General features: G+C 41.1%; 1 protein-coding gene across 1 annotated transcript; it reads left to right on the top strand.

Annotated features, from left to right (window-relative positions):
• The first annotated feature begins 38464 nt into the window (after positions 1-38464).
• On the top strand, positions 38465-103414 carry LOC139644795 (neural cell adhesion molecule 1-like). The gene is made up of 13 exons (XM_071520283.1): positions 38465-38567; positions 39742-39859; positions 43400-43560; positions 44747-44889; positions 66171-66321; positions 72417-72601; positions 73881-73977; positions 76478-76645; positions 78385-78396; positions 80780-80905; positions 97767-97891; positions 98499-98676; positions 103236-103414. Exons 1-13 carry the CDS (start codon positions 38495-38497, stop codon positions 103313-103315), a joined length of 1617 nt encoding a protein of 538 aa, XP_071376384.1. The 5' UTR covers positions 38465-38494; the 3' UTR covers positions 103316-103414.
• Positions 103415-104332: the final 918 nt, after the last annotated feature.

Here is a 104332-nt window from a genome sequence, read left to right as displayed (position 1 = left end):
CTTTGTTTATTCTTTGTTTTATTGGATTGAAGATATTTTCACTTTCATAGTGATTGACTGAGCTGTTGATACAAGGACTGGACACAAAATATGACAAAAAAACTGCAACAACAATGAAGATGGAGACAAAATGTAAAAAAGCTGATTAAAAATAATGAATTAAAATGCATTGTGAAGCTGAAGGGAAACGGACAGACTAAGACCATTTTTTCCCCCCTCCACATTGACAAGTGTCTGGTGCTGAAAAATAGCCTAACTAAAATTCAAAATGTCCAGTTATCCCCTTAAGGCACGGTGCAGGCTAACTGGTAAATTTATCGCAAACCCTACCACCCCCCCCCCCCACCCCCACCCCCCCCCCCACCCCCCAAAGTGAGGATGAGCAACGCGATAGTGTGGCGCTTTATTGATAACGGCCGGCTGAGGGAGAGACGGCCGGGGTTAGCACTCTAGGCTGCAAACTCCAGATTGAGGAGATGAGGCAGGCAATTGCAGAGCAGTCGGTTTCGGGGGGCAGAGGAGGGCACTCGTATTTAAATGTTTCTTTAGGGGCTGAGCCGCTGCATATTGAGAGGTTGGGTGTGCGGTTGCGGTTGGGTGTGTGTCCATATGCTTGTGGGTGTGTCTTTTTTGTGTGCATTTGTTAATTAATCTAGATTGGTTATTCTCAACCTTCTTCATATCAAGAACGCCTAGTCCACATTAGAGCCACGGACCCCCATTAGATGGGATTTTGTCTCTTGGACTGGATTTTCATTGTTAGATATGATTTTGTCCAGAATTCCATGACTATCTGTATTGTAAGTGGAGAAATAATACTAAAAATGTGATCGAAATAGTCATTCTTCGACATTCTCTAGTTCAGTGGTTCTCAACGTGGGGTCTGGGGACCACCAGGGGTCCTTGAGGGGGTTCCAGGCGGTCCCCGCAAATTGATGAATTGTTAAACTTCAGCATTATTTCATTTACAAGAAGTTAACACAATTAGAGAATGTAGAAGAATGACTGTTTTGATCATAGTGTCACTGTTATCTCTTTACCTACAATACAGATAGTCATGGAATTCTGGACAAAGTCATATCTAACAAAAAAACATATTCTCAGATTTAGGTTCAAGAGACAAAATCTTATCAAATGGGGGTCCATGGCCCTAATGTGGACTAAATTAGGGGTCCTTGATATGGAAAAGGTTGAGAATCACTGCTGTAATTGTCTCAACTTATTGTGAAGTTGAACAGTTCACCAATTTGCTGGGGACCCCTGGAACCCCCTCAAGGACCCCTGGTGGTCCCCAGACCCCACGTTGACAACCCCTGATCTAGATACACCAGAATTAATTGCGGTCTCAGGGTTTCTGCCGTACGTTCCCTCTGCCATGTTATCATGCTTTATGGATAATATACAGATATGTCTCGATAACTAAAGCCACAATATGTCCACTTGACACAAAAGGCGACACATGAGCCATGTGTTTATTTTCAGTTTATTTTCAGTAGAATCAGGAAAATTACTCAGTTTCTCTTCTCATTTTACAGAAATACAGTACAGTGCAAAAAGTCTTAGGCACCCTAGAGTTTTTATAAAAATGTTGTCTTAGATGTTTATTTGTTGATCTCTCTTTATAGTAATGTTTTTGATATTTAGAAACCTTTCATTTCATTATCTTTGAAAGCATCTTCGCTTTACGGATTTTTTTTAATTTTTTTTTGCATGTGCCTAAGACTTTTTTTGTGTATATATAATAAGAATATGCAGATATAAGGAAGGCTGAACAGGCAAAGCAGTATGAGGTCTCCAAGACACCAATTAAACTCTCTAATGAATTGAAATCACGCACTCTTTGATGCACATGGGAACAGTTATCGATGAAGTCTCCCCTTGCTAATTAGGATGAGAGCTTGTCTTCCCGGTCTGATGAAAAGCAAGACGCTAATTAATACACACTGCAGCGAATATGGCTGAAAAAATGGATAGCTCTGTATATGAGTCAGTAGCATTATATGTGCTTGCTCACTCGGGAGCCGGAGTCAGCCTAGTTCTGGCTGCTTGTCCTCCTTTTTTCGCAAGGGCAAGGTAACACTTTTTTTTTTTTTTTTTTCTCCTCCCGCACCAGCTGCAGTCGCCGCTGCTTGCCGCTACACTTCTTCTTCTCCTCCTTCTCCTCCCTCCCGTGTCTATTCCTGTCCTCTGCACTCCTCTCTCGGCACCGGGTCTTGTCTTTCCTTCCCTCCCTCCGCTGTCTTATGTACATACATTATTTAACAATCTGAAGGAGGGGTGGGGGAAACGGTATAATAGAGTGTCTCAGCATCCAGCTGGACTACAGAGACATGTTATTTTTACCAATCTTTTTTTTTTTCTTTTCACCCCCCCCCCATTCAGATTGTTAAATAATGTATGCGTTACCGGCACATCCACTCGGTCGGATGGCGGGTGGATACAGACGGGAAGCATCAGTATGCCAAGTGTGTCATTGGGATGGGCACACGACACTGGCCCGCCGGCGGGTCGCAATTGCACCATGGGACGCTCGCATTGAGAGTGGGATGCGGTGGTGGGGGGGAATGGGAAGTGGAGCGGGAATCTGATTTCATTTACTGTCTACAAACCCCCCCCACCCCCCCACCCCTTCCTATCTATTTGTTTTTTGCGTCTGGCTGACACTGTTGAGATTGTACTCATTCCGTCCCCGCGTGAATCCTAGGAAATGAGAGTTCATTCATCGCTGCTTAGGCTTCGGAAAACAATCTGATTTCGGGAGAATCTCGCGGGTTTCGGGACGCAAAACCCTCGCATCACACCGATAATCTTTGATGTTCCTATTATCGGCCGCCCACTGGTATCCATCTCCAAAGAGCGATTATGACTTTATCGCTTCCTTCTTTCAGCAAATTAGTAAAAAAAAGTCCCCCTGCTCCAACAGATGCATTGTATTGCATTCATATGGAAATGGCTTTCAGCACAAAAAACAGACAATACACTTCAAGACACATTTGTATATTGGCAATAAGCTCTGGATCCAAAAATAAAGGCTTGGTACAGAGTTTTTTGTTTTTTCTCTGTCAGTAAGGAGTCACCGGAGTCGGCTCTCCTCATTGATATTCATGAAGTCGCTTTGAGCCATTTTCATTTACGGTAGCATGCAGTCCAAGGATGTAAGGGTCTTCCAACATGACGGTACTGAGCATTAGAGGCCCTGTATAGCACCCGGCCAAGGGCGCTGTCACCCGTTTGACTCCCAGGTACACCGGGTGACAGACGGAGTTTGTTAACATAGTTAGCCCGACAAGGACACTGCCGTTTAGTAGAGACGCTGCTTTTTGTTTGGTGTGCACTGCATATGGCTGCTTAATAACCTCAGCCCTTGCTTCTGTTATGCATCTTGACACTGCTGCGTCTTTGAACCACAAGAAACAGAATTTGTGGTTTTGGGAAATGGAAGCATTAGAAGGATCCCTGCAAGCGTTTCATGGATCGACATCAACTCAAACAAGCACAAAACTTTGACAATATATTATAGCATGGCATGAATCATAAGTCACAAAACGATGCAGGTAGCGGAGTCATTCCTATGTTCCCAGGGTCCTATGTTCCCCAGATTTATATGGTACATAATGGGAACATGACAAAGGGTCCTATGTTCCCAGGGTCCTAAGTTCCCTGGGTCCAATGTTCCCCAGCTCTATATAGCACATAATGGGAACCTGAAAAAGATGTTCCCCAGCTCTGTATTCGCTTAATATGACATCAAAAATCATCAAAAATAGGGTAAAATCTGACCCACAGAGAACATATATGGCATGCAGCAATAAAACATTCTGGGTAGTTTTGTGGATCAAACCCAACCCAAACAAGAGTTTGAGTCAAGTTTGAGTAAAGTTTTATCCACAGAACCACCCAGACTCTTTAATATTCTCTGCCGGGTCAGATTTGATCCGGAGCACCACAGATGTAACAATTTTTTTAGAGACCTTCAAAATCAAATAAAATGATAACCATTGGTTTTGTTGTGTTTATATAGCTGTTTTGAAGCCTTGTTCCAAAACTGGATAATATTTATGAAATATTTTACCTTGAAACGGGTCAAATTTGACCCGAACGCAATAGGAGGGTTAATGTGTGTTAACAGAATATTGAACTGGGGAACATAGGACCCTGGGAACATAGGACCTTGGGAACATAGGACCCTGGGAACATAGGACCCTGGGAACAGTTCGAGTCTTTTTGGTGATCCGTTCATTTCGAGCCAGTACCAGCAATTGAACCTTACTCTAACTGTTATGACTGTTATAAGTGCTGTACACCTTTTAGACCAATAGAGGAACGGACATACTAATAATTTTTGCTAGTATTATAAGGTCAACATGTGGCATAACCTTTTTAATTTTCTTAGTTTTATTTTATCATTACATTTTTTAAATGGTGACTTACAATTCAAATACAAGTGTTTTACTTTTAACATTTCCTTTTCATTTTATTGATTCTACTAATTAATTCTATGAATTGTAATATGGCTTGAGACAAATTAAAAGATTAGTGAGACCAACTTTGTTTATGAAGGTGAATTACATCCATTCTCTGCAATTTGTACCTTCAGCATCAACTGCGATGCATTCACTGCCACTGTTTTGGTCTTTGATCTCAGAATGGGACCATTCAAAACCGAAATCAGATTAGAGTAATTAACTCAGGTGAGAAAATAGGCATCGCCATCATTCATTTTCCGGTTCATTACTCGATCTCTCTTGTTCCAGAGATGGCCCTTGATATCAGAAGGAGGCGGTTGGGGGGGGGGGGGTTGTGGGTAAAAATTTTTTGTAGCACATGAAAAAAATCCTTTTTCGACCCGGATGGAAAGATTGGACTCGAAATGATAGATTCATTCAAGTAATGTTTCATGATGATTTTCCTGAAGTGGCATCTCTCTCTGATTAAGAGGAGATTCGAGAAGATAATGGAAAACGCGACCATCGCAGAATAAAAAGGGCAACAAGCGCGGAAAAATAAATCAAAGGAGCCACTTTATTGCCTCCCCCGCATTAGAATGCAATCACAAGGCTTTAGAAAGCTGTGCATTCTGAGCAGAGGCTAGGGCCATCGCCTATTTCCTAGACGGGGTCTTGGGCCTTTGTTGATGATGACAAGTGTCAGATCAGGTGTCCTTTTTGAGGAAGATTTATTCCAGAAAGAATTGGGAAGAGAAATCCAATTAAAATAGAATCTGTCAGGGGCAAAATCTCTTTTGATTGAATATGGGGATTCAGACTCTCTCTCTCTCTCTTTCTCTCTCTCTCTGTCTCGCTCCCTCCCTCCCTCCACATCTCAGCCTTGCCAGATAACTTGCAGATCCCCACCACGCCTCACCCGACAAACCATCCATTCTGTCTGTCCTCCCTTCCAAACCCCTTCTTCATAAGCTGAGCATGATGCCCAGCAGCCACCCATTGAAGTTCAAACAGTAGATTCTTTAGCCAAGTGAAAAGAGCGATGCACTTTCAAAAATGTTCACATTCATTTTTAAACCAGACAAATTTATTGGGTGACAGTGAGGGTGGAATGGTTTTGGGGGATGGGGGGGTTTGTGAGAACTAGGAAATATGTGCCTAATGCGCTTTAAGCACCGTCATAAATTAGTTAGCATATATTTCATGGAGAATACATATTCCACTTTTTTCTCTCCTCTGTGGTGAGTGCTGGCAAAGTTGATTTTGAGGCAGAGGCATTCTGAGGGGATCTCTTCGGATAATAATGACGGGAATAAACTGCTGCGGCCACACTGATTACACAAAAGTTAAGTACAGCCGCATGGCTAATGAAGTTGACATGGCGCTAATGCTCTTGATACAGTCCCATTCAGTTGAGTTGTCAATGGCTTAACAAGCTTAAGTTCATCATACCACTGTGCTCAGCTAATTCCAACCCTTGGAACTGAGCAGTGTTCTTTAACGCGCAAGGAATTGTGGGAACGCGCGGTCAATACGGGCGACTCCGCCGAGCCATCGCTTGATAATGTAATTCCCTCACACATAAAGCGATAATTTGTGAATGACTCTTGCTCCGGCTGCTGCTGCTTTTTAGTAAAGGGCATGTGATGAAATGCTGTACAGTAGCAATGAGATCAATATTCCTGCCGCTCCGTTCTCACTTTTATCATAATTTGAAATGATGCCTTGTCATTCCTGCATCGGTCTCCCACACAGCTACATGCTGCTGAAATACCTTATACATATATATATATATATGTATTTGAAAGCAAGATTGATTCTCTGTGCCGATTACAATAAGAGATCAGACAGCGTGGAGATCAGCGTCAGATAAAGACGGATTGTTTTTCTAATGATGCCAGTGTATGAAAGCAGGTGTGGTTAACAGCATGGGATAAGAAAAAATAACTATTTTCTCTCATAACACCACCATGTATTGCTGCTCCAAATGTTTGCATAGGCCTTGCTTAGCGCTAGCAGCCTATGCACCCCTGCCATGAAAACGATCTCTTGACTTGTAAAGTCAATGACCCCACTATAGTGAGTAAATGGATAAGTGGCTGGATGGATGGGGAAAGTTCAATTTGCGCTCAAGTTTGAAAAGCTAAGGAGTCACCTGACACCCTCAAAGCAAGCAAGGCATTTTTTTTTGTATTTCTTTATCATTTTATGTTGAAGTAGGCTTCTGGCTCTCTTAGGACTGAAGCAATCACTCTCTAATGCTTTGGCAGACACGCACAACAACACCTGCCTGCATTGGCTCCAAGCAGCATCATCCTTCTCAGAGCAACATCCCCCCCCCCCCCTTTCGCACCTCACACCGCCTCAATAGCTCCTTAAAGCAGTGATTCTCAACCTTTTTCATATCAAGGACCCCTAATTTAGTACCATTAGCTCCGTGGACCCCCATTTGATGAGATTTTGTCTCTCAGACCCAAATCTGAGAATATAATCTCTATTGTTTGATATGATTTTGTCCAGAATTCCATGACTATCTGTACTGTAGGTAGAGAGATAACAGTGAAACTATGATCAAAACAGTCATTCTCCTACATTCTCTAATGTGTTAACTTCTTGTAAATGAAATAATGCTGAAGTTTAACAATTCATCAATTTGCTGGGGACCCCCTGGAACCCCCTCAAGGACCCCTGGTGGTCCCCAGACCCTACATTGAGAACCACTGCCTTAAAGGAATAGTTCACCCAAAAAATGAACTGGTCCCCACTGACATCAGTTGTTTTGGAGTGAGTAGATGATGACAGAATTTTCATTTTTGGGTGAGCTATTCCTTTAATGAATAATAACGATACGGACATATATGGCTCTTCATATTCACGGGCGTTCACTGGCTTCTGGTTCTCGCCCTGAAATGGCTGGATAGACTGGCGGTGATGGGTGGGATCACTAATGTGGAGTCAGTTGTATGTCGGGGACGCGATAGCTCACAACACCGAAGCAAGTGAGCGCGGGTTCGCTCAGCGGAAACACAAAATGTGACGGCGTTATTCGATACCATCGATTCACAGAGACTTTAAAAGATCAGCGTGGCATTAGCGAAATACCAAGCGTGCAGAGGAGGCTATTATTGATATGACAATTTGGCTGGTTAGGAGAATAATAGCAAACGAGAATACTGCTGTATATCTCCGCTCTACTCGACTAAATGCGGTTCCCACGTTGAGCTGAGAGTTTGCTTTAGTGGTAACTCTTTACAATAAGGGTACATTAATTAAGGGTTAGTTAATGCTTAATAAGCATTAACTAACCCTTAATTAACAGTTAACTAATGTGTCTGTAATCATCACTAATGGTGTTCATGTTAACTAAGGTATTAATTTATACATTATTTAAGTCATCTTTATAAACTATTAAATAATGTATAAATTAATACCTTAGTTAACATGAACACCATTAGTAAATTACACATTAGTTAACTGGTAATTAAGGGTTAGTTAATGCTTCTTAAGCATTAACTAACCCTTATTAAGCATTAACTAACCCTTATTAAGCATTAACTAACCCTTATTAGGCATTAACTAATCCTTAATAATCATTAACTAACCCTTAACTTAGTGTACCCTTATTGTAACGTGTCACCGCTTTAGTCATATTCCAATCGAACCCCTTTTTGTTCATGCTGTTGTTTTTTCGAAGAGTGTCACATGCTGTTCAAGGCCACGTTTGGTGTATTCAAGCGTGACACAAAGCCCCGCAGTTGATAACGGATTATGATTATGATCAGCACGCATGCACGCTTTGTCTTTCGATTATGTATGTCCTTCTGAAACCCTCCGTTCCCCCCCCCCGCCGCCGCCCCTCGCTCTGCTTAAACACACATGCAAACACTCGTCCTCTGCGACCAGATCTATCGTCGCCGGTATCCAAATATTTTCGGCGAATTACTGAGAGTCTGAGACGAATCTGGACGCACAGGTTGCCTCGTGTACGTGCAATTTGCTCCGCGTTCACGTCTCTCAACGCACCCGCGTTTTCCGGCGTGTTACCGGATCCGCGCGCGAGAGCCGGAATCCGCCCCGCCGTCTCGCACGGTGGTCTGTTTGATGTTTGCTGTTGTCTTTGATTGAGATTACAAAATGTGCCCGCGGAGGCTCAGCGCTAACACTGAGGGAGTTAGTCGGGGAGATGGATTAAGGTCTCCCTAGCAGCTGAAGGATATCCGAGTCGCAGCTGTGCGTGAGTGATAGACAGTGTCTCGGCAACAAGAGCGGCTCTTCTTTTTAGGGGGTTGGTATCATCGCTCTGCAGAGCGATAGGGCAGCGCGGGGTTCATTACAAGCCTCCGACTCCCCACCCTTTTAGAAAAAAAAAAAACGTCTCGAAAATACCCCGGCGATGTAAATAAATGCTTACAGATTAATGTCCTATTGGTGTTTGGGAATGGCTTGTGTATCGGGGGGTCTCATGTGGAAGAAGCCTGAGTCACAGCAAAGAGCGCGCGGGCAAAAGGGAAAGGCTCGAGAGAGAGAGCGAATTAACAAGCCACTCTCAATTATGTAAAAGCGTTTTATCCTATCTCAAGCAGCCAGTGTGGAATCCCCATCAATTATGAACCCACGACCGCATCCCAGCGGTTGTGGTTTCTGATTCTTAATGCCATTCCTGGCCCCCCGCCCCCCCCCCCCCCCCCTCATTATTTCACCCGCCGGTATGTCTATGAGAGTGTCTTTGGCATGTACTCGAGTCTGTGCGGGGATGAGATATTGAAACTGCTTACCAAGAGAAGTGTCTTTGGTGTCCTCTGAGGAATGGTGTGCCGGATGAGCACAGAACTGGCCAGAGGCTGCAAAGTGATTGGAAAGATTCAATCGGATTTAAGGTTAGCACCGTTCATGGATTCCACCGTATCCAATCCTCACTGCAGGCTCAGGTTGATTCAGTGCAGCAGGGGCAATATGGGCTGTGGCGCCTGTGCCTTGGACACACGCCGCATGCTGTCCTCCCCCCCTGCACCATAGGTAAAAGTAGTCTACAGACAGGCATGCAGGCTATGCCCAATTCGCTTTAAAGCTTAGATTCGATTAGATTCAACTTTATTGTCATTGCACAGAGTACAAGTACTAAGACAACGATTTGCTTTAAAGGTGCTACATGTATTTAAACATCAATTTGATGTTTAAATACAGAGATGATTGGTAGCCATTATCTCATGCCAGTGGTACTGTTAATGCAAGTATGTCTCAAAATTAAGACTGCATTTCCCATAAACCCCCCCCCCCCACCCACTGTTGTCACTGTGGGTCCCTTTGTTTTGAAGAGCAAGAAGAAGAATGTTAGGCTATAGGCTTGGGCGATATCCCAAATTTTATATCGCGATACTGTCCCGCCAAAATATCGCGATATACAATATTATCGCGCGGGGGGGTGGGGGCTTTTTTTCCCCCAGGATTTTATTTTGGTGGGGGGTATTTTATTTCTTCCAAATTACATCAAATTTCTAAGGCTATAATAATAATAATAGTAATTAACAGCCTAGAAATGTTATATTCATGAAATATCGCGATATTCGATAATATCAAATATCAGGTCAAGCCTAATGTGAACTGATAACAAACTGCATTCTAATGAGGCAAGCTAACATGAAGTTGAAACAGTTTTCCTGTTTTGTGCCATAAAGCAATTGCCCTTCATGCCGTAAAGCAATACAGCAGATTTCCCGCCAAATCCAACCTGGTGACACACTTTAAAACACATCGTAGAGGCCGGTTGAGGCTGCCGAGCTCCTTGGCAGTAGTGTTGTTTGTTTATGGTAATGACACTAATGTCTCAAAATGAATGTGGTAATGATTTATTGATGTTCAAATGTTAGCACCTTTAACAGCATCTTTCTCATTCTCTGACCCCTCTGTTTTTTCTCCCTCTCACTCTTTTACTCCGTGCCTCCTACTTGCGATACCTCCCGCCGCCATGAATACTGACACAAGCGTCACACACACAAACGCCCTGCTGCGCTGCATGGCCCATTATCATGCAGTAAAGATACAGAATTAACAAGGAGCTCATCGACCCAAAAGGGCACGCACTAACAGAAGGCCATCCACTCCATGGATGTGTCAGCCTGATAACGGCTTCTCTTTCCAGAGAGGACTCCTCTCTGGAAAAGAGAAGATGAACCGATTTGGGCCTGATTCACTTTCTCCCCTTCTACCTTCCATAATCAATGGCATATATTATCCTCCTTTTGGCAGAGTGCAGAGTTAATTCTGTCATTGGGACGAGATGCTGTACCTTAGTATTTACTAGACTACCACATTTATATCAGTGGCTTGATAAGCTTTCGAAAATGTTTGTGCTAAGCCTGCAGACTTCAGTTAACGAGACATTGCTTTCTCCACTCAAAATCTCCTATGGGCAAAAGTGGGAATTGTTACGAAACAAAAGTTATTTTCTACTTTTCTCTTGTCTACCCCTTGTTTTTAAAAATAGAACTTAAGCAAAGTAATGTTAAAGCGCTGTATTGTTTTTTGCGTAGGTGAGCGTTTCTCAGAGGAACGCGCTCTTTAATAGTGGATCCTCAAAAGACTGGTTATGACACATTCTCTGTTTAAGATTGTTGCTGGAAATTCAACCCAGGGTTGTACATTATATGCTCACTTATTGTGCTAACATTTATACCAAGACTGACAGGCGTCTGGAAGGTTGTTTTAGAAGTGAAGTCGGCGATAACCGTTCAACCCTGAAGTCAGGAGGCTCTGTCACTAAGGTGCCTGCAAGGGAAATTCTGACTTCCTCTATTTCAGCAAGTTTATCTAGACCACTTGCTGCCAAAAATGCCTCTCGGGTCATTTAGCCACTGTCAACAATTCAGATGGGGCTGCTGGCCCATGAAGGATAACACAACAGCAGTTCTTCACACACTTATCACGCTAGGAAACCTTTTAGCAGGGAAGCTCATGTGAATTGGTAAAGACAGAAGACAAAGGCAAACTTGCTCTGTACCATCATTTATCTCACTCATGCTCTATTCCTGCGAGGACACAAAGGTCATCATGTAAAGTGGTGACAAATATAAAATTAGTTATCTATGCTCTCCAGGAATACACAGCTAAATGCAGTCTACTGAAAACATCTGGTGCCTCCAAAATATAAACTTGCCTGTGTTAAAGGTGCTATGAGTCAATGTAATTGTGTGGAATGATTTTGTAAACAAATGATATCATCACTACAAAAACTGTAGCTTGTATGGCTTGTTTTCAATTGGGTTTACTGGTTCAGATTTTCTATGAAATCTTTTGACTTGCTCTCCAACTGTTAGTTTGGTAAGCTTATCCAAAGCCAAAACATAAAGAGTCATAACCTGGTGTAAGGGGCACAAACCCAAGAGTCATAACCTGGTGTAAGGAGCACAAACCCAAGAGTCTTAGCCTGGTGTAAGGAGCACAAACCCAAGAGTCATAACCTGGTGTAAGGAGCACAAACCCAAGAGTCATAACCCAAGAGTCATAACCTGGTGTAAGGAGCACAAACCCAAGAGTCATAACCTGGTGTAAGGAGCACAAACCCAAGAGTCATAACCTGGTGTAAGGAGCACAAACCCAAGAGTCATAACCTGGTGTAAGGGCACAAACCCAAGAGTCATAGCCTGGTGTAATGAGCACAGACCCAAGAGGCATAACCTGGTGTAAGGAGCACAAACCTAAGAATCATAACCTGGTGTAAGGAGCACAAACCTAAGAATCATAACCTGGTGTAAGGAGCACAAACACAAGAGTCATAACCTGGTGTAAGGAGCACAAACCTAAGAGTCATAACCTGGTGTATGGAGCACAAACCCAAAACCTGGAGCCCTGAACAATGGAAAAACGTTATCTGGTCTGATGAGTCTTTCAGCCCTTTTCCTCCAACCAGACAGGTTCACGTTTGGAAGTCCTCAACCTAAAATGTCTGCTGACAAACTGGTAAACATGGTGCTGGTCTGTACTGGTATGGTACAGAGAGTCAATCGGTCTGATGGTTGACCTGCATGGTTGTGCACCACTGCTCCCTCATGGTGTTCCCATATTCCAAGATGATAATGCCTCCATACGCACTGCTAAGCAAATTCAAGAGTGATTTCAGGAACGCCAGGATGAAGTCAAACTCCTTCAATGGCCTTCCCAACCAGCACCATCTAAACACTGAAACTTTGTGGGATGTTTTTGAGCTCAGGACTGTTCACTAGGCTTTCATGCAGTCAACAAAATGTGCGAGGAAAAACGGGGACGAAAAAATGAATGCTAATATCCTTGAAACAGTGAGATACAGCAACAAGGATTATGGGAAGTGAGGTCTTAATTCAGGGAAACCATACCACATGCTGCCTTTGGAACCAGCAAAATCTAAACAGGATGAGATATGCATAACATCTCAGTGGCACATACTGAATATGTTTCCTCTGAAGTAGATAAATCCTCTTTTCTGAAAAGATTTAGGAAGAGGAACAAGACCTAAAAGATACTTTTATGATCCAAGCTGACTGCTGCTGTGCTTGTTATATCAGCTCCTGTCCCATTAGTATGCCAGTGAGGCTCTCTGTAGCTCTGCAGTGATTATCAGGTTGGCGAGATGCAGGGCACCTCAGGGTCAAACTAAGAAAGAAGGTGGGGGGCAGTGGTTTAGTCCTTTTGCCCTCATTAGTTAATTAGGGTGCAGACTGGTAACTTCACTCATGCTGGCCCTCGTGTGAGGTTACGACGAGAGACTAGGGAAGAGAACCGATTTGTGCGAGAACAAAAGCAAAAACTTGAGAGGGAAAATGGAAAAGGGAGATTCACTCTCCCTCTCAGTCATTCCCTCACTAGTGATGTTTCCATCCGACTGTCAAGCGAAGTGCATGCAAACTTTTGAAATGTCGCCAAACATAACTTAATAGTAATGAGCGGCGTTTCTATCAGCTGGGGTGAAGTGAATAAATCTGTTTCCTGAAAGTCAAAAAACAACCACATCCACCTTCAATAATTGATTAGTATTGGGCAACTGAATTTCACCATTGATGGAACAGTGAATTTCCTGAGTGTAATAACATTGTAGTTTGATCTATCTAAGCTATACATGCACTGATACATTAATAGCCAAATCACATATATTTTGCAATTCCACATAGATTTATTATTTAACATTGGGTCACAGGCAAGGTCTCCCTGCTAGTTTTGAACATCAAAGCATTGTAGGTATCCTTCATAATTTAACCAGACAGATGTATACGCACATCCACCAAGTTGCTAAAGAGCTAGAATTTGAGTTATGTGCTGCTCTTCCTTTTTGGCACCAGTTAAGATAATGGCTTCAGACTCGAGAAGGACATTTAACTAAGGCAGGACTAGAGGAAATTGCAGTAGTCTAAATGAGAAAAAAGGCAAAAGCATGGATAACCTTCTCTTTCTCTGGCAGAGGTAACAAGTGTGTCATTTTAGAGATATTTCTCAGTTGAAAGCAGCAACAGTGTAAGAGGCATCCAAAGGCTTGTTCTAGCAAGCCAATGCCATCGCTAGAAAGATTTGTGTCTCAAAAATAAACAGAATTCTGCTCTCATACTTTGTTATCTTATCTTAACTTTTATTTATTACATTGTATCCTGGTGGTATTGAATCGTGAACCCTATATCTTGTATCGAATCGTATCGTGAGATAAGCATATTGTCCCATCCCTAGCACCAACCTGCTCCAAGGGCAGGCAGTTAAAACAAGCTAACATTAGCAAAAACGCACATGGGCTGACTGCTTGCAACATGTCACTGTGGTTGTGACTGTCAAATCAATTCAATTATGTGGAATGATTTTGTAAACAAATGATATCATCACTACAAAAACTGTAGCTTGTATGACTTGCTTTCAATTGGGTTTACTCCAAGGGCAGGCAGTTAAAACAAGCTAACATTAGCAAAAACACACATGGGGTGACTGCTTGCAACATGTCACTGTGGTTGTGACTGTCTTTGTAAAAATAAAGCACACATAATCTCATCTCTATACCAATAAACTATGTGTCAGCTAAAGCAACGACAACTTCTGAAAATCTTCGCATAATGGCTGAATCGATGGAGTGAGGGAGTAAGCTTAGTAAACTAGTAAACTTGCTAGCTACCCCTTCACTTGTCATAAAAAAAAAACTGTGACTTTCTTGACTTGCAAAATTATCTTTTAAATTGACAAAACATCATATGTGTAATTCATGGCACAATTCAAACGGGATCAAACAATTATTTGTCACTCGCCGTTGACTACCGTACATATTTTTTCCAAAATAAGGTCCCATGGTGGTCCACCGGAAAGGGGAGGGACTTAGGCTCTCTATACGTTTTGGGTTTTTTTTTTTTTGGGGGGGGGGGGGCAACAGGGAGGAGGGAGAAGAGTGCATTTGCAGTTTCTTCAGTTTCCGAAAATGTAAAGGCATTGTGTGTCTGATGAGTGTTCTTGGTGTGAGCTCTTCTCATGCGTCCATGGGTTTTTGGTATAAGTTTCTGCTTGGTCCCAGTCAAGAATTGAGTGCTTTAGCTCACAGCCAGTGCATAAAAAGTGGACAATTTTCCCACAACCACGTTTGAAGGATCCCTTTTAAAGCTGTTTTAGCTGTACCTGACACAGAATAGTAAATGCTGGAAATTGAAGTGAGGGGGGAAGGCACACTGCTACATGCTATATGCCTTGGTTTTTCCCTTTTGGAAGGAGGAATTATGGTTTGAAGGAAGACATAGCCGTTTGCCAGCAGTCACCACAGCACAGTTTGGGTTCTCCCTGGCAAAGCTGAGCAGTTAGACTTATTTTCAGCAAATGTCAGAGTCAGCACAGACCAGAATAGTCAGCCTGGTTTAAATTCATGACAAACTGTCTCTTCTGGATTTACAAGACATTGGATAACTTATTATGGTAACTTCTTTTTTAAAATGATTTTTTCATCACTGAAACTTGCCATGACGGTCCTAAATCCCATATCTTACCCAATATCATTAACCAGCTAACATTCATGCTAGCAATTACTGTTAATAAGAGTTGATTATTTCTCCCCTCTGCTCACCTAAAAGAAATGTTAGCAAGTTTCCTTCTCCCAAATTATCGCTTGGCCTCAGATACATTATCGTTAATTATAATGCACCTGGGGAGTTGACCTTGCTGACAAGAAGACCCCGTAGGAAGTAATTGGTAGGAGCTGAGGCATATTCAGGTCAGAGCTGAGGTCAAATAGTACTTGTAGATACGTTTCATGATCTGTTTTAGCTTATAATGAATGCCAGAAAATTAACAGAATCCTCAGAGAGTCAATGTAATGTACTGTTTTGTCACTGACAACCTACCTATCAGTATCTGAATAGTGAATAGTCCCAATTTGTTGTAAATACTGTTTTATTTTAGGTATATTTTAAGCATAAGCTCTCACTCCACCCCCACCCTAATGTCAAATATGTACACACAACCATCTGAAATTTCATGCTGCAGTTGTTTTTCCCCTCTGCTGCCCTTTTCCTTCTCCTTTTCTGTAACATTTTCACCAGGCTTGCTAATTGTTGTGCTGTCAGAGTAAGGAGGGTCAAATTAGTCTAAGTAAGGGAGGGACATTTCAGTGTTTGGCCTCCATTTAATAACCACACATAGATAATGACAGAGGGAGAATAGCTATTTAAACTGTATCGGGGAGTTGTTTATTCAGAGATGATGAGTGGGGGTAGTTGGCAGATTAGGGAATAATAGAGGAGTCCCAGTATGGGGCTGTAGGAAGGAGCCCCTGCCGTAGGTCTCCCGCAGCAGGGGCCTTAGCTGAGCCGTGTTTAGTGTTAATTGACTTGTTACTGATAGTCATTAAAAACTGCTGCTTAGTCGTACAGTCAGCGAAAAAGAGAACAAAGTTAAACCAAGTCGGGCGTGTGATGGGCAAGCATTCCTTAAAGTGAATACGAGCACATTTTTTCCTTATCCTCTATATATTGCAGATTATATACAGTATATACTTCTTTGCATTTTACATAGAAACGTATGAATGAAAATGTAGAAGTGCTGGAATTGCTGGTCGTTTGTATGGGTATATAACCCTCATTTTCTCTATTAGTTTTTATATTCTATTCTTCTTTGATGTATGCAACTACTATTTGCTGCTGCAATGGCCCAATTTCCCCCCAGGGATCATTCAAGTTTGATATGACTACTTACTGTTTTTCCCTCTCCGTTTGGCCATTATATTCAGCTGAATAGCTTGAAGCAGCGTAAAGATTAATTGTAAGGTTTTCGATGCAGAGGATTATGGTAGCTGTAAAAGGGTGGTGTTTACCAAGCTGGGACATTACAATGGACACAACTCAGTCTTCGACTCAGGAACACTTGAATACGTTGTGCAGTGTTAATAGTTGCGGGAAGCTTGGGTGATGGAGTAATAAAATCAACTGTGTACTCACAGAATGTCTGGAGACAGTGGCAGTGCGACCCCGCTCTCTTGCTACATGATAAGCCTTACGGTGAAGCTGCTTTGAGCGCAGTGAAGCATCTGCTTCTTGCATCATGGTGTCTGTCTCTCTTTTGATTACTTTTAAGGTGACAACCCATAAGGAAGTCCACTCCAGTTCACAGGAGTGTGAGTGTTATGAATAATATAAATGCTAAATGATAAGTGATATATGGTATTGCACAGTAGGTAAGTGGTAATATGATATAAGTAGTCAACACTGACGGCACAGTAGTAGTGCAGTGATGAGTGCAATAACAGTACAACAGTCCAACAACTGTACAATAACTACAGTGTCTTGTGGTTAGAGGTTTGCCCAAAAATTCTCCATTGACTCTCACTTCAACACATCAACCCAGTCTGATGTCTCTGAGTGTGTAGCGTGTGTAGACTATTATGTTACCTATGATAACTTTAACTGTATTGCTTTACCACTGAGTCCCCATTCACTGTCAATGCCGCCCCCTAGCGGCACAAAGTCAACGTTACAGTGTGACTAAAGAACGAACGAACGAACAGACGGAGACCGATCCATAGTACCCCCTTTGGTGGGGGACAACTATCTGACAATAGCAGAAATTGGACATGCTACCATTGGACATGCCATTGGACCTGTTTGCGTTAGGGAAAGGCTTTGGTCATGGTGAAATAAGAAAACACTTAAACCTCACTCAGTAGAAATTTTGAGTTGAAGACACCGACAGATGCATACACCCATCCACCACCCCGACCTCCACACCCTTACTTTCCACTGTACTATTTCAGTGTCAAACTACTACCTGTTCCTAGCTGTGTCTCCTTCACGTAACCCTGTCCTGGTGGGAAAACTCATTTCATGACATTTCAGGAGACCAGGCTCATATTCCTGTGTACGAGGCTCGGTGTGAATTGCGTCCTACACCGAGTCGGACCTGTGATCATCAGCATACGGTAATATCCCCGGAGTCATTCCTATGTTTCCAGGGTCCTATGTTCCCCAGTTCTACATATGTGCTCTCCCAGGGTCCTGTGTTCCCAGGGTCCTATGTTCCCCAGCTCTATATAGCACATAATGGGAACCTGAAAAAGATGATGTTTATCAGAGCTCCAGGTTAGGGTTAGGGTTAAACATAGGATCCTGGGAACATAGGACCCTGGGAGAGCACATATGTAGAACTGGAGAACATAGGACCCTTTGTCATGTTCCCATTATGTGCCATATAAACCTGGGGAACATAGGACCCTGGGAACATAGATATGCTCCCATATCCCCAGGTCATGCGTCTGATAGGGCAATTGGTTTCTTGTTTCTGTTCCCATCAGCAAATCTCAAACAGTCGAGAATAGAAGACGAGCTCTCCGTCTCATTTTAATACACTATCTTCCAATGCCAGATCACATTTGAAAACCTTTCCAGCTTTGGATTCCAAGCTGAAAGAGGCCAATCGGTCTCAAACTTGTCACTTTGAGAAGACGTGCGAGTAGAAGGACTTAAACTGCACATTTTTTTTGCAGAAGACATTTGTGCTCTTCTACTTCCAGCTCCGCTCTCTTGACATCTCTCAGTAATGGGCTTGGATGACAACTCAAGTGGTAGCGGGTGGGGGGTGGGGGGGGGGGGGGGAGTGATGGCAACAACTGTAATCCTGACAAAGCTGTGGTGGTGAATGACTGAAAGTTGTGAAGTGAAGGAGCTTAACAGCTGACATGTCTATGTCAACTTGATTAAGGCCTGACACCCGCAAAACACCACATGGAAACGACTGCTTAGTGCTTTGAACAGTGCCTCAAACAGTAGGTTAATGATAAGTGGTAGAGACACTTTTGAATTTGCCTTCGGAAAGCTCATTTATTGGGTTTGGAAGCATAATGCTCAAAGTTAGTTTTGTTACGAGGTTGAATATAACAGTGAACTATGAACTACAGTATATTCACAATGAAGGTGTGTTGCTTACAATGCATTTTTCGTTTAAAGCAAATCGGAAAAAGATGATTAAAAGCAGGTGGAGGACAGGAAATTAAATTAAATGCAAAGGGGTTAAAACAGTCACCGGACTATTTTACCAGTGGCAAGCAACAAGCTCAGTCCCGTATGGCAGTGGTTCTCAATGTGGGGTCCGGGGACCACCAGGGGTCCTTGAGAGGGTTCCAGGGGGTCCCCAGCAAATTCAGAAATTGTTAAACTTCACCATTATTTCAATTAGAGAATGTAGAAGAATGACTATTTTGATCATGTTATCTCTCTAACTACAATACAGACAGTCATGGAATTCTGGACAAAATCATATCTAACAATAAATATATTCTCAGATTTGGGTCTGACAAAAGTCTCATCTCATCAAATGGGGGTCCGGGCCACTCATGTGGACTACATTAGGGGTCCTTGATATGAAAAAGGTTGAGAATCACTGCCGTATGGTGTGGAGATTAAGGGTGCAAATTGAGGTTTTTTGGGGTAACACATTTCGAGAAGTAGGGTGAAGCATTTCTGTGCATACACTGGAATGCCAGGAAAAATGTCAGTTTTGAATTCAGGCCTGGAGTAGACGAGGAGCCAATGCTGTGAAAAGACATGATGGGAGTGATGTGTTGGTGTTCATGCAGTGCTGATATGGTGTGACGGTATGATACGGTATTATGGTATGGCCGAGATGGTAAAAGGAGGCATTGCAGAGGTGTTTTTTGTGCTCATATCTGCCAGTAGGCCTCATTGTGTTGAGGAGGACAAGTGGATGGTTTGTCCAAAAAAAGGCACATGTGAATCCGAAGCACATGTGCTTTTTGAACACGTTGGTTTTCATATGTGAACATGTGAAATTTCCCGTTTCCCGTGTGAAAGCGACATTTTGACCCGTGTGCCTCTTTACATGTGAAATCAAGTTTTCCCATGTGAAACAAATGAGAATGTGACAAAAAATGTTCACCTTTTAGAAAACACTTTTCACCTATGAATTGAAATGTTCACATCTGAACAGTAAAAACTGTCACATGTGATGTCAGAATGCAAAGTGGAAAAAAATTGTTCACATATGAAATCCAACATGTGTCCAGATAGCGCATGCGCTTTGAATTCACATGGGATTTCACGTGACTTTTTTCTAAGGGAAATTGCTGTATATTTTGTAGGGTGGCAGTGCCCCAGAGGTTAGAGAAGCGGGCTTGTGATTGGAGGGTTTGAATCCCAGTAGAGCAGTGGTTCTCAACGTGGGGTCCGGGGACCACCAGGGGTCCTTGAGGGCATTCCAGGGGGTCCCCAGCAAATTGATGAATTGTTAAACTTCATTATTTCATTTATAAGAACAATTATAGAATGTAGAAGAATGACTATTTTGATCATAGTTTCACTGTTATCTCTCTACCTACAATTCAGATTGTCATGGAATTATGGACAAAATCATATTTAACAATAAAAATATTCTCAGATTTGGGTCCAAGAGAGAAAATCTCTATGGCCCTAATGTGGACTAAATTAGGGGTCCTTGATATGAAAAAGGTTGAGAACCACTGCAGTAGAGGACTGTGGTTGTACTGGGCTGCTCCCAGGAGCCGTCAGTAGCAGATTGTGGTTTTACTGGGCCGCTCCCAGTGTGAATGTGTGGAACTGTATGAATGTAAAGCAGGATGTTGCTTGGGAAAAGAGCATGGAGCTCAATCGAATTTCCCTGGATAAATAAAGGCTAAAGTGAATTAGACGAAAAGAATTCCACATCATATATGATTTTAGGGCCTGGTTTGCATTAGTGAGAGTGAGGAGTCTAGCTTACTTGTATCACAGTTGCGAACTGGTCTTCCATGGGCCCCCTGAGCAGAGGGCAAGTGAGGTGAATACTGTGTCATTAGAAAATAACATGTTGTGGCTGGAGTGTGCTTGGATCTTACTCAGGCCGTCCCGCTCATTCTCTTTGTCTTGACCCTTTACCCCGGCCGTTTGGCACAGGACAGAACAAGCAATGTTACCGTTTAGACTTTGCTTTTTTTCGTGCGTAGCGTTTAGCATAGCAATGAAGTAGAGCTGTAGTCGAGACCGCCTTGGTCGAGTCCAAGTCCAGATCGAGTCATTGGTGAATCGAGTCCGGGAGTTGAGAGGGTCAAGACCGAGTCGAGACCAAGACCGCAAAACTACCAGTCCAATTCGAGACCAATACCATAGCAATGTGTTATCCAAGGCTACCATTGTATTTATTGACCAAAATAGCATATTTTTATTTATTGCCTAAAATAGAAGGGAGGTTTCTAAAGACATTTAAACAAAATTAGCATGTTTTGAGGACAAAATTAATAATAATTAGGCAGCTTGTTGTTCATAACATACAGTTGTTGCACCTTTACTTAACTAGAAGTGGATTAATCTATTTCACCTACTTTTTCTTACTACTCCACAACCACATGCTGCTCTCAGCATGGCTTGGCTGAAAATATTCTTACCTGTAATTTAAGAAGGCGAAGACGAAGGAAAAAAGACAGAGAAAGACAGAGCAAATTTTTTTTTTTTTTAAATCAAAACGGAGTCATTGGTTGGGTAGTTGGCATATCACCAATCAGCAATCACTAAACCTTTCGGTGGGCGCATAACTTTATCAACTGTGAAAATTGTATCATTCGCTGTTGGTCACTTGCTTAGAAGAGATTATAGTTATAAAAACGATAATATTATGTAACGTTAATTCATCCGAGACCGATTCAAACCGAGTCATAGTCATATCCCGAGACTGATTCAAGACCGAGTCATAGTCATATCCCGAGACTGATTCAAGACCGAGTCATATTCACTCCCGAGACCGATTCAAGACCGAGTCATATTCACTCCCGAGGCCGATTCAAGTCCGAGTCATATTAACTACGAGTCCGAGACGAGACCCAAGACCGTCAAAACTCGGTCTCGAGTACTACAGCCCTGCAATGAAGAGACCGCCTGTGTACGTTCGGGCGCTCGCGAACAAACACGTCCAATTCCATGAAGTCCACCACGAGTCTTAGGCCGCATCCCTCTCTTGTCTTTCCCCCCTTTCCACCATCGCCAACAGATGTCCGATTTCTTCCGGGTTCCGTGCCAGAGATGTATGTATGCTAATGCGGCCCCTTCACATCGCTGCGTCTAGCCCCTGCGTAGTGTGTGCTTGCCGGGGGACGCGACTTGCATGTTAAGCACCAACAGCTGACTCGCTGGAGCCTCATTGTAATGGAGCCAGTCATCGCCGGCTGCCAGGCTCCCAATTAGGCATGCATGCCTCCTGATCCAAGACGGGGGGGGGGGGGGGGGGGGGGGGAGCTGCCTCCAAAACTTCAGGTTCTCTCTCTCCAGCGGACTTCTTGTTTCTTCACTTCGGAAATCGCGCCGATCCTAAAATAAACTAATAACGGCCGCATGACCTACATATTCGTCCCGTTACATAATTCAGAGTCAAATATCTAGACTGTATAAATACCGCCTATTTACAGTAGCAATCTGGAAAGTCCATAATCCCCCTCACTGGAGAACGCCCCGCCGCTCACATCTTCAACTCAGCGGTTTGGTTCATTGTTGCTGGAGCGTCCCAAGCCCATTTGCTTCAAAGAGGGGGGATGAATTATCAGTAAATGAATACATCACTTGCTAATATCACTTCTAAGCTTGCCATGAGTATGGCTTTGAATGTGTGTTTTTCTTCCATCTAAGTTCTTTCCTTAACTCATTGTCAAATTAATGACTCATTATAATCAATCAGCTTTTGGCCGCGGTCCGCTGCTATAGACGCTTGGCCAGCTATTAATTGGAAAAATGAGTGTGTGTGTGTGTGGGAAGGGGAGGGGGGTTGATGATTTGCAGTCTTTTTCCCCCCTTTCTCCACCTCTGACAAATGAACAAAAGTTAGTTAATTAATGCTTTCGATTTCTCTGAGCTCTTCTAAAAGGCCTGAATCTCTCTTGTTTATTAAAGCCTGAGTGCTGATTTCATTGCCAACTGCATACAAGGCGGCCATGATGCAATTCCCCCGGTTCTGTGATTGCATTGCTGTTGAGCTATAAGGACCGGTTGGCAGTGGTGGAAGAAGTACTCTGATCCTTTACTTAAGTAAAAGTACCAATACAGCAATGTAAAAATACTCCATTACAAGTAAAAGTCCTGCATGAAAAATCCTACTTAAGTAAAAGTACATAAGTATTAGCAGCAAAATGTAGTTAAAGTATTAAAGTAAAAGTAGTGGTTTGGTCCCTCTGACTGATATTTTATTATATATGACATCATTAGATTATTAATACTGAAGCATCAGTGTGTAAGCAGCATGTTACTGTTGTAGCTGCTGGAGGTGGAGCAAGTTTGAACTACTTTATATACAGTTAGCTAGTTTAGTCCAATGGTTCCCAATCTAGGGGTCGGGCCCGTCAAAGGGTCACCAGATAAATCTGAGGGGTCATGAGATGATTAATGGAAGAGGAAAGAAGAAAAAACAAAGTTCTGATACACAAATCTGTTTTCAGTTTTTGGACTTTTGCACTAATCTTTGCTTTTTGCTGAAATATTGGATCATTTGAACATTTATTGAAATGAAACCATGTGAGGTTTAGAGGGAAAAATCACTATTTGGTGGAGCTGTTAACAACTCATAGACATCTGAAATGTGACCCGACTACACACTGCTTTTTGTAAGACGTCAAAAGCCAAAAAGGTTGGAAACCACTGGTTTCATCTTTAACAATGTGTTGTATTTTAAAAGCTTGTCATATTATCCATTGTGTCAAATCTCCATCTGAAAAGTAACTAAAGCTGTCAAATAAATGTAGTGGAGTAGAAAGTACAATATTTCCCTCTGAAATGTAGTGGAGTGGAAGTATAAAGTAGCATCAAATGGAAATACTCAAGTAAAGTACAAGTATCTCAAAATTGTACTTAAGTACAGTACCTGAGTAAATGTACTTAGTTACTTTCCACCACTGCCGGTTGGTCAGTGAAGAGTAACTGCGAGGAAGATCTGCTGGCATGCATTGTGGGAAACCATTTTCCATGACTTGGATGCAGCAAAGTAACTTTCGGTGTCTCGGGGGGTTTTGGCCTCTAATTTCCTTTCTCTCGATGGTTGCAGGAAACACAACCTGTTCATTCTTTTTTTAGAATGTGCACAGAAAAAAATGGGGCACAGTGGGGTTGAGTGGTGGGAGTTGTCGTCTCTGGGTACAGAGCAGCAGTAGCCTCAAAAGAGGGAAATACAAGGTGACATGGCACTGAAACTCTGTAGAGCAGTGGTTGTCAACGTGGGGTCCGGGGACCACCAGGGGTCCTCGAGGGGGTTCCAGGACGTCCCCAGCAAACTGATGAATTGTTAAACTTCACCATTACTTAATTTAAGTTAACACAATTAGAGAATGTAGAAGAATGATTGTTTTGATTATAGTTTCTCTCTACCTACAATACAGACAGTCATGGAATTCTGGACAAAATCATATCTAACAATAAATAATATTCTCAGCTTTGGGTCCAAGAGACAAAAATCTCATAAAATGGCAGTCTGTGGCTCTAATGTGGACTAAATTAGGGGTTCTTAATATGAAAAAAGTTGAGAATCACTGCTGTAGAGGAGGAGAAAGGCAGATTGGAGTTTTATTCACACATATTAGAAGAGGTTTCATGTGCATCCAAAAATATTTTTTTGTAGGAACTAGACAGCAACAGCAATCCACATAATCACCTAATCTTCATGGAGACCATGTTTGGCTGAAACGTTATTGTTGTCGTTTGTTTAATAAATTGTCCTTTTTTGGGAGCATAAAAACACTGAGCTGACATTCCTTTTTTGATTATGTGCGTTTTATTTACTCAAACATTCCTCGGAGAGCCGCTCTGGAGGCAGAAATAATGTCAATGGTTGAGTTAAGCCCCAGTGGGCGGAGCCATAGAGCCACAGTTTTTCTGGTTAAGTAAACATTACACTGAAGCCCATTGAAAAGGCAAGGGGTCAGAGAGGGGCTAGCTATTATTATCTGTTACTAACTGAATAGAATGCATTCTAGCCATACTAAGTTATGGTTAGCTAATTAGCCTATAGCTAATACAGTATGACCTTCCATTTTCAAACTAACCATACTAGCCTTTGGTTATCTAGGTAAGCTAGTTGGGAGCGTATCTATGTTCCCAGGGTCCTATGTTCCCCAGATTTATATGGCACACAATGGGAACATGACAAAGGGTCCTATGTTCCCCAGTTCTACATATGTGCTCTCCCAGGGTCCTATATTCCCAGGGTCCTATGTTTAACCCTAACCCTAACCCAACCCTAACCCTAACTAACCATATTAAGTGAATACAGAGCTGGGGAACATTTTTTTCAGGTTCCCATTATGTGCTATATAGAGCTGGGGCACATAGGACCCTGGTAACATAGGACCTTGGGAACATAAAACCCTTTGTCATGTTCCCATTATGTGCCATATAAATCTGGGGAACATAGGACCCTGGGAACATAGGACCCTGGTAACATAGGACCTTGGGAACATAGGACCCTGGTAACATAGGAATGACTCCTATCTGGGAAAGCTAGTTAGCTAGCTGCTGACCTTCCAATATCATGAATGCAATGGTCATGAGTATTATGAGGTTTGGCAATTGGCCACAGCTGGTCCAGATGAAAAAAAAAAAAATGTGGAAACTCCAACAGCAATGTTTCCTGGATATATTTCCTCCCAGTGGGTACCTTAAGGGGAAGTTTAACACACTTTATTCAGATCATACTTCACTTGATAAACACAAATATTGTAGCAGTAAGCCACAGACCAATATGACTGTAGGAATAAGGGTATCATGTTTTGCATAGATCAGTGCTGTTGCCAAAGATGATATGAATGGGAACATCCGTCCATGCGTGGAAGCATGAGCAGCGGTTGTAATTCTGAAAATTCTTCAACTGCCTTCGGTACAACTGCTGTCATCGCAAGAGGTACAAGTTTTCTCTCGAGTCAAGATTTACGCCGAGTGGTGGGATAACACAGTTCCTTCTTGCCATAGGAATTAACCAAAAGAATGCCTTAACTTCACTGCTGATATAAATTATGGCGGAACTGCTGTTTGCCGAGGAACGGGGCTGTCTGACTGCGGGGTGAGGAATTGACGGATGGGACGTCTAAGTGGTGGAATGAGGAGTCGTGGTAGAGCAGGACTCTTGAGAGTGGAAAGAGAGGTTTAAAAGTCCTTAGAGAAGGGCCGAAAGTGAGGGACAGTGCTGGAGAGATATTAGATTGGTGTCATGAGCGAGCACATCAGGGCACAGATAGCCTTCATCCCTTTATCTCAGCTCTCTCTTGACTACCCAAAGCTCTTTTCTTCCCATCCTTCTTGTTAACTTACACCCCCCCCTTCCCCCAAAATCACCTTTGTTTCCGGGCTTCGAGGTTTACCTTCTCATTCCCGTGATTTAGGAGAGTTTCCTCTTTTTTGCTTGAAGTCCTTCGCCGAGAACTTCAAAACGCCGTTAAGCTGACAGATCGGGTCCAAAAAAAAGTGTTCGAAATCCTCGGTGTGTGTTCCTCCAAGTCCATAACGATAGAGCATCTAGTTGATGAGCAATCCGCGTGAATCGAGAAAGCTCCTAGTCCTCCCTCGGCTTTAAATTCGTACACCTTGTCAAACATGACACTCAAATACTGACAGATGCTGTTTACATCATGCCGAGTTATCTTACCCCAGATGCGTTGTTAAGAAGTACATATCCAAGGCAATAGATAGTTATTGCTTCATTTGGCAGGGAGTAGTGTGCGGAGAGGCTCGGGGGTGTGCAGGGACTTACCTCTACCGGAAAACTGCAGAAACTTAAACTTCATCCAAACAAATAAAAGCTTAAGTGTTGCTGGGATTTGTTCAGTAATTAAGTTTATTGATTCACCATCTCGCTGAGTTTTTATACGCTCATTTTCTTTCGGTTGCGCTCTCGGAGAAAAGACACGGAGATGCGCTTTTGTTTGACGTCTGGGATTCGAAGGCCGGTACTTCCATGTGCCAAGTGGCCGTTTAGAGACTTACGACTCTGGGAAATAGCTCTCTTTCCCACACCGGCTGAGCTCCACCTTGTTGTCTTTTGCGCCGCAGATATGATCAGTTGATATTTGCCGAGTTTTCTTAGTCTTAGGAGGCATGGTTAGGGGGTGCAGTGTGGTATCTCTGATCTTACTAGGTGAGGGAAGGAAATGGATACGTTGTTTTTCTTTGTATCTACCTCCAGCCTACAAAAGCAAACACGCCGGGGGGTAGCGGGGTTCCTATGCCCCTGGAGCCTATGAGTTGCTCTGTAACAAAGGCCAGGTCATTCATGTGGCAGAGAGCAGCATTTTCCTGCAAATCAATCTTTCTAGGACTTTTTCAGTTAGCCAGTGGGGAGATATTACTCTTGCTTTGGATGACTTAGTGAAATCAATATTCTTGCTCGTCGTATGGCTCTTATACCGTGTCCAAAAAACCCTTTAATATTCAGATATACAGTGTTATCCTATCTGACACATACAAGAATAAGTTGCTTTTCATGATCATGTAGAAAAACACTGTAGTTCCTCTCTCAGCATGAATTACAAAATAGTATGGTGAAGCAGCTTTCTGTTCTTATGGACCAAAGGTTTGGAACAAACTCCCATTACAAATAAGACAAGCAACTTCTGCTGATAGTTTTAAGAAAACAGCTCAAAACCCATTTTTATGACCTTGCTTTTAATTAATTCAACCTTTTTATTTTAGCACCATTGTTATTAATTTATACTTATTTTATATTTCTTATACTTGTTTTATAATTCTTGTACTTGTTTTATGCTTTTTATATCTTAGGATTGTTTTTTATCATTATTTATTGATTTTTATTGTGTCTCTAGTAAAGCACTTTGAGCTGCATTTTATGATATGAAAGGTGCTATATAAATAAAGTTTTTTATTATCATTATTATTATTATTATTACTTGTCCATTGGGTATAACTGAAAATACCGGACTTTGAAATTCATGGTTAAAAGTTGTGGAAGAACGAAGACAAAAAAATCAAGCATTTTGCTGATTTCCAAACTCTTATGTAGCTCACTGTGTAATAGAAGTGTGGTTTTTTTTTCAGTTTTAAATGCTGTACAAAGCCCCTTCAGCCCACTGTTTTGGCTGCGGTTCAGCTTCACCGCTTAATGATGATAGCATTGCACAATAAGGGGTGTTCGGGGAGGAAAAAAGGACAATGAAAAGCCACTGCTGTGTCTGTCCCTGCTTATTCACAGTTGTGTCGCTACCGTGAGCTTATAGCCTCATGAAACACAAATGCCGTATTGTGCTATGATGATAGAGGGCTACCTGTCTTTGGTGATTCCTCGCAAAAACCCGCTCCCCCCGTGACTCTCCTTTTTTGCGAGAATTGGGGCTGAGACTGACACACTCATTTGTGTGAAGTGGCGACAGGCTGGAGGCTCAGCGGGATTTCTCTGTCAAGCTCCGGATCAGGATTCGGCGCTGTATCTGCTTTGTAGTCTCTGCTTCACTCTCATGCCACAGATCCCCGCGGTGTGAGCGCTTCGTGTGAAGAAAGAAGTCCTAAATTAGACTATGTCACGTTTAAAAAAAATCACATCTCCTGTGATTCCAGTGCACATCACAAAACATGAAGTTCTCCTGATTAATTTGAACGTTTTCGCATCTTTTTACTCCGTTCTCATTAACTGTACACGGGTTTGGATTTTAATTCCTCAGTCGGTGTGAAGGAAGGAACAAACACCAGGTGTTTCTCAGCAGACGCATTCTAAATCTCATCTGTGTCGGTGGCTTTTCGCTGATGCTGAGAGATGAAGTGCATTAGAGTCTCGGGGAAGCGGATGTGCTTTGATTTACGGCATCGCGCCTTCTAAAGCACCTGACGGGCGAGGCGAGGAGGGGGGAGAAAGAGCAAGAGAGCACCCTGGGGTGGCTCAGTCAGGTGGCATTCATAAGCTCTGAGTGACAAAATCTTTAGCTAGTGTTATTGAACATACTGAAGATCAACTTAAAACCAAACCATGGGTTATCAAAAATGCATCATATTTGCTTTTTTTTTTTCAGTATTTTTTAGTCTCAAGGCCTTAATTGTGGTTTATAGTCAGAGCTGGACTGCCATAGTCTGAACTGCCATGCTCTGTGCCAGCATTTGTCAGTAAGTGAATATGACAGTTTACCAATACATCGGATCTGAAGTGTCCTATCCCTTGTGCTGTGACAGTGTTCTGCCCAGAATACTGAATAACCCAGATTGCATTCGCTATCCTCCTGCACCCTGCCTTTCCCCCATCTTCCAATCAAATTAAAGCTGTTGTGAGATGCCTACTGCGGTACTTCATACTCTAACTTTGTCAAGTGTCAGACGGTAGACTGTGTCGAGGTCCGCGGCTACATATCAACCATTTTCATTATCAACAGCTCACACCTTGAGTGCAAAAAAAATGAGATTTCTTTTGTGTCAACCGCTAGGCCCTGCAGTGCTGTCTCTGGATTTGCTTTTACTAGGATTGCAGGGGCAGCTGCATCAGAAGGTGCTATCGAATTGGCAGCATATACAGTGCATGCATAAGTGTGTTCAAGTAAAGGAAGAAGAAAGGTAAACAAGTGGAAATTTGCTTAGTGCTAATGGCGACTGGCTAAGGCTGACAGTCACCAAGCTGAAGTTGTGAAGTGTGATGTGGTCTATAAAAGGTTACTACCACAGGCATTTCAGACATGGCAGTTCAACAAGGACCTAGTGAAAATCCTACAGTCTCTTACACCAGTGGTTCTCAACATGGGGTCCGGGGGGTTCCAGGGGGTCCCCCAGCAAATTGATGAATTGTTAAACTTCACCGTTATTTCATTTACAAGAAGTTAACACAATTAGAGAAAGTAGAAGAAAGACTATTTTGAGCATATCTTCACTGTTATCTCTCAACCTACAATACAGATAGTCATGGAATTCTGCAAAATCATATCTAACATTAAAAATATTTTCAGATTTGGGTCAAATGGGGGGTCCTTGGCCCTAATGTGGACTACATTAGGGGTCCTTGATATGAAAAAGGTTGAGAATCACTGTCTTGGACACATCAGCACATGGAGATACTGGACCTTCTGGGAAGAATACAACCATCATCCCTGGATTTCTTCTTCTTTTGAGGAGGCAGAAGTGATTCGAATTTGATCCCATGTCATCATTCCCCATGTTGGCACCAATACCTGATATATATTTTATCTCTCTCTCTCTCTCTCTCTCTCTCTCTCTCTGCTTACAGCCACACTCCAGGTGGAAATCACCCCGACACAAGGAGAGATCAGTGTGGGAGAGTCCAAATTTTTCCTCTGCGAAGGTAAGAGTGACGCACAACATGTAAGCTGACTCAGGGTTACATTTACATGTTAGGAATGTAGCTCATGCTCTTATTCAAAGACACTTGCACAAGCACAAATAGGCTGAGTCAACACTGGGTATCAACATTTGAGTATGTTTACACATGTTAATCGGGTTATGCTAAAGGCATTTACATGACAATTTTAATAGCTGGAGTATTGTCTTACTTGGATTACATAATCACTGGAATTATTAGTGTGCATGTAAACATACTGTCATCACAAGAAGCCGAGTGATAAAGAAACTCGAGGAACCGCGAGACAATGCGAAGAGGTCGAAACGGAGGAAATGATTCAGCGGTGTTTTTCAGAGGAGGAGCTGGTGGGAGGCTAAGATCACAGTCAAGCACAGGTAGGAGAGCGAGGGCTCGGGAGAGGCAGGGGGTGAGGTGCAGCCTGAAGAGATAATAATAGAAAGGCGCTGGAGTCGGCAGGTTTCACCGAGAGAAGGAGTGCAACTCGGTGTGGTCAGTGTCGGGTTGGAGGTGTCGGGGCGGACGTCCGTGTGTGTAGGTGTCAGCCGGACGCGCGGGTTGTCCGAGATAAGGCTGCGTTTCCATGGCCGGAGCAGCCTGGCTATTGGTCCTATTCTGGGTAAGGTCTTACTCAGGTTAAGCTGTTTAGATGAACCTTTGATTCCCTGTGACGGACTCTCCCTGTTAGTATGAATAAACCAATTAACAGAACACCTCCCCTCCCTCTTTGACTGAGCAATAGTAGGTTCATTCTAAGGCTGGGTATTGGCAAGGACCTCACGATACGATACGTATCACGATACATGGGTCACGATATGATATGTATCACGATACATTGCGATACGATACATATTGCGATACATTGCAATACTCTACATAATTTACTGAAAATTTAAAAATAGAGCTGAAAATACAACTTGCTGTGTACCACCTGGGTAGTCTAATATGTACATCACATTATATTGATAATTCAGCAGACAAATTGAGTCAAAACTATTTAATTCAAAGGGATTTGAGGGAAATTTAAGGACATTTCAAATCCGTTTAAAACATGAATAATTTTTTGAATGTATCGATACGAGGGGCTGGAAAATTGATACAGTATCATGGAAAAAAAATATTGCAATACTCTGTTCGCTGTTATCGATTTTTTTGCACAGCCCTAGTTCATTCAAATACAAGGGAAACAAATGATGATCCCAATAGTAAGTACCAGTTGCCCCCATTCTGTGTGACTTTGTCCAGACGGTGAAAACCAAAAGTAAAAGCAGTAAGATGTTTCCATGCCACAGTAACCGGTGTAATATGGGAGTAAGCAGGGCAGCGTTTACCCAGGTTATTTTAACCCAGTTCTGACGTTTACATGTCGACCTAAAACCAGGTTACTCGACTAGTTAAGAAGAGAATTGTCTGTGCATGTACATGTAGCCAATTAAAGACAACCTGTGTGTCAACAGAGGGAAAAAAGGTGTAGTTGAACCCCATTAGCATACCACAGGGAGTATTACCTAAACATCTGAAGTAACCCAACATAAGGGTTGCTTTGGTGGTGATCAATGTGCCATGTAGCCGGGGCTCAGTTGTTATAACCTGGAGTTCAATGAAAATATTATCAAAGGGCCCAGTCTTTTAATAGGGTTGGCCATTGTCTGTATTTTATCAATTCAAATTCTAATCCTGCTTATCAATTGTATCTCTTAGATCACTGTATTTTTCGACAGAAGTGAAGAGTCTCTTACAAAAGCACCGTTTTAATTAGTATGTTGTTGAAGATAATTTTTAAACTAAAAACGGCTTTTTAATCTCTTTCAAAGAGCATTCTTTCTTTGGCTTTGTTTTAAAGCTTGGATGTCAGGGCAAGCCACACTGATGTGTCTCCACAGAAATGTAGCTAAATAAGCAGTTGTGCTAATGGTTGCATGGGGGTCCAGGGCGGCCAACTGCAACAACAGTGGTCAGTTGCCTCCCACTACTGGCCTGTTGCTACACTACTTCAGTGGAAGACTCCTGGTGAGAAAGAAGCTATGAAAACAAAGCTCAGTATCCTTGCGAGTGTGGAAGGTCAAGAACTGACTTTTTTTTTTTTTCTTACTTCACGAAGTGATTTTTCTTTTTTTGTTCTATGAAAGAGTACAGCTTCAACTTGAACTCTCCTCCAGTTGAAAAGGATGTCAAAATGCCTTTAGGGGCCTTTATATTCCATAATAGATGAGATGGCATCAATATGTTTCAGGGAAAGAAAAATCTTTGTGGTTGTACCTGACTTTATAAAAGCATGAATGAAGTGGAAAATTTCTTCAAAGTTGTTAAATTTTTTTCTTTGAGTGAAAGTTAGCCTCTATTGAATGAATCTCATGTTGTAGTTAGTAAATACTGTGTTTTGGCTGGAATATTGATTCTGAATTCTTCTTGAAAAAGGACATCTATAGGGAATAACAATCGGGTGTCTTGGTAGCAGGATTCCTTGATTGGTACATTGGTCGGACTAATAAAGGTAGAGCTTTAATAATGCTTATTTGGCATTGCTTCAGTCTGATTTATGTTCACTTGCAGCATACCTTGGATAACATGACATGAGGAGCGCTTGGTTGCATGCCATAGCCTCTCTCTATTTTCCCATTTTCAAGTATAGTGTATCTAACAAAGCAGAATTGGGAAACAGAACCATACATCTTGAGAGTTTCCTTGCCTCCTCGCCTCATTCTCCTTCTTGTTTTTCCAGTGGTGGGAGATGCTAAAGACATAGACTGGTACGCCCCCAGCGGGGAGAAGATCCTCCCGAACAGGCAGGACATTTTCGTGAGCCGCAGCGATGAGGCCACGTCCACCCTCACCATCTACCACGCCAACGTGGACAGCGCTGGCATCTACAAGTGCGTGGCCAAGAACGGCGAGAAGGAGGCCCAGGCCACCGTCCAGGTCAAGATCTTCCGTAAGTTTCGCCGCCTACTACTTCGTCCTTTCCGATGTGTTGCCTCAGGACTCGTTTTTCCTCTGCTTTCAGTGTCACTTGATGGCCCCCTTTTCCGTGGCATTAGTTTATTTTTGTGGAGCCACCGGGGGCCACTTGGTGTAAAAAAAAAATGTCGATGTGAAAATCTGTACTCTCAGTTTTGCAAAGTGTGCCTTTGGTTTAACAATCCAATGCCTTCAAAGTAACTTGTCCTGTAGTGAATGGACACTGCTACTGAGACTATAGAGCCAATTATAATAACACCAGAAGTGAGGCAATTTGGCCTTCAAAATAAAAGTACCACATTTGCCACTATTATGATGCATTGAACTTCCCAGTAGTTAATTATTATTATTCTTTGCAAAGACATATTATATGCTTTTATTCTAAACCCCAAATTGCCTAACTTCCAATATTATCTCAGGCTATCTGTGGTCCGCTTGCTACTAGAAAGGTACTTTGAGCGCATGGATTGCTAAACCATGGGTTTTAAAACAGAGTATGGGTTTCCATGCTGACTTTTTTCAATCAAGTGGCCCCCAAGGGCTCCATAGATTTTTCATGAATTGGATATAAAAGGTGATGAACCACTCAGGACATTTGTACAATGACATGGCTCATGTCATCTAATAGTGAAATCTGACAATAAAGCCAGAAAGAGGCTATGAAGGCTGAAAAACACATCATTTCACTGCTGATTTTCCTTTGAGCAGCTACAAATTCCCATAACAAAGTGGCAGCAGAAAGATCAAGTCAAAAGAATCTGTTGTTTTTATGGTTATGATTTGACGTAAGGGGATCACCTACGTTCATAATAAACATGTATTCTTTATTATATATGTACCAGTTAAGAGACTTGGCTGTTATTTTACCAACAGCTAGGAAGTGTCAGTGAACAAAAAGCCAAAATAAGTAGAATGTAAATTTTTAATCGCCACAGAAAAGCAGAAATATGCTAAAAAGGCTGTAAAGGTCAAACAACAGGTTAAATAATGAAACATATTCAAGAAAATTGTTCATCCAAAACCCTCTGAGTCTTCCTGGTAAAATTCCCAAACTATTTGGTAACACTTTACAATAAGGGTACACTAAGTTAAGGGTTAGTGAATGCTTAATAAGCATTAACTAACCTTTAATTAACAGTTAACTAATGTGTAATTTACTAATGGTGTTCATGTTAACTAAGGTATTAATTTATACATTATTTAATGTTTTATAAAGATGACTATTAAATAATGTATAAATTAATACCTTAGTTAACATGAACACCATTAGTAAATGATTACCAGACACATTAGTTAACTGTTAATTAAGGGTTAGTTAATGCTTATTAAGCATTAACTAACCCTTAGTGACCCTTATTGTAAAGTGTTACCAACTATTTTAATAACTATTTAATAATATGGCTCCAGATACAGTACCCCCCTTTTACTGCAGCCTTAACCAAGTTTGCCATTGATTGCTTTGTATTTTCCTTACCTTGACTACCTTCCCACGCTATCTATAAATATATAAAAACTGTCATAATAAACACCCATATGGAGAGCCAACATCTCAACCATATGGTGTCTCATTACACTGCTAATGAAGTGTAAAGTTTGGATCCTGTCGTCATTCTCCTTTTATGCAATGCAAATGTATTATGGAACATGAAAGCTTTCACCTTCGGAAATTCAGACTTGTTTGTTCTTCTTCTTCTCCCTCCAGAAAAGATCACCTTCCAGAACGCTCCCAACCCGCAGGAGTTCAACGAGGGCGACGACGCCGACATAATCTGCGATGTGGTCAGCTCGCCGCCGCCCACCATCATTTGGAAGCATAAGGGATCCAAGATCCAGGTTGCCAAAGATGGTGAGACAGTAAATAAAAATGTGCCAATGCTCGAGCTGCCTCCTCACCCTCAGCCCTCAATCCCCGGCTCTGATCTCGCAGCCCCGCTTCCCTGAGCTTTCACCTCCCTGCCAACCCTTTGTTGATTCACACTTTCCAATCAATTTGCGACACTCCATTCCTCACCTCCGTCTCCTTCTGCCCGTCACCCGTGAGCACAGCCATGCATTTTTGAGTTTTTTGACCTCATAGATGACGCGTGAACGGGGAAAATTGTGTTTTTTGGCCCAGAAAGAACTGGATATTGTCACTAGAAAAAGACGTCTGAGAGCAGATAGGAGTTTTTTATTCTACAGACGTTTCTCGGATGCAGAGCTGCTTTTGAAGCAGAAATAATATCAAACCGCAAAGTATCACCATTTTCCTGGGTAAGTAATGTTAGACTGAAGCTCAGTGAAAAAGACATGGAGTAAGAGAGTAGCTAATATTATGAAGCCTAGAGCTCTTGCTTCTAACTGAAAAAAGGCAATCTAGCCATACTAAGTTATCTAAGTTATCTCCTCTGAGTGGCAATGCACAATGCACTTTTTACATTTAATTTGCACATTAATACATTTACATTTAATTTGCACATTAATAGCAATATCTTGCCTTACAGTTAAAAATTCTACTTTATTCCATTCTATTTATTTTTTACCTAGTATAGTAGTTGTAGTGTAGTGTAGTATAGTAGTTGTATAGTATATAGTAGTTGTATAGTTTATAGTAGTTGTAGTGTAGTTTTTGTGTATATATATATATATATATATATATTTTGTAATTCCGTGTTCTGACTTTTTACCTACCTCATTGTGTGTGTTTTTCCTCATTTATGTGAATTTGCTGCTGCAACACTGTAATTTCCCTTTGGGGATAAATAAAGTACTCTATCTATCTATCTATCTATCTATCTATCTATCTATCTATCTATCTATCTATCTATCTATCATCTAGGTTAGCTAGTTAGCCTAGCTGACATTCTAAATTCAAACTAACAATATTAGCCTCTGGTTATCTAGGTAAGCTAGTTAGCTAGCCTGCTCACCTTCCAACATCACCAGAGTTCCTTCTTTGCCATTCAACTCACTGGTTAGCTACCTTGCACTCCAAAAAAAATTTGGCTTCAAGGTTTAATTCAACCAATGAGATTATTTCTGCATCCAGAACACTGTTGCCAACTTGGTGACTTTGTCACTAGCTTTAGCAACTTCTCAGACCTCCTGGTGACCTGATTTCTCAAAAGTGACTAGTGATACATCTAGCAACTTTTTCAGACCATTGGGAAAAATGTTCATGTGTTGCCTCCCAAAGCATTTGGTGACAAATTGGCACAGCTGATGCTAATTTGCACTGCTTGCTTGTCTAAAAAGCAGCATAGCCCCTTCCACTAAGAGAGAGAGAGAGCATGAACAGTGTAGCAAATAATATTCACATGCAAATTAGCATATGACTTCATTTGGCGACTTGTAGAAACTTTTTGAGCAGCCAATAGCTACTTTCCCTGGGAGAGAGTTGGCAAACACCGGTCCAGAACAGCTTTGCCTCCGAGAAATGTTTGTATAACTAAAACTCCAATCTGCTGTCTTAGGGCTGAGATGGAGATGAGACAGGGGACGGGACAAAGGATTTTGTTTTTCCTCTTGGACTGGGACTATTTTAACCTTAAAGTACCCCTCCCTTAGTGACCGCTGGAGAGCCTGGAGTCACCGCAGCGTTATGGTGTGCCTGCCTTATTCTTGGACTCCGGACAAGGAATGTGTTTTTCACTGGAAAAACCACTAATTGTAACCGACACTGAAAGCTCAAGCTGCTTATGTAATTTTCCTCAGAGCTCCAGTTGACCTTACCATATCAAGAGCTGTGCGCTGTATTGTTATACCTCACTTTACAACTGATATTTTTCACCCTAACACGATTTGTTCAAAAAAGGATTTTAGCTTTTTGCTTTTCCTCCAATACATTTTCACCAAGCCTTCAAAAGAGGTGCTGCCTGAACATGGTTTGACAATGTTTTTACACTTGCTACCAGGACGTTGTACTAAAAGAGGATTCTCTACTCATTTCTATGCGTTGTGACGTCATTCTATTACAGCGGTACAAGCTCACACCTGCCTTTGATTGATTGACTTTATTCGATAAATTCAAATACAATATACAAATGTACAATACTGTGCAAAAGTCTTAGGCACCCTAGATTTTTGATATACATTTCTTAGAAGTCTTAGATGTTTATTTGTTTTCTGCATTAGTGTGTCAGTAGATTGCTGTTTATTGTAAATTTTTGATATTAAGAAACTAAAATTCATCAGGATATCGCAATAAAGTCACATGACTTATTTCCATTGCGGTCCTGAGGTCTAGGCTAGGAGGCAGGCAGGATAAGGGAGTGACATGTATATGCTACTAATATCCCATATATACACTAAAACACCTAATAAAAACATCAATATTATACAATCATGAAAATAATGAAAAAGCACACATGTTCAGAAACCAGTCCAAACTTAGTATAGTGAAACATCTTTTCTAGGACAGTTCTAACTTACTCAGCATCCATTTTTTCCAGTTGTTTTACATGGATCATGTTTCACATTCACGAGACTTCAGAATAAGCCTTTTTTTTTTTCAATACTGTGACATCTATTCCACTGTGGTCACATTTATATTCAGACCAGTGGCTCTAATCTCACCTGTGCTATTACAGACACTGAACTATATAAAAAGATGTCCAATTTTTTAGCCTAATCTTAACCTGACCTACTGATATTTTAATTTAGCTGCTAACCATTTCTGCTTTCCATTTGACAAACTCAATTCATTTCCAGTTCCATGGAAGTATTAATTGCACTTTACAGTTTTGGAAGGCCCGCACTCCTCTAATTAGACTTGAGACAGCTCCTCAGTTTGGTGTTATGTTAACACTAGAAAGACCAAGCCACAGTCAGTTGAGAGCTGCTTTGAATTTTAGAATTGTAATATCTCAGCTTTAAAATGTCCCTCTTTAACTGTACCGAGACCTGCTTTCTGTATGAACCAGTGTTGTTAGATTTTCTAAATCAGACAAGGAAATAGTGATCAGAGTTATTTTTCCTCTTCAACTGGATTACTGGCCTTTTCGATACAGAAACCCCACAGCCCTTTCTAGTGTTAAACTATCATATAGCAGAACATGCCCCGCCTTTTGGATTTTCCCTGTTCTACTAACCAGAAATAGCTCCAGCTCTATTTTTAACTCGGTTCCCATGAGGGGCAAATACAGCATTCCCCTGGACAAGAAGTATTTAACTCTTTTTTTTTTTTCAACCCATATAGGCCAAGTTGAGCGATTTGAAATCGTCCGTTGAGTTGTCCGATTACAATCTGCGATGCTCCATCAGTGACTGTTCCGTATCTGGCTTTTTCTGTTTCAGTACGATTCAAGATCATGGACAACAACCACCTGCAGATCCGCGGCATCAAAAAGACGGATGAGGGCATGTACACCTGCGAGGCGCGTGTCATGGCCAGGGGAGAAATCGACTTTAGGGCGATCAAGGTCGTCGTTAACGGTGAGCAACTGCAACTCCCCTCGCCGCCTTCCGCTCTCTGCCCACGCTGTTGCTCAGGATATGCTCACTTAAACCGTATACAGGTTTTACAAACAAGTTTTGTAATGAAATTTAAACGAGAAATATATTCTTTAAACCAGTGATTCTCAACCTTTTTCATATCAAGGACCCCTAATTCGGTCCGCATTAGGGCCACGGACCCTCTTTTGATGAGATGTTGTCTCTCGAACCCAAATTTGAGAATATTTGTATTGTTAGATATGATTTTGTCCAGAATTCCATGACTATCTGTATTGTATGTAGAGAGATAACAGTGAAACTATGATCAAAACAGTCATTCTTCTACATTCTCTAATTGTGTTCACTTCTTGTAAATGAAGTAATGCTGAAGTTAAACAATTCATGAATTTGCTGGGGACCCCCTGCAACCCCCTCAAGGACCCCTTGTGGTCCTTGGACCCCACATTGAGAACCACTGCTTTAAACTGTCAGTTAAGGGAATAGTAAAATCATTGGCCTTTAAGACATATTACCTTCTGACCTGCAATAAATCAAATCCCAGGAAAGACCTATCAGACACCGGGTGTTTAGAACAGCAATGCTTTCATGAACTGGCCATATTGTAGGTTCAATCACCATTATGTTATATCAATTGCCAATAGAGAGTAGCATAATGCAGTGGTTCTCGACGTGGGGTCCGGGGAACCACCAGGGGTCCTTGAGGGGGTTCTATATAGATAGTCATGGATTTCTGGACAAAATCATATCTAGCAATAAAAATATTCTCAGATTTGGGTCCGAGAGACAAAATCTCATCAAATGGGGGTCCGTGTCCCTAATGTGGACTAAATTAGGGGTCCTTGATATGAAACAGGTTGAGAATCACTGGCATAATGGACACTCATTTATTTGACAATTTCATGGATTATTAATATAACTTTCTCTAATGTTACAAACGCATTGTGGGGAGAAATTCGAAACCACTCCTCGCAGAATATTGTTTTCATGCGTGCACTGCTCATGTCACATTTCATCGAATGAATTTCTAGGATTTCTTATGCACTGAACAGATTCAAGTTAGGATTCTGCCTCTTCAGAATAACTCATGCTTTCTTATACAGTTGCTCTATGTTCTGTATATATATCAGTTTTCTTAATCATTTCTCTATTTCAGTTCTTCCCAGTATCCGTACCAGGCAGTCAGAAGTCAACGCCACAGCAGACATCGGCAGCTCTGCTATGTTGGCCTGCGATGCGGACGGCTTCCCCGAACCCACCGTCACCTGGGCCCGGTATGCCATCCACTGTTGTCATTGCCCTGTATTGATGAAGCACCTCAGCGTAGGGGCACCATGATGAGGTTCAGGTCTTGCTTCTTTTTTCGAGCTGGTAGAGACTCAGTGTCTTGATCAAAGACACTTGGGCAGGGTTTAGGCTGGAACCTTCCACGGTCTCCCGAACTAACCCCAACCCCCCGTCATCGCCAAATCATGGGGGGGCCGATTCAGATCTTGACTCGGCAAATGCCAATGCGCGAATATAAATAGTCTTCCTGCCATGCCGTGGTCAGGTAGGCGGGGCCTCTGGGGACGTGTGTGGTCCTCTGTCTCCAGCTGCCTGGCGCAGTTCTCAATGGCAGTGACTAGGCACACCAAAGAATATACACTATGGGTGTTTTCACGCTTGGTCCGCTTCAGCCTCTCAAGTGGAGTCAGTCCAATGGTGTAACAACATGTGAACACATCAAATGAACTCAGGCCCCTCTAAAACGAACCAAAAACTCAGACCACCCCAGGAGGTGGTCGGATTTCGGTCCGTTTGTGGTCCGCCTTGTGGTCCGATTGATTAGTGCAATGTGAAAACAAAGCGCCCCCAGTCCGCTTTGTTGGCCGTTTGGCCTTTTTGCTCTACGCCTTTTTATCGTGAGGCTTGCCATACATACTTAGCTGCAATGTCCCGTGACCACATGTGGAAAAACAAAGACAATGGCAGTTCGTGCGGAGCGAGGGGTCGTGTGGACTCGGGCAATTCTGGTTTCCCCAACTCTATTTCTCAACGGCTTCAAAAAATGTACCATGACAAAATGATACAAACATTCGCAGTGGCCATCTTGAAGAAAACCGGCCATAATGCAATGTTACGCAGGCGGGGTGTTCTGAAGAAACTGTGGCGTGAACAACAAGTGGTCTGAGATCTCGTCAATGCTTGTGGACCAGAATAGAGCTGAGAGAGCTGAGTCCTCTTCTGAGTCCACGATCAAGGACTGTTTTCCATCACATTGTTCTCTAAAAGTCATCAGGATGTCGAACGCACAAAAACACATTTATTGGAACAGGAAGAACAATATCGTCCCGTAAACATTCAATTGGCATGCGATACAAAGTGCTGGTACCAAGTTTCAAGGCAACGAGCAGTGCAACTGCAGAGCGGCTTGCAGGGGAGTTTAGCAGAAAGCAGCTGTCATTAAGAAACTTGTCCGTTGAAATAAAACATATTTTTGATAAATAGTGCAGTGGGTGCTTATTGGAAAAGCTGCCTAAATCATTTCAGATGTTTTTATCCAGTTAATATCCCCAGGGGCGTGTTGCCAACTCAGTCTTTGTGCGCTGTCGCTGTCGTTTGTGCAAAAAGTGAATTAAAGGAGCACAGTGTGTTTAAAGGCAATGCCTCAGCAGAAACACGTGGAAAAGAGAAAAGTCCATGGTCTGGTTATCCAGCATATCAAGGTTTGAATAAAAGAGGTTTTAAATCAGGGTCATACTGCTTTTGAGCTTGTAGAAAAATGTTCATAAATGTTTGTACCTTTATAGCTGTTCATCACCATATTCAAATGTGTGAATGTGCAGAGAACATTTTAAAGAGCATTTTTTGCTACGCTATCAAGACCCTGATTTAATTGCATACCTGTGCGCACAAAAGCATGTCGAAAATACTCAAGTCCAGATTAAGATTGCGTTGCGAGGGCAATCTGCACATTTTTTTGCATTCAGTTGCTTGAACTAAGAGCGCCTAATTATAGTTTTTGCCTAATTCATTAAGAAATAAATGCCAATCAAGTTGTAGTGCAAACAAGTCCTCGAAACCGCACGAGCAAATAGCCCCTTCATCACCCACTGCAAGCGCAAATTGTGCTTCGGCTGTAAGACTGATCCACCAAGGCTTGGCCCCCTTTGCGCCCTAAAGCCCCTTTATAATTGGAGTGTTCTCTGATCAGATCTGTGATTCTAGGATGGAAAAGCCTCTCCCCTGTTTGTCTGACTCGCTGGCTAACCCTTGCAGCAGTGATAGCGGCCATTCGGAACGGCTGAACTCTTTACTCCACCTCCACCAAGGATCTTATATCCACAACAACAATTTGGGGGACTTTGTGTTGCGAAGTGCTAGTGAATCTTGGCACAGTCTTGATTTGCATGGCCTCACCATGCAAATCAAGTCCATTTTTCGTTTTTTGCTATTAGGCAGCTTTCTGCTCTTCGGGCACAGTTGTTGAATAGCATGGCATGTTGATTTGATCAGTTTGGCGATACAGCATGCACTCTTCCATGCACAATCCTTTGGCCCCAGTGTACACATGAAATAGTGTATTCCATGGTTTGCGTTCAATATTATCGTTTATCGTCTTTCAGTGGAATCATATCGTGATGATATGAAGATATTTTAATATCGTGACACACGTTTCTGCTGTCTAAATTGATGATGACAAGCAAATTTTACTTAAAAACTCTGATAAAATGAGGTATGGTAGGAATATTATTTGAAAATTTCAGTTTTGTTTGACATCACACGTAACATTACCATTTGGTTCAATGAGATGAACATTAATTTGATTATTTAACGTGATTTTGCATACATGAACCATATCGTGATATATATTGCTATCGGGAAAAATCCTTATGATTATCATGATATTGATTTCAAACATATCGCCCAGCCCTAGTTTGCGTATCTCAAACCGCGTTAAGACCCACGCAGCTTCACGCGGCCCATGACAAACGCGGTGCCCAAAACCCCCACGGCCTCCGATGCTTGATCACAACTCAACGGTGACAAGTTAAATAAATAATCTCCATGCATCTGTTTGTTTCCATGCACTGTCATCTTTACTGCCGCATCACTGACTGCTGTCACCGAGCGGCAGAGGGATCTTTAAATAAGGCATAGATCGCAGAGATTAAAAAGACTCTCGAAGACGGGTCACCCCACAGCTGTCTTTCGTCGCGGCACAGCAACTCCGGCCGGTCGATCTGGCCGGAGGAGAGCCGGGAAGACGGACAAGGGATGGCAGGGAGGATGGATGGGCGAGGCGGCAGGAGAACAGAAGGCTAAGGCTCTATTTGTTCTGGTTTCCTAGGGCTGCTGACAGCGCTGTCATTCGTTATCCGCCCTGCAGATGCTTCAGGGGCGGCTGCCGCTTACAAGCTCGGACATAATTCGACGGGTCCTACGAACGACGTTTGCTTATAGGGTTAAAGCGAGCGTTCAAAATTGCCGATCGCGGCCCTCATAAGAAACGCAGAGGCCAGGTCTAAAAAAGGGAGCCGAGACAAAGGAAAGCTTCGGATGCAGTTTCTACATTCGAGATGTTCTCAGAAGCGTAGAGGGCAGCTATTTTTTTTTCTCTGCCAGCCTTTTTTTTTTTTGTGTTTTTTTTTTTGTTTACCAGCTGCTCTCTGACTCAGATAAAACCCCATACACATCATTGTCAGTGAGTTAAGAAACTTATTTGTAGGCCCCCTCAAGTTGTGTAAGCAAACGCTGGCGATGTGAACCCCGCGTGTCTTTCTCTCCCCCCCCCCCCCCCCTCCCCTCTTCCCCCTTCCCCTCTCCTACAGTAACAACGTTGTCCTTGAAACGGATGATAAGTACAGCCTGAACGAGGATGGCTCGGAATTGATAATAAAAGATGTCAAGAAAGTGGATGAAGGAGATTACACGTGCATTGCCAAGAACAAGGCGGGGGAGAAAGCCGAGGAAGTCAGCCTGAACGTGTTCGGTAAGAGAATAACTCCATTTCCTTACAGTAGCGAAAAAGAACACTGTTTGTAACTGTCTGGCTTTGGCCTTTTCCTTTGCACTTATTGACATTTGCTATGCCTTTCTCTACAGTTTTTCCCAGTAGTTGAGCACAAGGGTTATGTAGCGTTAAGCATACAGTTTAAAGGAACGCGTGTCCTATTGGAAACTAATTAAGCCTCCTGTTAGGACGGTGAAAAATTCCATACTAGAGTTCTTGAGAAATTTGCACCAGCCTCATTTGTGTGATACAACCCTTTACATATACTTTCATATCGATAACACTTTACAATAAGGGTCACTAAGTTAAGGGTTAGTTAATGCTTAATAAGGCTTAGTTAATGCTTAATAAGGGTTAGTTAATGCTTAATAAGGGTTAGTTAATACTTAATAAGGCTTAGTTAATGCTTAATAAGGGTTAGTTAATGCTTAATAAGGGTTAGTTAATGCTTAATGAGCGTTAGGTAATGCTTAATAAGGCTTAGTTAATGCTTAATAAGGGTTAGTTAATGCTTAATAAGGGTTAGTTAATGCTTAATAAGGGTTAGTTAATGCTTAATAAGCGTTAGGTAATGCTTAATAATGACCCATTTCAGAATCATACTGTATATATCATGCTATTGGACTATAATTATTGATGCATTAATGTGTTCATCACTTTAATGTTGCAGCTGGTAAAGGTGGAGCTAATTTGAATTACTTTATATACTGCTGGGTAGCTTAACCTATAAAAATATATCATTATTTATTAGTTGATTTATTTGTATTAATAATCTAAATCTGCAAAGTAACTAGTAACTAAAGCTGTCAAATAAATGTAGTGGAGTAAAAAGTACAATATTTCCCTCTGAAATGTAGTGGAGTAGAAGTATAAAGTAGCATAAAATGGAAATACTCAAGTAAAGTACAGGTACCTCTAAATTGTACTTAAGTACAGTACTTGAGTAAATGCACTTAGTTTACATTCCACCTCTGCCTAGTAGTAACAGTAAGAATAAGTAACAGAGCTGCTTGAAAGGACACATATGCAAGAGACGTATGAGAGACCACTAACTTCTACTTGCATAACAGATGCTAACAGGAGGCGGGTGCCAGAAACAAAAGCCATTTCTAAAGTTTTCTAAAAAACCTTACTTTGAATAATACATATTCTGTTTGGTTTCTAGTGCAACCTAAGATCACCTACCTGAACAACCAGACTGCCTCAGAGCTGGAGGAGCAAGTCACCCTGACCTGTGAGGCCTCGGGCGACCCGACGCCCACCATCGCCTGGAGTTTCGGACGTCGGCTTTTCACCGAAGGAGATCAGGTACTGCTGCCAGATAACCAGGGAGGATTTCTCTCCTTTTGTCATGTTCATCTTCACTCTAGGGTGTGAAAATCGAAATAAGAGCTGAAAAACGGCAACCACCAAGTCGAAATGCAATTCTCTAACAGTAGCATGTAAACCATAAAAAATTCTCAACCTTTTTCATATCAAGGACCCCAAATTTAGTCCAAATTAGGGCCAATTTGATGAGATTTTGTCTCTCGAACCCAAATCTGAGAATATTTTTTATTGTTTGGCATGATTTTGTCCAGAATTCCATAACTATCTGTATTGTAGGTAGAGAGATAACAGTGAAACTATGATCGAAACAGTCATTATTCTACATTCAATTCTGTTAACTTCTTGTAAATGAAATAATGGTGAAGTTTAACAATTCATCAATTTGCTGGGGACTCCCTGGAACCCCCTCAAGGACCCCTGGTGGTCCCCGGACCCCACGTTGAGAACCACTGATGTAAACAACAATTTAAAAAATGTCACTGCAAAGTGCAGATAATATAATTTGGATGGAGAGCTTGTGGAAAGTGCGATGGGCAAGCCGTCTCATTTGTGATTCCTACAGCAGTATAAAATATCAGCTTGAAACGGTCAAAATTCTTTTTTTTTATCATTAATTTTTTATTGCAACACCGTCAAGTTACCGACAATACAACGGTATCCCCCCCCTCCCCTCCCCTCCACCAACCAACAGGATAATAATACCCACACAGACATAGCATCCTTATTTAGCCAGAAGATCTTTTAAGTTAGATATCACATTTGTCCACATTAAAATTGTGTCTGGTCGTGCATCATTGACTCTTGCTTGATGATAGTTCCAGGTAAAAAATGTCCAAAAGGCTCTGAAGCCAGTCAGTACTTGAAATATCATGAGGACTACAATCTTCTTAGCTGCAGTCAGGCCTGCCAGTCAGACTTTGCGTGTTTTTTTCTGTAAGGGAAAGGTGGGAATCATCATTTAGAAGATGTACAGGAGGGTCCATTGGCAATTGTACCCCCATTAGTTCTGCAAAGGTACTAATAACCTTCCCCCAACAATCAAAAACCCCTGGACACTCCCATACAACATGTAGAAAAGAGCAATATTAGTCAGGTACCAATCCCATTCGATGTCTAATTCTCGGTGTTAGATATGCCCTATGACAAAATTTCAAATGTATATACTGATGATTTGGGTTTTTCGCAATTGCATCCCAGTCTAAGTCTTGCCCCAATTCAGATATATCCCTATCCCATGCTTAAACGGTCCAAATTCTGAAAATCCACTCCGCTCCCTCTCCTCTCCTCTCATCCCCCTCCGACTCATCTCTTATCTCCTGCCCTTGCCTCCCTTCCTCTGTTAGTTTGAAATTGGATGTTTTGTTTTCCATACGCCCCTTCTCCACCGCTGCGCCGCGTATTCAGTACTCACACAGCCAGTTCTCTCTCTTGACCTTACAGCTGTCTAATAAAAGACCGCATTCCTCGTTTTTAAGACACACACAGTGGCCCGCGTTGGCCCGAAAAACGAAAGTGTTTTGTTTTTGCAGCTCTGCTCGCGAAAAGAAAATGTGCACTCGACGAAAACTGTTTACTTTTTTTTTCTTTGTTCACCTGAGCTATCCATTCCATTCATCCATCCGTGCGCCTATCCGTTTTCTAGCCGCTTATCAGGGTCGTGGTGGGAACAGGGCAAGCAGAGTTATCATCCCTGCTAAAAGTAAAGGATGGTGTTCCGCTCGGCTGATGGGAGCAGAGACCATATCTTGGTTTTTTAAGGTGAAACGGCAGAGATGGCGATGTAGGCGTACCCTGACTTTACCTGTCTTTACCCTTAAATTTCCCCTTAAGCAGCTTTAAAGTTAGAAAAAAAAAAATCCCAACTATACAACATCACGTCCATCTTCTGTATCTGCTCGTTCCAACTCTTTCTTGAAGCTCTCGCTGCTTATATTGAATGAAATATTCAAATGGTAAAAATCTAGGATGTTTGTGCATAATTTTATACACATTTCCCTGTAATTCAGCATGACACATTTGGTATCTTTGGAAACCTTGGGATCTCGACTAGAATTTAAAATAAAGTTCTGTGGGTTTGAACAAAGCTTGGCCTATGCAACCTGCGTTTGGAATGGATGGACCCAGTGGCGGGGGGCGGTGGGGAAGAAGAGACCCTGTCCCAGCATACATTGGGTGGAAGGCAGGGAAACACCCTCCAGTCCATCACAGGGCTAACACATAGACAGACACTCCCATTCACACCTGTGGGCAATGTAGAGTCTCCAGTCCATCTGACTGACTTGCACACCGACATCCAAACTCCACACAGAAAGGACCGAGAATCAAATCCACGCCCCTTAGGAAAATGTTTTATGGAATTTCTATGTGGTTTACTGTCTCACTAGCCAATCGCGCTAGTTCTTCTAGTTTCTAGACTCATAAACTGCCAAAATCACTTACATCAGGCAAGGGGTCAAGCTTCATTTCCTGCCCTTGCCATCTCATAGACAATCAGTCGGGGCATCAGTCCGGACTGTAGACACCAGCATGATCTTGCCCGGTGACACTGATCTCTTTCTGCACTCTATACTTATCACATCTTATCTGAGCCCCTGAATCTTGCTTTTTGCATGGAAGGTTTCCATTATGCCATCTGTAGAAACTGTTGACAGCCTTCTCCGATACTGTTGGAATTGCAAAAAATGATTCTGTACATCTCCATAGTGAATGCTAGTGGGGATTTTGTGCACCCCTGGCATATTAAACATAAATAACTTGTCTGCTTGTTCGTAATCATTAGCGCTTGTAAATTAATGTTTTTGTGGAATCACTGGAAAGTCACAGGAAATGTGAGTTTTACACTGGAAAAAGTGAAAATTAGTTCAGTGCAATTAGGGTGATTTATTTCACTAAACCTGGCTCTGTCGCAGCCGGTGCTAGCAGGGAGCCAGGAACACAGGGGATAGGACCCAAACACAGGCGCCTGAGGCAGTCAGTGATTTTATTACACAGTGAGGTACAAAGGCTTACGGGATGGTGAGGCAGGCGAGGGGTCAAAAGTCCAAAATACAGGCAAGGTCCAAAAACAGGCAGGTAACAGGTCTCAGGGACAAAAACAGAAGAATAAGGTACAAAAACTCGAGAGCAAGACACGAAGCACACGGCAAGTCGACTTGACTCGATCTGGCAGGGGAACAAAGGAAGTGAGCTAGTGTAAGTAGTGAAGACTGATTAGGGAAAGGCTGATGAGAAGTGGGAACAGGTGTGCAGGATGAGCAGAGCCGGGAGCCAGGAGGAGGAGGAAGGGAGACCACGCCCACTCCAACACACACACACACACACAAACAAAACATAATGCTGAATCCAAATGTCCGGACTCTACCGGACTCGCAGACAGTGTTCCGGGAAAAGTCTTCGAGTGCTGAGGACAATCCATCCAGTCCACAAGGGGCCTCAAGCGGACTTTCTGCAGACTTCACCAGACTTCACTGATTTAATTACCCACAATTCATTGCAATACGGACGTGACGTTGTAGTTTTTCCAATTGCCGAACAAAAAAAGCAAAAAGAACTTATTATGAATGTGTAAAACAATGACTTTATTAAAACGTTACTTGAATCATGTAGGCCAGAAATAATATTCAACCACATCATGACACAGAAGTATAGGCTATAGAGGGAATCAAAATGCATTTTATTATTGTAGTCTTTAAGCCACAAAAGACGATCTTCCAATGTAAGAACTACCCAATTTATTTAGCCATAGTCCGCTCCTTATTTACAATAATTTCTGTATTTGAATGTGTGTAGCCTATATGTTGTATAGAAATGTATGAGTATCATTTTGTTCACTCACAAAACAAGCCTAGAACGATTACATACGCAAGTGCTGCAGCGATCACCGTGTGCATGACTGTAGTTGTCGCTAGACTGTTGCTTCGAACGTTTCCACGGCAACGAGTGAAACAGACTTGAGGCCTGTCTATACGACTGAAGTCCGCGAGGGCTCAGTCCACAAGTCCGGAGGGTGGACATTTGGATTCAGCTATAGACTGAGAGAGAGAGAGACAGACAGGGGAGCACTAGGAACACAGGGGAAAGGGAAACACAAGGAAACACTAGCTGAGTTTGCCCCTCCAGTAGATACGTCATTTGGTAAAAAACTGTTACCACCCCAGCCCATCAGCGGGTGTTCCTCTTCTCACCAACCCCAGAACCAACCCCAAACCCCCCCCCCTCCTCTGCCCCACTCCTCACCCCTGGTGTCAGCCTTTTTTTTTTTTTTTTTTAATCGTGCAGCAGGCCGAGAAATGCTCAGACTGGGCGTTACTCTAATAAAGCTAGAAGCCTTGAGCCTCTACGGAAGCGTAATGCATTCACTTGAGAAAAAAAAATCTGCCCTGTTTTTCTGAATTAACAAGATAATTATCTCAGAATTCTGAGAAAAGTTGTCATGGAAAAAAAAAAACCGCTGCCCTGTTTTTTAGTTTAATCCAGTTTTATTTTGCTTTTTACAAATAAAAATGGATTAAACTAAACAGGTGGGACATGTTTGCTTCCATCAAAATCGAGCTCTCAATAGGATCGAGAGCTTCTCTTGGGGTATTTTGAGGTATCTCATTAATTCAGAAAAACAGAGCAGAATTATTTTTTTTCCATGAAAACTTTTCTCAGAATTCTGAGATAATTATCTAGTTAATTCAGAAAAACAGGGCAACATTTTTTTTCTCAAGTGAATGCATTACGCTTCCGTAAGCCTCTCTCTATCTCTTAATCAAATTGTTTTGACTTCACTTACTCTTGTAGATACATGCGTGATAACCCACGTTGGAAATGAGTGGGCACTTTTTCTCGGGGGCTGCCGCTCAGCGTGAACATGACACCACGAGAGTAAACAACACTGTGCATGTGAAACCACGTACAGGTTATGCATCTTTGTCACGCTCTGGGTTTCTCTCTACATGTCCTTTGGGACAGTTTGAAGATAACACTAGATTACAGCTTTAACATGGTAATAAGACGCATAGAGGCTATGAATACCCTCCTTGTGCATGTTCTCGAATACAGTGGGTTGGCACTCACCGGCTTGAAGAGAGAATCTCATCCCAGCTGTATTGTTATGCTCTTATCAGCTCATTAAAATGGTATAATTTTGAAAAACCCATCTTAGCCGTCTATTCTGACAGCGCGCGTCATGTGAGCAGAAGACGGATTAGCCACTTCAGAGGGGTAATTTTTTCTGCTGGGAACGCAGTAAACAGCATTAACACTTGATAATTACCTTGCGGCTTCTAGCAGGTTCGTGGATTCGGGAAGAACAGCTCATACGGCGGTGCCTCTGTTTGCGTCAGAAACCGCAAAAATCATAATCAAAAGGGATATTTCCCTTATATCTCTGCAACCGAGTTTAAATGTTACCAACAGTGGATGTATGCAACATAAGGCATGCTATTCTTGGAGACACGTAAATGCAGTTAGGCACCTTTCCTGTTGGAGTCTTAGGGGACTTGGAGGGAGTCAGTCGCACTACATTTGGGCCAAGCTGCCCTACTTTACTTCAAACCCTCCGTCCAGCTGTATTCAACTGGGTGAGTCAGATGGAGTGTGTGTTAAAGGCGCTGTGTGTAAGCCTTTTTAAACACCGATATATCATTGTCAAATTAATCGTGATGCCTGGGTGCAATGACAATGAGGTGCTAGGTCAGATTCCAAACCGGGACGTCGCAGAATCAGACCGGTGGCGTCTGAGATATCGTGTTTGACGCATGGATGGACAGACACAGCCCGTCCGTCCCACAGTCCAGTGGTTCTCAACGTGGGGGACCACCAGGGGTCCTTGAGGGCATTCCAGGGGGGTCCCCAGCAAATTGATGAATTGTTAAACTTCATTATTTCATGTATAAGAACACTTATAGAATGTAGAAGAATGACTATTTTGATCATAGCTTCACTGTTATCTGGGGTCCTAATGTAGACTAAATTAGGGGTCCTTGATATGAAAAAGGCTGAGAACCACTGCCATAGTCCACCCCGCCCTGTTTCATCATGCGAGGGGGGGGGGTGGACCATTAAGGCCACATCCCCCATAAACCTTGTTGTTTTCCCGTCTTAAAGAGGGTGTTGCCTCTTCGGGTTTTCTCTTCGGTTTTACTGAGGAGGATAAACATGTTAGAAGTGATTTTTCAATCAGGCCTTCCACTCCTCCCACCATCTGCCATTGCCTATAAACACTGAAGGCTTTATGCTCTGCAAGAACAGCGCCCTCTTCAGGTTTTGTGCCGTAAAGCAATCTTCTCTCAATCTGACCCGGTGGCACACAATGTAAAAATGCAGTGGCCTTGTTTAGAGTAATGTCTCAAAATGAATGTGTGAATGATTTATTGATGGTAGAATGATACAAGTAGCACCTTTTAAAGGAGAACTTGTATAATGGAAGACACGGGGAGAAAGCATACTGGAGCGGAAAGAGTAGTCAGCTGTTGGGTGAAATGATTTCTTGGGCCTAATTTGAGCTGGGGCCTCCTTGAATCCAGCACCTGTCAGTTCTGCTCCAGTACATTATTTCAAGTGGCAATAGACATAATTACATTCAAAACGCCTCACAAAGATGACCAAATAGACACATTAGGGATTGGCAATTAATCATTCTCGTCCTGATTTCTTCTTGGATCGCCTAGCTTTACAAAATAAGCACCGCAATCCAAAAAAAAAAATGACATTGTAAAAAGGTTTGCCTCTGTAATCAATACAAGATGATGTTGTTTAGCAGGAATGAGTACAAAGGATTCCCGTGAGAAGTCTTGTTGACTGAGTTGAGTACTCATTCTTATTTACAGCCGGGGATGTTATGCAAATTTACTTCCATACACCTGCAGCTGTCCAATACAACCGCAGTCATCCTGTCGGTCACTTGGACAGCTCCACTGCAACAATGGGGTGTGAAGTAGGGTTTTCGACCCACGTGGGTTTGGGGAAGGCCGATGCCTCTAGAGAGATTTCCGAAGCCGCTGAGAAATTTGGGCATTTTCAGTATTCGCACATGCTTGTGTGGAATCTGATCAAAATGGCTCATGAGAATCAGTTCAGGTTAAGGGCTCCCCCTAGACCAGTGATTCTCAACCTTTTTCATATCGAGGACCCCGAATTCAGTCCACATTCATTCTGTATTCATTCATCACATTCATTCTGTAATGTAGTCCAGTACTTGGATGTGAGGGGGAAGGAAGTTCCAGAGTTTGGGTGCAGCATAGGAGAAGGCCCTGGCACCCATTGTGCTGAGGCTGATGGCTGGTAGTGCCAGTAGACCTGCTGATGAAGGCCGCAGGGAGCGAGAGATCACAATCACAATCACACAACACTGCATACACTGGAACAGCCAGCGGTTTCCTGACGTCATTCAAGCTGGCTTCAAGCTGAATTGAGGGCCGGGGCGCATTAGTCAGTCATATGACAGACTTGGCTTTTGTGTTCAATGCTAATCCAGACACTGTGAAATTAGTCAAACGAATTAAAATCAAACAACTTGGAATTCACTCAAGCAGCTCTGAGCGGGCATGGGGGAAAAACACAGATTTAAAACTGAGGGGGCATTCATTTTATCTGAAGGTGCAATGCACCCCTAATACACTCTGGTGGAACCAGTGTTGTGCCAAAATTTGCATTCTCTAAAAAAAAAAATGTGTGTTTCCCCTGGCGGTGTCTTAGCCTCAATTTCATGCAATTTTTGGGGATTGTTCTCCTATCCCTGGCTTTTCAAATGGCAAAGCAACATTTTACAAACATTTCACAGGATTACAAAGAATGACAGTAGCCTACTGCAACTAACCTAACTAGTTGCCTCATAATGAACAGAGATCATGCTTGTTTTTGATCTTATTGTGTCAAACCACAAGCGTCCATAGATTCTACAGGAAGTTGCCAGGCTATACATTGGTCTGCTTGTTATTCATTAAGTGCATCTCACTGGAAATTGGCCTTCGCCTGGTTCGTAAAAGCAGTGGTGGAAGAAGTACTCAGATCTTTTACTTCAGTAAAAGTAGAAATACCACAGTATAAAAATACTCTGTTACAAGTAAAAGTCCTGCATTCAAAATGTTACTTAAGAAAAAGTACGAAAGTATTAGCATCAAAATGTACTTAAAGCAACAAAAGTAAAAGTACTCATTACGCAGAATGGCCCATTTCAGAATAATACAGTATATATTATATTATTGAATTATAATTATTGATGCATTAATGTGTAAGCATCACTTTAATGTTGCAGCTGGAAAAGGTGGGGCTGATTTCCACTACTTTATATACTGCTGGGTAGCTTACAGTAATCTATAATAATACATCACAATTTATTAGTTGATTATATTTTGTATTAATAATCTGAATCTGCAAAGTAACTAGTAACTTAAGTTATCAGATAAAGGTAGTGGAGTAAAAAGTACAATATTTCCCTCTGAAATGTAGTGGAGTGGAAGTATAAAGTAGCATAAAATGGTAATACTCAAGCAAAGTACAAGTACCTCAAAATTGTACTTAAGTTTGAGTAAATGTACTTAGTTACTTTCCACCTCTGCAATTAACTCAACATCAAACTATTAAACTATGAACACTTTCTTTGTATGATCATGTTTTTCCTCCATTCAACTTCCAAGAGTTGTCAGACGAGAACGCTTTTTCTCCGAATAGACTCCGCTAAAGTGGCCACAGTCTTTTCCAATTAACAGTGCCATTTGTTACTGACAATCAACAGAGGCAATCACACAGCGCGGCGCATTCACAGCATTGTTGAGTTATTGAATCCCATTCCTCCTCTAGCAAGAATAATCCACCTGCGAGAAAAAGGAACTCGGGGCACCGGTGCTCGCAACTTCCCCCCCATTCACAGTCTGTCATCACGCTTCTCCCTCACTATCTATCACTGTCTGATGAATTTTGAATTAATGCCACTGCAATCAGAAAATCCTGCTGATCGTTCGGTAATAGCTGTCACTAATTTTCATTGGCTCCTTTATTACCCGGTCATTCATCATTGGTCTGTTTCCCCCCCTCCGTCCGCCTCGCTCTAGTCTTCCATTCGCGGTTTATCAGGGTTTATCGGGGAGTTGTACATCACATCGGGCCAGACTCTCCCGAGCGCGCAGGTGTATTCATAATGACGTGCGATGACAGAGCGGGTCATTTCTGTCGGCCTGGTGCGGCCTCTTTTGAATGTCACCGCCTTGTACAAAAGTGGAATGGATGTTATCGGGCCGTATGCAGATTTGCCCGTCGGGAAAGTTCACTTCGCGTCTCGGACCGGGGGGGGGGGATTTCAATTTGACGGCCGAGGTTCGGTTCACATCGCGTGGCATGTGACTTATCTAAATGTACTTGTCATTAACAGAAGATAACCGGCGCAGACCAGTGTGCCATAGGTAAATAAATGAGTTCATCAAAACACAGAATGCCATGATGACAAAGGCGCTGATTAGCAAAACAAAGTCCCTAGATAGCATTAATGGCTCACTTGTCATTAGTTCCTTTCTCGGCAGATGCTTCAAGAGCATTGTAAAAGCCCAAAAATAGTAATTGACCATAATGTAATAACTGCCCATAATGTAATAAAATCAAATGTAATAAAGCCCATAACGTCATAAAAATCCAATCACGTAGTAAAATCTTGAACCTGTAATGTAATAGCTTTTTTGCCCGTAACATGATAACTTCTTACGTTATTGCTTGTTTATTATATTACAGGCCTGATAACAATATTTTTGCTAAACAATATAATAGCATAAGCCAGTAACGTAGTAATAGTACAAACACATGTGAATTCAAAGCCCATTTTTGGAGACACATGTTGGTTTTCATATGTGAAAAAAAAAAAAAATCATGCTGTTTTTCCACATTTGGTGGTGAAAATATAATTTATATGTGGGCATGGGAAATTTCACATGTTCACATATGAAAACCAACATGTGTTCAACATGTGCTTTGGGGTTTCACATGTAGCTTTTTTGTAACGGAACTGAGAAGCTCCCATGATGACCTGGGGACACTTCTACCCATAATGTTTGACTTTGCATTCTAGAATAACATTGTACTGTATTATGGTTAGTATTGCCTTTTTGTAATATTTTAATTGAGTGATATCATTGATTCAGGCTTGGAATTAGCATCAGCCTAATACATCCTACTTAAAGGAATAGTTCACCCAAAAATGAAAATTCTGTCATCATCTACTCCAAATGCAAAATGCCTCCAAAATGCCACATGATGACAGAATCTTCATTTTTGGGTGAACTATTCCTTTAACTTGCTGGAAAAAAAATCATTCAGTCCTGTCCAATGTGCAAACGAAACATCATAAAGTTTTTTTTTTATTCAAAATGTGTGCACTTGTGTTTGAACCATGAACTTGTTACACATCTCCAGGTAAATCCAGTCTCCACTCATTTCATCTTCATGTGTGTGGATCCTCTACAACGGCTTACTTTGCTCCCATGTTGTCGCTCTCTGTCTTGTGTGTCCTGTGTGTTTGTCCTCTCTAGGCTTCTTGGACTCGGCCTGACACATATGAGGTATGGCTACTAAATACCGTAGCCTGACTCTTAGTTGGAGTAGCCCGCTTACACAATAGGCCAACCCTGTTTATTGCAGAGCAGAAGTGTTGTCATTCAGCCCATATTTAGTACACTACATTTAGTAGTGTACTAAATAAGTAGTCCATTAAATATGTAGTACAGTGCATTTAAGCCATTTAGTTCCAGCACGCATTTAGACTTGCCCTATTTATTGAATTCCTTTTCATGATGCAGAAAACAGCATCTAAAAGTAGACGTTCCATTTTGCCGGCCGTATAGCGTTCTGCTATTTCCTCCTGTCATGGTCTGGTTAGTTTTTCAGACTTGCCTCGATGCAGGCAAGGAACTTTCCAGAGGTGACTGAGGCCTGCACAGAGCTCTGCAACCTCAAACAGCCAACACTCTCTGCTCTGCTATGGGCCGGCCAAGCTAGCTGTGCCACAGACACAGCACTAACCCACCAAGCTCTACTAGGCCCTAACATAGTGGTTCTCAACCATGCGCTATCATGACCCAGCAGAAGTGGGGACTCAAGTCACAAGTCAAAATTTTAGTTGCTTGAGACTTGACTTGATGCATGAAGAGAAGACTTGAGACTTGACTTGACTTGGGTTCTGGTGACTTGAGACTTGACTTGACTTGGGTTCTGGTGACTTGAGACTTGACTTGACTTGGGTTCTGGTGACTTGGGACTTGACTTTGACGACTTGAAACGGTTTCTAAAGTCTTGACTTGAGATCTTGTGTTTGTGTAAATGACTTTGATTGAAAGTGATGAGATTTGTTCCAGCAGACGACTGAATTTAAATTCTGTTTTCTGAATTTGTATGGAATGATTGAATTTATTGAAGTTGAAACTGATTCTAGAAATCAAACTCATGATGCTCTTACCAAGTTTTTATCCTATTAAAACCATATTGTTTTGAAAAGTCCTAGATATTTAGTTTTCTTTAAGATATTAAATTGATACTGGACTCTTGATTTGTCCTGACTTGACTTGCTGTTCTACATTTAGACTTGAGACTTGACATTAATGACATGGACTTGACTTGGTGTTCTACGTTGAGACTTGAGACTTGGCATTAATGACATGGACTTGACTTGGTGTTCTACATTTAGACTTGGGACTTGACTTGAGACTTGTGCCCCAAGACTTGAGACTGACTTGGGACTCGAGCAAAGTTGACTTGGTCACACCTCTGTGACCCAAGAATGTGCAGGTTTTCATGCCAAACCAAACACTACAGCAGCTGATTTCACTGACTTCAACCAGAGAGGAGGGTCTCATCGGGGGAATCAGCTGCTGTCGCGTTTGGTTGGAACGAAAACCCGCAGACCCTCAGAGTGTCACGGCACACGGTTGAGAACTATACTGCCCTAAGATAGACCTTCACAAAACATGCTAACTTCACTCGCTGCCACATAGACATGATCAGTAAAGGAATGAACTTAAAGGAATAGTTCACCCAAAAATGAAAATTCTGTCATCATCTCCTCCCCCTCATGCCAGTTGAAACACAGGTGAAGTTTGTCCATATAACACACAGGGAGGCTGCCAGCACAACTCCATAGCAGCCTTCTCCAAAACAACTGAAGTCAGTGGGGACCAGTTCTTCAGAGTTCCAAAAAGACCTACAGTATATTTACACCATCATTTAGTGCAAATCTTAACTACAGCTGATTGATTTGCAACAAATAATGGTGTATAGGTCTTTCTATGTACAGTGTGATTGTTTGGCTGTTTTTGTTTTGGAACTCTAAAGAACAGGTCCCCATTGACTTCAGTTGTTTTGGAGAAGGCTGCTACCAAGTTGTGCTGGCAACCACCCTGTGTGTTATATGGACTAACACATTTCACCTGTGTTTCATTTGGCATGAGGGTGAGTAGACGATGACATAATTTTCATTTTTGGGTGAACTATTCCTTTAATACACCTTACTGAGCTGCAATGTCAAAATACCCGATGAGATGCTGCTAAGAGTGAGGGGTTGCCCTCATTAAAAAAACAGCACATGATAACAAATCAACATCTGCGGCTAAAAATTCAGGGCAATGTGCAAGCACTCTACCAACATTGGCAGCGTGCATTAAAATCTTTGATCACACCTAGTGTTCTGCCAACTTCTGTGCTTCCAAAAACCTAAGAAAAAAAGTGGAAATGAAGATATGGACAAACCTCTATGCATAAACATGGATTGCATGTTTCTGAGAATATTACTTTGCAACCTCTTCACCTTCCTTATAATCCTCCTCTCCCCCACCGGCTGGACTTCATAACTTTCACCAGCCAATGAAGTCGGTGAGCGTCTTGATTTATGTCCATATTTCTTCCAAGTTTATTTCAATTATCACAGCACATAAGTCCGCTTAACGCCAAGTGTCATCCCAGCATGTGACCAGTGACGCGTCCCACTGTTGATGGAGTGCTCCAACAGTCGCCTGGATTCCAAGCTGTGTGATTTATGGCCTCCACGGACCACAGCCACAGCATATTTATTATTATGTGCTGTTTGTATCATTATATAAGTGGTTTTTTTTGGTGGCATACAGTTGGTTTTGGACGCACAACAGCATTTTTATTCTCTTCTGATTGATTCCATGGTCATAAAATATGAATATCACCTCCAAAAATGACATTGACTGCATTGATAAAACGCTGCAGGATGTATGGGATTGAACCATATTCCCATAACCATGTCATTTGCTATTTACTGTTATGGGTGAATTATATTGATTTGATGATGTTTCCCCTGTAGGTTTTCCTTACCTAGGTTTTGTAGACAACTAACTAGTATGAGTAGACTATTAGTGGTTTGCTGTAGTTTAGTCCCCTCCTCTGTCAGTAGCTGATTGGCCTGTTGAAAAATTGGTTTGTATTTAACATCTTCTACTGTGTACTTGCTTTTGATCATTGAAATGAGGTGCTTTGATCTTTCTTTCTGATCTGGTCTCATAAAATTGTGTGAAATGAGCCCAAACTATGAAACGCAAATGATGTGTTGTGGACACAAATTATGTGAACGTTCCACTCCTCCACCATGAACTGAACCATGTGGCAATACCACACATTGGATTATGTGATAATAGCACAAATTAGTAAAGCGTCTTTGGTTAAGGTTTGGATTAAGGTTTAGGTTGATCCTGGTTAAGGTTTGGATTAAGGTTTAGGTTGATCCTGGTTAAGGTTTGGATTAAGGTTAGGTTGATCCTGGTTAAAGTTTGGATTAAAGTTAGGTTGATCCTGGTTAAAGTTTGAATTAAGGTTAGGTTGATCCTGGTTAAGGTTTGGATTAAGGTTAGGTTGATCCTTGTTAAAGTTTGAATTAAGGTTAGGTTGATCCTGCTGTTGGTTTCATGTGGAGAGAGCAATAACGATAGCATAGTAAAGCCCTACACGCCCATTCAGACAGTCATTAAGGGTCAGACCATTGAACAGGTTCAGTGTTACAAATACCTGGGTACTATAATTGATAACAAGCTGAAATTCAATGAGAACACAGGGGCAATTTGTAAAAAAAAAACCCAGCAACGACTGCACTTCCTCCAGAAGCTTAATTGGTTTGGTGTGTGTACTAAACTCATGACGCTCTTCTACAGCTCCATGGTAGAGTCAGTCATCACCTTCTCTATTATTACTTGGTTTGGTAATCTCTCAACAGGTGACAAGAACAGGCTGCAACATAAAGTTAAAGTGGCCAGTAAGATCATTGGTGTTAAACTGCCTGATCTGTCTCACATCTTCCGTAAGAGAGCAACTTCTAAGGCTGGAGATATTTTACAGTGTTCTCTTCATCTTCTGTATGGAGAATCTGAGCTCCTACCCTCCGGACAGAGATTTAGACTACCAAAGGCCAGGTCTAACAGGTTGAATAATTATTTTATTTCTCAGGCCACCAAACTGTTAAATGCTCATGATGACCCAGCTGATGATTTCCCATTCAACTACTGGGAGCTGATGATGGTTTTAGCGATGGCTAAAAATACTCTAGGTTTCCTGTTGTCACTTGATGTATTTAAGCATTCATGTATTTTATCATGTTTTTTGTACCTGAGTCCGTGTGCCTATGTCTCTGTGTGTTCTATGTTTTATCAGGCCGCAAGACAAATTTCCCCTCGGGGACAATAAAGTTGAAGTTGAAGTTGAAGTAGTAACAGCAAGAGAGCAAGAGTTTCCAGTTGAGATAAAGCAAGAATTGCACACCTTAGTATCTCTTCTACGATGGATTTCTCCCTGTATGATTGTTGAACGTCTCTCGGTGCAAAATGGCGGCTCTAGAAAGAAGCCCTTGCTCTTTGATTCTGAGGGACTGACACCAAAACCTGACGTTTACCGCTGATGTTTTAGACAGCTGAAATGTTTGGCCAAAAATCCCCATTAATGGAAGGAATATCACCAATAGCTGTTTTAACAGAGTCGGTGTTGTAGGGTGGATTTTGCCTTTGGATGTGAGGAAAGGGGGAGTATGAGAGCGGGTATGGCACTGGGGTTATCCAATGGTCACCTCCCTTTCACAAATGTTTCAATTAGGACTTCGACACCTCCAGCCAGCCGGGAGCACTTACCACCAAACACAGCGCCTGTGACTTCTGTGAAAGCCTTTTTTGAGAGCAAATCAAGGCACTCATTCCCAGCGATTTTACAGGAGAAAATAATAGCGGTCTATCGGAATCAATAACAAAAAAAAATCTAATACCCAGATTCGCTTAATCATCAGTTGACACCAGAGTGCATTCAGTGACCATTCTGGCTCGCATTGTAACGGGAATTCTACATGCAGTCTGGATGCGGTCCAGGCACATTGTGCATACAAGCAATGTAAACAGAAGGAGACAGTGAGCAGGGAAAAGTAATTCAGACCGATCTAACACTAGAAAGCCTGTTCTGAATTAAAATTATGAAATTAGAATATTAAAATTGAAATGTCTCAGCATTCAGAATGTCCCTCCACCTTCTATACAAATCGGTGTTACATTTTCAAAATCATTCAGGGAAATAGTAGTTATAATTATATTCCTCTGCTTCAGCTGATTGCTTAGACTCCCAAAATCCATTGGCCTTTGTGTTATATAATAAATCCAGCCACAGGAGACCCATGACAGCCATTTTCGAGTCGACATACATTGATGTGATCTCATTAAATGCGATCTCTAAAATACAAATCTAAAAAATAAGGATGCGCTCACACCAATAACCGTACCGAGACTGCCTGAAAATGCAAATGTCTGGACTGATGCTCATATTCAACTTTTTATTCATGTGTTCTTACCTGGTGTAAAGACCAGAGATGATAAATTATGGGGGAATTTTCGTATTTGTTTTGACTCCCCTGCCCCCCCCCCCCCCCCCCCGGCTGCCAAAGTCCAGTTTGCTTGCATTTGGCCAATGTGAACCTAAATGAACCAAATACAAAAATATTACAAAGTCAACTTTTCAACTATGATTTGGACCAAGGAAAACAAACTATAGGTGTGATCACACCCTAAATGTATAGTCTAGGAAAGACCTTGTCATATACCCCTTGTCCCCAAAGGGAGGGGGTGAGACAGATAGAGATAGAGTTTAACAAGATACAGTAGTTTGTATGTGGCTGTGTAGATAAGACAATTGAAGGCAAGAATACCACATAAGAAAACTTGCCGACTCATGATGATCTATGATTATTAGTGTTCAGAGTTTATGTTTCTGGAGATATCGTCAGTCTACTGCGCTGCAAAGCAGTAAAGAGGAAAATGTCACCACAATAAATATTCAGATGTAGCCTGTGTGAGAAAATCCACCGGTGATGAATGCACTTTAAAAAAAAGAAGAAAAAAAAAGCCTGGGATTGATCAAACTAATCTGCAGCCTTGGATCATATTTTTGGATCAGACCCTGGCTGACCTGGACTCTGCGATAGGCGTAAATGATAGGCTGCTGCAAGATTAAAGAGCAAGAATGCACTATATGATTAGTCAAGACGATATGAATGTAGATGAATGTGATCTAAAAGCTGATATCATGCTAGTTCACCAGGTTCACTGCCGGAGAAGCTTTCTTTCAAACGAGTAAATGCAGTAAATACAGGCCAGTCCTTCAGGCTTCAAAAAGGGCTAAAAATGTCCATAAATGTCCTCCATACAACCGCAGCATACTATAAGTGTTTTGATGCCATGCATCCACTCTGTGAGTGGAAAAAAAATACATTTTATCAGTTATTTAGTGCAAATCGAGTCTTCCTACTTGCAAGGTTTGGGGACACGGATGCTGAATACAATAGAGGAAGACTCGAGTTGCATTAAATAATGGATAAAAAGTTGTTTACTTACATTTTTGTGAGAACTATTCCTTTAAAGCTGCACTAGGGAACTTCACACTTTGGCGCCCCCAGATGGCAGCGAGAAGTTACTGTTTGAATTTTGAGGACTTCACTGCCCAGAAATCCTGCGAGTCAGTAAGCTAAATGCTATGTTCGTGTCATATTGGAAGAAGCAGAAGAACGTTGGCTGATCATTTAGATTTTTGTTACCTTGGACTGCCGACACCGGTTGGATTCCCTGCTATGTTTCCCACTTGTGTTGACACACTTCGGCAATTCGTGATGCCAGGTGGGAGACATTTGCCTGGGTCCAGACCTTTGAATCCACCCACTCCACCGAGTTGACTGATTCTGGTCTGGCATCGTGACATGAAACAGCGGTTTCTCGGTTGAAAAATGATCGGTCCAATGAGCGCCGGGGGGGGACTAACGATTAGCCAATCAGCAATAACAACAATGGCGACCGCTATAGACAAGATAGACGCTGCTATCCAGGCTGATCTAAATCGATTAAAAGTACCAATTACTTTGAAATCCGAACAGCACTCTGCTTTGAAGGCATTTTTTCAAAGGGGAGATGTTTTTTTTGCATCAGTGTTGACTTGAAAATGATGTTAGATTCAGGCCGATACGTTGGTCTCTAGTGATTGGTTAGGGAAAATCGAATGGAATCGAGATGGAAATGGAGTGTAGCAAGTTGACAATTCTGTCTGATATCAGGCAAGGGAGACATCGGAGGCTGCCAAAAATCCCCACATATCCTACTCGCAATTACCACTAGGAGGTTGACGTGAGCGTTTTTTATGACATGAATGCGGCATTAACGTCTTCTTTCTTAGTGCGTGGTGGCGGTGGAGGTGGTGAAGAGGTTTTGATTAGTCACTTAGCACAGTAAAAAAAAAAAAAAACACAAATGCCTTTTTTGCAAGTGAAGAAAACGCTTTCGCCTCGATTGCCGAGAGAACCGACACGGCACGTTCGTGAATCCGGTTTCTATCTTGTCAGCTTTCATGCGGTGCTCATGGAATACTCGGGAGTGGAACCGAACGTGTCAGTTTATCGGGCGAGAATGTACCAGGAGCAAAAAAAAAAGGAACACGTATGAAGAGCACTACTGGGTTCGTTCAGGCTGACTCCGACGACAGCGGCAGCCTCTGCAGATTCTGCCTGGCATTTTTTTTCCCCCCCCCCTCCCTGTGTAGCAGTGGTAGAACAGAATATATGACTAGCGGAGCACATCTATTGACAGGTTATGTAACGGAGTGTCAGCTTTGCCCTACAAAAGCAGAACAGCAGTGACTGCGCAAGCGAGCGAGGCTGAGAAAAACGACTTCGAAGTTTCACTCCGGTCACACCAACAGTATTAAGTGGATGGTGATTCATTTAGCAGCATTTATGGGAGCAATTAAAGGAATAGTTCACCCAAAGATGAAAATTCCATCATCATCTACTCACCCTCATGCCAAATGAAACTTGAAATTTGTTAGTCCATATAACACACAGGGAGGCTGCCAGCACAACTTGGTAGCAGCCTTCTCCAAAACAACTGAAGTCAATGGGGACCTGTTCTTTAGAGTTCCAAAACAAAAACAGCTGTGCATAGAAAGACCTACACACCATGATTTGTTGCAAATCAATCAGCTGTAGTTAAGATTTGCACTAAATGATGGTGTAAATATACTGTAGGTCTTTTTGGAACTCTGAAGAACTGGTCCCCACTGACTTCAGTTGTATTGGAGAAGGCTGCTATGGAGTTGTGCTGGCAGCCTCCCTGTGTGTTATATGGACAAACCTCACCTTCTCCTTTAATGCAACATGTAAAACGTAGCCATGACCTTTAGCCGTTAAAACACTCAAAAAGTTGTAATTGCTGGCTGCCTTTGTACAGAAGAGCTGGCATGACTAATAACAATGTTGCTACATGCAGTGCACAGTATTGACTAAGCCTGACAATTAAAGAGTCATGTTGGACCGGAGAATAGCTCTCAAAAAATAATTACCAATTTCTTGCCGCGCTTACTATGATAGGTCTACCGTTGTAATTCATTTGGTAGCAAATCAGAGTAGCATAATTAACGTGATTCGCCGCAAATAATGAATGAGAACCTGTTCAAAGGTCTGCTTGTGCACTTTTACCCCTGTTGTATCGTTAAAATATTATTCATCATTAACCTTATCTGTGTTTACATTCGAACAGTGTGCCCAATACAGCTCCGTTTCTGTGTCACCGCGGTGCGACAAGATTAATGTTGCCCTTTCAAAATGTTCTGGGACACTCCCTCGGATCCTCGGCAAACAGCAGAAATGTTTCCACCGCATCTGCATCCAGGATAACGGGACAGCCACGGCGCTAATATAACAAATATCACTCCATTATTTATATAATATAAACGGCGAAGCACCTAGAACGCTGCAATATTAATAGAAAAATCGGCGGCGGGCCAAGAAAGTCGACGTGTCTCTCTCTCCCCCCCCCCCCCCCCCCCGCTGTCGGTGTGAAACGCCGTGTCGCCCAGAGGAAACGGGGGAAGGGAAGCTGTTGCTGTGTTTTTTAACAGGCGTGTTTTTTATAGAGCCTGCCACATTTATGTTCTCCATTATTGATGTCTTTGAGAGAAGGAAAAAAAAAAAACACCAATATATCTCAATCCATGTCCAGGGGAAGCTCGCCTTTTGTTGTTTGGAATCATTTGTGACAGATATGAGACTATTAGGAACAAAGCATTCACTCCAATTATATTCACACTTTAATCCCGTTCATTTCAAAGCGTCTTGTTTGTAGCAAATGGCTTTCTCGGTAATGAAGGTGAAAGCATTAGCATTTCTGTTATTTGTATCTTTGTATCTAAGACGCAAATGCCTCTCCAAAGTGAAGAAAATGCGTGTAAAAAGTGTAAAAATCTGATGTCACCACCACTTGTACTTTATAGAAGGTGACATCACCTGGCACTAAAGATCAGCCAATAGCAGATGGTTTTTTTTTTTGTTTTGTTTTTTGTAATTGGGGTGGGGAGTAAGCTATTTGTTGTGATAATCAGAATGTTAAATGTACGCCCCAGATATATATATATATATATAGGCATGCGCAAAGGCTGCTCAGGTTTGTTGAACCAACTGAAACAAGTTTAGCTTTCGTGTTGTGCTATTCATTAGGGCTGGGTTTAAAAAATCGATATCAATTCATAAAATCCTGAGATCGATCTTTTAATATATGCCATTTCGTGTGGATGCTTGAAGCTTGAAGCTACACTGCACTAAAGAAAGCACTTATCTGGTCACTCTGACTGTAGAGTCTGTAGAGTTGCACAGCTTGCACTATATTGTGTTGACTGCTGTAGTGTGTTGGTCATGTTAAATAAAAAGTACATTAATGTAACTGCTTTGGGGTCAATTCTGTATATAAACATTAATATTTTTAATAATGCACAATGTACAATTTACAGCATTAGTTCTCTGAGAATCTCTTTCATATCCAAGCAAAATTGGTATTGTAACTGAAATATCCCTAACCGAATCGATATTGAATCAAATCGGAAATCGAATCGGGACCTTGTGAATCGGAATCGATTCGGGAAATCAGTGGCGATACCCAGCCCTACTATTCATTAAGATCCCGTGCGTAATTCTGAACAGATTTCTGTCTGATTGTTAATTCCTTGTGTCAATTATGTTTTTATCACCAGTCAATCAAAGGTTACGATTTGAAATGTAAGTGCCGGGTTTTCGCTGCCTTTGCGAGAGGAAGTAGGCTATTCAGTAAGCTGCAGCACGTAATTCTGAACAGATTTTTGTCATTCAAACAACTTGGAATTAGTTTACTTATAAACAGCCAACTTACTAAGAAAATTTTGGTTTTAAACCGGGCTCGGGCCCATATCGGGCCTGATCTAAGGTCTGCAAGGATAGGGAACTATTTGACATTTAAGGACTTCAATACTCAGAAACCATGCAACGCAACATCAGTAAACTACACACAGCACACTGATATTTACCAACCCGGCTGATCTGTGTACTTTATACCAAAGGATACCAAAGGGATGAGAGAGGAGATCCAGTGTTGGTGATTCCAGCCTTCTCTGGACGGAGCGCTGACTTTTGGATTTCATTTTTAAGTTGAAGTTTTGATTCCTGGAGAAGATTTCCCACCAAAAATCGTGTCTAGTGCAGCTTTAAAGTGGCAATCCGTGGGATTCTTGTGTGTTTTTATTTTGTGATTTTGATGCAGTTTGAGTTTCTGTAGGTGGCGCTCTTTACTTTGTCTGTTCACTGGGTTAGGGTTATCACTGCTCATGCTAACTACCCAGCTATTGTGGGTAACTATTGTGCTATGGCAACTGCCGATAGAGAGTAGCAAATCAGACATATATTTCTAGAAAAATGTCACAGACTTTATAAGTGTGAACAATTTCTTTCTCTCTCTTCTTTGCAGAGCCTGGATGGAAACGTTGTGGTGCGCAGCCATGCACGAGTGTCCTCTCTCACCTTAAAGTACGTCCAGTTCACCGATGCCGGCCAGTATCTCTGCACCGCCCGCAACTCCATTGGTCAGGACAGCCAGCACATGTACCTGGAAGTCCGCTGTAAGTCTCTCAACTCTGCCTATACTTCTTTTAATGGTTTAATTTTATCAATAGACCTCATCTTTTGATTGCACTATTTTAATTCATTGATCAAAGACACAATGGTCCAACTTAGGGCTGAACGATTTTGAAAAAATATCTAATTGTGATTATTTTGACTGATATTGCAATTGCGATATGATTTGCGATATTAGAGGGAATGATCATTTTTACATCATTATTCTCAATTTCATTGAAAAACGTATTAAAATGATTATGGTGTGATTTTTGCGGGGATCTCTACCAAACAAAGATGTTTTCTTTGTTGAATATGATGTGTAGGCCAGGACATCTCTGCAGCACGACAATATTTCATTTAAAATGGCATTTTGACACACATTTCACCTTTAACAAATATTGCACCTCCTGCGATTTGAAAATTGCAGTAGGCCATATTGCGATTTCTATAAAATTTTGATTAATTGTTCAGCCCTAGTCAAACTTTTGTTGGTCCTGATCTGCAATAAGAGAGCTGCTATCTGTTCTTTTACCTCACAAAGTCATCTTAAGAAGTTTTCAAGTTTTTTATGGACCAGGTAGCATAAGTTAAACAGTGTTAGTTGCCCATGTTGGGGTTATTTATTAAAAGAAACCACCCTTGGATACTCTTCCACTGTTCATCATCAGTCTGTGATGTTCAGTGGAGAAGTTGGTCTCTCTTCTTCTTCTACGATGGATTTCTCTCTGTATGATTGTTGGACGTCTCTCTAGAAAGAAGCTGTCGCTCTTCGATTCTGAAGGACAGGGGCCGGTTGCACAAAACACCTTAAGTTAAGATTTTCCTTAAAGTCTGAGTTAAGTTTCCTTAAAATAAAATCGGTTGCACAAAACACCCTTAAGTCTTCTCCTTAAGGTTTCCTTAAAATGTTCACTTAAGTATTTAAGGTTTTCTCCTTATCTTGGTCTTATACTTAAGGAGTCCGTTAAAGTTAGTTAAACCATTGCACAAAAGACCTTAGCATCCAAAGTAAGGAAAAAAACTTAAGGTACCTCTGACTCTATCTTAACCGCAACATGGCCGAGTTTATGGCGATAAATGAAGAAGTTGTCGTATTTTTTTTGGACCTCTTGCATGGACCTCTTCACCTTTCTTGAATTAATTTCCGTTGCAATTTCCTCCCACATTCGTTGTTTTCTGTTTGCTGTTATTTGCGGATCAAATTTACTTTTTAGTATGTGCTTTCTTTTATTGTATTCCTCCAGAAGTATAATCTTTTCCTCCTCTGACCAATTTGGTGTTCTTGTCTTCTTTTCTTCTAACATTTTTTTACTATCTATAGGCCAACTTTGTGAGACGGTAACAGGTGAGGCGATAACAGGTATCACAAGCGCAAGTGCAAGCAAACAAAGCAAACAAACGGTCTCCATGGAAACTGTAGAATTTTACCGCTGTAAAATCTCTTTCAATGCAGTAAATGCTTTAACGTTTTTCCTTAACTAAGGAAACCTTTTAAGGGATTCTGTGCAACACCCTTAAGTAAGTCCCTCAGCTAAGGAGAAATTAAGTCTTAAGTGTCATACTTAAGGAGTGTTTTGTGCAACCGGCCCGACTGACACTAAATCTTGACATTTACCATGTATGTTAATGTCCTCCAAGCAAGGAAAGAAAGCATGGGCGCATATTCAAGTGGAAGTCAAATAGCACTTGAACTCATTTTGCAATCAATCTAACGTTCCTTCAGCAAAAAGAGAGAGAAATAAAGCTAATGAACACTTAATTGGATTAATAAGCCCTGCCCCAATACGCCAGCAATTTGCTCCAGATATCATCAGAACGCACCACTGATAGAAATGTTGGAGTTGCGGTTAGCTGCCGTAATCAGCGCGTAATCAGGTAGCTGATTCGCCGCCGCCAAGCAATTATCGATAAGAAAAAGGTGCTTTGTCTCGAGCACAGCTCTCACTCTCCGGCCTCTCCTATCTCCACTCTCCCACTCACACAATAAAGACGGTATCTAAGCATGGTGAGCTTCCTATCTTATGCACAGCGTGATCCCATTAGCTCTGGTGAGTGTGTCTAGGTTTGCTGCCAAAGGGCCGATGGGAAAGTGTTAATATCTTTTCTGGAGGAACTCAGTTTTTTCAGCAGTATATCTAATGACAACAATGACTGTTTGAGCTAACCCTAACCCGCGATAAGCATGGCATTTACCGCACCTATAGCACTCTAATGCTGGTATCCATAGTCGGTTATTATATATTCAGCTCTATTCTGGCTGTACAGTTATATGCTTATACCTATTTTGACTCTCTTTATACCGTTCCAACCCATGTGTACAGCTTCTTTCCCCTTTGTGTTCAAACCACTCAGTAGTGAAATATTCTCTAGGTCTGTGCATGCTGATATGGGTTTTTCAAGGTCAATATAATAGAGATGTTTTTGGATTGAAGCTGCCGATTCTCAATATCTTTAAATTTGTCCATTTTCATTATTACATTAAACCAAAAAAGGAATAAATAAATACCTCCATCATATATTAGCAAACTGATATACTGGTCTAAACCTAATGTATTTTTTTGCCTTTTTTTTAATAATACTGACTTTCATAACTTTCTATCAGTGCGGTTCGTCAGGTCCACATGCAGAAAAGACACCCATTTCCTAAATTCATGTTTTAAATCTTTTATATGCTACTTATACTTGTTTATATTACTTTCATTTAGGGCTGGGCGATAATTCAATATTATCGTTTATCGTCTTTCAGTGGAATCATATCGTGATGATATGAAGATATTTTGATATCGTGACACACATTTCTGCTGTCTGAATTGATGATGACAAGCAAATTTTACTTAAAAACTCTGATAAAATGAGGTATGGTAGGAATATTATTTGAATATTTCTGTTGTTGTTTGACATCACACCTAACATCACCATTCGGTTCAATAAGATGAACATTCATTTAATTATTTATCGTAATTTTGCATACATGAACCATATCGTGATTTATATTGTTAGCGAAAAATCCTTATGATTATCATGATACTGATTTCAACCATATCACCCAGCCCTACTTTCTTTTATACACTACTCCTAAAAGAGACAAATTACCTTAATTGCTACTTTAATTTTTTTAATATACTACAATTTAAGCATTTAGCAGACACTCTTATCCAGACTTACAATTAGTGCAACAGTAAAATAACATTGAATATTCCTCAAGGATCAACAGAGTAAGCAGCCTGATCATTCAGAGTGCCATGAAAACAAAAAGGGCCACAACATTAAATAAGGAAAATAAAGTCTCTCTTATCAGCAGTTATGTTAAGCCAAGAAGCAAGTGTAAGTATAATATTCTAACATCATAACAGCAGCTAAGTGCGTAACTAGAATGTGTGTGTGTGTTGTGTCAGGGGTTCTACTACTACTTCTTCTCCTTTTTGTGCTGTGTTATACTTTATGTAACCTACGCGAGCAACCGACCAAGGTGAATTCCCGGTACGTGCAGACTCTCTTGGCCAATAAACCTGATACTGATTATTTAGAGAAATCCATCCAGACTAGACCAGGAGGCTACAGTAATCGAAAAAAAAAGCCAGGTCACAGGCCCCCGGCGAGTCAATGAGGCCGAAAGTGTGTTCGATAGAGAGAGCGAGAGTCTAATCAGGGCTGCAGGAGATGGAGCATCTGTCGACTCAGCCGTGTCCATCAATCGCCGGAGCAGGGAACTGCAGAGTTATCAAGTGTCCAGGGTCAGAAGCAAAGCTCCAGCGTTTTACAGTGCTCATGAAACCAAGGATACTTCACTTCCATTCAGAAACACTGTTGTTCAGCGATGTGAGCAGGAACACGGGGGGGGGGGGGGCGTAGGAAAGCAGTAATCTTCTATTACAGCCACTGTTTAAAGCTTCATTTTAAACGATGATGCAAAAACTGCTCACAGAGAAAGTGTCAATTCATTGAGCATATAAAGGTAGCCTGCTAAATGGGGCTTGCACAATAAATGGTAACAGTGTAATTGGTGTCTCTGCAGGTATCAAAGATAATGTACACTTAAGAGACAGCTGGAAGAATAATCTTATTGTCGGTTTATTTACGATTCCCATTTATGTTCATGAAACCCAAATTGAACAATAAATCTAGGTTATTTCCATGTAGCGATTGCAGTGACAGTGTGCAGTACTGTAGCAACATTATATATTTGTTGTTTCAATACTTTTGCTATCTTGTCACTGTGCGGCAATTATACTTGCTGTGTAATAATGGCACTTAGCCCTGTGAGACATAGAAGATTTTGTGATTGCTGTGCTGGAAAATCTCACATTAAATGTAAAGTTATTGCACTTGGCATTTGCTGAACTCATTCCCCATGAAATTACATCACAAGTAAAATGGGCAAATTGATAATTTAATGCTCAATAAAACCAACATGGGTCATCTTCAAAAATGAAATGGATGGCAAAGGCAGACCTTGAGTACATCGCATAGAACTGAGATAAATACGCCCATTAAACTACACTCAGCATGTGCTTAGCATTGTATACTTTTTTTAATAGGCTTTGTCTCCATTGCCTTCAATGCTCCAGCTGCCTTGGCAATTTGGATGTCTTCTGTAATAATGAGAATGAGAATAACTTTTATAGAGCACTAGTCCAAGATGTGCCTTAAAGGTGATCAATAAAATTTTATAAAACAATCCTAAATTATACTGGTAGTCAGTTACATCAAGCTAAAATGAGGGTAACAAAGTTTGCTGATTAAGACAGCTGTTCTGTTCAGGGAGTTGCAATAGTAACTCTATTATACTCTGCTGGGTAAGACAGTGCAATCGTAACTACAGTTTGTTTTCTTCGGTCCAAACCATAGTGGAAAAGTGGACCTGACTGCATTTTTGTATTTGGTTTGTTTAGGTTTCCACTGCCCAGTTACAAGCAAAACAGGGCTTTTAAACAAAAGTCACATGGAGTCACAAGCAGCTTGTTTATTGGACAGAGTTTTGGTAAGGATAGACTTGTCTGCGCTCTTTGCCGTAATCTTTCTTCTCTGGTGTTCATACAAGTTAAGAACACATGAAGAAATAGCTGTATATCCCTTTTTTGGAGGCAAGTTTCTTTTACCTTATCAAAGATTCTAAGCATTCACATTCCTTGTCTTCCTATCATCTTGCTTCTTAATGATATGTCAACCTTAGATCTGACTCATTTACAGAGACGCATCACATTAGCTGGACTAACAGCTGCTAAGAAGATGTTAGCTGTCCGTTGGCAGCCACCTCATAATCTTGCATATCCACAATGGATTAATACTTACCTTGATGTGATAAATATGGAGCTCTCTGTAGCCAAAATGCATGGTGCCAGTGGTAAAACCATCTCAGCTTGGACAGAAACCTTAGCCACAATTGAAACATTATACAAGCTCCCTTTGAACGCTGTCATTTGATTATAAAATAATACTGGATAATAATCTAATGTATGTATGTGTATGAGTATATATATGTATCTGTACTGTATATATTGTAGATATACTGTATGTATGTGTGTATGCATGTATGGATGCATATATGTATTCTTGTGTCTTGTGTTTTGTTTTGTGTTTTTTATTTGAGTTGGATTTACTTTATTTTGCAGCTATGGGAAAATATTTCATAATCATTTCCTTTTGCCATTTCCTTTTGAGAATTGAGTAATAGAGATCTGTGTTGGGGGTGTGTGTGGGTGGGTGGGGGGGGATCGGTCGCCATGAGGGGGAGGGAAGATGAGGGAGGGTCGGGGAGTTGAGACGGGATGGGTTTGGGGGGAAAAGTACACATATTGTGAACATATATGGTTTTTGTTTCTAGAATGTTGTGTAGCATCTTTTCCTTTAAATTAAAAAAAGTTGATCACAAAAAAAAATGAAATAGCTGTATATGAGCATCAGTCCAAAGTGTGGTTTTCCAGCGCTTCATTTTGTTATGCTAGGTTTTCTAAGCTTTAGGAACAGCTCACTATCAGGTGCCACCTCGATTCAAATGGCATTGTTCTCACCCGGAAAAAGGAACTGCTCCAGTTTGAATAAACTGCTCCGAACATGCTTGGGCTAACCTTCTTCATTCCCTGGTGTGTTCTTGCAGACGCTCCTAAGATCCAGGGCGACGTGACGGTGTACACCTGGGAGGGAAACCCCGCCAATATCAGCTGTGAGGTGCTGGCCCACCCAGGAGCCTCGGTCGTTTGGTTCAGAGATGGCCAGCAGCTGCCCAGCGCCAACACCACCAACGTCAAGATCTACAACACGCCGACCGTCAGCTACCTGGAGGTCTGCTTCACTGGCTATATCACTGCTCATATAAATTGATAGGATTTGATGGAATTAGGTAGCACACAAGTCACAAAAAAAATTGGTTTTAAGGTGAGACACCTCAGGTAAAAATGGCAATTTTGGCTAAACTGGTCAATTTTGAGATATTGCAATACGGTAGTTCCATAAAACATGGTGTCTGCAGGTCCTTAAAAAGTTAATCTTTCAAAAGTTTCAACCGAAGGAAAATCAGATCAGCAAAAGCACACATTTTCACCACCGCAGCTACAGTTGACTGCTATAGTTCTGCGCTCAACGACAGCTGTGACAGCCTCAGCCTGAAAAATAGGGAGCCCCACCTTTTACGACTTACCGCGATATAAAAGGAGATATAATTTTTCTTTTACTACATATTTAGTGTGTTTTCCAGGGCCTGTGCAGACAATACACAGCACAACCTGCTAAAATGAATCTTACACGTGTCACTACCCGTGATGTAGTGTAGTCATGAGGGAAACTACCGCCGGTATAAACCAAAAATATATATTTTCATAAAAGACCCTATCCTCTAGACCAGTGATTCTCAACCTTTTTCATATCAAGGACCCCTAATTTAGTCCACATTAGAGCCACGGACCCCCATTTGATGAGATTTTGTCTCTCGGACCCAAATCTGAGAATATTTTTATTGTCAGATGTGATTTTGTCCAGAATTCCATGGCTATCTGTACTGTAGGTAGCGAGATAACAGTAAAACTATGATCAAAATAGTCATTCTAAAATGACAAAATAATTTAACAATTCATCAATTTGCTGGGGACCCCCTGGAATGCCCTGGTGGTCCCCACGTTGAGAACCACTGCTCTAGACTGCGTACATCAGTCTGATATCACATTAAGATTTATGTCCGCTTAATAAGATGGGTAAACTATTGTGCAAATGAAAAGGTGAGCCAGAGTTCAGGTGGATTTGCACTCCACTACATCTAGTCACGACCATTTTCATACCTCGCAAACCAAAATCCAAAGACAAATATGACCTGCTGCCGCTTTTACCGAAGATTCCCAAGATAATGATGCCACCAAGAGCCATCTGCTGCCCCATGCTTAAGTAACTCAGTTGGGATGAATTGTTGTGAAATGTTTTGGTCTAGCAAAACTAGCTGCTTTCACCACAGCTAGCGAGAAGGTCGTGAGGTCCCAACCCTACAAGGACAGACATTTCTCAGCCTGAATACAATGGACTTTGTTAAAAAGATGATCATCCATTCAGAGGTTTGCCTGTTTCTGTTCCTCAGATCACTCCAGATTCTCAGAACGACTTTGGGAGCTACAACTGCACAGCAACCAATGTGATCGGTACAGAGTCCAAGGAGTTCCTTCTCATCCAAGCAGGTTAGTAAACAGAAAAACTTAAAGCTGGTTCTGTAACGGGTAACTGTTTCAATTTTGAAGACTTTACTACCCAGAAATCATGTAAGGTGACATTAGTAAGCTGCACACAGCACGCTCATGTTTACCAACCCGGTTGGTCTGTGATGCTGTATACCAAAGGAAACCAAAGGGATGAGAGATGAAAAGATCTAATGCTGGTGAGTCCAGCTTTCTCTGGACGGAGCGCTGTTCACTGATGCTTAGGGGAAGAGAGAAGATTGCAGAGAAGATTTCCCACCAGTGTCCACACCCAACACCCAGAATTTAATTTGGGCGAATGGGGTGAATCCACAGCGTCTCAATTAGTGAGGATGGGACGCTCTTCTCTGTTGCAGCCCTACTTTGTTATTTAGGCTGATAAGACAGCTGGATGAAACTCTTGCCAAGTGTAGCTTGAATTATACATGCAATAAAAAAACATCCAAAAATCCACAGATGTACTGCAGCCACACTTCACGCATTCTTATTCCGTGCCTTTCAATTATGCTGCACAAACTCAGTCTTAAAACCTGCATTTTTCTTTGCATTGCATTTGGTATTATAAAGCTCTTTGATCTAGAGGTCAAGCAAGTATTATTTAGCTTCACTTCAGTGGCACTTGGGACTCATTATAGGTAAGCCACTCAGGACCTTGTCTAAATATAATGCAGTCCAATGAACTGTGTGCAGTCCAATTAATTGAACGACCATCGGTGCCAGTCTTTTTTCTATAGCCTTTTCAGATGTTTTCTGTCTGCTACAGTCTGGTTAGAGTGATTCCTTCTGGTTGTGCAGAGAATCAAGCCAGAGCTGGACTGAATGAAAGCACAAATTCAAAAAAAAAAGCACTCCTCAAATGTGTCTTCACACCTGTTTCCACACACTGAGAAAATTCTACATGTAGGTGTAGAGCAGCTGCGATAAACAAATGATTATAATTTCCAAGGTATTTAGGTAGTCTTAGTGTTAAGTACTAGAAGTACACAAGCCAGAAAAGATCTGGTTAGGTTCATCACAACAGGAAACTCATGAGGCTTAGAAAAGGGTACATAAAGGAGGATTATTGTGTTTCTGTTTCATGATGCTAGTGAGACGCACTCAGAATACCAGAATGGCTTGTTGATTAGCTGTAGATCACTCTGTCTGGTGCGCATGCTAACGTTTTAGCATACAGTATGTTAAGTAATCGTAAAAGATAAACCTTTTAGTAATCCAAAGTTGGTATTGGTTTTTATTCTCTGGACTGTAGATTCATATCTGAAAACAAAATCTCAATCTTCATCGTTAGTGAAGTTCATTGCTAATCAACAGCGCAAAACTTCAGACGTGTGGCTAACTGTGTTAGCAAAACAAGTTACGCTCAAAGTCTCGTGAGAAGAGAGATCTTCTGCCATTGAAAGTGCATATTTTTTGTCAAATTTTTGTCTCTTTTACCAATCCTCAAAAAGCCTGGCTGGTTTAGACGTGTCACTAAAATTAACTTACCATCCGGCCTTAGAGCTGCTCAAGTTCTCCTTTTTTAACTAGGATAATGCTAGCTAACAAACTGTATGCTAAAACGATAGCATGTGCACCGGACAGAGCCATCTACTTGAGACACAGAAATGATTTTCATCAGATATTGGGTAAGGTGACCAATGGACCAAACTCCTAACAAAACTATATTTCTCGAGGGTAGCTTAGCTGTGGTTCAGCTTCTTCCAATTTGAGCTAACGGAATTGTATCCAATTCCGGACACTGTATCCAATTCCGGACACTCGGTCACTCGCGTAATTTCCGGTGTTTACCGGCATTTTTTATACGGAGTTCCCGACTGAAAGCTAAGTGACGTAAATTCATACACATTTCAGAAGCTAGGTATCAAATTTCATAAATATCTATACACATTAAAGCATATAAAACACTAAGTTACGAACTTAGTCACGAACAAGAAGCGCGAAGCCTTAAATCCCACTTTGGGCGACAGTTACTTCATGTAGAGAATCGGTATTGGCTGATAAATAAAAGATAAAATAAGAGCCTTGAGACCATAGCCTGCACTTCTTACAAGTATCTGTAACATTGTGAAGGTACAGGAAGGGTTAATAAAGGGTTAATATTGAGTATATGAATACACCGACACGGACGAAAGTAAGTGTCCGGAATTGGATACGAATTTTGAATCTCAAAAATAGGTGCGCTATCATCCGTTTGCAGGGACTGGAAGAAAATCAATTACAAGTTAAGGTAAAAGCGATATTAAACTCTAAAAAAGACAGATGGAGGATTGCTTATTTATGAGAAACTTCAGCGATAACAGTACAGGATGAAATATATTGGTATATGATTGTGATTTTTTTGGTCTTATGCTGTCCGGAATTGGATGCCCTGACGTTAACTGGTAGCTTGGAAAACTAGACATTTAAGGCAGCATTTCCAACACTGGTAAACGGTGAAATCAGCATGTACTTTAATAATAAACCAAATCCATGTGTGTTGCAGAGGTGCCGTCGTCGCCCGCCATCGATCGAGTGGAGCCTTTCTCCAGCACGGCGGTGGTGGAGTTCGACGAGCCCGATTCCAGCGGCGGGGTGCCCATCGTCAAGTACCGGGCCGACTGGCGCTTGCCCGGCCAAGACTGGACTGGCAGGGAGTATGACGCCGAGGACGGTGAGACGCACACCTCTTCCGACCATATTTGATATTCCTGTAGCCACCGGCTGCCTCTCGTGAGATGCCGTCGCCGAGCTGTGCGTTCCCTTGGCTGTCGTTCAAAGTGGAAAAACAGAAATAACACGAGAAATTTAATTGAAGCGTATTGTATCACAGGAAATATCAAAATACGCTTTTTTGTATTGTAATCAATTTATATGTTGCAGATTATATTATATGATACAGTAGCTTTTTTATTTGTATCACTCAGTTATGTCACCGCCTGCAGCATTAGTTGCTTCAGTGTTTTTTTCTTTGTTATTGCAGTAATCATTACCACAGTAAGTGGATTTCAATCTGCAAAAGAAGTGGAATATTTCACTCGGTGGAACATTTTCACTTTCTAGTGCACATAATGGAGCTCCATAGGAGTTCAGTAACAGTCAGCCTATTCTTGAGACTCTCAGCACCACTCACCTATTTTAGCCTTGAAAACATAGTGTAGAAAATTATATTTCCAACCTGGCAAAGTGGATGCAGGTGGTATTATTTAATTCTGTGTTCAAGGTCTCTTTAGCTGATCTCGGATGCATCTGCTTTGAGGCAGTGGAAAGCCTGCATGTTAACAACTCTCATTCAAACAAATGAGTCTTTTGTTAGCGACCTCATTAAAGGGGGGTTCTTTTTGCTTTTCCTACAATTTTATATCATTACCTTGAGTATAAGAAACATATTTGTGCAGTTTTTTCACATGAAAATAATTTTTAGGAATTTATTCTCTAGTACGGAAACTGAGCGGCCATGGTTGCTCATATATTTTTAACCCTATTATCTCGAGATCATGATTTGATTATCTCGTTACTTTTAAATATCAAACTTTCCTGTGATCACAATTTAATTATCTCATTATCATGCGATAACAAAACATTTTTTCTGGAGCTCACAACTTAATTAGGTAAATGATTTTAGTTAGGCCACGAAACCGTTGTGATGATGTCACACTGCTTGCCCACTTGAAAGTGTTGTTTCAGTTGGCAAATGTGCTATCCATGACTTTACTAGCTCTGTGCATGGCTGCAGTTGCTCTTTTTTTCTCCACATCACAAGAAAACAAACTAATGGTTTGTGTATGTGTTTCTTGCCTTCATGAGAGGCAAGCCTACAGACTAAAGTGGAACTGATAATGTCAGAAGGAGGAATCATGACTGATCAACATTATAGATACTGTAGTCAAACTATGACACAGGCAGAAATTGCAACTACAATCAGTTGCTTTTTTTGCTATTTTCTTTGCTATTTTGTTATCTCATGATAAATAAATCGTGATCACGAGAAAACAAAGCTGAGATAACAAGATAATCAAGTTGTGATCTCGAGATAAAATCAAAAATAGCAGTTCCCCCTTTCCACCTGAAGAGCTACAGGCCAATTTGGAGGTGTTTTTAGCAGCCAGAAAGAGCCGCTGCTCTGATTGGCTGGCAGTACTGAAGGCTCCGCCCCCTGGGCCAGACATAAGATTATTGGTCAGCTCCAGTAAAGTCAGCTTTCTACATCACAAACCCGACTGTCTTCTGACTGGCCCATTTCAGAGGCATAATTTTTTTCTTCATCTTTGACAAAACAACAAATAGTACAATTTTCACTTTTGTTATTGTGAGCAAGGGACATCCATAAAAAACCCATAAAAAACACAGGTTGTCCCCCTTTGACTTTCCCTGCCTAGGAAATGGGGGGAAAAACTGCACAAAAGATTCCAGCTGCCATGAATAGTTAACCCAAACCTCCAACTAGCACGTCAAGAGGAAAGGTGGAACACATTGTAGCCTAAATGACAGCCTGCTCACAGACTGACAGGCCCCAGATAATATCTCCCTCCCATTGAGGGCTTGTGGCTCTTACATATCTGGATGGTTGTCGGTCTGTCTGCCACTTGGGACGTATCAGTCAGCGGTTGACAGGCTCTTCTGTCAGCTCAAGGCCCAAGAGCCGCCTGTCACGCAAGCATATACAGAACAAAACATATGCACACACACACAAACAGAATAAATGCTACCAAATATTTCACAGTCAGCCACACCAACCACTCGGCAAAAAACACATAAACTAGAAGCTTTACGAGACACAGAGACACAGAATGGACCTCGTCTGTTGCACTGCATGTACACTGTTTCTAAAATTTTGCCATACTAAAGTCCTAATTGTCATTAAAGTTACAATATGTAATAATATATCAGAATTATTTATTGTTATTAATAGGGCTGGGCAATAATTTAATATCAGTCAGTGGATCTTTCAGTGGAATCATATCGTGATGATATGAAGATATTTTAATATCGTGACACACATTTCTGCTGTCTAAATTGATGATGACAAGCAAATTTTACTTAAAAACTCTGATAAAATGAGGTATGGTAGGAATATTATTTGAATATTTCTGTTTTGTTTGACATCACACCTAACATTACCATTCGGTTCAATGAGATGAACATTCATTTGATTATTTAACGTGATTTTGCATACATGAACCATATCGTGATATATATTGATATCAAGAAAAATCCTTATGATTATCATGATATTGATTTCGCCCAGCCCTAGTTATTAATGTCAACAAAGTTGCATATTGCAGCTTTAAACCTTTGGACACAATGGTAATGAAGCCTTGATAGTGACAGTAATTGATTTCTCAAATGTTGGAAGGTGCCCACCCATTGATGCTTTCATTAATATGCATCATGACACTCTCAATGTTTGACACACACTCAAATTTGCTAGGATTGTTGTGATTTGTGGATTTACCCTTTTGCAGAACCCAAGGAGAATGCCACTGTGGTAATCAATGCAAAATTTCACTAGGCTAGCCTAAAGCCTCAATTGAAAAACATGAATGATTTTGACAGCGAAATTAGTTTTACTGATGCTAGTGACATTAAAACCCCAATTCTGAATTCATTTGGCCTTAGCTATATTCATATAGTTTCTCCAAGAGTTCCACTTATGCATGGTTCATGCCGAAAGTCTTCCTCATTGAGACGTCTAGTAATGTGAAGCTTCTCTTCTGCTGTTCACCGGGACCCAAATTTGTCCTCATCCATGAAATTACAATTCATCGTATTGCATAGGGTAATATCAGCCAAGTGGCTTTTAATGAGAAAAATCAAGATGAATTTCAGTGGTTTGTGTGCGTGTGTGTGTGTGTGTGTGTGTGCGTGCGCGCGCGTGTAATAAACCCTGATCGAAATCTCATTGATGCTTTGCTAATATGCAAATAACATTGTCTGTCTACTCAAACCTAATACATTTTAATGCCCAAACTCCATTCTTTTTACCACTAGAAAACAACCATAACTTTACACATTGTCTTATTTCAAGGACTTTGTTTTTTTACACATATATCTGAATATCTGAAACTAATTACCAAAATGCTAGTGTAAACCATTTGCTGGGTGATTACTGCATAAATTCAGTTACATCGTTCTTTAAAATGCGGCTCATTTTTCGCAGTTAACACATTCAAATGCCCGGCAACATAGACTGACATTTTGACACACTGGTTTGCCAAGGAACATAAACACATAACTGCAACCAGATATTTCCATTCTTAACAATATGCACTATAAAGTGTATGAGTTTAACGTGATATTCTAACCCAGGAATGACATTTACATGTGTCGACCCAAAATCAGTTTTCTTGAGCAAGGGGATTTGGTAGGGAATTCTCCATGCATTTAAACGGGAGCGTATCTATGTTCCCAGGGTCCTATGTTCCCAGGGTCCTAAGTTCCCAGGGCCCTAAGTTCCCAGGGTCCTATGTTTCCAGGGTCCTAAGTTCCCAAGGTCCTATGTTCCCAGGGCCTATGTTCCCAGGGTCCTAAGTTCCCAGGGTCCTATGTTCCCAGGGTCCTATGTTCCCCAGCTCTATATAGCACATAATGGGAACCTGAAAAAGATGTTCCCCAGCTCTGTATTCGCTTAATATGACATGGGCTATTGTGGGAACTCGTCAAAGGGGTAGGACCCTGGGAACATAGGACCCTGGGAACATAGGAATGACTCCATTTAAACATAGCAACTGCTCCTTCAGCCCTGGTTTTGCTATTTTTCGATTCCGCTTCGACTAGCTTGTGCTAACGCCGGCTCGCCTTCCAACAGGCATTAACATGATCACCATCGTCGGCCTGAAGCCCGAGACCACCTACGAGGTCAAGATGTCCGCCATCAACGGCAAAGGCGAAGGCGAGAGCAGCCCGCTCACCACTTTCAAGACCGAGCCAGTCCGTAAGTACTCCCCCCCCTTCCCCGCTCGTGTCCCCTGCTCTCAGTTAGCGCTCACCTGACCCTAATGCTTTGAACCTAAATGCTTTTCCCCCACTTCCACCGCTTAGTCCTGTCTAGCCGAGCCCAGATGCTTTTCCACCCCCCCACCCCACCCCCCCACACTTCTCTGTTCCTGTGCCAAGCACCCGATGCATTCCTTTCCAGCCCTGCCGGAAGGAACGATAACTCACGATGCAATGCCGGTTCACAATCCAACCTGGTTTAATGGTGTATGTATGTAACGTATTACCTGTGTAACCAGTGTTACTTGCACCAGTGAACAGTGTTATGTGCTTCTTTCCTCATGGCATTGTATGCAGTGTGTTAGGCAGACCTTGCCTCACTCCTTTTCTCTCAGCCCTCCCTCCCTCTTACCCAACAACGAAGGTGATTTAGTGAATAGTCGTGTATTCTCAAAGTTGAGGTAAAGGTGGCAGTATGACAACTTTTCAATAGCGTGTTGACATATAATTTCCATATAATGTATATTATATTCAAGCTAAGAGGGTCTTTTCTGTACAAAACACTATGATTTAACCATCACATGACCATGACTGGTGCTCAATGTTTCCTTGAATATAAAGCCAATTTGTTGCTGATAGACCTTTCACATTGTAATACGGTCCTGAGTTTTTCATTCAGTGTCCTAAGACACTTTGCAACACGGTCCAACTCCCTCTAAAAACATGATTAATGTGGCCTTGATCATGTAATATCACAATGTCCTCATAGTTTTGACATGATCAAGAGTCTATGCTCATTCTTGCGATTGATGAAGCCAAAAGGAACGTTCTGCAAATGTATCAGTTTGCCTCCGGAACAGCCAATAAAGACTCCTCTTGATGGTCATAATAAGACAATCCCACTGATTACATGAATCCAACGGATCTGGGTTGAAATGAGTCTTTAATGAGGCAACAAAACATATCTTTGCACAATCCACACAATATGGCAGTCATCTCAAACACAGATGCTGAAGAAATGAGAAACTTGGGACTTAATCCATGTCCATCTTCTCTGGAACCAGTTTACCCCAGGCTGGCCATTCTCACCGCATGGTCAGAAGACAACGGGCCTTTTTTTTTTTGCCTCAGTTAGTGCTGAATCGGCGTTTCATCTCCAGGTCATGAATAAATCTTTGCTTTGATTTGTACCAGCCTGTCACGCTTCCATCTGTGCTTCATCACCCCCTTCTTCTGCTTCTGTAGAAACCAGTGCTTAGCGTACTCCTTATTCTGCCTGCTTTCCAAAGACAAGGAGGAAGGCTTTGTCCTACTTCAAGATTTTAGAGCACAAAATCAGAGAGGGTATGATAAGTTTGATAAGTTTATACTAAGCTACCTAAAATTTCATTGACTAACCCTTCAAAATGTGGTCGATTACATCAGGGTTTAGCAGCAGCATACTCATTTTAAGCTAATGTTTCTTATTTAACCATGACCAAATCCTTTCCCTAACCTTAACCACATTGCTTAGTTGCCTAAACCTAACCTTTTCACATGACAGGTGAAAATGGCATCACATATTGTCACATAATCCAATTGCTCATTTCACAAAATGTTATGAGACCCCCACCCACCTCCCTGTGGAGGTGGACAAGGGAAGAGACAAATTTCTGCGCTGATAATTCTGTAAATACTCTATTAATCCCCACAGTCAATGTTAGCCACAGTAGACACAGACAGTAGATAAACCACAGACAGAAAGTCCAATAAGCCAATATAGCACTGTGACAGTGGGTTAATGATGTGGCAGGACAGAGTCACCCTTTTCCATTGTGCATATTTCTCATCTCATGGCCTTTGTTTCTTCTCTTTGTTTTGTTTTCCATCATGATTTTCCACGTTTTTTTTTTTTATTCCATTGGACTTCTCAGAGTATACTTTCACAAGTAAGTTTCTCTTCTCCCTGTCTTGGCTTTTTTTTTTTTAATTTTCTTCTATACTTGTTTCCATCACGTTTCCATTTATTTGCTTTACTTTGATCATTCTCTCAATACTTCAAAATGACTTTAATGGTGTTAAAAAAAATTGCTATGATAATGCTATTTTGTCTATAAAATGGTGTCTTTGAATGAGTTCCAAGAAAATTCTTGCCCATAAATGAGACATTTGGTTGGAGATTTCTTTTTTTTTTTTGTTTAATGTAAATGCAAGTACTCATCCAATATCTGGTGTTTCACAAACCTTTCCAGACGGCATTCCTTTTCATTACACTAATGTGGATTCAGGTTTGTTTACCAGTGTGGTAGATTGACAGACTGAAAGCCCGTAGTGAGTGAGTGATCATATATCCTTAGTCCCATGATTCCTCAGTGTTACCCTTGCTTCTTTAATAGTGTGTGCCTTTAAATAAACCCTCCTTCCTCCCCCTACTGCCCCCCCTTCTAAATTGTGTTCTTCAATGAGAAAGTTATACTGTCTTGTTAGACAGTAAAAACAAGGAGCAAAATAGTATTATCATCAGGGAATCAATACAGAACTAGAAGGGCACTCAGAGAGCACAGACCTCCGCCAAGGTTCATGCTATTATTGCTTGTTCATGAGTCGGATCCGGATCCGCTCCGAAATTTAATGGGTTCTTCCTTGGCCCATGCTAAGCCTTCCACCAAGTTTCATGAAAATCGGGCCAGTAGTTTTTCCATAATCCTGCTAACAGACAAACAAACAAACAAATGGCACCGAAAACATAACCTCCTTGGCGGAGGTAATGAGACTACTTAGTAGTAACAATGTTTAAAGCTGCACTAGGCAACATTGCACATTGGCGGCTCCAAATGGCAGCGAGAGTTAACTGCTTCAACACCCTCAATACCCAGAAATCCTGTTATGTAATGTCAGTAAACTACATGTATTTATGAAATCCAAGAATGTCAAGTCGATACTTGTGTCCTTGTGGAGAACAATCTTCCCAAGTTGTCTTGGAGAGAACATATTTCTCAAGAAAGATGAGTTTGATAGAAAGATAGTTTGAGGATCGCACGTGCAATCAGTGAAGACACTCAGATGTTCATTTTCCTAGCTGTTTCAGACGTTTCTGTTGCGCTGTTTGGACGTGATGCGATCACAATGAATCTCGGGGCTTCCCATTCCCAAGTCACCATGGCCACATTCAAACCTTGCACCATTCTGCTATGGCGCAAAACATTTGCTCCCAACGGTGTCGAGGTACATTTGATCCTAGGGTTTGATCCCGTTTGGGGTGATTCCGCATTTTCATTGGCTACGTACAAACACCTGTTACACAGATGTACAATTGGCTCCGAGAATTCTTCGAGAAGGATGCACAGAATCGCCATCTCAGCCAATAAACAACCCGTAACAAACGCTTTGCTATTGGCTATTGAACACACTCCATCTGATGCATCCTCAGCTGGAAAGTAAACTTCCGGGACCTATATTCGTCCTCTGCGTTCTTTTGTTTTGGAATCATACTTCAGCCGTTGTCATGGAGAACATGAGAACACATATTGAGACCCTCAATTGCCCCCTTTCCACTGAGGGCCAAACCTGGCCAAACCAAATCACTATTATGTTCCTCTTAGTGTCTGAAGAGGTGCAGCCATTGTTGGTGAGTGCAACTCTCTCTGGACGGAGCTCTCTTTTGCTGCTGTTTTGTATTTCTCTCTTGTGCACCGAGAAGATTTGCCGCCAGTGTCCAGACTGACACCAGAATTTCATTTGGGCAAATGTGCAGCACCTCAATTAGTGCGGATGGGACACTCTTCTCTGTTACTGTCCCACTTTGTAATTTACGCTGGTAAGACAGGATTATTTTTCACTAAAACTGTTGCCTAGTGTAGCTTTAATTTAAAAAGATGCTAGAGAAATAATCAGCTTACAGGGTTCAGTCTTTGGTGTAATTGTGGTTATTACTGCATCCTTAACTCAGCAGACAATCTGATTTTCTCTTGAGTGTGTAGTATCTCTGCAAGCAATCACAGTACAAATCGTTATCTTTTATTACATTAAAGTGGGTAAACCCATGATTAGTTGGCTGGCAACTGCAGCGTGGGATAAGGGAATTCAGGTGGGGGGCTTTCAAAAAGATCTCAATGTGGTCCTCATGAAAAGCTAGAAATGGCATTTATTGCATCTGTTTTGATGCAGCATAATATTCAGGTTTGGACAAGGGAGTTTTTTTTGTTGTTGTTATTATAATATACCCTTAGGGTTATTTTAACTATCCGTGTGAGTGTGTATGTGTGTGTGTTAAGCTCCAACCGAGTGTACACCCCGCAGAAATCTGACTACAACTTACAGTAAGCGCTTAAAAATTGCTAATTGTTGCTATAAAGTAAACCCCAGGTGCCAACAAGAAAAGGTAGTAGCAAATGGAAAGAGGAGTCGGCAGCATGCAGCAACCGCAGAACAAATTATATGTGATATGCCACAGCAGAAGTTTCACAAGCGGCTTCCTGAAGTCTCACGAGCTGTGGGGAATTGTTGAGCGAGCGCGCATTCTTAAAAGATTTGCCCTTGTTTAACTTTGTTTAAGTTTTCATGAAAAGTTCTTCTAAAGCATAGGGGCATTGGCTCTGATACTGTGGAAACCTACTCCTGTTTCAAGTCAAAACTTCAGTGATTCAACTGGGTCAGCTTTTGCAACAATCGTACACTGAATTAATCCATGGGCACAATCCAAATTTTCATTCCCTGGCTGCTCTCAAGGTCTGCTTTCCCGACCTGCTTGTGAAGCTCTAAACCTTGCTGCTAATTAAAAGTTCCGGTTTTGATTTGGTCATTTTCTCTGCAGGAAATGTCTGCCCTAGACCTAACTGCAATTACTGTGAATGCAGTTTACAATACCTGTGCAGAGGACTGAATAAAGCCGCTATTTTAAGGTCTTTGATGGCAATTCTGTATTTGAAATTATGAGGGTTTTAGCAAGCAGCATAACCACAAAGTATTAATTTATTATGTCACAAGCACAATTGCTTGTTACTGTAACAAACGGACTGGATTAAAGCTTTGTTGGTGTTTGATTGCTGCCAGCCACCTAGAATTAAAATGTTGTAGATGTGGTGTATGGTTATTTCTAGAAATAGGAAAATAGGATGTGACGCAGCAAGCTTTAAGCTGTACTTGTTTGTGTTTTCCATGTTGTAGCGTAGTTAGGATGTGCTGACTGATACCGAAAAGCAAGTCGTTCATTGGTGTGTTCCACAGGAAAGTTCTTAAAGAATTCATTATCACCAAGACGCTGAAGTACATCTTGAACCACCAATTAGTTGCTCCTGGTAAACTCGAGCTCCTCTCACCATGTTTTCACCATCTTTCAGTTTCATCAGAGACACCAACCCTCATTCCTCCAACCAGTATGGCCCTTAGTGAGTATGCCAGTCCAGCAGTGTGCAGTGTGTCTCTCTCTGCTTCCCTCTCTCACCTGCTTGGCCTCACAGTTAGCGTAGAACTACATTATCACTGGCATGGCTCATAGAGATCAGATTTAGTCCCGAAGAGAGCTGCTGATCTCTACTAAGTCTGTTGGTAAGGAGATAAACAGTGAAAAGACTTGGTAAGTTACTGGCTTTGCTAACTGTATCAAACTCTCATAGAATATTATTATACTAACATTTGTCAATGACATGAAGGTTGCCCTTCTAATAGACTGACTATAGTATAGTTTATGACATATTTGTATAACACAGTGTGCCTGCTCATAAATAAAGATATCCAAACCGCAGTACAGGTGTTAAAGACTCCCCCGATTGTGGTGTGCTTGATTTTATGGGAGATCCCAAAAACCCATTGGTCCCATTGGTCAACTTCCCCGTTAAGTGATAGGAACATAGACAACAAAGTCATCCATGTGTCCCCTGTAGAGTATTGGCTACAGTGTTCCATGCTAACACTTTAGCTTGCAGTATGTTGACGGATAGACAGACACCAGACATTTTAGTAATAAGAAGTTGTTAGTAGTATTTATTATATACCCTGTCCTAACTTCACTTCCTATGGAAATAGGGAAAGTGCTGCTCAAAACAGTATGCTACTTTTATATTATATTTTGTGTAAATTTTAGTATTAGTAAGTATCACTCAACATAGTGTATGCTAAAGTGTTAGTATGGATCCTACTATCACTCAACATAGTGTACGCTAAAGTGTTAGCATGGATCCTACTATCACTCAACATAGTGTATGCTAAACTGTTACCATGGATCCTACTATCACTCAACATAGTGTGTTAGCATGGATCCTACTATCACTCAAACCCTTTTTTATATACTACTTATACTACTTACACTTGTATATTATTTTTATATACTACCTCATAAAGAGACATATTCCCTCATTTCTACTTTACATTTTTTATATACTACTTCTTCTATAATTTAGTGTTGTTTTATGCTTAGTGTTACCCATGGGAGCAAGCTGAAGTCCTTGTATGTGCAAACTTACTTGGCCAATAAAGCTGATTCTGATTCTAATTCTGATTCTGTAAGTTGACCAATGGGCCAATCTGGACTTGGTGTCCTTCAAGTGTTATTGGTGGATTGCACAGCATGTTGAGGCAGTTTGACGATTTACCTTGAAGCATGCTGCGTGACTTTCCAAACCAAGGGAGCTAATAACCAAACCCAACCTTTACTACACCTCTAGCCTCTCTGCATACCACAAGTAAACTAAGGTTAGCTAGTCTCCTCACCCATCCCTACTCATTTCTGCCTCTCTGCCATCTACATATGTGTTCGTTCTTTATTTTCGCTGTAGCCCCCTCAGCAAACAAAAGTGTCTCTCATCTCATGGCCATTAAGCTGAGATATCAGGTCATGTGAATGTCTTGACAGTGCAATTTACCCAAGTCTCCAGAATTTTGCCATTCTCTAGAGGAGATCCTTATGATAGTTAAAGAGAGCTACTTATAATTGGACAGTGTGCATACAGTAGCCTATATTTGCTTGCCTGTGCACTGAGTAATTTTTGACAGTGAAATGGCATAGAAACTACAGTTTGATATGCATATTTTAAAACACATTTTTCATTTAAAAACATTGTTTCATAAGTTTAAACCATTTAGTGGGGTTGCAAGAGACAAGATCGACCCATTCTTCTGCTTAAAAACCCTCTTGGATTATCAACAGGAACCTCTGTGGTTAGGTATGCTCAGTAGTGTAAAATCTTTTCTGATGCAATTTATTGTACAGAATGTCTCCAAAGTAGCAGAGAGCAGAACACAAGCTTAGAGAAAGTGGCATCATTTTGTTGATTTATACAATTTCTCTACAAGACGACAATTAGCCAACCTTGCGATGTAAAAAATAAATAAAAAACAAGCAACAGAATTCATATTTTCATCAGTCCAGCAGTATGATTGTGATGTTAGTGCTGGAGTGTGATAGAACTGGTATTCCAGTCACACTGCAGATAATCTTCACTGAAATCCTCCTCGAAGGCAAAGCATAAAGATGTGTAGCCTAGCAGCGAGGTAGGCAGCTTGCAAGCTACTGCTGTATTTCTCAGTAAACATGACCACCTTACATTCAGTAAGCGTGATGTAATGTGCATTACATTAGCCAGAGCAGCAGTGCATGCTCTGAGCATTACATTTGCCACAGAATTCGATTTTTTTTCTTCTCACAAACAGAGATTATTTTTACACAAAAACAGTACTAGCCATTTATGGGTTTTTTTAGGTTGTCTGACAGTTGGTGTGACATGGATTGTCTCAGAAGGGATAATGAAGTGAATTAATATAGATGCATTCCAATCATAGGAAGAATCCATGAATGAAATCTTAGTTTGGCCAAATTTTGTTTTGATTATGATTTTAATGATTTGAATCTCTGTTCTTTCTCTAAAAGAACAGTCCCCGTCTACCATGCGTGTCAGAGAAGGCAGCTTTAACAGGGTTCTCCTGAATATATGTGGACATGTAGATGTGTGCATGTGTTTCTGTCTTGCATATACAAGTATTTGTACATCTTCCCTGTGTGTTGGGTGTGCTGCAACATCAAGATAGAAAGAAACCAACATAGAATTTACCCCTTAGACTTGTCTAATAACACAACAAATGCTAACTGTCTTTTCACTGACATAGAAGTGATTAAATAGAGTCGAATGCCCCGTCTAACTTACCCTAAAAGCCGATTGCTTTCATTTGTGGTGCACACAAAGTGTAAAGCAATGTTCGAGGTTGTAGTGTGTAAATGTGATGTGTTTGTTACACGGAGTAAGTATGTCCAATGTCGCTCATTTTACTTGTGTTTCAGCTATAGAAGCTAGATCTACTGTATGTTCATGCAGTGTTCCTAATTAATTCCCTTCCTTTTGAAAAACACTTTTATTAGCATTTCTCATATATAGGCCTGGGTTTGCATCAGATATTCAGAATGTAGTGCAACACTACATTCTACGCTCTGGCAGCTATATTGTGCATCTCTGCAAGTATATCATGAAGAGCAAATGTCATAAATGCTTTTAAGTCCAAAGCCTTCATCTGATGCAGACCTGACTCGTTTTTCCCTAATGCTTCATGTGTTCATACTGTTCTGCTGTGTCGTGCATCATATTTATTCATTTTAGGCATGTTGTGTATTGCCAATAATGCAGAGTTTCCTCTGTTCTTTTCTTGACCCCACAGTTTATTTGTTCACCGCTACGAACAAAACAAACTGACGGCTCCATGTTTAAGCCCCAATCCGGGATTTTTGCAAATATATATTTGTATGTGTAACCCTACAAATATAAATGAAGAATTCACAGCTTCAAAGTACAACTTTATTGAGCTGTCATGCTGCCAGTTTCTGTATAAAGAGCTTAGTCAATCAAGTTTTAGAGTGTGGAAATGTCTTCAGCTGTGGTGCTAGAGGTGGCTATATAGTTCAACTCCGGATTGGGCGTTAAAGTGCTATGTAAAATCGATTTTTGTTTTTTTTAAGTTAAGAAAATTCATATATATATATATACAGTATGATTTTGTGTCATTGAATACAAGTCAGAGGAAAAACTGTTTTAATCATCTGGATGCATGAGGCAATTCTGGGTGTATAGTTTTGGTTGTAACGTATTTCAAGGAGTGGACTTAAAATGTATTTATTAATTTATGTATTTATTTATTTATAAATTTTTTGCAAAACTAAATGTTGGCCACAACCAAAACTACATGTCTGCAAATGCATTCATATATTCAGTGGACATGTTTTTTTTTTATGTGTATTCAATGTGTTAAAAAAAAAAAAAAAAAAAAAAATTCAGTTGATCAATTCATGTATTTCTTTTTGTTGTTTGTGTTCGTTTTTTTTTTTTTCCTACCATTTTGTCTTTAACATTCTCGTTTGGTTTTATTATGTTTACATGTTTACCTCATTTCAAAAATGTTTTGTATTTTCCATGTGCCCCCCCCTCCCCCTCCACCCCCCAACCTCCCCTTTCAACCAATCATGTGCGTGCGTATCATGTGACTTTGTCATGTGGCTCTTGCATGGTGCTGATGATGTCGTCTTCGCTGGTGAACAGAAGGTAAAAAAACATTTTTGTTTTGAGATCATAAGATCAGCATCGATCATTTAGAAAACTTTTTTTTTTTTTAATTAGACTTACAGCTATAAGACACTGACATTAGAACTCGTTCAAGTTTTTTTTTTTTTTCTTCATCCACCTGTAGGCTATTCTGTAACTTTGGTCAACCTGTACTTATCGACAGTACTTCATCATCTCCAACCATTCATCTTGAGACTGCTTCTATTTTTCTCTTTCCACTATAGCTGAAGATTTCCCTTTTATGCTTATCCTCCATCGCACTCACAAAGGAATAATGCAGGCCTACTTTCCCCTTAGTGCCTTTTTACAACAGGGTATAGGCCAAGATACCATCTCAAGTTGGAGAAAATCTAATGGTTGACCTCTAAATCTGCCCCCTCACTTTTTCTTACTTGTAGCCACTTTTGGACAGGAGGCACCATTAGCACTTCATGCTTATACAGGGTATCCACAGGTTTCTTAAAAAGTCTGAAAAAATCTTACATTATCGAATTCTAAGGGCTTAAAGGAATAGTTCACCCAAAAATGAAAATTCTGTCATCATCTCCTCATCCTCATGCCAAATGAAACACAGGTGAAATTTGTTAGTCCATATAACACACAGGGAGGTTGCCAGCACAACTTGGTAGCAGCCTTCTCCAAAACAACTGAAGTCAATGGGGACCAGTTCTTTAGAGTTACAGGTTTCATTGCACTGCATGCCCACGCTTAGATTAATACAGAACAGGGTTAATACAATATGCTTTTACTAAACACAGTTGGACTCCGTGCCCCTTAATCTGCTCATTTCTAGTTTCACAACTTTCACTTGATATGTTCAATCAGAAATCACCTAGTTTTCAAAATGGTCTTAAAGGTCCCATATCATGGAAAACGGGATTTCTCTTGCCTCTTTGATTATAAATGAGTTGGATGTGCTATCTAAACATTGTGAAAGTATCAAAACGCACGATCGCCAACTAAATCCACAAAATCCATATTTGTATTTGTATTTGTATTAGAAAATTTGTATTAGAAAACCGAGCCTCTAAACGAGCCGTTTGGAGTTCCGTAACTCCCTACCTGTAGCTGCCTGTCGCCGCAGGTGTCTCACGTTTCACTCTTGAAACGGTTAGCCAATCAGAACAGAGGGGTCGTTAATATTAATGAGCCTTAAAGGCACGGCGACAGAAACGGCCTGTTCTTGGTAAGGCTCAGAAGAGATGCTGGAAAATGAACGTGTAAAAATGGATTGAGAGTGTTTTTGGCACATGACACCACACACACAGCTTTGAATGGACCTCAAGACGTAAAATAAAACTGGAAAGTGTAGAATGTGGGACCTTTAAATTCAATTCCAGGTAGCATCAAAAAATCTTAAAAAGTCTCAAATCTTTCCGAAACCTGCAGATACCCTGGTATACGAAAAGTGCATATATTTCAATATTATGTCATTATTATTTTTTATCACATTTAAACATCACGCTAGCAGCCTCAAAGTGCCACTGTTTGCAAACTGCATCGCACGCACATCTGAATGTATACCTCTTACCCACCCATGGAAGCTAATTCTTTTGATTTCTCCCCCATCCCCCCCTCCCCCCCAAATAATCTACTATACCTCCGAGTGCTTTACTGAATGGGACTAACAGCATGCGTCTCTTACTGCATGCATGCAAGCAAGTTCGCGTTCTTGTCACATCCTTCTTCCACTTTGTTTTACTGTCTCTCCCGATGAAAAGGTGCGGTCTGTCTGCATGTGTTGGTGTCTGTTAGCGTCTTGTCTCCTTAGTGCCTCTTGTGTTATTCACATGTAGCCTTGGAGAATAAAAAAAATGCATTGTTAATTCATCTGATGTGACAATACTCAGTACTAGTATTTAAAAGATGATACTAGTTTTACTGACATTTACCTGGTATAATTAGGTAAATAGATTAAATAGATTTTTTTTTTTTTCAGCAGGTATTGTTGCATCAGATGAACCCAGACAATCGAGGTCCAAAATTACAGAATCATTACACACTGAATAACAGAGTTTTTTTGTATGATACTGCATGGTTTTTTTTTGTCTTTTTTTTTAATAACTCATGATCAAGCCTAACAACTCTTTCTCCATTTTAGCCTCAGGAAAACTTAACCTATCCGAGAATGATGGTCATGGACAACTATGTCGCATATAACTCTTTGTCTACATGCCGCCATTTTACTGCAATTCTTCCTAACTAACAGTGTCTGATTCACTTCCAGCATCTGCCATGCTTACTCCAAGACAGTCTAGTGGAATGCTTTTTTCAGGCGGTCGCTCTCAGATAATTACCTAAGATCAAGCACAAGTGCCTTCATGCATACTCGTTTGATTCACTGCAGCTGATGTTTGAAGTGTTAAATATCAAGGGTGGAAAAATGAACACTGGACTGGGAATTTTACATCTTTATCTGTGTCCATTTGAAATGCATGCCATTGTTTTGTTTTTTTGCTAACACAACGGCTTGCCAACAAAAACATGCAGCAGTAACACTTTACTTTCCAGGTCCTGCTATTTCCTAATAATTTCCTAGAAAGGAGTGGATATGTAACAGATCATTTCTGCGGAGGTTTCCTGGAAAGAACCATGACATTATGTGCTAATAATAGGGAAAATGTTGTATAGTTGTTATATAGAATTGATAAGCTTAATGGTGACACTTTACAATATAACTGATAAGCGTAATGGTAACACTTTACAATAAGGGTCACTAAGTTAACATTATTTAATAGTCATCTTTATAATCTATTAATGTATAAATTAATACCTTAGTTAACATGAACACCATTAGTAAATTACACATTAGTTAACTGTTAATTAAGGGTTAATGCTTAGTAAGCATTAACTAACCCTTATTAAACATTAACTAACCCTTAACTTAGTGACCCTGTAGACCCTTACTGTAAAGTGTTACCAACTTAATTTCTATACTTCTTCTAAGAGTTTCCTGGAAAAAACTGAAAAGCTATAAATTATTTATTGGAAATATAGGGGCAAAGGCCAATTTGGTAACCCAAGAAATTATTCACTTATAAGGAAATTAGTATTTTTGGTAACATTTTACATTACGTGTCCATTTATGAATGCATTTACTAACATGAATTAAACATGAATATTAACATTAACTACTCTGCCAGGATATGTTTAAGTAATACATGGAGAGTTTACACTTTACAACAGGTATACTTACTCACTTTAGTTAATTCCAGGATATGTTTAAGTAATACATGAAGATAGAGTTTCAATTTAGACAATACATTAGCATTAACAAACATGTATAACAACATTACTTAATGCAGCCTATTGTGCATTTAATATGAACTCATCTTTGTTAATGTCACTGTTCATGCTTAATTCATGTTAGTAAACACATTAGTTAACATTAACAAACATCTATGACAACATTAATTCAGTTGTTCATGCACATTTATCATTAACTAATGTTTGTTAATGTTGTTATTCATGTTTAATTCATGTTAGTAAATGCATTAGTTAACATTAGTTAATGAACACTTAATGTAAAGTGTTACCGTAGTTGTGGAATTATTTCTTTATCTGTGATTTATAACCTTACAGGAAGACAGACTTAAACATACAGATTTACAGTTCCAGTTACATATCTTTCTCCTTTCTATGAAATTATTAAGAAGTAGCTGACCTGGAAAATAAAGTGTTATCCTTTATTGCTGTGACACTTTCTATAATGAATACACTCATGGTGAACATTGCATCATTACTCCAGTAAAAAGAACAAAGCTCAGTATTGACTGAGGAACAGAGTTGTTTTCTGGTCTCATAGTGAAGTAAAGTTAGATAACATGCCAAAGAGATAATATGAGGGGGAAAATATCAAGGAGAAAAGAAAATAAGGGGCAAAATATCCGTTCATACAAAAAAAACAACATTATGCTACCAAGCCTTACTGTCAGTTATGATGCCTATGGCTGGAAACCGATTTGTTGAAGGAATAGCTCACCCAATAATGAAAATTGTATCATTATTCACCCTCATATCAGTCAAAACACCAGTTTCTACAGTATGTCCACATAACACACAGCGAGTTAGCTAGTGCAGCCTTCTCCAAAACAACTGAAGGGGCTGGGAACATGTAAAGACTGTAAAATTACTGCAAAAACTGCTATGGCTCAGGATAGAAGTAATATTTTTCATGATGTTTAGTTAAAAGTTTAATTGAATTAGTTAAACTGAATAAATTGAAAGAAATTAATTAAAAGTTCTCACAATACTTTGACCTTGACCGGCTCCTCTCATTCAAATGAGGTAAACCTGCTGAGTGGCGGCTTTCCACTTCAAATGCTGCAAACTGGCCTTCAGGATGGATTTTTGAAAATGCAATAACTAAAAATTTTAACTACTCAAACAAAATCAAATTTGAACAATGTCTTCATTGAACATCTTTGATGATATTTGTTTATAAATAGAGAAAATGTTGAATTCCTGTAATAGGGGACATTTAAGTATGGAAGGTTAAAAGCAGCCAGGCGATCTGAGTTAGCGGATAAATAAGTTTGTGCCAGACAGTTAAGAGATTTAAAAAACAAGAAGAGAACATAAAAATGATCAGAGGCCAGTGTAGAGATTTTAGAATTGGTCTGTCTTCCTTGTGTTAGTTAAAACCCGTTCTGGGGCATTTTAATAAGCTGATTAATTCAGGTGATTAATACATTTCGTAATTTAAAATACTATTTGTTTTTCAATTGATCAGAATGCACTAGTGGCATAAGTGGCTGGGTAGCTTAATTTTTTTTATTGTATCCAAAAAGTTGCCATGTTTGAGTCTCTCAAATTGTATTGTCATGTTAGGTCATAGCAAGAAATAGGCATGAATAGGCATAAATGGCATGCCTCTGGACTCTGAACAGACCAGAATGTAAAGCTATCCATCTGATGGGAGTGGAAAGTAACATAGCTACTTGACAGAACACACCAGCTTGTAGCCTATATTACTTAAAATGTGATGCTTTGTCGCCACCAAGTGAAATTGTAAGGGAATTAAAACACTGGTAGGACACAACCAGAGGAATAGCCATAGTGGAATTATTGGCCAGTGCATTAAAATAGTTGATTATACTTGATTATACTTGATGATGCTACTTCACCTTGGAGCCTTTTACAACGCTCAGCCGATCAGAACTGAGTATTTAACCAAGCAAGCCGTTGTGTAGAGTGCAGAATACAGTGAAACTAGAAATGATTAATTGGAACATGTTGATTATGCATGAATGCACAATTGCCTGATCCAAATAAAAAAAAAAAAAAAGTTTTAAAAATTTGATGCAAAGCTGAAAAGGTCAAAGTCCAAGCTTATTTTTTGCAGAATCCTGTAGACAATCACCAAACAATCAACGAGTCGGATGTTACTGAAAAATACAACTAAGAACTACTGGATGTATTTTCAAATGGATTCTCAGCCTGGAAGTCAAACAAAACACTCAGTTTAAAACCTGCCACCTGCTTTTGGGCTGGTAATATGAGATTGCGAGTGAGAGACAAGGGCTGTAACATCCTGATTTGGTCGTTTTAATAACATAATCAGCACTAACTGTGCGTAACCAATATTTACATGATTGATGAGTTTTGGTGATTGGTCTCCTCCCTTACAACCCTCTGTGCCTGAGATGGCATGACGGTGTATTTAAGGGTCAACATCATTACGCACACACACACACACAGAGAGACACACACAGCACATTGACCTTCCTTCCCACCAGACTATGTTAATATTATTAAAAGTAATAGAGTAACATGTCCAATCAAGGCGTGCAGGCTCATTATCCAGCAACCCAGCGTTCATTACTCTGGAGGACAGACTAGATAATGAGGAACCTCAAGGAGAATAACACCGGGCAGCCAGACTGCTCTCTGTCCTTTCACACTGTCCTTAAAGGAATACAGTGAGTTTTTGGGAGATTGTAACGGTTGGTCAATTTAGCATAGACACCAAAATCATCCATGTGTCACCAGTAGATTGTTGGCTCTGGTGCTCCATGCTAACAGCATACACTATGTTGAGTGATAGTAGGCTCCCATGGGTAACACTAAGCATAAAACAACACAAAATTATAGAAGAAGTAGTATAAAAAAATGTAAAGTAGAAATGAGGGAACAGGTCTCTTTATGAGGTAGTATATAAAAAATAATATACAAGTGTATGTATAAGTAAGTATAAGTAGTATATAAAAAAAGGTTAGAGTGATAGTAGGATCCATGCTAACACTTTAGCGTACACTGTGTTGAGTGATAGTAGGCTCCATGCTAACACTTTAGCGTACACTATGTTGAGTGATAGTAGGCTCCATGCTAACACTTTAGCGTACACTGTGTTGAGTGATAGTAGGCTCCATGCTAACACTTTAGCGTACACTGTGTTGAGTGATAGTAGGCTCCATGCTAACACTTTAGCGTACACTATGTTGAGTGGTAGCAGGCTCCATGCTAACACATTAGCATACACTATGTTGAGTGATAGTAAGCCATTAGCATTATCCAAAGTAACAAGGCTGACCTCTAAGTCATAAAATGTTGATAGAAATTTTTATTATATAGCCCATAGATTCATACATTTTAAAAATGAAATATAACTCAGTATAGTTGATGTAGTCATGAATTCTTTTTGGAACTAGGTGAGCAACCAAGTATTCATCTGCTGCACAATTATTTTTAGCTGTATAAGGTCTCCCATCATCCACCACTCTTTTAGGACATTTTTTTTTATCCTGCTGAAAGGCAAGTGATGAATGAAATTAGATATATTTGAGCATTGGTCACTCACGTTAAATTTCACTGTTAAGTAAAATTTTCTCCTACACCAAACCGCCAGACTTAGCCAGATATCATATAGAAATATTCTTTAGCGCTGCTACAAGTCCTCATTTCCTCACATCTGAGATAATGGTAGTGGCGTGGTATCACTCAACACGGTGTATGCTAAAGTGTTAGCATGTGGCCAACAATCTACCATGGACACATGGATGATTTTGGTGACTATGTTCTCATCACTTAAGGGCTATGGTGACCAATGGGAGAATTTCACAAAAACTCCTTAAAGACAACAATGGACAAAAACCCTAATCCTGTCATGCCAAAGTGTCCTCTGCCAACCCGGTCAATTGGCAATCAATACCATCTGGTATTTAGCTTAGTTTACCTGCTAGACACAGACACACATATACATACCCTCACCTTATTTTGAAGGAAGGTTAGGAAGTACAGTAGCTTATTTGTGTTCAGAGGCTACAAGAAGGGCGATGTTGACCCATCAGCCATTTTTGTGTGAACTAATGATTATTCCCTGTTGTTTTTCCTGTGTAGGGGAACCCAGTGCCCCCAAGCTAGAGGCCAAGATGCACACCAGGGGCAACTCCCTCAAGGTGAACTGGATCAAGCAGGACGATGGGGGCTCGCCCATTAAACATTACCTGGTCAGATACAAGGCTGTGAGTATACCGGGCAAGGAGGTAACCTGGTGCCGCTTTGCTGTTTCTGCTCTGCTCTGAAAGATTAGATGAAACTTTATTGGTATACACTGCCCGTCAAAAGTATGGACACACCTGATTGAATGTACTATGTTTTTCATTCTCTTAAAGCCATTTTGATCTAAAGGCTTCTGCTTAAATGCCTCAAATTTGTTTCTTAGACAAATATAAATAGTGAAGTTGATGCCTATGTATGAATTTCTTTCCAAAGCCTTTGCCTTTCCGTCAAGGCAAAGGGCGGCTACTTTAAAGAATCTAAAATATAAGATAGTTTTGATTTTTCGGTCACTGCATAACTCCATTTGTGTCGTTTCATAGTTTAGATGTCTTTACTGTTATTCTAAAATATGGAAAATAGTAAGAATTCAGAAAAATGTGGTCTCAACAAACTTTTGACTGGCAGTGTATATGTAAAATATAACAACTAGAGGAACATGAGAGCATGGGAAAAGACACTATGTGACATGAAGAAAGCCGTTCCCCGTGCCCCTCTAGAACGACCGAATGTCCTACGTTGGCGGCCCAGTTTTTTTTACGTTTCTCTCCCCTCACCGTCCGCTTTCAGAAGCACGTTTCCGACTGGAAACCGGAGATCCGCCTCCCCCACAGCAGCGAGTACGTGGTGCTGAGCGGCCTGGACTGGAACACGGAGTACGAGATCTACGTGGTGGCGGAGAACCAGCAGGGCAAGTCCAAGCCCGGCGTGCTCGCCTTCAGAACACCCACAGAGCCCACTACCGTCCCAGGTAAAAATCCCCCATCGCACCCACCCCTCCCCCCCTCCCCCCCAGCATCCACACACACCAACCACAGTGCAGAGACGCTGCCACCGTGACCCCGAAAGCTCCTCTATTTGGATCCCCGAACACCACCAGACGCTTATTCAAGCCTTAGGGGTGGGGGCTTTAGATGTAGCCGTTTGGAGAGATAGTCTGAAATGAAGCGTCCTTATCTGTCCTTAGCTCATTACGGAGGACGTGTATTGACTTTTACCTTCCTTATTAGTCAAATTCATACTTGAGTGGAGAGGGATGATACAATCAGGGAATATGCTATCCGCTGAAAGCCTTGATCCTAAAAAAAACGCGGCTCATTATATTGTGGCGTATAGTTTTGGGGGCGACAAGAGACGACACAGTTTCATGAAAAGTCGTGAAATGAGCACGAACTCTGAAACGCAGATTACAAGCCGTGGACATGAATAATGTGAAGATTATGTTCCTCCACCACGAAAGTATTATGTAACAATACAAGAAAAGGTTTGCTGACGGTTATGTTTGGACAAGGAAAACAACCTTTTGTTAAGGTTAGGGTTAAGGTTAGGCAACTAAAACCATTTGGTTAAGGTTAGGGTAAGGTTTTAGTCATGGTTAAATACGAAAAAACTGAAAATGAAGACATGACTCACAGCAGAAAACTTCTTCTTCATCAGTTTGGAATTGAATCCGGGTCCACACCCTTACGGTTCCACCATCAAAGTACCAATCTTGGAACCCATCGTCTATCGGTCTGACGACGATTAGACTCTTATATTTTAGGGTTTTCCGGTGTAGCCAGCGGACATCCGGGCCAAGACTTCCTCTTCCGTGCGCCGGTCATTGTTTACAGTCTGATTAGCGACTTGAGACGCGAGAGTCGAACGTTTCTCCACACAATACACAAACATCGATACTTTTTGTAGGTGTTTTAGGTCCGGACGACATTTCGGCTAATCTCTATAAACAGATATCTGCATATGAGACGTCGTCTCTCGACTCCGACTCCATTCTCGCGTCTCAAGTCACTAATCGGACTGTAAACAATGACCGGCACACGGAAGAAGAAGTCTTGGCCCGGATGTCCGCTAGCTACACCGGAAACCCCGAAATATTGGTTGTCGCCCCCAGAGTCTAGACGATGGGTTCCGAGATTGTCAAAGTACTAGCTTTTTCTACTCTTGTCTCCTCCATATAATCCTTTCCTGGTGGTGGAAACATATTTCTCTCCTTTTTCCTGCGCAGAGCACATTATTTGCATTTGAAGACTCGGGCCAGTTGTGCTCAGTTCACAAAATTTCAGAGACCAGGCCCGCAAGAAATCAGCAATAACTGTTGAATCATACGTACAAAGAGCAGAGCAGGATTACTCACTATCTAGCGGCAGAGTGTTATTTCCCTCTCTGTGATGCTCCGCTGCTGCAGATATAGCTGAGCATCATGCTGCACTGCTCTCCCGGCCTTCATAGCCTCATATGAGGCCGGCGTTGCTGCTCAGGTTCAGTGAGCAGTGAAGTCAGAGCAGATGATATCCGTCAGGCCCAGAACATTTTGTCCGGTTCATCCCAAGTTCCCCCCCCTCTACCCCCAGTGGTCACGGTCAGCCCTTGCTCTGTTGCTGTGTGGCGTGGAAGGTTCGCATTTTTAACTCGGGCTGCCTCCCCATTGCACTACACCTGAGCAACACAAACACTTTATATCTCTTTCTCCTCCTCTATCTCACTATCGCTTCCCTCTCCCATGGTAAAAAAAAAAAACCCTCATTCTTTCTCTTGTTCTCTGTTATCCTTCCCCCCTCCAGTCTCAAGGACTCTCTCGCCTCCCCTCTCCTCCTTGAAAAAGAGACGATCGAGCTAGCTATGTTTCCGTCCGACTGTCAAGCGAATATTATATAATATTATATAATAATATATAATGTCAAGCAAGCATAAAAACTTTTTTTGCAAGAATGGAGACATTTTATTTAATATTGCCGTTTCCATTCAGCTTATCGAATTTGATACCTCATAATAAAAAATAAAGGTAACACTTTACAATAAGGGTACATTAATTAAGACACACATTACTTAACTGTTAATTAAGGGTTAGTTAATGCTTATTAAGCATTAACTAACCCTTAATGTGACTGGTAATCATTTACTAATGGTGTTCATGTTAACTAAGGTATTAATTTATACATTATTTAATAGTCATCTTTATAAACTATTAAATGTATAAATTAATATCTTAGTTAACATGAACACCATTAGTAAATTACACATTAGTTAACTGTTAATTAAGGGTTATTTAATGCTTATTAAGCATTAAATAACCCTTAATTAATGTACCCTTATTGCAAAGTGTTACCTAAAAAAAAGGGGGAAAAAACTTTCATTAGATAACCCAGCTAATGAGACTGCTTGATAAAATAAAGGATAAATAAAAAAAAATAAAAAAATCTATCTTCATATATCCCGTCCCTGTTTTTCTTCTTTTCCTCCTTTTCACCCTCTCCCTTACTTGATATGTCTGACTCCATCTCCCCCTCCCTCTTCTTTTTTTCCATCCTCTCATTTTTCTTCTTCTTCTCAGCCTCTCTCTCTCTCTCTCGCGCTCTCTCTCTCTCTCTCTGTCTTCCACTGCCAGGTTTAGTGGGTCTCGGTTCAGGGTTCATGACTGACATTACTGACCTGAATATGTGGCCTAGTTTGGTGGGGAGGCAGCCCTACAGCCCTTGCATGGTGCCACTTCCAACCGGATTAATTTTGTCAATACTTTACTGGAGACCCTAAAAAGGCAACTGCCAGTGCATGGCACATAAAGAAAACCGGTTATTTTCTTCTTCATGCGCTTGCTGGGTAGCAGCCATATAGCAGTGGGAGGTTTGGATCACTCATAATACCACCAGAGCAAGTTCACATGGACTCCATCCCAGTCCCCCCTTTAATTCACTTAATTATTTTCATTTTTTGTTTTGGGATTTCTTAGCTTCGCTTCCAAGTTGCAGCGCCCACGGCAATGCTGTTTCTTAACTTCAAGGCATGTGGAAAATTGCTGAGAGGTTTATTTTTAGTCACAACATCTGCACTGAATTTCAGTAGGTTTCACAGCTGTTCTTGGTAAAAGTCGGCTAAAAACAGCTGCTCTTTTGTAACTGCAGACTGGCTCCGTGCGCTAAATTGGCACTGCGACGCAATTTGTGAACGCAGGGGTGATACAAGGTTGGTTTTCAGTCATTCGTTTCATTTTGTTTTCTTTTAAATTTTGGAAAACGCATTCTTCAAAAACCACAGTCCTGTAAAAGCCCTCAAAAAAAAAAACAAATGCTCAATCATAAGCGATTTGTATGCGTTTTGGAGTGGAGGAATTCGGGGAAAACTCAACTGCTGTGAACACAGCAACGCAAAGTTCGCTTCGTCTTTGGGAGTTGGCTCCTTTGAATCTGTCGGATGACAAAGAGCAAAACATTGGAATAATTTGGCTCGTGCAATTCTAGTTCTCTGCGGGTGCGGCGTGGCGGCATTTGCATGCCACAGACTCACAGAAGGCATCATGCTGCCCCGGCTGCGGAGAGATAAAACAACTCCATTATGGAGGCAAATCACCATAATTCAGGAGTCGGTCAAAATAAACACATTATTCGCAAATTGCTATTCGGGACACAGAGGTCGCAGGTGTTGAGAACTGATCCATCCAAATCTCCCCAGCTAAGGTTGACATCGGAGTAAAAACTACAAAAACAGCTATTAACTTTTGCAGTTTTGATGTTTTGATACATGAGATCACCCATTCATCCATGCCATTGACTTGACCTTTCGTAACCAGCTTCTTGTTTATTTTGGATGTGTGGTTTTTATTGCATGGGCGCCTCTCCCTGCCGTGGCGAAACGGGGGGAAAAAACAGAACGACTCTCTCGTGGATGTGTTGCTCTCACATCCAGGCCTGGTCGTCTCTGGTCAGAACCCACGGCCGATTGAGAAAAACACTCCTTGTTCTTGTACGTTAGACCAGGGAGGCTGGCCTGTCGTGTGTCTTTAAATGTCTTGGACTCTGTCGTCATCCCCCCCCCCCCCCTACCACCCCCCTCCCCCAAACCCCCCCGACACCCTCCATCTGTGTGACCTCCCCGCCCATGCTTGCCATGAACCACGCCATTTTTGCCGTGCTACTAACATGCTATGACTTCTTTTTTGCGTTGATCCTCTTAAACTTAGATTTCCTTTTTTTTTTTTTTATTCCTCAATTCAGTCTCTAATAACCTTTTCAGACTTATGTTTCTGTATTTCTGACCTATTTTTCTATCTCTCTCTCTCTCTCTCCCTCTCCTTTTCCCTATTTCTCTCCCACTTCCCTTCTCTCCGTGTCCTCTTCCTGTCTCCATGTGTGATCTCCTTGGGCAACCTATGGACCATGACATTGCCATACACACAAATTTCTTTCTCTTGTTTGTGCTTTTATTTTTGTTGGTTTTTTTGTCCTTGTCACACTTTTTTGCTATGAATATCACTTTAAAAAAAAATCTTTTTGTGCATATATATTTGTGTTTTTTGTGGTGTGTCCGTGACCTCAGCTACCCTCGGTTGCCGATGTGTGACGTACAGTCTGGCAGCTCTTTTGCTGTCCATGCTGACTGTGTTCTGGCTCTCATAAACTGGTTAATCGTTCAAGGAGAAAGAGGATAGTCTGATCCTTTGAAAAATCTCGGGCCAGACTCCTTTGCTTTCTATGCCTTTTTGACCCTTGTGCAGCCACACACAAGAAAAAAAAAAAAAAAAAAAAAAAGACGACGAAGAGTCAAGACATCGGTTTCATGACGTTATGACAGGGTGCTCCGTACTTGCATCATTCTCAATTTTTGGGGGATTTTAATTCTGTTTATATTTTGTTTTCATCTGTTTTCATGTTGTATATGAATAGATTCAGAAAGGGTTTTTTTTTTTTTTCGGTAGGTTTTGACAATGTTACACAACGGACTTGAGTACTATATTGGGACATAATGTAGGGAAGGCTTTGCCACTTTATTTTAGATATGGTTAGTAACACATTCATAATGCCTTAATACGATCTTCAGAGGGGCGGTGAATAGAATTATTACCATACACTGTCTAATTATGTGTCCACAACGTCTAAACCAGAAATTGTAGAGGAATTTTATTTAGCAATTTATTGCCTAATAAACAGACACATTATTCCTCTGTTATGTTACAGATGACATAAAAGCATGAACACTGCATGAACGCTGACATGAGGCATGATCCAGTATTCATGAAAATGCTATGCAGCTGCTTTGAAGCTCCTAGGCATTATGAATGTGTTAACCAGGTTAGAAGTAAAGTGTTAGCAAAGATGCTGTGCCTAATTTCTGTTTTTGGATACAAGCTTGAAATGTTAGGGATCCTGCTGTACAAAATGAGAGGAATGCAGAGGAATTTAATATCGGTTATAATCATTTGTTTTTTTTTCTTTACTTTCTCTTGTCGTCAATTAAAAAAGCTCATTTTCAAAAGGGATTGTCAGGAGAGGGTAAGAAGGTTGTGCAGAGAAACCAATCGTGTTTTGTGACAAAGTGTACATAATCTTTTCAAAAAGATCTTCAAAGGAATCCAAGAAATCAGCTGTTTGATGGTTTATGTTCTCTTTTTACCTGAAAACAGAAAAAAAGAAATG

This window comes from Centroberyx affinis, unplaced genomic scaffold (genome assembly GCF_046629955.1).
Source record: "Centroberyx affinis isolate AG114_WGS23_722 - 3 ecotype Tasmania unplaced genomic scaffold, CSIRO-AGI_Caff_v1 ptg000787l_1, whole genome shotgun sequence".
NCBI classification, from domain to species: domain Eukaryota; kingdom Metazoa; phylum Chordata; class Actinopteri; order Beryciformes; family Berycidae; genus Centroberyx; species Centroberyx affinis.
Note: the sequence above shows the minus strand (reverse complement) of the source record. Positions and strands in the feature narration are given on the sequence as shown.

Excerpts from the sequence above, each read along its gene's own strand:
- LOC139644795 (XM_071520283.1), top strand. The coding sequence starts at position 38,495 with ATGTACACCTGCGAGGCGCGTGTCATGGCCAGGGGAGAAATCGACTTT. Across the intron at positions 39,860-43,399 it reads CCCACCGTCACCTGGGCCCG|TAACAACGTTGTCCTTGAAA; the intron begins GTATGCCATCCA and ends CCTCTCCTACAG. Across the intron at positions 44,890-66,170 it reads TTTTCACCGAAGGAGATCAG|AGCCTGGATGGAAACGTTGT; the intron begins GTACTGCTGCCA and ends TCTTCTTTGCAG.